The sequence below is a fragment of the Delphinus delphis genome, chromosome X, assembly GCF_949987515.2.
Source record: "Delphinus delphis chromosome X, mDelDel1.2, whole genome shotgun sequence".
Taxonomy (NCBI): domain Eukaryota; kingdom Metazoa; phylum Chordata; class Mammalia; order Artiodactyla; family Delphinidae; genus Delphinus; species Delphinus delphis.
In genome coordinates this window covers 25,733,369-25,877,547 of record NC_082704.1, presented here as the reverse complement: position 1 = coordinate 25,877,547, position 144,179 = coordinate 25,733,369, and the positions used below count along the sequence as shown (strand labels likewise).

General features: G+C 39.2%; 3 protein-coding genes, 1 long non-coding RNA gene and 1 pseudogene across 6 annotated transcripts; 3 read left to right on the top strand and 2 right to left on the bottom strand.

Moving 5' to 3' along the window:
- Positions 1-29,243: 29,243 nt before the first annotated feature.
- CUL4B (cullin 4B) lies at positions 29,244-63,816 on the bottom strand. Of its 2 annotated transcripts, none has more exons than XM_060002650.1 (21): positions 63,715-63,816; positions 62,427-62,975; positions 60,224-60,339; positions 50,352-50,455; positions 48,824-48,893; positions 47,982-48,055; positions 47,020-47,182; positions 46,651-46,740; positions 46,268-46,350; positions 45,565-45,632; positions 44,518-44,636; positions 43,724-43,916; positions 42,263-42,367; positions 41,658-41,768; positions 41,116-41,201; positions 39,894-40,001; positions 38,909-39,022; positions 37,795-37,900; positions 36,521-36,693; positions 34,011-34,163; positions 29,244-31,906 (listed from the first exon to the last, which is right to left on the bottom strand). In XM_060002650.1, exons 1-21 carry the CDS (start codon positions 63,740-63,742, stop codon positions 31,811-31,813), a joined length of 2,709 nt encoding a protein of 902 aa, XP_059858633.1. In that variant the 5' UTR covers positions 63,743-63,816; the 3' UTR covers positions 29,244-31,810. The 2 variants fall into 2 exon arrangements, with proteins under 2 accessions (XP_059858633.1, XP_059858632.1); XM_060002649.1 differs by having other exon boundaries at positions 41,110-41,201; positions 63,715-63,805.
- LOC132418652 (uncharacterized) lies at positions 63,193-88,466 on the top strand. Its single transcript, XR_009518030.1, has 3 exons — positions 63,193-63,230; positions 72,390-72,436; positions 88,402-88,466. It is a non-coding gene; the product is annotated as an uncharacterized lncRNA (long non-coding RNA).
- Positions 86,484-86,826, top strand: LOC132418315 (large ribosomal subunit protein P1-like; annotated as a pseudogene).
- A 9,766-nt stretch (positions 88,467-98,232) lies between the features above and the next one.
- On the top strand, positions 98,233-107,856 carry MCTS1 (MCTS1 re-initiation and release factor). Of its 2 annotated transcripts, none has more exons than XM_060001710.1 (6): positions 98,233-98,541; positions 99,736-99,888; positions 100,420-100,517; positions 103,511-103,644; positions 105,594-105,661; positions 106,425-107,852. In XM_060001710.1, the coding sequence occupies exons 1-6, from the start codon at positions 98,531-98,533 to the stop codon at positions 106,504-106,506; spliced, it is 546 nt and encodes a 181-aa protein (XP_059857693.1). In that variant the 5' UTR covers positions 98,233-98,530; the 3' UTR covers positions 106,507-107,852. The 2 variants fall into 2 exon arrangements, with proteins under 2 accessions (XP_059857693.1, XP_059857692.1); XM_060001709.1 differs by lacking the exon at positions 98,233-98,541 and adding an exon at positions 98,935-99,165 and having other exon boundaries at positions 106,425-107,856.
- A 7,052-nt stretch (positions 107,857-114,908) lies between these two features.
- Positions 114,909-121,335, bottom strand: C1GALT1C1 (C1GALT1 specific chaperone 1). Its single transcript, XM_060001841.1, has 2 exons — positions 121,022-121,335; positions 114,909-118,938 (listed from the first exon to the last, which is right to left on the bottom strand). The coding sequence occupies exon 2, from the start codon at positions 118,931-118,933 to the stop codon at positions 117,977-117,979; it is 957 nt and encodes a 318-aa protein (XP_059857824.1). The 5' UTR covers positions 118,934-118,938; positions 121,022-121,335; the 3' UTR covers positions 114,909-117,976.
- Positions 121,336-144,179: the final 22,844 nt, after the last annotated feature.

Here is a 144,179-nt window from a genome sequence, read left to right as displayed (position 1 = left end):
CCCCGCGGCTTTCCCCCCTTGGTGTCCATACGTTTGTTCGTCTCAGCTTCTGCCCTGCAAACTGGTTCATCTGTACCATTTTTCTAGGTTCCACCTACATGTGTTAATATACGATATTTGTTTTTCTCTTTCTGACTTACTTCACTCTGTATGACAGTCTCTAGATCCATCCACGTCTCAACAAATGACTCAATTTCGTTCCTTTTTATGGCTGAGTAATATTCCACTGTATATATGTACCACATCTTCTTTATCCATTCGTCTGTCAATGGGCATTTAGGTTGCTTCCATGACCTGGCTATTGTAAATACTGCTGCAAGGAACATTGGGGTGTGTGTGTCTTTTTGAATTACGGTTTTCTCTGGGTATATGCCCAATAGTGGGATTGCTGGATCATATGGTAATTCTATTTGTAGTTTTTTAAGGAACCTCCATACTGTTCTCCATAGTGACTGTATCAATTTACATTCCCACCAACAGTGCAAGAGGGTTCCCTTTTCTCCACACCCTCTCCAGCATTTGTTGTTTGTAGATTTTCTGATGATGCCCATTCTAACTGGTGTGAGGTGATACCTCATTGTAGTTTTGATTTGCATTTCTCTAATAATTAGTGATGTTGAGCAGCTTTTCATGTGCTTCTTGACCATCTGTATGTCTTCTTTGGAGATATGTCTATTTAGGTCTTCTGTCCATTTTTGGATTGGGTTGTTTGTTTATTTAATATTGAGCTGCATGAGCTGTTTATATATTTTGGAGATTAATCCTTTGTCACTTGCTTCATTTGCAAATATTTTCTCCGATTCTCAGGATTGTCTTTTCGTCTTGTTTATGGTTTCCTTTGCTGTGCAAAAGCTTTTAAGTTTCATTAGGTCCCATTTGTTTATTTTTGTTTTTATTTCCATTACTCTAGGAGGTGGGCCAAAAAAGATCTTGCTGTGATTTATGTCAAAGAGTGTTCTTCCTCTGTTTTCCACTAAGAGTTTTATAGTGTCCGGTCTTACATTTAGGTCTCGAATCCATTTTGAGATTATTTTTGTGTATGGTGTTAAGGAGTGTTCTAATTTCATTCTTTTACATGGAGCTGTCCAGTTTTCCCAGCACCACTTATTGAAGAGACTGTCTTTTCTACATTTAATATCCTTACCTCCTTTGTCATAGATTAGTCGACCATAGGTGTGTGGGTTTATCTCTGGGATTTTTATCTTGTTCCATTGATCTATGTTTCTGTTTTTGTGCCAGTACCATATTGTCTTGATTACTGTAGCTCTGTAGTATAGTCTGAAGTCGGGGAGTCTGATTCCTCCAGCTCCGTTTTTTTCCCTCAAGACTGCTTTGGCTATTCAGGGTCTTTTGTGTCTCCATGCAAATTTTAAGATTTTTGTTCTAGTTCCGTAAAAAATGCCATTGGTAATTTGATAGGGATTGCATTGAATCTGTAGATTGCTTTGGGTAGTATAGTCATTTTCACAATATTGATTCTTCCAATCCAAGAACATGGTATATCTCTCCATCTGTTGGTATCATCTTTAATTTCTTTCATCAGTGTCTTATAGTTTTCTGCATACAGGTCTTTTGTGTCTCTAGGTAGGTTTATTCCTAGGTATTTTATTCTTTTTGTTGCAATGGTAAGTGGGAGTGTTTCCTTAATTTCTCTTCCAGATTTTTCATGATTAGTGTATAGGAACGCAAGAGATTTCTGTGCATTAATTTTGTATCCTGCAACTTTACCAAATTCATTGATTAGCTCTAGTAGTTTTCTGGTGGCATTTTTAGGATACTCTATGTATAGTATCATGTCACCTGCAAACAGTGACAGTTTTACTTCTTCTTTTCCAATTTGGATTCCTTTTATTTCTTTTTCTTCTCTGATTGCCGTGGCTAGGACTTCCAATACTATGTTGAATAATGGTGGTGAGAGTGGACATCCTTGTCTCGTTCCTGATCTTAGAGGAAATGCTTTCAGTTTTTCACCATTGAGAATGATGTTTGCTGTGGGTCTGTCGTATATGGCCTTTATTATGTTGAGGTAGGTGCCCTCTATGCCCACTTTCTGGAGAGTTTTTATCATAAATGGGTGTTGAATTTTGTCAAAAACTTTTTCTGCATCTATTGAGATGATCATATGGTCTTTATTCTTCAATTTGTTAATATGGTGTATCGCACTGATTGATTTGTGTATATTGAAGAATCCTTGCATCACTGGGATAAATCCCACTTGATCATGGTGTCTGATGCTTTTAATGTACATTGTATTCTGTTTGCTAGTATTTTGTTGAGGATTTTTGCATCTATATTCAGCAGTGATATTGGTATGTAATTTTCCTTTTTGCAGTATCTTTCTCTGGTTTTGGTATCAGGGCAATGGTGGCCTCATAGAATAAGTTTGGGAGTGTTCCTTACTCTGCAATTTTTTGGAGGAGTTTGAGAAGGATTGGTGTTACCTCTTCTCTAAATGTTTGATAGAATTCACCTGTGAAGCCATCTGGTCCTGGACTTTTGTTTGTTCGAAGATTTTTAATCACAGTTTCAATTTTATTACTTGTGATTGGTCTGTTCATATTTTCTATTTCTTCCTGGTTCAGTATTGGAAGGTTATACCTTTCTAAGAATTTGTCCATTTCTTCCAGGTTGTCCATTTTATTGGCATAGAATTGCTTTTAGTAGTCTCTTAGGATGGTTTGTATTTCTGCAGTGTCTGTTGTAACTTCTCCTTTTTCATTTCTAATTTTTTTTTTTTTTTTTTTTTTTGCGGTACGCGGGCCTCTCACTGTCGTGGCCTCTCCCGTTGCGGAGCACAGGCTCCGGACGCGCAGGCTCAGTGGCCATGGCTCACGGGCCCAGCCGCTCCACGGCATGTGGGATCTTCCCGAACTGGGGCATGAACCCGTGTCCCCTGCATCGGCAGGTGGACTCTCAACCACTGTGCCACCAGGGAAGCCCTTCATTTCTAATTTTACTGCTTTCAGTCCTCTCCCTCTTTTTCTTGATGAGTCTGGCTAATGGTTTATCAATTTTGTTTATCTTCTCAAAGAAGCAGCTTTTAGTTTTATTGATCTTTGCTATTGTTTTCTTTGTTTCTATTTCATTTATTTCTGCTCTGATCTTTATGATTTCTTTCCTTCTGCTAACTTTGGGTTTTGTTTGTTCTTCTTTCTCTAGTTTCTTTAGGTGTAAGGTTAGATTGTTTATTTGAGATTTTTCTTGTTACTTGAGGTAGACTTGTATAGCTATAAACTTCTCTCTTAGAACTGATTTTGCTGCATCCCATAGGTTTTGGATCTTCGTGTTTTCATTGTCATTTGTCTCTAGGTATTTTCTGATTTCCTCTTTGATTTCTTCAGTGATCTCTTGGTTATTTAGTAACGTATTGTTTAGCCTCCATGTGTTTGTGCTTTTTCCGTTTTTTTTTTTACCTGTAATTCATTTCTAATCTCATAGCATTGTGGTCAGAAAATATGCTTGATATCATTTCAATTTTCTTAAATTTACTGAGGCTTGATTTGTGACCCAAGATGCGATCTATCCTGGAGAATATTCCGTGCGCACTTGAGAAGAAAGTGTAATCTGCTGTTTTTGGATGGAATGTCCTATAAATATCAATTAAATCTATCTGGTCTATTGTGTCATTTAAAGCTTCTGTTTCCTTATTTATTTTCATTTTGAATGATCTGTCCATTGGTATAAGTGAGGTGTTAAAGTCCCCCACTATTATTGTGTTACTGTCGATTTCCTCTTTTATAGCTGTTAGCAGTTGCCTTATGTATTGAGGTGCTCCTATGTTGGGTGCATATATATTTATAATTGTTATACCTTCTTCTTGGATTGATCCCTTGATCATTATGTAGTATCCTTCCTTGTCTCTTGTAACATTCTTTTTTTTAAAGTCTATTTTATCTGATATGAGTATTGCTACCCAAGCTTTCTTCTGATTTCCATTTGCATGGAATATCTTTTTCCAACCCCTCACTTTCAGTCTGTATGTTTCTCTAGGTCTGAAGTGAATCTCTTATAGACAGCATATATATGGGTCTTGTTTTTGTATCCATTCAGTGAGTCTGTGTCTTTTGGTTGGAGCATTTAATTCATTCACGTTTAAGGTAATTATCAATATGTATGTTCCTATTACCATTTTCTTAACTGTTTTGGGTTTGTTTTTGTAGGTCCTTTTCTTCTCTTGTGTTTCCTACTTAAAGAAGTTCCTGTAGCATTTGTTGTAGAGCTGGTTTGATGGTGCTGAATTCTCTTATCTTTTGCTTGTCTGTTAAACTTTTGATTTCTCCATTGAATCTGAATGAGATCATTGCCGGGTAGAGTAATCTTGGTTGTAGGTCCTTTCCTTTCATCACTTTAAGTATATCATGCTACTCCCTCCTGGCTTGTAGAGTTTCTGCTGAGAAATCAGCTGAACAACCTTATGGGAGTTCCCTTGTATGTTATTTGTCGTTTTTCCCTTGCTGCTTTCAATAATTTTTCTTTGTCTTTAATTTTTGCCAATTTGACTACTATGTGTCTTGGTGTGTTTCTCCTTGGGTTTATCCTGTATGGGACTCTCTGAGCTTCCTGGACTTGGGTGGCTATTTCCTTTCCCATGTTAGGGAAGTTTTCGACTATAATCTCTTCAAATATTTTCTCTGGTCCTTTCTCTCTCTCTTCTCCTTCTGGGACCACTATAATGAGACTGTTGTTGCGTTTAATGTTGTCCCAGAGGTCTCTTAGGCTGTCTTCATTTCTTTTCATTCTTTTTCTCTTTATTCTGTTGTGCAGCAGTGAATTCCACAATTCTGTATTCCAGGTCACTTATCCGTTCTTCTGCCTCAGTTATTCTGCTTTTGATTCCTTCTAGTGTATTTTTCATTTCAGTCATTTTATTGTTCATCTCTGTTTGTTTTTTCTTTAATTCTTTTAGGTCTTTGTTAAACATTTCTTGCATCTTCTCGATCTTTGCCTCCATTCTTTTTTCGGGGTCCTGGATCATCTTCACTATCATTATTCTGAATTCTTTTTCTGGAAGGTTGCCTATCTCCACTTCATTTAGTTGTTTTTCTGGGGTTTATCTTGTTCCTTTATCTCGTACATAGCCCGCTGCCTTTTCATCTTGTCTATCTTTCTGTGAATGTGGATTTTGTTCCACAGGCTGCAGGATTGTTTTTCTTCTTGCTTCTGCTGTCTGCCCTCTGGTGGATGAGGCTATCTAAGAGGCTTGTGTAAGTTTCCTCGGACCTAGAGATTATTATGCTTAGTGAAATAACTCAAAGACAAATACTGTATGATATCACTTATATGTGGAAATGAATCAATAAAAGAATGTATATAGCAAAACAGAAACAGACTCACAGATATAGAGAACAAACTAGTGGTTACCAGTGGGAAGAGGGAAGGGGGGAGGGGCAAGACAGAGGTATGGGATTAAGAGGTATAAACTATTATGTATAAAATAAACAACAAGGATATATTGTACAATACAGGGAATTATAGCCATCATTTTGTAATAGCTTTTAATGGAGTATAACCTATAAAAATACCAAATCACTATGTGTGCTGTACACCTGAAACTAACATAATATTGTAAATCAACTATACTTCAATAAAAAAATAAAAAATTAGATAGTATGTTAAAAAAGGAAAAATAGGGTGGTTTACAGAAATGAGCCAGTTGAAAGCATGAACAATTTGAAATTTCTTAACCATCAAATGCAAGTTTGAAAATTATTGCAGACACTTTAAAAAATTTAAAAATAATAATACCATATTGAAAAAATACATTCTTCACGAAGATACCAATGATGCATTATAAAAGGCAGGACTAAGAAACTGATCAGACTATTTGAACATGAACCAATATTAATTACTCTACTTACACTATTTTTATTTTTTTTTATTTATTTTATTTTTTGGCTGCGTTGGGTCTTCATTGCTGCGTGCTGGGTTTCTCTAGTTGCTGCGAGTGGGGACTAGTCTTCATTGCAGTGTGTGGGCTTCTCATTGCGGTGACTTCTTTTGTTGTGGACCACAGGCTCTAGGCATGCAGGCTTCAGTAATTGTGGCACGTGGGCTCAGTAGTTGTGGCTTGTGGGCTCTGGAGCACAGGCTCGGTAGTTGTGGCGCATGGGCTTAGTTGCTCCGTGGCATGTGGGATCTTCCCAGACCAGGGATCGAACCCGTGTCCCCTGCGTTGGCAAGTGGATTCTTAACCACTGTGCCACCAGGGGAGTTAAAAAAATTTTTTTTTGGCCATGCTGTGTGGCATGTGGGATCTTAGTTCCCCCACCAGGGATCAAACTTGCACCCCCTGCCGTGGAAACACAGAGTCTTAACCAGTGGACCACCAGGGAAGTCTTCTTATGCTATTTTTAAATGTTCAGATAATCAATATCAATAACTTACATCTTGCTTTAATATACACAAGTAGATTTTTCGTTTTTTAAAAAAGGATTTTCTTTTTGACCCTGGGTTTTGCACTCCAATATAATTAAATCAGTTTGGTGGAAAAGTTAATATTTCAAAAATTATAAGGTTATTTTTAGAGTTCCCTTCACTCTCAAAAGTGTCTTGGTTTGGACAAGAAGTTATATTATCACCGTAAGTATAGCATACTTAGCACATTTCCTTTGGCAGCAGCTGGCCAGGGCTTCAATCCCAGCTCTGAAATTTAGTAGCTTTCTGACCTTAAGTAACTTATTTGATCTCTCTCAAACTCAGTTTCCTCATCTTTAGGATGGGAAAATAACAGAAACTCTTTGAGTTGTTGTGAGGATAAAATGAGATAACATGTGTAAGGCACTTGGCACAGTGCCTTGGCTTATCTAGCACTCAATAACCATTATTGAATTATTGATAAATATCATTATCGTTTTTATTATTATTAGGCTATGTTCGTGATTGTTGTCAGACTTTATCACTGACTTGGCATCCTAACATTAGCACATTGCTTGCCTGACCTTGTCTTTGGTGATCAGGAAGATTCACCAAATTAAATTACTGCATAGAACAGCATTTTCAAGAATATTTTTCGTAGAATATTGGCATTGCAAGATGCTCTTCCAGCAAAGGGTTCTGCAGTCAACTGACAGTGGGAATCTATAGTCATGTCTTGCAAATTCAGAACACGTACTGTATTAGCACTGCAAAATGTGAGAACTCCTACAGTCAAGAAACACTTTTATTTTGTTTAACACCCCATTTTCCAAATTTATTTGATAATGTAGCCTCTCCTCTCTCGATTGTGTGTATGTGATACCTCAAAATTAATAGAGTATTCTACAAAGCATATTCCGCAAAACATGGATCTTGTCTAACTTTTTCATTTGAAAAATGGGAGGCCTAGTTGGGAGAAGGACTTTTCCAAGGCCACACAGTAATAGTTGATACATAGGTCTCGATTCCAGGTCTCCAAATCTTTGTACCTTTTCTTCTAGGAAAGTCTCTTTATATGTAACAATCTTTGTGTACGGATACAATAACGTGAAATGTAGGTTAATAAGTAGCTGTGTGATACCTTTGAAAATTCAAGGCCAAGGACAATTTTATAATAGCCAGAGGTTTTGTATTGTGAAACCTGTAGCTTTAACAGCCTTCACGTTCTCTGGGACTGAGGGTTTCTGCACATAAGCAGAAACCGCAGATCACAGGGACTGTAGATCACAGTTAATGGGACATTGTCTCTTGAACTGACACAAGATGAAAGCCAGAGGGCGCTCGTTCCCAAGGCTATCAATTTAGATGCAAAGAGTAGGAAGACACAGAAGCAGCAAGTTTCAAAAAGACTGAGGAAGACAGAAGATACTATCGCTGAAGGCATGATAATGTTTAAGATATAAAGCCATGGAAGACAAATCAGAAAAGAAAGGGAGGCCAAATAGGAGTATATCAATATATAAAACTTGTTTCATAATCAACAAAATGAAGAAAAAAATATAATTTGAAAATAGATATGTGTATGTATGTGTGTATTTATGTATATACATACATACATATATCCTATACAAATCTATGAGACCAGCAATTTTCCAACCAGCCAATATATGTCAAGTTCATATTAAATGAAATAAGATAGAAATAATAATTGCTAATATTTATTAAGCACATTCTATGTGTTAGGTATGTGTGCTATCTCATGAACACTTAACCAAGCCTATGAAGTATTATTAGAGCATTGTCCTCATTTTACACATGTGGAAACTGAGGCTTAAAATCTTAAATAACTTGTCCAAGTTCACACTACTAAGTATCAATAGAATAAACAGCTGAGACTCCAAGTGTCTCCTTCCAGAGCACCCAACTACTCCTCACTCCCTCCCCATGGGTTATAAGGCCCTGTGTGGCCTGGCTCTGGCTTCCCTCTGCAGCCTTTCTCATCACAATTTGCATCCAGCAGGACTGAAATACAGTTCCCTGAACAGGTCATGTTCCTTGCATAGGACCCTCTTTCCTCCATCTTTACCTGACTCAATCCTACTTCTCTTTCTGGTCTCAGCTTAGACTTCACTTCCTCCACAAGTCTTCTCTGCTCTGCAAGTCTGGCTTAGGTGACCTTCCTCTGTGCTTCCATAGCTCCCCATCATTTCATCACACTGCATGGCAGTTGCCCTTTCCTGATCTGTGCCCTCTGTTAGATTGAGAATTTGGGGAGAGCAGACACCAGATCTCTCTTGCTCCCGACTGCATTTCAGCTCCTGGCATAATGCCTGGCATATAGTAAAGTTCCCTATACACACAGAAATTCCTCTATTTGAGACATTTCTTAGAGCCACAAAGCTGTATGGAGGGCAAATGTCATTAACTCTGTCTGCCACCAGCAGCTTATTGACTGTTTTTTCTAATTGATTTTGGTCTCTGGCATTGGCATTCATTGGATGTGTTTGCTGTGATTTTGCCTAGGTTTGAGCAGTTTAATGAACATTATTAACATATATCTGATACATACAAAAGCAGTGAGAGTGTTGAAAGTCCTAGTAATAAGTGACGTAGGGTTACAATAGAAAGGAAATTAGAATATGAAAATTACAAGTGCTGCACAAAACTATACATGAATAGTTGAAGAATAGTAAACATTCTGATGGGCAAACACTAGATCATGTAACATGTGAACAATGATGAGAGCCTATGGAGGCCAAAAAAGTCAAGAACTATGTATTTTGTCTGAGGAAATCGGTGTCCTAAGCTAGTTCCTAGAGCACCTTATTTTGGGGAGAGCTAGAGGTCTTTGCCCACTTTCCGGAAGTCATTTTTCAATCCTTTTATGACACTACTATCAGAGCTTCTCTGAAAACTATTATTGTGAAATCTTGAATTTAAAGATGTTATGGAAAAAAAGACGTTATGGCAAAGAACCAGGATAATCAATCTTTATGAAAAAGGGTTACAGCCTTTAAAAAAAAAAGCAAGTTCCTCCCATTGCATATCTCCTTGTTCCATTTGTATAGAATTTTATAAAATATTATCTAGATTTTGTAATTTATTATAATTTCTTGAGTGCTTTTTAGAGGTCAGGCACTTTGGAACTCACTTAATCCTCACAATGTCCCTGTGAGGCAGATATTATCCCATTCTACAGATTCGGAAGCTATGGCTCTGAAAGGTTAAGTAACTTCCCTAAAGTCACACAACTATAAAGTGTTTATATTGGAATTGGAAGCATAATTTTGTTGAATCCAACATGCTCTTTACACTACACCAAGTTTTCCCTATTATCTAATTTCATCCTCACAACAATCATGCAAATGAAGGTAAGAAAATTATTTTCCCCATCTTCAGATGAAGACAGGGAAGCCCAGAAATGCTCAAGGTCCCACCATTAGGTAGTGATAGAGAAGTAAACTCAAATCTTTTTTTGCTGCACCTCACAGCTTGTGGGATCTCAGTTCCCTGACCAGGAATTGAACCCAGGCCATGGCAGTGAAAGCCTGGAATCCTAACCACTAGGCCACCCCTAGGGAATTCCCTAAACTCAAATCTTTTATTTCTAAGTGCAGTGCTCTTTCCAGCTCACCATAATTTTACTTCTTCATAGATTGGTTAAACGCTAATGGTTGGAGCCTTTGCAAGGGTTGGACATTCTTAATGGTCAAGGAACGTGTGCCTGAGGGGAGGTGGAGGAGGGGCTGGTGTGCTCTTTTGGTGGGATGAGGAAGGGAAGCAGCAGCAGCAGAGGCCGTGGCCATTGGATTTTGTCCCCCAGCTACTAGGCACTTCCCACCGCACTGGCCTTTTGGTGACATTCCTAATCTGTCCAGCGAAAACTGTCCATCACTGACCTGTACTCCTCAAATGCAATCCTGGCCAGGCTATGTGGGGGCATGATAGATTTCGTGTGTCCTTTCAAAACACTGTGTTCTGGATTATGAGACCTTTGGACAATTGATTTGATGACAAATTGGTCTTATATGATTAATTGCCAGCTTGTGTCTTTAGGGAAATTGAACAGAATGACCCATTTGTGGATTAACTCTTTATATGCTATCCTGGAACCCAGGGCTAGCTGGGAGGGTCCCAGGGCACTGGGGCAGATATTAAAGCCTGAGGACAGATTCTGGTCAAATTTTTTGAAATGATTTCCCTGAGAGTTATATGTTTTGCATTTTAATGAGATTTGTACCCATTTCTGATGTGTTTATCCCTAAGAATTCCAAATATTACTATTAGTTTAGCTTGCCATTAATCTGATATTGAACTCTTTCTTATGCAGTTGCATAATTCTTATGCACAATACTAATGCATAATACTCAAGATAAACGTATGGAAATGTAGAAGACTTCTGCCTCCAGCCAAGGTGGAGTAACAAGGACTGAATTCACGCTCTGCCTGAAACAAGCAAAAAAGAGAGAGAAAAAAAATACAAAATTCATGAAACAATGATTTTTTAAGATACATCAGGCAATGAAGAAAAAGTGATCCCTGAAAGATGGTTAAAAAATAAGGTGAGTCCTCTGATCGAGACCGGCTACATAAGCTGCAAAGCCCAGTACAAAATGAAAAAGTAAAAGCCCTTATTCAAAAGGCAGGAAAAGGGCTTCCCTGGTGGCGCACTGGTTAAGAATCCGCCTACCAATGCAGGGGACACGGGTTGAAGCCCTGGTGTGGGAAGATCCCACATGCCGCGGAGCAACTAAGCCCGTGCACCACAACTACTGAGCCTGAGCTCTAGAACCCACCAGCCGCAACTACTGAAGCCCATGTGCCTAGAGCCTGTGCTCCACATCAAGAGAAGCCACTGCAATGAGAAGCCCGCGCACCGCAACGAAGAGTAGCCCCCACTCGCTGCAGCTAGAGGAAGCCTGCGCACAGCAACAAAGACCCAACTCAGCCAAAAATAAATAAATAAATAAATTTAAGAAAAAGGAAAAATGTTTTCCTTTCTTCCACATTCTCTCTCTTAACCCATCATGGTGGTTTTTATGTGCTATTTAATGTTACATTCCCTCAGACATGGGATACTTGAAGGGCAAGTGCAGACCCTCAGAGGTACCCAGAAGCTGTGCCCTCTGACAAGGCATGCACACACACGCTTGCAGCAAACCAGCTGTTGGCTTCTCCCTCATGCCACCAGCTGAATCAGTGCCCCCAGGAAGACGAGCCAGAAATCCCCACTTCCCATGGGTCTGACACCCCAAACCACTGTGGTTTAGGCAGCCCCAGAGTATTACAACTTCTGTGCCAGGATGGGTAGGTAACTGGAAGAAAGTAGGCAAGAGGTTCATCCCAGCTGAATCTCCTGTTGAATGTACTGTGGAACTGCCAGCTTGGGGCAGGGATGGTTGCCACCATGCCCCACCCTGAGATTCCACAGAAATAGGCATCTGATTCTGACTCTCCCTGTGCCCATGCCCAAGCCCCCACTGGAGAGAGAGGGTATCATTAGTTGCTGGGCGGGGGACGAGGGAGGAAGCTGAGGTGCCAGAGATAGGAGAGTGGTTAGCAAGAACCTATCCAAAGAGGCAGTGAGACAGAGAGAGGAAGGGCCACATGTGAACCCTGGCTCCAAGCCCCCAGTGTATGCTCTGTTGCACCACAGGATTTCACTTACAAAACACAAATATAAGATTATTATGAATTTCAAGATGGTGGCCACAGAGCATTAAATCCAAACATGGGCCCTTTTGGAGCTTGGGGCCCTGCACTACTGTAACAGGTCCATGAATCGAGCCTGTCTACCAAAAAGGGGAAACTAAGGCAGCCCGGCAGACTTCCTAGATTGAGTAGGCACAGCTGAGCATCTGGAGACTCCAAGGCAACTGGAGCACATACAAAAGAATACCAGAGAGGAGAGAACTGCACAGAGGCAGACCTCCAAAGATCTGCAGATGGTGCCCCTCAAGTGTTAAGCAGAAAACTAAGCAGTGCATTCACATGAGGAAAATAACTCACACAGAAAAGAACTATCTGAAAGAATCTGAAGAAAGAATGCCCGGTGCTCACATAAGGCCAGGAATAGTGCCTGTTCCCACCAGCCAGAATAGAAAACCTCATGATTCACAGGGCATTGAGTAGAGTAGACAGATAGGTCTTGCTGGAGTAGCAGAAAATAATCAACACTAGGAAGCTCAAGAAGATTCACAGAAGTACAAAAATATCCAAGACCCAAATGGTAAAACTGACAGTGCCTGGCATCCAATTAAAATAACTAGATGTGCAAATAGGCAAAGAAACACAACCCATAATAAGGAGAATAATCAATTGATCAAAAACAAAGCAGAAATGTTAGAATTAGCAGAGAATATTAAACCAGTTATAAATATATTCAACATGTTCAAAAAATTAAGTAGACACATGGAAGATATAGAAAAGACACAAAATGAACTCAGAGATAAAAACTACAATGTGTAATATGAAATATATACTGGATGGAATTAACAGCAAATTAGGCATTACCAAAGAACATATTAGTGATTTGGAAGGCATAGCAATTGAAACTACCTGACAAAAAAAAAAAAAAAAACAATGAAACTGGACCCCTATCTTATACCATGCACAAAAATCAACTCGAAATGGATTAAATAATTTAACATAAGACCTAGAACCATAAAATATATAAAGAACACATACAACTCAATAGAAACAAAACAAAAAAAAAACCAAACAAAAAATCCAATCAAGGGACTTCCCTGGTGGTCCAGCAGTTGGAGTCTGCCTTCCAATGCAGGGAATGTGGGTTCGATCCCTGGGCGGGGAACTAGGATCCCACATGCCACAGGGCAACTAAGCCCGTACGCCGCTCAACTACTGCGCCCACACACCACAACTAGAGAGAAGCCCGTACGCCACAATGAAAGATCCCGCATGCCGCAACAAAGAACCCATGTGCCGCAACTAAGACCCGATGCAGCCAAATAAATAAATATTTTTTAAAAATCCAATCAGGACTTCCCTGGTGGTGCAGTGGTTAAGAATCCGCCTGCCAATGCAGGGGACACGGGTTCAAGCCCTGGTGTGGGAAGATCCCACATGCTGTGGAGCAACTAAGCCTGTGCACCACAACTACTGAGCCTGTGCTCTGGAACCCACAAGCCACAACTACTGAAGCCCGCGTGCCTAGAGCCGGTGCTCTGCAACAAGAGAAGCCACCACAATGAGAAGCCCGTGTGCCGCGCCGCAACGAAGAGTAGCCCCCGCTTGCCACAACTAGGGAAAGCCCACACGCAGCAACAAAGACCCAATGCAGCCAAAAATAAAAAAATAAATAAATTTTAAAAATCCAATCAAAAAATGGGCAGAGGAACTGAACAGATATTTTTCTACAAGACATGCAAATGGCCAATAGGTACATTAAAAGATGCTCAACATCATTAATCAAGGAAACACAAATCAAAGCAATGAGATATCACCTCACACCTGTCAAAATGATTATCATCAAAAAGTCTACAAATAACAAATGCTGGTGAGGATGTGGAGAAGAGGGAACACTTATGTAAATTGGCGCAGCCACTGTGAAAAACAGTATAAAGGTTCCTCAAAAACTTTAAAATAGCCCTTCCATATGATTCAGCAATTCCACTTCTGGGTTTACATCCAATGGAAATGAAAACAGGATCTTGAGAAGATATCTGCCCTCCCATATTCATTGCAGCATTGCTCACAACAGCCAAGGTATGGAAACAACATAGGTGTGTCCATCAACGGATGAATGGATAAAGAAGATGTGGTGCGTGTGTGTGTGTGTGTGTGTGTGTGTGTGTGTGTGTATAAACAAACAAAACAGTTATGATTAAGAAGTAAATCTTTCCATTTGTGAAAACATGGATGGAGCTGAAGGCATTATGCTATGAGAAATAAGCCAGAGAAAGAGAAATACGGTATTGTATCAGTAACATGTAGAATAAAAAAAAAAGTCCAACTCATAGAAACAGAGAGCAGAAAAATTGTTGCCAGGGGCTGGGACAGGGGTGGGGAAAATAGGGACAGGTTGGAAAAGGGATACAAACTTTTAGCTATAAGATGAATATGGTCTGAGAATCTAATATAAAACATGGTCCCTATAGTACTTCCCTGGTGGGGTCCAGTGGTTAAGAATCCACATGCCAATGCAGGGGACACAGGTTTGATCCCTGGTCTGGGAAGACCCCACATGCCGCAAAGCAAATAAGCCCGTGCACCACAACTACTGAGCTGTGCGCCATAACTACTAAAGTCCGTGTACCACAATTACTGAGCCCGCATGCTGCAACTACTGAAACCTGCGTGCCTAGAGCCCATGCTCCGCAACAAGAGAAGTCACTGCAAAGAGAAGCCTGCGCACCGCAATGAAGAGTAGCCCCCACTTGCCGCAACTAGAGAAAGCCCATGTGCAGCAGCAAAGACCCAGCACAGCCAAAAATAAATAATAAACAAACAAACAAAACCATGTTTGTTTAACATGTTTGTTAACACTGTATTGTATAATTAAAATTTGCTAAGAAGGTAGAACTTAAATGTTCTCACAGAAAAAATAAATGAGGTGATGGATGTGTTAATTAGATGGTGGAAATTCTTTCACAGTATATGTATATATATATATCTCCATATCAAATCACCACAATGCACTTTAAATATCTTACAATTTTGCCAACTATACCTAATTTTAAAAAATTAGTTATTTTAAGAGGATATCATTTGGGAATATGTCTTTCATTTGACTGAGGACCAATCTGAATATGAAGATCAACACATGTGTAGCGAACAAACATTTCAAGGCTGACTGTACAACTTTTAAAATTTCTCATCCTATTTGTAGTATAAAATATACAAATAGGGTTTCCCTGGTGGCACACTGGTTGAGAGTCCATCTGCCAATGCAGGGGACACGGGTTCATGCCCCGGTCTGGGAAGATCCCACATGCCGTGGAGTGGCTGGGCCCATGAGCCATGGCCGCTGAGCCTGAGCCTCTGGAGCCTGTGCTCCACAACGGGAGAGGCTACAACAGTGAGAGGCCTCCGTACCACAAAAAAAAAAAAAAAAAAAAAAAAAAATATATATATATATATATATATATATATACACACAAATAAAAAAAGGGTTAGAATTTTCCTGAAGACGTCTTTGTAAAGTATGTGGCCATGCTATGTATCATGAAGGGAGGGGGTTGGGGTAGGGAGGGGAGAAGTGGATGAGTTGGTAACTCCTTCACCTCAAGCTTCCTTGGGATAGTTACTTCCACTGAGATGACTTGGAAGTTTGAAGTGTGTTTAGGGCAATTCAGCACCCTTAGACCAGGTGTCTGCCATATGTCTGAAAACTAAAGAGAGCTATGGCAACAGGATGGAGGGATTTGTGTGGGAAGCAAATATACTTTCTCTGATTGCAGAAGTGACAGAAAGATGGCTACATTCTTACTGACCTGAACTTGAAGAGTTTATTGTCATAATACTAAATATGTTAAATATCATTCATCTAACATTTCTAAGTATCATGTTTGCTATAACGCTGGAAATTGAAGATTTATGTTACTTTATAGATATGTAGCTTACTAATATCTTGCTTGAAACACATCAAACTGGTTCATATTTAATATGGTTTGCCTTTTCTTTTACCAAAAAATTATTTAATGTAGTGTACCCTCCCTCTTATTGTTGGTGTCTTTATCCCAGAAAGCAGAAAAAATTAAAACAATAAACATTGCATGTTCCAAAGCTTGAGAAATCTTATACAATGATTTATTCATGGTTCCTAATATATAACTTCTGATTTCTTGATAATATACTACTTAGAGAACTGAAACTATTAACTGAAAGACTTAAAACAGTATAAAATTGTAACCAGAAAATTAATTTTATTGGCTTTTTAAAATTTTTGTCTGTGTTGGGTCCTCGTTGCTGCATGCGGGCTTTCTCTAGCTTCTGCAAGCGAGGGCTACTCTTCACTGCGATGTGGGGATTTCTCATTGCAGTGGCTTCTCTTCTTGCTGAGCATGGGCAGGTTAGCTGTGGCACGTGGGCTCAGTAGTTGTGGCTCGCGGGCTTAGTTGCTCCGCGGCATGTGGGATCTTCCCGAATCAGGGCTCGAACCCGTGGTCCCCTGCATTGGCAGGCGGATCCTTAATCACTGCGCCACCAGGGAAGCCCTTATTGGCTTATTTTATAATTGTTCATATATCAGAAACATTCTTCTCAGTAACAAGAGACAAGGGACTATACATAAAAAATATAGCCATTAAGTAAGAACTCTTAAACTTGAGTTGTGGATATTATTCTCTTGTCATCACCTGTTTAGTTTGTGACCTAGATAAATGCTACTTGCATTAATGATTTAAAGAAGGAAATAATCTATTCTATTAAATATCTTCCCTGTCCTTGAATACTTGTACAGAACAAGGTAGTTTATAATAACAGTTAAATATCAGATGTATATGATCACTAAATCATTTAGTTTTCATTAATATTAAGATATATCAATTTGTAAATGATAGCAGAGATGCTTAACCCAAGTCTTTAAGAGCTCATTTATTTTTGATCCATTTTTAGGTACAAATTGAAACTTCTAATAATAATAAAAACTGCTTTTGAAAACAAACAAGCAAACAAAACTATCCAAAAGGAAACACAGAGTGAAAAATACCAAAAAATGTAAAGACCATTAATGAACTGTGTGACCATTTCAAATGGCCTAATTGGAGTCCATAAAGGAGGGAGAGGGCAGAAAAAAATATTTGAAAAAAAATAGCAAAAAACTTTCCAAACTTTATGAAAACTATAAACCCACAGATCCCAAAAGCTCAATGAACCCCAATTAGAAGAAACAACACCATAAGGAACACCGTAATGAAAGAGCTCAAAACATGTGGCAAAGAGAAAAACTTAAAAGCAACCAGAGGAAAACAGGCATTTTGGAGGTTTGGCAGACTGCAGGAGAGGAGTGAACGCCTGTGGTTCTACTAAGTTTGGTAATCTGGAAGAAAATAAGTGAACTGGAGACATTAAGAGGCAATGCTCCCAGAGATAGCCTCAACCACCAGAGGGCAAACAGCAGAAGCAAGAAAAACTACAATCCTGCAACCTGTAGAACAAAAGCCACATTCACAGAAAGATAGACAAGATGAAAAGGCAGAGGGCTATGTACCAGATGAAGGAACAAGATAAAACCCCAGAAAAACAACTAAATAAAGTGGAGATACGCAACCTTCCAGAAAAAGAATTCAGAATAATGATAGTGAAGATGATCCAGGACCTCGGAAAAAGAATGGAGGCAAAGATCAAGAAGATGCAAGAAATGTTTAGCAAAGACCTAGAAGAATTAAAGAACAAACAGAGATGAACAATAAAATGACTGAAATGAAAAATACACTAGAAGGAATCAATAGCAGAATAACTGGGGCAGAAGAACGGATAAGTGACCTGGAAGACAGAATGGTGGAATTCACTGCTGCACAACAGAATAAAGAAAAAAGAATGAAAAGAAATGAAGACAGCCTAGGAGACCTCTGGGACAACATTAAACACAACAACATTCGCATTATAGGGGTCCCAGAAGGAGAAGAGAGAGAGAGAAAGGACCAGAGAAAATATCTGAAGAGATTATAGTCAAAAACTTCCCTAACATGTGAAAGGAAATAGCCACCCAAGTCCAGGAAGCGCAGAGAGTCCCATACAGGATAAACCCAAGGAGAAACATGCCGAAACACATAGTAATCAAATTGGCAAAAATTAAAGACAAATTATTGAAAGCAGCAAGGGAAAAACGACAAATAACATACAAGGGAACTCCCATAAGGTTAACAGCTGATTTCTCAGCAGAAACTCTACAAGCCAGAAGCAAGTGGCATGATATACTTAATGTGATGAAAGGGAAGAACCTCCAACCAAGATTACTCTACCCGGCAAGGATCTCATTCAGATTCAATGGAGAAATCAAAAGCTTCACAGACAAGCAAAAGCTAACAGAATTCAGCACGACCAAATCAGCTCTACAACAAAATTTCTCTAAGTGGGAAACACAAGACAAGAAAAGGACCTACAAAAACAAACCCAAAACAATTAAGAAAATGGTAATAGGAACATACATATTGATAATTACCTTAAACGTGAATGGACTAAATGCTCCAACCAAAAGATACAGGCTCACTGAATGGATACAAAAACAAGACCCATATATATGCTGTTTACAAGAGACCCACTTCAGACCTAGGGTGGGTCTGAAGACTGAAAGTGAGGGGATGGAAAAAGATATTCCATGCAAATGGAAATCAGAAGAAAGCTTGGGTAGCAATACTCATATCAAATAGACTTTAAAAAAAAGAATGTTACAAGAGACAAGGAAGGATACTACATAATGATCAAGGGATCAATCCAAGAAGAAGGTATAACAATTATAAATATATATGCACCCAACATAGGAGCACCTTAATACATACGGCAACTGCTAACAGCTATAAAAGAGGAAACCGACAGTAACACAATAATAGTGGGGGACGACGTTAACACCTCACTTACACCAATGGACAGATCACCCAAAAGGAAAATTAATAATGAAACACAAGCTTTAAATGATGCAATAAACCACACAGATTTAATTGATATTTATAGGACAGTCCATCCAAAAACAGCAGATTACACTTTCTTCTCAAGTGCCCACAGAACATTCTCCAGGATAGATCACATCTTGGGTCACAAATCATCTCAGTAAATTTAAGAAAATTGAAATCATATCAAGCATCTTTTCTGACCACAACGCTATGAGATTAGAAATGAATTACAGGTAAAAAACCATAAAAAACACAAACACATGGAGGCTAAACAATACGTTACTAAATAACCAAGAGATCACTGAAGAAACCAAAGAGGAAATCAAAAAATACCAAGACAAATGACAATGAAAACACGATGATCCAATACCTGTGGGATGCAGCAAAAGCAGTTCTAAGAAGAAAGTTTATAGCAATACAATCCTATCTCAAGAAACAACAAACATCCCAAATAAACAACCTAACCTTATACCTAACAGAACTAGAGAAAGAAGAACAAACAAAACCCAAAGTTAGTAGAAGGAAAGAAATCATAAAGATCGGAGCAGTAATAAATGAAATAGAAACAAAGAAGACAGTAGCAAAGATCAATAAAACTAAAAGCTGGTTCTTTGAGAAGATAAACAAAATTGATAAACCATTAGCCAAACTCATCAAGAAAAAGAGGGAGAGGACTCAAATTAATAAAGTTAGAGACGAAAAAGGAGAAGTTACAACAGACCCTGAAGAAATCCAACAACACATTAAATGGATCAGACACCATTACCAAGTGGGACTTATCCCAGGAATGTAAGGATTCTTTAATATACGCAAATCAATGTGATACACCATATTAACAAATTGAAGAAGAAAAACCATATGATCATCTCAATAGATGCAGAAAAAGCTTTTGATAATATTCAACACCCATTTATGATAAAAACTCTCCAGAAAGTGGGCACAGAGGGAACCTACCTCAACGTAATAAAGGCCATATACAACAAACCAACAGCAAACATCATTGTCAGTGGTGAAAAACTGAAAGCATTTCCTCTAAGATCAGGAACAAGACAAGGATGTCCACTCTCACCATATTATTCAACACAGTTTTGGAAGTCCTAGCCACAGCAATTAGGGAAGAAAAAGAAATACAAATTGGAAAAGAAGACGTAAAACTGTCACTGTTTGCAGATGACATGATACTATACATAGAAAATCCTAAAGACGCCACCAGAAAACTACTAGAACTAATCAATGAATTTGGTAAAGTTGCAGGATACAAAATTAATGCACAGAAATCTCTGGCATTCCTATACACCAACAACAAAAAATCAGAAACAGAAATTAAGGAAACACTCCCATTTACCATTGCAACAAAAAGAATAAAATACCTAGGAATAAAACTACCTAGGGAGACAAAAAACCTGTATGCAGAAAACTATAAGACACTGCTGAAAGAAATGAAAGATTAGATACCAACAGATGGAGAGATATACCATGTTCTTGGATTGGAAGACTCAATATTGTGAAAATGACTATACTACCCAAAGCAATCTACAGATTCAATGCATCCCTATCAAATTACCAATGGCATTTTTTACAGAACTAGAACAAAAAAATCTTAAAATTCGTATGGAGACACAAAAGAGCCCGAATAGCCAAAGCAGTCTTGTGGGAAAAAAACAGAGCTGGAGGAAGCACACTCCCGGACTTCAGACTATACTACAAAGCTACAGTAATCAAGAGACAGTATGGTACTGGCACAAAATCAGAAATATAGATCAATGGAACAGGATAGAAAGCCCAGAGATAAACCCACGCACCTATGGTCAATTAATCTATGACAAAAGAGGCAAGGATATACAGTGGAGAAAAGACAGTCTCTTCAGTAAGTGGTGCTGGGAAAACTGGACAGATATATGTAAAAGAATGAAATTAGAACACTTCCTAACACCATACACAAAAATAAACTCAAAATGGATTAGAGACCTAAATATAAGACGAGACACTATAAAACTCTTAGAGGAAAACAGAGGAAGAACACACTTTGACATAAATCACAGCAAGATCTTTTTTGATCCACCTCCTAGAGAAATGGAAATTAAAAAAAAAAGAAACAAATGGGACCTAATGAAACTCTAAGCTTTTGCAAAGCAAAGCAAACTACAAACAAGACAAAAAGACAACCCTCAGAATGGGAGAAAATACTTATAAACGAATCAACGGACAAAGGATTAATCTCCAAAATATATAAACAGCTCATGATGCTCAATATTAAAAAAAACCCAATCCAAAAATGGGCAGAAGACCTAAATAGACATGTCTCCAAAGAACACATACAGATGACCACGAAGCACATGAAAAGCTGCTCAGCATCACCAATTATTAGAGAAATGCAAATCAAAACTACAATGAGGTTATCACCTCACACCAGTCAGAATGGGCATCATCAGAAAATCTACCAACAACAAATGCTGGAGAGAGTGTGGAGAAAAGGGAACCCTCTTGCACTGTTGGTGGGAATGTAAATTGATATAGCCACTATGGAGAACAGTATGGAGGTTCCTTAAAAAACTAAAAATAGAATTACCATATGATCCAGCAATCCCACTATTGGGCATATACCCAGAGAAAACCGTAATTCAAAAAGACACATGCACCCCAATGTTCATTGCAGCACTATCTACAATAGCCAGGTCACGGAAGTAACCTAAATGCCCATCAACGGACAAATGGATAGAGAAGATTTCATACATATATACAATGGAATATTACTCAGCAATGAAAAGGAATGAAACTGGGTCATTTGTAGAGATGTGGATGGACCTAGAGACTGTCATACAGAGTGAAGTAAGTCAGAAAGAGAAAAACAAATATCATATAGTAATGCATATATGTGGAATCTAGAAAAATGGTACAGATGAATCGGTTTGCAAGGCAGAAATAGAGACACAGATGTAGAGAACAAATGTATGGACACCAACGGAGGAAAGCGGCGGTGTGGGTGATGGTGGTGGGATGAATTGGGAGATTAGGATCGACATATATACACTACTATATGAAATAGATAACTTATAAGAACCAAAGGTGAAATAAGTTCAGATGTAAAAAAGCAGAAAGAACTCATCACCAGTAGATCCCCCGGTAAAAGAAATGTTAAATGATGTCCTTCAGAAGAAAAGTGATACCAGATGGAAATCTGGATGTATACAAAGAAATGAAGAGCTTTGGAAGTGATAACTCCATGGGTAAATATGTAAGATTTAAAAAAATCATTTAAATCTCTTTATAAGATATGTGACTTAAAAACAAGAACAGTGTTTTGTGTAGTTTCCAACATATATAAAAACAAAATGAATAAAGATCCAGAGGGGAGAAATGGAAGAACACTACTGTGTGATTCTTATACCGTAAGTGAAATGGTATAATATCACCCAAAGGTAGAATATGACAGGTTAAAGATGTATAACTATAAAATCTAAAACAACAAAACACAGCTATAGTTAATAAACAAAAGTGAGAAAATAAAATCATAACAATGCTCAATTAATATTAACTTTATGTCTAATTTACCACTTTTTCCATTTATGAATCATATTTTTGATTTGATATCTAAGAACTTTTTATCATAAATCCCCATAGATTTTTCCCTGTTTTTTTCTAGAAGTTTTATGTATTACATTTAAGATCATGATAAAATTGGAAACATGAAGCCAATTTAAGAGATAACATTAAGTGTACCAACATTTGCATTGTAAGGGTCCCAGGAGAAGAGAGAGAGAAGGGGATTCAAAATGTATTTAATGAAATTATGGCTGAAAATTTCCCAAACCTGAAGAAGGAAACAGATATCTATACAGGAAGCACAGAGGGTCCCAAACAAGACGAACCCGAACAGACCCACACCAAGACATATCATAGTTAAAATGGCAAAAGTTAAAGATAACTAAAGAGGTCTTGGGACTTCCCTGGTGGTCCAGTGGTTAAGACTCCGGGCTTCCACTGCAGGGGGCATGGGTTGGATCCCTGGTCGGGGAAAATCCTGCATGCTGCATGGCGGAAGTTCTATAGGCAGCAAAAGAAAAACAAAATCATATACAAGGGAATCCCCATAAGGCTATCAGCTGGTTTCTCTGCAGACACTTTGCAGGCCAGTAGGGAGTGGCATGATATGTTCAAAGTGTTGAAAGGGAAAAACCTACAACCTAGGATACTGTACCCAGCAAGATTACCATTTATAAAAGAAAAAGAGATAAAGAACAAGACAAGCAAAAACTAAAAGATTTCATCAATACTAAACCTACCCTGAAAGAAACATTAAAGGGTCTTCTCTAAGTGGATAAGAAGAATGTATAGGAAAGGGAAAATCCCACTAGGAAAGGCAAATATATAGTAAGGACTGAGAATCAACCACTTAAGCCAGTATGAACATAAAAAGACAAAAAATGGTAAAAGCACCTATAACTAAAATAAACAGTTAAGGGATAAGCATGAAGATATAAAACAGGACATCAAAAACACAAAATGTGGGGAGGGGAGTAAAAAAAATGTAGACCTTTTAGAATGTTTTTGAACTTAAATGACTACTGGTTTAAAATTAGTAGATATAGGACTTCCCTGGTGGCGCAGTGGTTAAGAATCCACCTGCCAATGAAGGGGACACAGGTTCGAGCCCTAGTCTGGGAAGATCCCACATGCCGTAGAGCAACTAAGCCTGTGCACCACAACTACTGAGTGTGTGCTACAGAGCCCGCGAGCCACAACTACTGAGCCCACGTGCCACAACTACTGATGCCCGCGCGCCTAGAGCCCATGCTCTGCAACAAGAGAAGCCACCACAATGAGAAGCCCGCGCACCGCAACGAAGAGTAGCCCCCACTCGCCGCAACTAGAGAGAGCCCACACAGAGCAACGAAGACCCAACACAGCCAAAAAATAAAATAAAATAAAATAAAAAATTAGTAGATATAATTATAGACCAACACATGAACCCCATGGTAACCACAAATAAAAAACCAACAACAGATACACAAAAACTAAAAAGATAGGTACACAAGCAAACTACTAAGGAAAATCATCAAACCACAAGGGAAGAAACAAAAAGAAGAAATGAACAGAGAAGAACTAACAAAAACAACTGGAAGTCAAGTGATAAACTGGCAGTAAGTACACAACTATCAATAATTACTTTAAATGGCAATGGACTAAATGCTCCAATCAAAAGACAGAGGGTGGTTGATTTGATAAAAAAAAACAATACACTTGAATATGTTGCCTACAAGAGACTCACACCATAAACAAAAATTAACACAAAATGTATTAAAGCCTAAATGTAAGACCTGAAACCATAAAACTCCTAGTAGAGAACATAGGCAGAACAGTCTTTGACATAAATTGTAGCAATATTTTTTTAGATCTGTCTCCAAAGGCAAAAGAAATAAAAGCAAATATAAACAAACGGGACCTAATTAAACTTAAAATCTTTTGCAGAGCAAAGGAAACCATCAACTAAAGGAAAAGACGACCTATGGACTGGGAGAAAGTATTTGCAAATGATATGACCGACAAGTGATTAATATCCAAAATATACATAAACAACTCATACAATATCAAAAAAAAACAGTAAAAAATGGGCAGAAGACCTGAATAGACATTTTTCCAAAGAAGACATACAGATGGCTAACAGGAACATGAAAAGATGCTCAACATCGCCATTAGAGAAGTGCAAATCAAAACAGTGAGATATCACCTCACACCTGTCAAAATGACTATCATCAATCAGTCTACAAATAACAATTGCTGGTGAGAATGTGAAGAAAAGGGAATCCTTCTACACTGTTGGTGGGAATGTAAAGTGGTACAGCCACAATTGAAAACAGTATGGAGGTTCCTCAGAAGACTAAAAATAGAACTACCATATGATTCAGCAATTCCACTCCTGAGTATATATCCAGAAAAAACGAAAACACTAATTCAAAAAGATACATGCACCCCAGTGTTCACAGCAGCATTATTTACAATGGTCAAAATATGAAAGCAACCCAAGTGTCCATCAACAGACAATTGGATTAAGAAGATATGGTATATATATACAATGAAATATTACTCAGCCATAAGAATGAAATTCTGACATTTGCAGCAACATGGATGGACCTAGAGATTAGTATGCTTAGTGCAATAAGTCAGAGAAAGACAAATACTTAAATGTAGAGTTAAAAAAGTAGTACAATGAATGTACATAGCAAAACGAAAACAGAAAAAGATAGAGAACAAACTTGTGGTTACCAGTGGGGAGAGGGAATGGAGGACAGGCAAGTTGGAGTATGGGATTAAGAGATACAAACTATTATGTATAAACTACATAAGCGACAAGGGTATATTGTATAGCACAGAGAATTATAGCCATTGTCTTATAATTTTAATGGAGTATAATGTGTAAAAATACTGAATCACTATGCTGTACACCAAAACTAATATAATATTGTAAATCAACTATACTTCAATATAAACATAAGAAAATAAAGCTTCCAAGAAAAAAATATTCTTAAGACCTTGTGGTAGGGAAATACTTTTTCAACGAGATACAAAAAAGTTCTAAACATCAAGGAAAAGATTGATAAATTTGACTAAATTAAGAAATTCTGTACATAAAAAGTCATCTATAACAGTGTAAAAAGTGGGACTTCCCTGGTGGCACAGTGGTTAAGAATCCGCCTGCCAATGCAGGGGATACGGGTCTGAACCCTGGTCCAGGAAGATCCCACATGCCACAAAGCAACTAAGCCCATGCGCCACAACTACTGAGCCTGCGCTCTAGAGCCCGAGAGCCACAACTACTGAGCCCATGTGCCACAACTTCTGCAGCCTGCATGCCTAGAGCCTGTGCTCCACAACAAAGAGAAGCCACCGCAATGAGAAGCCTGCACACAGCAACAAAGAGTAGCCCGGCCCCTGCTCGCCACAACTGGAGAAAGCCTGCACACAGCAACGAAGACCCAACGCAGCCAAAAAATAAATTTATTTTTTTAAAAGTGTAAAAAGTCAAGCTACAGTGTATCATACAATTGTCTCTAGTCATATGCAGTTATTGAGTACATGAAATGTGACTAATCCAAATTCAGATGGGCTGGAGGTGTAAAATACAGTCTGGGTTTTGAAGACTTCATATAAAATGTAAAATCTCTCTAATAATTTTTATATTGATTTCATGTTGAAACAAAAATACTTTGGCTATGATGGCTGTGATGATTAACTTCATGTGTCAACTTGACCAGGTCACAGTGTACCCAGATATTTGGTCAAACACTATTTCAGGTGTTGTCTCTGAGGGTGTTTTTGGATGAGATTAATATTTGAATTGGTAGATTGAGTAAAGCAGATCGCCCTTCCTAATGTGGGTGGGCCTCATCCAATCATAGGCTTGAATAGAACAGAAAGGCTGACCCTCCCATGAGTGAGTGGGAATTTCCTCCTGCCTGACTGCTGTGGTGAGACATCAGTCTTTTTCTGCCTTTGAACTCCAACTGAAACAGCTCTTCTTGTTTCTCCAGTCTGCTGGTTTTTTGGACTGGAACTACACCATTGGCTCTACTGACTGCAGATCATGGGACTTCTCAATCTTCATTACTGTGTGAGCCAGTTCCTTATGATAAACCTCTCCCTCTCTCTCCACACACACACACACACACACACACTCACTACTTGTTCTATGTCTCTGGAGAACCTTAATAGATTGGGTTAAATAAAATATATTAAAATTATTTTCACTTGTTTATTTTTGACTTTTTTAAAATGGCTACTAGAAAATTTAAAATTACACGTGGCTCACATTATATTTCTATTGGCCACTGATGATCTAACATACATAAGGAACTTCTGTAAAAAAAGAAACAAATTTATATCCCCCAAGTGCTTTAGATATTGGAATTACCTGATACAGGATACAAAGTTACTAGTGTAAGAAAAATATTTAATTAAAAGAAAGAACCACAAAAATGAGCAAGCAACAGCAGATTATCAAAATGACTAGGCAGATTTATATAAGAAGCAAATAAGACTTTTAGAAATAAAAATATAAACTGTTGAAGTTAAAAGTTTGGTGAATGAATTAAAGAGAAGATTGGGCTCTGAAGACAATTAGTTTATTGGAAAACAGTTCTAAAGAAATTACCAAGAATGCAGCCTTAGGGATGGAAAATATGATGGAGATAGAGGATAAAATAAGAAACTCTACATGTCTGACTTAGTTCCAAGGGGAGAAAAGAGAAAGAATGGAGGAGAGGCAATATTTGAAAAACAAAATAATGGTTGAGGGCTTCCTTGGTGGCGCAGTGGTTAAGAATCTGCCTGCCAATGCAGGGGACATGGGTTTGATCCTTGGTCTAGGAAGATCCCACATGCCGTGGAGCAACTAAGCCCACGTGCCACAACTACTGAGCCTGTGCTCTAGAGCCCACAAGCCACAACTACTGAGCCCATGTGCCACAACTACTGAAGCCCAAGCACCTAGAGCCCATGCTGAACAACAAGAGAAGCCACTGCAGTGAGAAGCCCGCACACTGCAACGAAGAGTAGCCCCGGCTACCCGCAACTAGAGGAATCCCACGCACAGCAACGAAGACCCAACACAGCCAAAAATAAAATAAATAATAAAAATAAATACATTAAAAAAAACAGTAAAAAAAAAAGATGTTATGGAACCAGCTTTTAACTTGGAGGAAGGGACAAGAAAACAAAAAAAGAAAAAGAAAATAAAGTGGAGGGAGGGGACATGAGCCAAGGAAATGTAGCTCTAGAGGGAGTGTGGCCCTGTGAACACCTTGATTTCAGCCCAGTAAAGCTGATTTCTGACTTCTGGCCTCTAGAAATGTGAGAGAATTAATTTCTGTTGTTTTAAGCCACTACATTTGTGGTAATTTGTTACAGCAGCCACAGGAACCTAATGCACCTACTATGGCTAGAAACTTCCCTAAGTGTTTGAGATACATCAATGAACAAAACAAAGGTCTCTGCCCTAATGGAGCTTAAACTTTACACTAGCGGAGTAAACAGACAATATGCCGTAAGTATTGTTAACAAGTAAATTGCATAGTATGTAAAAGGTAACAAATGATATGTAAAAAAGGAAAAAGAGCAGGGTGAGTGTGGAATTGGTAGTGTGTGTGGTGGCGTTGGTGGGCAAGTTGAAATTTTAAATAGAATGGCTATGGTAAGCTTCACTGAGAAGGTGGTGTTTGAGCAAAGACTAATGTTTTAATTTGTGGTGTTCATTTTTAAAAGAGGACAAAACTAAAACACTGAACAACAACACTGTGTTAAGTTGGGGGAGAGGTGATCAGTATTAAAGTGTTTTAACATCTTTATATTAATTGGGAGGAAAATTTAGATATTTTTGACTTTGTTAAGCATATATGCTAACATATCAAGGGTAATCAGTAAAAGAAAAGAAATAGAATATATAACTTCCAAATAAGTAGTGGGGAAAATGGAATAAAAAAATAAACAAAACTCAATATATATTTTTTAAAGCTGAGAAAGAAGAAAAAGCAAAGAAAATTAGAAGAGATAAAGAGCAACCAGTAAGATGTTAGAAACAAATGCAAATGGATATAATCTTCCAGTTAAAGGACAGAAATTGTCTTCAACTATACCTCAATAAAAAAATAAATGTGTATTATGAAAAAAATGACAGAAACTGTCAGATTAGGGGAAAGAGGAGAAAATCCATCTAATATGGAAGAGACACACCTAAAATATAAGAAAAGGCTGTTAAGCAATGAAGAGATATACCAAGCAAATACTAGACAAAAGTCAGGGTAGTTATTTTAAGACAAAATATTAAAACTGACTCAAGAAATAGAAAATCTGAAAAAAACTATTAAAAGATTGAATCAATAATCAAAAAATTCCCCATAAAAGAAAGCCCAGGACCAGATAGCTTCATGAATTCTAGTAAGTATTTAAAGAATTAACACCAATCCTTCTCAACTTAAATCTAGACTAGTTTCATACTGACTTTATGAAACTACTTGATTCTGAGGACTTGGATGAAACAATGTTTCTACTTGTGCTTGATTTTTCTAAAATAGAACATTTAAGAATAAATACTCACCTTGAGGATTCCTGGGAATCATCTGTTACCATACCTTCCCCTCCACATTCCTACAGCATTACTATCAAACCACCACAAAAATTAAAGAAAAACTTAAAAAATAACAAAATTGACAACTGTGAATTCATTAAAGAAATCATTAGGAAGAAGATGTTAAGTTCTGTGGTTTTATAATATTCTTACAATATTTGAATTTTAAAGATCTTCTCCAGAAACTTTTTTTAAATAAAAGTTTTATTGGAGAAAAATAGAACCACCACGTACACAGGGAAAAGAGCACAAAAATTCAACTGATACAGAACTGAAAGTCACAATTATCCAATGTTGTTTGCGATTACTTTTCAATTTCTTAAACAGCTCCCCTCAATTTGTTTAATAGTCTCACCAATTTTTTCAGCTGAAATAGCATCAAGTTTTCAAAAAATTAAGAGCCTCAGGGAAGGGACCAGCTTTCAAGATAACAAAGGTAACACCAAGAGCCTCCTAATGGTACCAATTCTACCTAAAAATTCCTTAAGAGTAATCATCGAGTCTGGTGGAACAGTCTACGTATCTCACAGACCATCAGGGATGAGTTAGAACACTGACTTAGATGGTCCAGTATGGAGAGAGGGCAAAAAAATAGCTGCATTTCCTTGTCAGATAAGCTCAGTTAAGGAAACCAGGGAGGCTCTAAGAAAATACAGGCAGGGCTTCCCTGGTGGCGCAGTGGTTGAGAGTCCGCCTGCCGATGCAGGGGACACGGGTTCGTGCCCCGGTCCGGGAAGATCCCACATGCCGCGGAGCGGCTGGGCCCGTGAGCCATGGCCGCTGAGCCTGCGCGTCCGGAGCCTGTGCTCCGCAACGGGAGAGGCCACAACAGTGAGAGCCCACGTACCGAAAAAAAAAAAAAAGAAAGAAAGAAAAGAAAATACAGGCAATGGCTGCTCAAAAATAGTTAGGAAGGCATTCTAAATACCACATACTGTGGACAACAGTGTGTAAGTTTGATGTAGTTATAAAGAAAACAGGCAACTTTAAAAAGAATAGCTGGTCACAGGTCTTTGAGAACTCAAGAAAACAATCAATAGCAAACACAAGAGCCAAAAGTCTCAGTTGAGGGTTAGGACCTAGGTATTCTTCTTAATGGTTCCAAATAGTCAAGGAAATACACTGCTGCAAAAAAGCATTAAAGCAGGCTTCCCTGGTGGCGCAGTGGTTGAGAGTCCGCCTGCCGATGCAGGGGACGCAGGTTCGTGCCCCGGTCCGGGAGGGTCCCGCATGCCGCAGAGTGGCTGGGCCCGTGGGCCATGGCCACTGAGCCTGCGCGTCCGGAGCCTGTGCTCCGCGACGGGAGAGGCCATGGCGGTGAAAAAGCATTAAAGCAGTTCTGATTTTTTTAAAAATCAAAACAAAATTTCTGCTTTTCCTCCAAGATCAATTCCCTTCAAAGCTTCAAGGAAAAACAAACAAGGAAGCAAAACAGAACCCCAAACCCCAAAACAAAAAACCACTGATGGTAAAAGAGAAGACTTTTACTCACATTATCAATTTGAAAAACAATACTTCTGCTATTTTCTATGTATGAACAATCCTAGGACATTCCCCTGAAAGGTAGGTGTCCAGTGGCTATGAGAACTCTTTATCTTCAAGCAATTTTGAAAGGAATAAGATCAGCATAATACAGAATTTGAAATTCCCAACTAGGGGGTGTATGGGGGAAATGAGGAAGGATCTAGTTCTATCTAGGGCTTTAGGAAGTTAAAATAAGGATGAAAGGAAATGCTTATATGCCAACAAAAAGGAGAGTTGAGGTGCTTCCAAAAAAAAACTTTGGTAGAGAAAATAGGAATGCTAAATCCCAGGAAGCCTGTAACAATCTACAATTGGTCCAAGTTAAAGACAAAACTGTCCAAACAACATTAAAGTCTAAAGGAAGTTGAAAACTAGTTTATGAATTTTTGCTCTTGTAAAAAGTTACACAACACGTGGGTTTTGGTCTCTTTTGCGATGTTCATATTATATTCATTTTTAATATGAAGAAAGAGTTGGATTTTTCTCTCCTACCATGTTCTTCTAGTACAACTGACCAGCAATTTTCTATTTCAGCTATTTTTATAAGTACCTGTTAATCAGCACAGTAAACTCAGGGCTGAACCATATACACACATCCCATGGGAACATTTTAGGATGTGTGTATACAAGACTATGTAAGCAACTGTCCCTCTGCTTGAAAACTTGTTTCCAAATAAAATTTTTAAAAACATCCCTTTCAGTGTAACAGAACATTACTTAGTAAAATATCAATAGCTATGACAACTTATTTTTCTCTTCAAGGGAAATCACAAAACAGGTGAACAACCAAGTCCAGGGTGGTTTTTCTATTTGATAAATACATCCAGAACTCTGTACAGTAAATAAAGTTTGCATGCAGTTTAAGTATCTTTAAATGACATTTTAAGCAAATAAACCTTTTGCTTCATAATTAATGGTGTATAAGAACCCCCCTCCTCTTTTCTTTAATAGCCATAGGGACCTCTTCCCCAGTTCCAAATAGGAATCATGAAGACCAGGTACTTTCTTAAGAGTTTTCTGCACATCATACTAAATAACATGCAAAGAGTTCAACAACATTCTTCTTAAAGGTAAGTATTACTCTTTAAATGGGCATGTTAACCACTGAAAAGTCACTCAACTATTTCCATTACACTGCTTCATTTGGTCATTGGTAGTATAAAAGAAGTCAAATAATAACAGGTTAGTTTATCCACTGGTTACTGTTTATGACACCAAATGCTCCAAGGCCAACATTTTATGCAATATAATTGTACTGGTTTGGATTTTCTTTATCTCTTTCCATGTAGTCCCGGTCAATTAAGGATTCTATTCTCTTCTTAAGATCAGCAGGCTGTAAGAGAAGGCAAATTTTCAGTGCAAAGCTCATGATCACTAGCTCAAGCCCATTTACCAATACCCCAAAAGAACAGTTTTGGCTCATTGATTTAATGTATTTAATCTCCTTAATATTTTTTAATTTTTATTTTTTAAATCTCCTTGATTTTTTTAAAGAGGAAAGTATAATGAAAATAAACCAGGTTAAAAGATGTTTTTACACTATACATACATTGTCACATCTTATATTATTTATTTACCTGTTTATCTATTTATCTACCTATCTATCTATCTATATCTATCTATCTGGCTGTGCTGGGTCTTAGTTGCGGCAGCATGAGGGGTCTTTGTTGCTGAGTGCAGGATCTTTAGTTGTGGCATGTGGGATCTAGTTCCGTCACCAGGGATTGAACCCAGGCCCCCTGCACTGGGAGCGGGGAGTCTTAGCCACTGGACCACCAGGGAAGTCCCCTGTCATACTGTTATACAATACTTTACTTTTCTATTTTAAAGAGGTCTTCTAAGAACCAGCTATTCTCTGCACAAATACAAGACTACCATAACTTCACAAAAGGAACACAGTATAGTTTAAGGAAACAGAATGCTATTTAGTTTTGCCAAGATAGTTTGAGAAAATAAGTAGACCCTAAATTTGGACAAAAGCTGGTTCTCAAAGTCAGGTTGCATATTTATAAATTAAATAAAAAATGTACTATGGAAATCACTATTTACAAGAATACTACAACAAATGGTTTGATAAGTGAAGTATCATCTAATTCAGATCTTCGTATTTCAGGTTTAAGGTTTAACTGTTACCTGCTATAAATGATTTGAATTTTTGAATCCTATTTGTTGAAAAATCATTGAGAAAGATTATAGCTTATTTATTCTCATGATTGCATTCTTAGCTCTTGGGTAACAAAATTCCACTGTCTTTTGTATCTAGCCTATAAAGACAATATAATCTTGCTTGCTAACAGTTTTTTAGATTGTGTAAAATGGCTACTTGATCAAGAAAGGTAAAAAGGGAAAGTAGTTTGATGGGGCAGCCAAAATTTCACCAAAGTTTGAATTCCAAGATTTGAAAATCAAAATGACTTTCTCTTAATTATGGTGAAAGACCTAGAATATCAGCACAATATTTATTACAGTGATCCTCTACCTTCCCTAGCTAGCTAGCATTAGTGATCTCTCTGGCTAGAGGTGAAATGATTGTTAAGGCAGAACATGAGGGTGAGTGTGTGGTAATGAGAAGGCAGTATTAGGTTTGGAGGAGAGAGAAAACCTACCTTATTAGCAGTGACAGCTAATGAGCACTTACGTGCCAGGCCCAGTGCTAAGTTTTACATATATTATCTCATTTAAGCTCCACAATAATCCTAAGAGATAAGTACTATTATCATCTCCATTTTACAAAAGAGGAAACAAGCTCAAGAGGTGAAATAACTTACCTAGGCCCAAAGCTCATGAGAACCCTAACAGCCAAGAGTCTATCCAAACTTTACGAAGTGTTTATCATCATAAGAGTTTGGGAATCTTCTAAAACATGAGATACAGTCCAGTACAACACCACATTGTCTAAGGCGCTTTATTACTGGGCATTTATAATGGAACATGTCCATGTGACGACTAATTTGTTTGCCAGAACTATCGCTAAGCTTTAAAAAAGATGCCTAATGATTACTAGTTATCTGTATAGTTTTTAATGGACACTTACACAAGCTAACTAAATAGATTTAGCTTAATTAAAATAACCAAATCTGTCAAATAGCTAGGTATTTCAAGGAGAAAAAGGAAACAAAAATAACAAAGAAGCTCAAAAAAATAACGTGAATAAACTTGAAAATTTCAAAGACTCACTTAGCAGCTAAACTTTCGGGTATAGGAGCTTTTATAAATTGTTTTCCCCTTTTGTCACAGATGCCCACATATGCCAACAAAGGTTTTTCTGGAATCATATATATGAGCATAAGAAATGAAAACTTTTGTCCCTCCAAATGGTCTTGAGGTTTTATTCTATGTTTGTAAGACTTGTGTCTGAAAAATCTAATTTTTATATATAATAAACTCAATATTTTTTATATATAAGCAGCTCAATAATAAAATACAGAAGTACCTACCTTTACTGGAAATTTCAACTGGTTGTACACTTCTGAAACAAGGAGATTGTGGCTAAGTGTCTTTCTCATCTTCATAATTCGAACAATTGCAGCATCAATTTGATACTGTCTGTCTTGAAATACTCTTTCTGTGGTGCTTGCTTGTTCCTCAACCTAACAAAAAAGTTTTAAACTTAGGAACTGTACCTGAAGTGAAACTTGATTACTTATACAAATTGTACATTTTAGGGACATGACACAGTTAATGCTTTAAATATGCTGAACTATCAAAAGAAACCTTATAAATACTGACAAGGACAGAAAAAAACCCTACAAACATAACTCCTATCTGGCCTAATGTCCTGTATCAATGAAGTAACACCAATATTAGTTAATAGAAAAATACCATCTTTGAGCTGCTTTTCTAGAAAGAGAAACAGCTGATGCAGAATTTATCATTTTCTTTTACTCTCTTCTCAAAATCTTAATGTGTCACAAGAGGTTATTGACCAGATTTCTGTACGACATTAGCTTATCTGTAAAAGTGACCGATTCTGACATCTGACTCAAAGTATGATACTAACCAGCTAAGCTAACCAGTAGTCAAACTTTTTTTTTAACATTTTATTTTATTGTATTTTATTTTTTTGGCTGCCTTGCATTTTCGTTGCTGTGCAGGCTTTCTGTAGTTGTGGCGAACGGGGGCTGCTCTTTGTTGTGGTGTGTGGGCTTCTCATTGCAGTGGCTTCTCTTGTTGCAGAGCATGGGCTCTAGGAGCGCAGGCTTCAGTAGTTGCGGCTCGCGGGCTCTACAGCACAGGCTCAGTAGTTGTGGTGCGCAGGCTTAGTTGCTCCGCGGCATGTGGGATCTTCCCGGACCAGGGATCGAACCCGTGTCCCCTGCATTGGCAAGCGGATTCTTAACCACTGTGCCACCAGGGAAGTCCCAAATTATTTTTCATTAATTTTTATTTTGTAATATATAAATCAGAAACGCACAGTTTAAAAAAAGTCAGTTAACCAATTCTAATGCTAAAGCAAGAATGTTCCTCTTTAGCACCTAAATTAAAAGAGTAGTTTGGGCTTTTCTTTTTTGTTGCCTCATCACTCGGCATGCGGGATCTTTATTCCCCTGATCATGCGGGATCTTTATTCCCCTGATCGAACCTGTGCCCTCTGCAGTGGAAGCGCAGAGTCTTAACCACTGGATTGCCAGGGAAGTCCCTAGTTTCGGCTTTTTGCAGTTAGTTTCTTTCTGATACAGCACACGTTTTAAAATAACATAGTAATCTAAGGGAATATCACGCCTTTGATGTGAATGTTAACGAGACGGGAACTTGTTTGCGACCCTGACTTCTATCCCTATTATAAAACTTTTTCTCAAGTACTGCATTAAACCTTGTTGGAATTGAAACCAACTGGTTTCAGGAAATGCTGCAGTTGTTGGTTTCCTTAATAAAAATCTCTTACAAATTCAAATGGTAAAAACAAACAAAATATTCACTGTTGATCAAAGAAACACTAACTAAACCTTCCAATTTTTCACCAAGCAAGCTGGCAAAGATTAAAAAAAGAAAATATAATCTTTAGTGCTGGCAAGGGCACAGTAAGACAGGCACTCACATTAGACAGTGTAAATTGGTCCAATCTTTCTAGAACACAAAATGGCATAACGTATTCAGACTCTTAAAATGTTCACACTCTTTAACCCAAAAAATCTACTTCCATGGTAAATTCGTAAGGAAAGGATCAGAGAGGTTAAGATTTAGGTACAGAGATGTATCTTGCTGTTTTATTTACAATACTAAGAAGTTATGAATTTAAGTGCCCAACAATGGACATTGGTTGAATAAATTATTATAGCTGTGTAAAAGAATATTGTGTGGCCATGTGCCATTTTATAAAGATGCTTAATGGCATGGAAAAATTCTAAAGACTTGGGGCTTCCCTGGTAGCACAGTGGTTAAGAATCTGCCTGCCAATGCAGGGGACACAGGTTCGAGCCCTGGTCTGGGAAGATCCCACATGCCGCGGAGCAACTAAGCCCACGCGCCACAACTACTGAGCCTGTGCTCTAGAGCCCGCGAGCCACAACTACTGAGCCTGTGTGCTACAACTACTGAATCTCGCATGCCTAGAGCCCGTGCTCCGCAACAAGAGAAGCCACCGCAATGAGAAGTCTGTGCACCGCAACGAAGAGTAGCCCCCATTCACTGCAACTAGAGAATGCCTGCGAGCAGCAACGAAGATCCAATGCAGCCTAAAATAAATAAAATAAATAAATTTTAAAAATTCTAAAGTCTTAATTTAAACACACAAAAAGCAGGATATAAAACTATCAGGCCCAATTGTGTACACCCCCGCCCCCTCAAAATCTGCAAAATCAAATACTGAAATACACTGAGCTAGATATAGGCATAGATAATGTTAATGTTAGTGGTAGTATTCTAGGCTAAAACCTTCTTTATAAATATTTATTATGAACATATATAATTCCAGTACATTAGAATGAGGAGAATGCAAAAGAAATACCGTTTCTTTCATCTGAATTTGATTGATCTTTATCCTGAAAAGTTTGTGCTTGAAATCATCGTTACAAATGAACTTGTCACCATCTTCAATATCTTTACCCTTTGGATTTTTCGCCAGAACTCTAGCTTTGCCACAAGCCAATGACTGCAGTGTTCTTCTTAACTCCCCATCCTCTGAAGAAGAAAGACTGGCTTAGTTATTTGTTACTAACTCATCAACACGCACAGCTACATTCAACCTCAATCTAGCTTCTACCCCACCCGTCTAATAAAACTGTTTCCTTTTTTCCCCAAGATCATGAACAACTTCCTCTTTGTCCTATCCAATGGCTTTTTTCCTGGTCGTCCTCTAAAGGCTTCAGTTATCATTCCGAGTGAATAACCACCACATCTTCAGAAATGACATCTCATTTTCCCCAGTCCTACATTTAAAGGATACCTCCAGCTGGCTCTTTTACTATCATCAATTTTAGTATGTCCAACGTTTTATTCATCATCTTCCCCATAAAACTGTTTTCTTTCCAATTGTTAGTTATGAATCTACCAACCTCCTCTGTTGAGAAACCCTGGAATCATCTTTTAACTCTTCCCTCTCCTGCATCCTCCACATATCTAGTAGTTGCTTCCTTAGAGATGCTTCGTCTCTTCTCATTGGCCTCATTCTAGTCTAAGCTCGTTATCACTTTACGCCTGAATTACCCCATTAGCTTCTGGACTGGAATCTCTTCATCCTTCAAGCTGCCCTACTATCTACTGATTATAGGCAAGCTGCCCAAATAAGTCACTTCCAATATGTCACACACTTGAGATCCTACAATGTATGTTTCACTTGCTAGATCTGTAAGGCTCTCCATAGCTTACCTATCTAACTTTGTATCTCACTACTCCATGCTGCAGTTAAACTTTTTATGACTCCTGCCCACACTGTGCTGATTCCTTCCTCCACGCCTTTTCTCATGGTATTTCCTCTTGCAAAATATGCCTTCTCCCTAACTTAAATCTGAAGGCCCAGCCCAAGTCCTACCTCCTTCATGAAGGCTTTCCCAATTGTGCCAGTCCAGAGTTATCTCTTGCTTCACTGAACTCCTAACACACTCTGTCAGCACCACAGATTGGTACTTATTGGTTGTGAAATTGTCATTTCTCCCTTTCCCCATGGTTGTAAGTGCTGAGGAGGGGGATTATCCCTTTATAGTCCCCCAGAGCTCTTAACCAAGTGGAGTGCACATAGTGGACACCGAAAAATGCATGCTAATCAAACGATTCAACACAAACCTATTCCGGTAGCCTGCTTGATCTCTTCTAAACTGAACTCTTCTCCCTCATTAAACATTAGCAGCACCAGTGTTTGAAAAAGAGAGACCTGGAGTTCCTTTTTACCCTGTTGGAGAAACAACAGTGTTTAGCCATCATTTTTTTAAAAACTGCATGAAAATTAATCAAATAACTGATCTCTTACTGGAAAAGCATTTTTCAATTAGTGGATTTAGAAACTCGGATTAACATTATCCAGAAAGGCCAGTATGTTCAGTGTAGGGTTTAGGTGTGATCCTACCTAAAACAGGAGGAAGGATTGGGTGACCTTTCTACAGGTCTTTTTTTAAGCCTTATAATTAAAACAACAAAGTAATGAAAATTAATAACTCGGTTTTATGTGTCATTACAGATATTTATCATGAGCAACAAGAAATCACTATTTCAATGCATTTTCAACTCTTCTGATTCAGATTAGTCATGAAAAGCTGTAGGATTTTTTGAAATTGATATAAGAACTGTTCCCCTTAACGCCCACTCTATTCTCTAGCTCCCAGCAACAAGAAAAGAAGTTTCCTGTCAAGAAGTGCCAGCGTGGGGGCTTCCCTGGTGGCGCAGTGGTTGAGAATCCGCCTGCCAATGCCGGAGACACGGGTTCGAGCCCTGATCTGGGAAGATCCCACATGCCGCGGAGCAACTGGCCCCATGTGCCACAACTACTGAGCCTGCGCTCTAGAGCCTGTGCTCCGCCACAAGAGAGGCCACGATAGTGAGTGGCCCCCGCTCGCCGCAACTATAGAGAGCCCTCGCACAGAAACGAAGAGCCAACACAGCCATAGATAAATAAATTAATAAATAAAATTTTAAAAAAAGAAGAGGCAGCATGAATTTTGCATCCACAGGTGGGGAAAGGGTGTGGGAGAAAAGGGTTATTGGTTTTGGTTTTGCAGCAGGGCCCAATCAACAGTGGAAAAGACCACATTCTTATAATATACACAGGGCTGTGACAAGCTATCACTATCTCATGTAGATATTCAGGACAAATTTATAAAACACCTTAAACCTTCAAATTAAGAGGGATGACCTCAATATCAAAGATGAAGGTGAAAACTAAGTTTGGGGAACATCCACTTACCTCTTTAAATTCTGCCTTTAGCACACAGTGTCCTAGGGTTGACTGCCACTGAAGTTTCCTGCCACTATGTTTGCCTAGGTAAAAGGTCTTGAAAATCTCCTGAAGTTTTACCATCTACAATAAATAAAACAAAACTTTATTTAAGCTCTGTATCCAATATCACGTTCACCACTTTTTATATTTATCTGGTGTAAAAATTTCTGGAAGTTTTAAAGACTATACAGAGCAGGTCCACTGATCACTTTGATGTAAGGTAATAACCACCAAATCTAATGGCATTAATCAGTCTTTACACTCTCTGATCTGTCTGCAACAATTTATCATCCCCTCTTTTGAAACATTCATCTCCAATGTCTTCTGTGTCTCTGCAACATGCTGGTTCCTTTATCTCATCATTGCTTCTTCATTGGATTCCCTCACAGGTACCTCTTCCTACCACCTACCAAATGTGAGCCTTTTTCAAAGTTCTGCCTTAGGCCTGTTCTTCCTGTTTCCACATTCTCCCTCTTAATGAGGGAGATCTGCTCCCTGGGCTTCCATGATTATCTCCATGGAGGACTCTCAGTATCTATCTCTCTAGCCTTAACCCTTTTCTAAGCTTCAGTCCTGGGTTAAGACATTTCCCCAGGAGTTAGGTTGGATTTACTCAAGCATCCATCACTCAGCAGTCCAACCCCCAGGTGATATACGGACAAGAATTTTTGAGAGCTGGGCAGAGTGATGGGTACAATCTGGGGAACTGAAAGAAGAGTCAAGCAAATTGGCCCTGAACTCAGAAACTTGGCCTCTTTAGCTATGCTCTAATGATATAAGTACAAGAGTAATATAAATAAAAGAGTAAAGTATTAAAAACAGTTGACATTTGGTGGTGGCGTGCTTACTGACAACAAACTTTTAAAAAACTACATATTTTTCAATGATAAGCAAAATAGAAATGTCATGTATTTCTATGCTTATAACTCAAGTCCTAAACAGCAACTCTTACCTCTGGTGGTAAATGAACTTCCATAGGCACATATGTTGGCCAATAACCCATCGTCAGGATATTCACAGTTAATTCAATATTCCCAGGTACATTCTGGTTCTGCATATACTACAATAAGATCAACACACACACTGAGATCTTAAAAAATAAAAGTGCATACATTTCATGCCATAATAATGACCCATTTAAGAAGTTCCCCATTACAAAACTACATGTGAATACTGACGATCTTTAAAATAAAAGGCAACTATTAAAAGGATTATAAATGAAGCCTATATTAAGTGCACTAGAAAAGTACACTGGGTAACATTTTGCTACAATGGCACACAAAGATCACGTGACTCTGTTAGAGGCATTAACGACTTAAATAAATAATTTCTCACATATGACTGGGCTGTTACGGGATTTCTTCTCCATTCCTTTCCCCATACCACCTGCAGTCTCCATCTCTGGAGACCCCTGTGTGGCTTAGAAAACCTGGCAGCAACCCCCATTCCTCACCCCACCAGCCAGCCCAAGTCTCTGGTTTTTCATCTGCTCCACTGCCTGTTTGCAGGGGGTGGCCTGAAATGGGGAAGGAAGAAGGGGAAAGGGCAAAGCAAATAAACCCTATTCTGTAGCTACTACAGGGCCCATGATCCTACTGACCCTGATCTTTCTCGAGTCTTCCACTCTCATTTCCCACCACAGCAATATAGTGGTAAAGAAGTCATTATTAAAACCCTAGGAGAGGAAAATCTACTTTGCTATCACTATTACCTATAATCTCAAAAATTTAAAACCAGCTTCTACCAACATCTGCAAAACTATGGATCTAGCTTTTCATTCCCAATGTCCCTAAAGGCCTTATACAACCACTCTATCACTTCTCCTCCCTCCCCATCACCAGCTTTGAATATGCAACTCACCAACAGCGATTAGATGCTAGAAGCCCTGTTCTCACTAGCTATAGCTTTTCTTGTCCTTACTTCTGTTCAATACATTTTATTTCTATTTTTGTGTTATCTTGGGTGTATACTGAGAATAAATTTTGAAGTAGGTCAAATATACTTACATTTCATTCGTGATTTTTTTCCTCTACTGTGACTATCATCTAAGCTGCTATGAATTATTTATAACAAATACATGTTTCTATTTATCCTCTTCAGTACAAACCAAAGTAAGGAGATAACTAAATACATTTAAGTTGGAGGAATTAAGTAAGAGTTTAACTCACTTTTACCTGTTTGAACTGAATCATGATGTCTTTAGAAAGTTCCATGTCTTTAAACATTCCTTCAAGTTTGCTGGTGAAAGCAGCTCCACATTCTATTAAAGATGTTTGTACATTTACAGTATTTTAAAGTGGTAAAAACACAGAATTTAGAATTGAAAACATGAAATATAAAACTTACTTTAGCATGAAATATGATCTGTAACTATTCATAAGAACAAAAAATCCTTACCCCAAAGTGTATGCCCCACTAATTCAGAGTCAAATCTTTAATCCTGTAGTAACCTTATCTACTACTTAGGCATAAGATAAATGGGAAACTTTTATACAAATAATAAAAGAACAATGCTTTATTTAAAAAAAAAATCACAACAGCTCTGGATATGTAAATAGGTTGGAAACCTAATGAGCTTACTCAATTTACGTTTTTATCATACGAACATACAATGATTAACAAAAGAGGCAACTGACTGAAAGAGTTTTAAAAACTAAGCTAACATTTTCTCTCAGAAATCAAAGAAGAAAAGGAACAGAAAGAATGACAAACATACCATGTTTAAGTTTGGACAGCATTGATTTTTCAGCATCCACAGATGCACTCTTCCCAACTAACAGGCGCTTGGCTAAATCTTTCTTATAGAAGGCTTCAAAAACATCCTTGCCTATGTTAAATAATAAAACACAACTCTCATAATACTCCAATATAAGGTTTTGACAAAATTGACTCAAAGTGCTTAATAAATCGCACCATTACTCCAAGTTATTTAAATTTATAGATTTTATCCAAGTTTGCTAAATGCAAGAAACATTAGAGGTAGGTTTTTGTGCCAAACCTTTCAAAAGTTCTTTGCTGTAAAGAATTAAGACTGAATTAACTTTTCTTTAGAAAAGCTTTAGTCAACTAGTAGCTTTAGCATCAATATTCTAGAGATTAAAACAAGTAGCAAAATTCAAGGCTCTTAATAGTGGAAAAGTCAAAGCACAAGGCAATTAAGTAACATTCCTCAAGTACCCCAATAAATTAAATGCAAGGAATGTAACAGAATTTTAAATAGCTAACCCCCAAATAAATATACCTTCTAGGTTGGTTATACTCGCTAGTTTCTCTGTTGAGTGCTTTGTTTTAAAAGAAAAATATTAAAACAAAAATACATACCATAGATAAATCTAAATATAATCATAATCTTATCCAACATTTTCTCAAGTTCTTCATCTGTAGCTTCTTTGTTGCCTGCGCGAAGCTTTGAATCTACATACTTAGCTAAAATGGGGGGAAAGTTTGTTGTTTAGTGATCATGTATCCATAAGGTACTGGTCACTATAAATACCAAATAGGAGTATGATACACTGACTTTTTCAATGTTTCACATGTATACATGCATTTTTAAAACAGTCTCCAAAGTCAGGGAGACCAAGTGACTTGTTCAATGTCACAGAGCTAAAAAATACAAGAGTCTCAACTCAAACCCAAGTCTTCTGGCTCCACATCTAATGTACTTTCTACCATACTGATGCTTACTAAAAATGGGATATGCGGGATATGGGTACCCCGGGGGCAGGGGGTGTATACAGCCCTGTGCTGGGGTCATCAAAGCCATTGAAAGACATGGCACATCTTCTGGAGTATTCATTTTACACTGATGGTAGGCAATCTTAAACCCTTTTCTATTAAAACAAACCAGATACATTACAGAGTAGGAGGCAAATTTTGCAAAAATTTTAAGGGTAAGTAGTAAATCAACAAAATTTCATCCTTTTGGGACTTCCCTGGTGGCGCAGTGGTTAAGAATCCACCTGCCAATGCAGGGAACACGGGTTCGATCCCTGGTCCGGGAAGATCCCACACGCCACGGAGCCACTAAGCCCGTGTGCCACAACTACTGAGCCTGCGCTCTAGAGCCTGTGAGCCACAACTACTGAGCCGACGTGCCACAACTACTGAAGCCCGCGCGCCTAGAGCCCATGCTCCACAACAAGAGAAGCCACCACAATGAGAAGCCCGCGCACAACAACGAAGAGTAACCCCCGCTCGCCACAACTAGAGAAAGCCCGCGCGCAGCAACGAAAACCCAACGTAGTCAAAAATTAAAAAAAAAAAAAAAATTCATCCTTTTGGCGAAGGACCTTCTCAGCTACCTCCTCCTCGACATTAAGTGGTATCCAGGTGGGAAAAACTGAGAACTGAAGTATACCACACCTTTTACTCTAAATGGGCCCAGATTATTAGGTTTATTTTCATCCTGGACATTCTACCTTTCTCACTGGCAACTGTAATTTTGTGCTACCCTTTACTGGAGCCCTATGTGTAGGCCTCAAGAAATGGCACCCTGCCTCACCTCTAAATTGCAGGAGGCTTGTAAAACAGCTATCAAGCTTTTTATAAATAAAAGTAAGTAGGGTCTTACAAAGAAAGACCATGTTTGACATGTGGGTTTTGAGATATTCTTTAGCATGAAGGACTTATTCCTTGCATCCAGCTTCTTAGAAACCACCAAGTATGCAACTCCAAATAAATTAGGTGTTAATATACAAAACCTTGTCAAAATTTCAGGTTAACTGGAACTTTATGAGTAAAAGAAGAACATTAAAGAACCGGGAAAAGGGACTAGAGAAATACCTATAAGTTCAGCAGGTTTGTTTGGTCTTTTGTTAATGAATGTTTCAAATGCTTCTTTCATGGCGTTGATAAATTTTTCATTCTTCAGGAAACAGATATCAATTATATGGTCAACCTTATCTTTAAAATCCAGCAATTCTTGAACCATGGTTTTATCCTTTTCAGGATTAATTACAATAGTGCTACCAAATGCCTAAAGAAACAAAAATGACTTTCTATTAGAATTTAATTATCTACAATGAAAACAATCCCCCAAATCATATTTTAAGTAGATACACATACTTTAAAATCTCAAAAAATTAAGATAAACCTGGCTTTGAAGTCAATAAAATAAAAAAATAAAGTTATAAAACATCCAGACTGATGCCATTCATCTATAGTCATAAAATAAGTAATGGCCACTGGCTATGTAATATCATAATGGGGCATTATTGTAGAAGTCTCTAGGGTCTTTTTCCTACTTTTAAAAAAGTCGGGTTGAATTTTTAAAAAACAGCAATCTGCCTTCAGTGTAAGATCAAAGAAAGGAAAGAAATTTGGATCCAAAAAAAGCCCTCTTCCTTTTTCCACATTCACTGCTATAATTATTGGAGCTAGAAATCACATCAGACATCAAGAAGAGAACTGTTTTATTGCTAATTTGCCACACAGCTATCATTCTCAGGTTGACTGTTCCCAAAATGCCCATTACTTAAAAAAAAAAAAAGGATCTAACAAATAATTCTTGCTGATATGTACTCTAGATGTATAGATTATAAGCCATGAGAGAGAAAAAAACAGGTTAATGTTAATACCTTAATGTATTCAATCCATTGCTGCAAGAGAACCTGAACGCCACCTCGAACTCTACTGAAGAGCTGATACAGGAGAGATAAATCTTGAATTCGGTTTTCATCAAGGAGGCTATTTAAACCTGAATTTTGAAACATTTGGTATTAAAAAAGTGAACAAAAATGTCAGATATTTTAATGAAAAATAAGTTATTGTGATACTGGTCTGAACTATGACTAGTCTGTGATTTTAATACAGAGATGTGCTTTGAATTAAACTCAAAGAAACAATCACCTTTCCAAGTGAAAACTAACTATAGGGAACTTTATATAAAAACAAAAATTGTGTAATGGTTTGTACCATTTAGCATAGTAGATGAGATGTATAAACCAACTTATAAAAATTGGTTTACATAAATACACATTATAAATACCTCATATGTGCAATAGCCACATTATATTTGCATTAGTATACACATATATATATTTCAGAGTATTGGATATGGCCTGTGGTATATCAAAAACCATGCATCAATAGGCCAAGTTTAAATGAAGTTCTCAAGTATTTGATTTTCAGAATGAAATAAAAGTGTAACTGCATTAATGTACTAAAATACCTTAAACAAAAGAAAAGATGGCTGGAGAGAAAGGTAAGACTTTTTTGCCTATTTGTAGCATTGTCAAAGTAAAATTCAGGGTATACTCATAGATCACTTAGGATTAATAGAAATGCTTGGTTTTATATGCTAGAAACAAAAACATTTCAGTGCAAAAAGGAATGCATTTCCTTATTACTTCAGTCTTAAAAATTAAATCAAGAATTCCCCAGTTCCCACTGTTTCTTTACTGGAGTTGGTAGTCTCCTCTCATCTCACTCCCTGTATCTTTAAGTTAAGGAAACAGGCACCTCCTGGAAGTTTACTGTGATGAATAGGGAAAAGGGGTTGTGCCCCTCCTCAGAAATGCAGCCACACGCTACCAAACTTTTAAAAGGGCAATCTTTAAAAATTTTTCTACTTGTTTGCTGCTACCATTTTAAAAGTAATCTCTTATTTGTAAATTACCAATTACCTTTCTGAAGAATTGCTGTTAAGTGTTCACCTAGAAGTTGTTTTTCCACAGTAGCAATTAATGACTTTCTACAAGGAAAAAAAAAGTTTAGAACTATTGACTTTGACTTTCCTGAAAATTTATAGTCTCTCCTGGGGGGAAAAAAATCAAATAGCTCATTATATGTTAATTTCAATATTCCTATTCCTATGTATAAATTTATTGTGCTCAGAGTTACTCTACTTTATGACTAGAAGGAAAACATTGCATATTTCAGAATTTGTTACATCACAAAACAAATATTTTAAGGGTCTTGCTATGGCTGGCTTTTCCCAAATTTCTCTGCTTTCACTAGGAAAGTAAGGAATTTATCTGTGCTGCTTACAGGAACTCCTTGGTTGGTAATATTTAGGAAAGCACAGAAATACTTTCTCCTATGAACACCCACTGAATTTTAATCGGCCTGAAGATTTCAAAGATCACATCAGCTTGTAATACTATTTTTTAATTACATCCTAAACACATACAGACAACCAATTATCAAATCCTTGATTAAATCTAATTAAGTAGGGAAAATAGCAACTCGAAGGTTGCATTATGAAAACAATTGTTAAAGACTCAAGATACCTGAAAACAGTTACTAACATGTTTGGGGATGCCCAAAGTGCCTTAAGTGATTCAACAACACAGGTTAAGGCTATTAGGCTGAGCATGTAATACTTACTGGGTGGTCTGATCTAAGTAAGTAATAAGTCTGTCTGCTTCTTCTTCTAGACGTTTGTTAACATGATGAAGATATTCAGGAACCTACAAAGATAGTTTTTTATATTATTGTTTTCCTCCCCATAAATCATTCAGAAAATGTCAACTCCAAAAGATCCTGGAAGCAGCCCTGTCAAATGTGACAGGGTTGAATCATATGTAAAATTATAGGTAGAGTTTATGATCCAGAATTCTGGCCTTTAAGAAGAGAGAAAAGAAAGGAGCACCTAAGTGAGAGAAAAGCAGCATAATGTTGGGAAGATAAATGCAAAGGGAAGCTTATGTTCAATAAAGTAGGGTCTATTGTGAGACACAGTGGATTTATTAATCATGATTTTTAAATACCTCTCTTTCCTGCATTAATTTTTGGCCTTCGGCTGCATAAAGTCGGTTAGTTTCTTCCAAAAATCGTTGTTCAAAAGAATCCTGATAAATCTGGGAAGGGATAACAAAATAAAGGAGTTCAATTATCCAATAAATGTTTATTGAATGCCCTTAATGGGAACAGCACTATGAGTTTGGTTTTTATTTTTTGGCCATGCCTCGCGGCTTGTGGGATCTTAGTTCCCCAACCAGGGATCGAGCCTGGGCCCTCAGCAGTGAGAGCGTGGAGTCCTAACTACTGGACCGCCAAGGAATTTCCCTGAGCTTGCTCTTTAAACATCAAATTAGGGATAGCAATCAGCTCTGTAGTAAGTGAAGTAGTTGACTTACTTGCAAATCAGAGAGCATGCTTAAAAGGCTTCTCAGTAAACTTCTGTCAATTGCTTCACCATTCCTTTCCCTCTCAATCAAAAGAAGAATGCCATCAATTGTCTTATTCTGGACTTTTTGATCACTTATAATATGAGCCCTAAATAACTCCAGTCCCATATCCCTAAAATAAAAAATATATATAATTTAAATTAATTGACGACAATACCACTTCTGGAGAGGCTTAACTTCTCACCACATGTTAGTTAGGGTTCCAGGCTTTGAAGCAGCAATTGTAAAAGTATAAAATCCACACATTTAATTTTAAATAACATTATTAGATTAAAGCATACAGGAAACTCATTTTGTCTTTAATGAAAACTGAAGCTAAATTACCATCTTCCTCCATAACTAAGTTTTACTGTATTATTTTCTTTGGTGGATTTCTTCCTTGGTCAAATCAAGAGGCAAAATTAGTTCAAAGCTATAAAATGGTCTTCACTGTACTGGTAATGAAGGCTTAATTGCTCATTTGTCATCTGGCTTCAGTACTCAAAAATCAGTAAACTCTGATAATTGCTGTAGGTAGATGCTAGGCACATGATGGGGGGAAGAGCTCATTATACTCTTCTGTTTTTGTGTATACGTGGAATTTTCCACAATAATGTTAAAAGATAATGAGTGAAATCTTGATCAGCAACAAAATGATGCACACTCAGACAATCCAGAGCAAACTTTAATCCCCTTGGCTAACAAAGAAACTTCTTCATAAGTTATTATATGCCCAGGGAATGTTAGCTATCTCCAATATTAGCATAGGCAAAACACAATTAACAAGGTAAAACTGCTATAAACAGAAGTCTAGAAGCCAAATATGAGTTTTTAGGAGAATATTCACAGTATCACTCTCTTCTATCAGTGTAATTAAGATTTGACTATGATTTGTTACAAATCTTTTCATAATTTTTTTCTGGTATCCTTACCAAATGGAGGGTAGCATTGAATTTTGAAGAACGTAAGTCCTATCCAGAAACAAAAAAATGCTCCTGATCATGATCTGCCAATGAAAAAAAGAAATCAAACAACTTTTTATATTTTGTGAAGCTGAAATATTTTATAAAACAAGATTGCAGGGTTTGCTTGTATATATACCAGACTACTAGGATCAAACATGCAGATAAACACATCTACCTGAGAATATGCCCACACCATTTTTATTAAACCATTAATAAACCTTAATTCTTGCTGTAGTTTCCGGAAAAAAAAAAAGACACTTAAAATGGTCTATGACTTCTTTGCAATCTGAGAAGCAACTAAAAATAAAAACAGAATAAAGGGGCATACAATTTTTCCTCAGCAACAGTCCTCAGGGTGAAACTGCCTTAAATTGTATACGTGGGATTTTGGGTGGGTGGGATGGATTTTAAGATTTTTAATTTGCAGAATATAAGGTTTAAAATAATACCAGATTAGGGAAAAAGGAAAAGGTTGTGATCTGAATAATCTAAAATGCAGAACCATCAGGCACCTTCACAAGTAACCAAATAGCGAGTGGGATAGCCATCAAGACTGACAGGCAAAATGTAACTTTTTTAATGAGATAAATACTTTTTGCTTAAGTGCTACAAAAATAAAAATGATCGTAAGGTGCAAGTCATTCTAAAATACTGGTTTACCTGTAACTTGCAGTTTTAAAATAGAAAACTCAACCAAAATTAGTTTCAGTCCCCCCATTGCAAAGCTTTTAAAACTAGCATTCCTGTATTTGAAGAAACTTATTTTAACTACAATATTTAGCTGAAATGTAATGCTTTTTCCATCTTACCATCTGTCTGCAATGGTTCTGCCAACATCTATCGATCTTCTTTAGAAAAAGAACACTATCCAATGAATCCGTGAGATATACGTTAAGGATATTTTAAAAGCGCTTAGTACAAGTAATATATGCAACGTAAGAGCACATCTGTCTTAAATACGGAATGCCCTAGGTACTAAATGAAACTAAACAGCACTTAATTATGAAACAAAATACTACTTCTGAAACTGTAAAAACATGTTAGATCCCACTAAAAAAAAAATACCTCCAAAAACAAGTCTTAGTGGGACTTCCCTGGTGGCATAATGGTTAAGAGTGAAGTAAGTCAGAAAGAGAAAGACAAATACCGTATGCTAACACTTACATATGGAATTTAAGGAAAAAAAATGTCATGAAGAACCTAGGGGTAAGACAGGAATAAAGACACAGACCTACTAGAGAATGGACTTGAGGATATGGGGAGGGGGAAGAGTAAGCTGTGACAAAGTGAAAGAGAGGCATGGACATATATATACACTACCAAACGTAAGGTAGATAGCTAGTGGGAAGCAGCCGCCTAGCACAGGAAGATCAGCTCGGTGCTTTGTGACCACCTGGAGGGGTGGGATAGGGAGGGTGGGAGGGAGGGAGACGCAAGAGGGAAGAGATATGGGAACATATGTATATGTATAACTGATTCACTTTGTTACAAAGCAGAAACTAACACACCATTGTAAAGCAATTATACTCCAATAAAGATGTAAAAAAAAAAAAAAAAAGAATCCACCTGCCAATGCAGGGGACACGGGTTCGAACCCTGCTCTGGAAGATCCCACATGCCATGGAGCAACTAAGCCCATGCACCACAACTACTGAGCCTGCGCTCTAGAGCCTGCGTGCCACAACTACTGAAGTGTGCACGCCTAGAGTCCATGCTCCGTAACAAGAGAAGCCACCGCAATGAGAAGCCCGAGCACCACAATGAAGAGTAGCCCCCGCTCACCACAACTAGAGAAAGCCCGCACGCAGCAACGAAGACCCAAAGCAGCAAAAAAAAAAAAAAAAAAACCAAACCAAACCAAAAAACTGTCTTTGAAAAAAATGAAACAAACAAACTAACAACAAAAAAAAACAACAAGTCTTAGGGACTTCCCTGGAGGTCCAGTGGTTAAGACTCTGCACTTCCACTGCAGGGGGCACGGGTTCAATCCCTTGTCGGGGAACTAAGATCCTGAAAGCCACTAGGCCAAAACAACAAAAAACAAGTCTTAGACATAACTGACCATTGTGTTTTCAGTTTATTATTTCCCAATTATCTTTCCTCAAAAAGAGTAAAGACATAAAGACATTTTATTTATTTACATTAATAGCACAATGTAGATTTGGACCCTAATTAGAGATAAAAAGTCAAATTTTGCATCTTCTTACTCCAGAGGCAAGATGAACAAAAAATAAATCTACAAAACACAGGCATTCCATTTCAAGCTGGGTTTAAAAGTGAGGGACAGAGAGGGAGGGATAGATGAAAATACAAGGTTTTTTGTTTTTAAAAGGATATTCTCTGAACTGATGAATTTGTGCTTTGATGTGATCTTCACAAATCTGTCTCAGCTGTTTGTACAAGTTTGCAGAAATCTTGTAAGAACAGAGATTTTCCACAGCCTGCAAAATTAAACACATACTTTCTTACGGAGTGAATGGGGAGGGGAGGGGGGATTTCTTGATTGTTTACATCAAATTCCTATTATTTGTTATTTCTACCATGTCGGCTTATTAAAAAGGATTATTCGTCCATTTAAAACACAAGGTAAGGGCTTCCCTGGTGGCACAGTGGTTGAGAGTCCGCCTGCCGATGCAGGGGACACGGGTTCGTGCCCCGGTCCGGGAAGATCCCACATGCCGCGGAGCGGCTAGGCTCATGAGCCATGGCCGCTGAGCCTGCACATCCAGAGCCTGTGCTCCGCAACGGGAGAGGCCACAACAGTGAGAGGCCCTCGTACCGCAAATAAATAAATAAATAAAATAAAACACAAGGTAAAATAGCAAAATATCAACATGGGTAGTGAACATTTTTCATAACCAGTGTACTATACCAACCCCCCCCACACAAATTAATACATTTATTGTGGCAGTACAGGTTAAGGATGGAGGGAATCAAGCCAAATTCTCACCTTGTGAAGACCAATTTGTAACAACTGCTACATATAAATTCTGTCTTGTTCTTAAAATGTTAATTGTTTTCATAAGCAGAATTCCATTTTGAGTTTGAAAATAATTTCACCAATTGTTTATTAGATGGGCTGGGTGGTCCAACCACTACTGAAATAAAATTTGTTTATACTTTCTTTGGTTTTCCTGAACAGAGCAATGCAGAATTTATTGCTAGCAGTATTATAATGAGTATGATATAATTATACACAGGGATTTTTCTCCAACATTGCAGCTTAAGAATATTTAAATAAATAGAGGTTTTAAAATTTGCACAATGGGATAAACATTAATTGCTAAAGAAATACTGAATTTTTACTTCATTCTAATAGTTGAATTGGCCTTTTATACTCAGATCCAAAAGGACAAACGAGATTTCAGTGAGTTTCTTCTTATGTGCATCAAAAGACTTTCAAATTTAATACAACAGGCATGGTAAAACTCTTTGGATGAACTCTGATATAATCTACAATTTCAACTATTAATGACTTAAGTATAACACCAGGATTTTTTTCTCACCACAACACAAGGCAAAAATTCCATTAAAATTGACTCTAAGGGACCATCCAAGTCCTCTTGGTTGGAGTGGAATTTTATAAATATGTAGCTGGAAGTCATATTCCCAGCATGCACGTCCAGCAAATAAACTAGCAAATGAAAAGAAAGCTTAAAGGAAACCACTTATACCAAAGGAGGAAAGGCACTACACCTTACCAGGAAACAGCAGACCACTTAGATATAGCAGCTAAGGAGCAATAAGAAGGCTAAGTCTCTGCTGGCCACCACTTTCCATGGGGCCTTGGGTCAGGCCACAAATGCCTAAGTGTGTGTTTACGTTTATTTCATGTGCCTGACTGGTTCACATTAGTCCTCTATGGACTCTCTTCCTTCCTCCTTTAGTAGTCTTCTCATTGTACTTTGGTGTTCCTTTTGAGTGACTAATTTTCTCAGCATTTCTCGTTTTCCTGCTTAGATTCTGTCTTTGTATTTCACCTTCTCCACATTTCCCACCTGCAGTACTTTTCCAAGTCCTCCTTCACCATTCCCTTCTGCTGTGTTACTCTTTCTTCCATATATTAGTTCTCATCGCATCTATTTATCTTCTTACACAAGATACCATATTCCCTTACTACTCAACTAGGTTCCACTTCTTCCAATAAGCTTTCCTTAATTGCCTTGGCTACCAGTGACTCATTTGGCACTATCACCAATCATACCACACTGACTTGTCCCTGAGTCAATATTGTATCTCTTAATGTGTATATCCTGTCCCCCAACTCTCCTTAATGACAGAAAGAGACCATGTGCTCATGTACCTATATGTTCTTTAATACTTTTTGGGCTTTGAACCAGGTGAATATAGTAAATATTCAAAAAACTAATGTAGGGCTTCCCTGGTGGCGCAGTGGTTGAGAGTTCGCCTGCCGATGCAGGGGACACGGGTTCGTGCCCCGGTCCGGGAAGATCCCACATGCCGCGGAGCAGCTGGGCCCGTGAGCCATGGCCACTGAGCCTGCGCGTCCAGAGCCTGTGCTCCGCAACGGGAGAGGCCACAGCAGTGAGAGGCCCGCGTACCGCAAAAAAAACCCAAAAACAAACAAACAAACAAACAAAAAAAAAAACAAAAAAAAACCCTAATGTACCTATAACTAGCAATGTGTCCTGCACACAGAAGGGGCTTACAGCGTAAGGAGAAAACTGGTCAGAAAACATATAATTACAAGATACTGTGTTGGGTGCTATGACGGGGATAAGATAGAGGTGAGGTCCCTAACCCAATCTTTAGGGCAGAGGCAAGTCAGGAAAGGCTTCTGGAGCACAAGTAAAGAGGTGGAGTCCCAAAGACCCAGTGGGAAATAGATAAAGAGCTTATGGGAATAGTGAGAAATAAGAGAATTAAGCTGGTCTTCATATGCATACAGCTTCAGCTGTGTTTAGCTGGAGAATGGTTTAAGATATGAGAAGCAACAACAGAAGGAAAGGGAAAGGCAGGAGGATCTAAGGTGAGTTTTGAAGGTCAAGATGGAAGAGAACATCCTGCTTCTCTAATTTAGCCTTGACTGCTTAACATATAGACCAGATCTAGTAATTTCCGTTCCTTAAGAACTTTTCCATCAAGCTCTTCAGGTACCATTTATGGAGAAATCCCATAAGTGGTATAAAAAAATACAAAGGACTGAATGGTATGGTGCATGGTCTACTATCATTTATGTAAATTTAAAAAAAGGAAGAAAATTAATTAAAAAAACCTCCACACAGGGCTTCCCTGGTGGCGCAGTGGTTGAGAGTCCGCCTGCCAATGCAGGGGACGCGGGTTCGTGCCCTGGTCCGGGGGGATCCCGTGTGCCACGAAGCGGCTGGGCCCGTGGGCCATGGCCACTGGGCCTGTGCATCCGGGGCCTGTGCTCTGCAACGGGAGAGGCCACAACGGTGAGAGGCCCGCGTACCGCAAAAAAAAAACCTCCACACAGTTGTTTTTACACACATGAACCATTTCTGGAATGATACACCCAGTTACGTTTGTCAAGAGGGTTATTAGCTGGGGGAGCAGGGTTGGAAGATGGAGTGGAAGTGAAACTTTACTACATGCTCTGTAATACTTTTGGGGCTTTGAACCAGATGAATATTCTAACTATTCAAAAAACTTAAGTACTTGCCTCCCCCAATAAAACCCTATCTTCCCCACCACCATACTTTTTAGCATGGCATTCAAGGCTCAATAGTACCATTATTTTACTCTCATGTCTGTCTATAATCTTCCATACACCCCGTGATCTAAATACTCTGCTTTGCTCACTTTCAAGCAAGGTTTGTTTGGAGCAATCATGTGTGCCTAAAACAGTGGCTTCCAAAAGTTTTTGACAAGCCACAGTAAGAAATACATTTTATGTCACAATCCATTATACATAAAATTTATGTAATTGAAACAAAGTCTTCATGAAACTGTACTTACCATTACTATGTGTGATGTACTCCGATATTTTCTATTTTACCTTTTTTTTAAAAATGCTGGTCACAAACTACTAATTTCATGAGCCTACTAGAATATAAGCACCTTAGGGGCAAGGACTAAGTGATCTCTATATGCCCATGGCATTTGTCCAGCTTTGCACACAGTAAGCAGTCACACAGTCACTGATTCAACAAGAATGGGGTGTTTACTAAGTACTCTGTCCTGTTAGGTGCTGGGATAGAAACATGAATAAGTGTTAAATCACTATTGAGGAGCTTGAGGTAAACTTTATTTTATTCCAGACCTTTGAAAAGCACTTTTAGTTTAGACATGTATCATTTTACATTTCACTAAACACTCTGGAAATCCCTAGAAGTTTGATCTGGTATAATTATTACTAATATAACCTTGTTTCACAGGTAACTATTTGTATTAAACATTCTGGATAATTCTATAAGTCTCTTAAATAAAACTATCTTTTTACTTAAGCTCCCAATCACTACTGGTTAAATATGCTGCCTTAAATCCTTTTTGCAGGTAGTTGGATATAAGATAAAAACATTCTAATAAGGTTTTAACTTTTATTCCTCTAAATCCCAGCCCCTTTCCTCCAAAATTCATACATTGCATCAAACACATGTTTGTCTGAAGAAAAAAAAAACTCCTAAGAAAATATAAACGTGTAGCAAATGAAATGCAAAACTATAGTTCCTGAAATTTGCAGAATATAAGATTTAGAAACAGCAAAGGCACAGGAGCTTGCATTTGGTACGAGGAAAAGAGTGGAAATGAGGGTAAGAAGACTAGAATAAAAAAATGAAGAGGATTAAAATAAGGATAAAAATACAAAGAATGCAAAAATAAATGGTAAGGGAGGAAATCCGGAAAATTTTCTGATTTAGCAACAACAGACACTTAAGAAATTAAATTCCCACCAGGGTGCTGAACTTTGGTCACTGGCCTAACAGGTTGGGGCTTATTTTTCAAACCATAATGTTTAAAGAGAGAAAGAAAAGCATACCACAAAACTTTTCAACAACTGATACAACAATAAAACTCAAAATTATGTCTTTTTACATCTAGTAAAAATGCCTAAAATAAGATAATCAAAATATATCAAAAGCTAAGAATTTGCAGAAAGGAAGCCGAACAATGAAACCTCAATTATTTCTCTTTTTACATCTAGTAAAAATGCCTAATATAAGATAATCAAAATATATCAAAAACTAAGAATTTGCAGAAAGGAAGCTGAACAATGAAACCTAAATTATTTCTCTTTTTACATCTAGTAAAAAGAGCTTAAATAAGACAAATTATCAAGGACTAAGAATTTGTAGTTGGGATAAATAGCAGGGATAGTATTAACAATTCAGTAAAAACAGGAGTAATAGTAACGTGACAGACTAAGCTTAAACACATCAAAGGTTAAACTTACAGAACATAATACCTAGTCATCAACATAGAATATAATAGCTTGTCACTTCTGCTAAGAATCTACTACCTGCTCTCCACTGACTGCTTAAGAAACCCGATTTTACAATGGAAAATAACCTATACTCAGATGGATGCACTATTTGCTTCCAGTCTTGCGGTCATGTACTTGATGAATGAATCATTAATTGAAAGGCTCCATTATTTAAAATTTATTTCACAAAAAGCTAACCAAACAAGAGTTCTCATTATTAATGATGAAATCATTTTCATCGGAATTGAAGAATGGACTAAGCTTACCTTCAAAGATAATAGCTAAAAATTTATACTAAGAATAAATGTAACACTCATACAGAAACCAGCCAGCTCCAAAAAAGGTAGCTAATTTAAAAACACTACACAGCTATTCACACAAGGCTGAGAACATGAGGAAAATAATCCCATTACTTAAAATATCACTTAGTAAAAAAGTCACACACCAAAACCAAGATGCCAACTATTAAGATACTACATATAAAAACAAGACACATTCTTGAGCAGTGCAGAGGGACACTGTTCCTAGAGAGTTCTCTTTTTCTATTATTTTTTCACTTTGGCTAATGATGTTTTCTGATGCATATTTGGGATGTAATCTATTTATCAGCCAGCTGTTCTGGCCCAGTGTGGATTTAGAATTTAAAAACATGTGTGGCTTTAGAGATGTATAATAAAACATAATCTTAAAGATATCTTTTTTAAAGACTCAAATACTGTTTATCATCATCATCACTGATGACACGGACATACAGCAGGCAGTGTAGTAAGTACGTTTTTGCAGTATTTTATTTACAACTGAACAACCCTGCCATATAGGTAGTCTCCCCATTTTGCAAATGAGGAAACCAAGGCTTAGAGAAGTAACTCACCCAAAGTTATCATGAGTGGCAGATCTCAAATCTAAGGCAGGCTGAACAACTCAAAAGTCAGTGCATTTAACCATACTCCTATCTGTAGTCAATCAAAAACAAACAAGCAAACAAACAAAAAAACCCAAACCAAAACAACATGAACCACTGCCTCACTCTTAACAGGATTTCAAGGTTGTGGAGCAAAGATAATTTTTTTTTTTTTTTGCGGTACCGGTACCGGGGCCCCTCACCGCCCTCACGGCCGGGGCCCCTCCCGCCTCAGAGCACAGGCTCTGGACGCGCAGGCCCAGTGGCCATGGCCCACGGGCCCAGCTGCTCCGCGGCAACGCGGGATCCTCCCGGACTGGGGCACGAACCCGCGCCCCCAGCAGTGGCAGGCGGACTCCCAACCACTGCACCACCAGGGAAGCCCGGAAAGATAATTTTTAAACTCAGGTACAAGTCACACTTAAATCACTTTTAAAAGACAACGTTTACTTATTGCAAATATACTCAGAACAGCACGTTCTTTTCTAGAAATTAAAAACTTACGAGGTAGTATATGCAATCCACACTAGGGAAGACTTCCATGCTTAAGCCTTAAAGCAAAATGGTTTTTCATTCATAGAAAAAAGTTCTGCATAGACATATGCCAAGTAAGTGTTTACTTCAGGGACGGGGGTGGGGGGTGTGTGCTGAGGAGTTTGGAGAACTTTTGTTTGGTACACTACATACTTCTATATTGTTTCAATTTTAGAAGAGTACTTTTAAATTACATTTCAACCTGTTAAAAATCCAACAAGCACCTGAAATCCAGATGGTATGAAATAATTTTACTCCCTTTATCCTTTTATCCTCTTTTTTGAACTTGAACACCTCAAAATACTCTTTCTGAGAACAATCCCAAGGAGCATTTATAAAATTAAGGTCAAAAACAGCAAAAGAGCTAGAAACAAATGCTTTTGAATTTATTATTACAGAAGTAGGAAAGTATTATGAAAAATGCAAAGAGTGAAAAGTTGTAACACTGACTTTAGGCTAAAGAAATGCAACTGAACAACAGCAGGTAAAGAATTCTGAAGTACAAGAAAGGAAAAACACAAAAAATGTGAGCTATGAGCTCTTGAAACACAAAGGGATTTAACAGAATCAACTTACCAGGAAAAATATTTTTTTAACCCAAAAGCTCTAGAAAAATATTCAAGGTAAAGTAAATAGGGTTCATTAGCAACTACAATCAATATGTTATAAATATGGGGACTTCCCTGTTGGTGCAGCAGTTAAGACTCTGAGCTCCCAATGCAGGGGGCCCAGGTTTGATCCCTGGTCAGGGAACTAGATCCCACACGCATGCTGAAACTAAGAGTTAGCATGCCACAACTAAAGAGCCCGTGAGCCGCAACTAGGGAGCTTGCCTGCCGCAACTAAGACCTGGAGCAACCAAATAAGTAAATAAATAAATAATTTTTTTAAAAATGTCAGAAATATGAAATATGTAAAGTAACACATTACTTAAATTAAAGATGCTGTATGCCAGCAAATCCAAAGAAACACCATATACAAGCACGAATGAAAAAAAATTACCTTCTTTTTTAAAATTTATTTATTTATTTTTGGCTGCGTTGGGTCTTCATTGCTGCGTGCGGGCTTCTTCCTAGTTGCAGCGAGTGGGGACTACTCTTCGCTGCAGTGCGTGGGCCTCTCATTGCTGTGGCCTCTTCCGTTGCGTAGCATGGGATCCAGGCATGCGGGCTTCAGTAGTTGTGGCACGGGGTCTCAGCAGTTGTGGTGCATGGGCTTAGCCGCTCTGCAGCATGTGGGATCTTCCTGGACCAGGGCTCAAACCCGTGTCCCCCGGGTTTCCCTGGTGGGGCAGTGGTTGAGAATCTGCCTGCCAATGCAGGGGACATGGGTTCGAGCCCTGGTTTGGGAAGATCCCACATGCCGCAGAGCAACTAGGCCCGTGCGCCACAACTACTGAGCCTGCGCTCCGCAACAAGAGAGGCCACGATAGTGAGAGGCCCGCGCACCACGATGAAGAGTGGCCCCCGCTTGCCACAACTAGAGAAAGCCCTTGCACAGAAACAAAGACCCAACACAGCCAAAAATAAGTAAATAAATAAATTAATTTTTTTAAAAGGTAAGAAGACCCAACTGTCTTTAAAAAAAAACCCGTGTCCCCTGCACTGGCAGGCGGATTCTTAACCACTGCGCCACCAGGGAAGCCCCAAAAAATTACCTTCTTTGATGACAAAGTTTCTTTTCCTAAAGTAAGACTATTTGCTTCAAACACTGCACTACAGAGGTATGTGAAGTGCTGTGGTGTATTAGTGAAAGTGCACTGGACTAAAAACCTGGGCATCTTGGTTTAAGTCCCCTGCTCTGCCAATACACGACTCTAGACTTTGGAGTCCCTGAGACTCCATTTCCTCATCAATAGAATAGGGATGATAACTACTACCTTATCTACTTCACAAAGGGTTTCTATAATGCTTAAATGAGATAATCCTACTTTGTAGGCTGTCACATACACTATACAAAGAAAAGATACTGGACCATATAATCGCTTAAGGCCTTTCCAACTGTAATTCTACTTTTATTACTGTACATCTCAGGAGCCACATGTGCAATATACCAACAGAGCCAAATGAGGTGGGCTTATCCTTAATACCTTAGTACTACTACTGACTACTCCCTGACACTTACATAGCATTATAATGCTTATAATATTACACAGCATCACTACTATGTATTCGGCACCATTCTGTTTGGCATGCATTGACGCATTAAATTTAAACAGCAACAGAAACTAGTGATCTCAATTGACCTATTACAAGTGAAAAAGTCATACTGTGCCTTATGAAAAAGTTTAACTAGTGATAACATCAACTTATATTTCTATCGTAGTGCTTCAAGGTGTTTTTCACAAATATCTTATTTGAGTCTTATAAGCAACGCTGTGAGGTAGATAGAGCAGGAGTTCTTCCCCCATTTACAAAGGAGGAAACAGAAGCTGAGAGAGGTTTAGTACCTTGCCCAAGACCACAAGGGTAATAGATCCAAAACTAGATCCCTTTGTCTTTTGACTCCTAATCCACTGTTTGTCCATCACCAAACTATCTCTACAACTAAAATGAATAGATGAAAACTACGAATTCTGATAAACTGAACGAACATAATTTCTTACAAAGTACTCATCAATACAAAAACTCAAGCCATTGGATTTTTTTTTAATATGAAACTGCTGACTCTATAATGGAAAGTAACTTCTTGAATTGGTTGTGGCAAAAATACAGTAGGTCAAAGTATCTTGGTAGCAAGAAGTCTGAATCAGGAATTGCCCTTAATTGTATATTTACGTTCAACACTTCAAATACAGATCCATTTGTTAAGCAAAAGAAACAAACCTGAACCTCAGACCAAGTTGCTGAACTACAACCTGCTGATCATTTTTGGGCTAAGGTATGTCTTGTAGACCAGGAGAAAAGACAACATAAAGAACAAGAGAAAGAAATGGCAAAAGTATGCTAACAGCAAAGACGTAGAATAAAGTATATGGAGAATATCTGCATTTCTTGAGGGCTTTCCTATATAGGTAACACCACTTAGCAAGAAGTATCACAACAGAATGACATGTCACCAGAAATCATCTTTGGGATCCAGGCTATAGGATTCTATTATAGGTCAAACTTATTACAGCTAGGTACTCCTAACTGTAAATCCTAATTAGAAGGGTCCAAGATAAGCCCAATTTATACCAATAAGACTGTACCCATAGGTTATGTCAGAACATATGGTCTGATTATAAAACAGAGTGCATATATTAATCAAGAAATTGTAATTAGAAGGGAACCAAAAATCTACATAAGCACCCATTTCAGAAAGTAAAATCCATATACATTTCACCTCAATTTACGCTAACCAAATCTGGTAATCCAAGTTAATACATACCTGATAGAGTTCTTCTAAATTGTACTTAATCGAAGTACTATTCTGGATAGCTTCCACTGCTTCTTTCAGTTTCTGCCATGTTTCATCTGTGTAGTTTTCTGGTAATTTAGGCTTATCTAGATGATATGTAAAAGGTTGATAATCAGAATAATATGTAGGATATAGTAATGAAAAGATCCACAAAATACTAGTATTACTGCTCTTTAAGGGTAAATTGTTATAAGTATTATATCTAACTATTTAAGTAACCATTATATTTAGGCTTAGTATAAAGAATAAAATTTGAAATGCCAGAATACTGTGTAAGTCATTTTGACTCACCTATTAAAACTGAAGGTGAGGGTTTTTTCCTGCTATTGACTGAATTGCTTCAAAAAATAAAAATTCAAGAATGACAAATAAAAAATTAACAATCCTGATCCTATTCCATCATGTGTAAACCAAAGTCAACATGAATTTTGTACCTGAAACGTAAAATACTGAGTGCCTACTACGTACAAGGTACTTTATAAACATCTTAATTTTCCTAATAATGTCCTAAGGAAAGTATTATTATCCTTATTTGGCAACTGAAGCTGGAAGACTCATTTAGTAAGGCTTGCCCAAGGTCACCATAGCTAGTCAATGGTAAAACTGGGATTCTAACTCAGGTCTGTTTGACCCCCTTATTTATGTAGTATCTACAGGAATGGAGAGAAACATCTTAATTCATGTTTTAATTTAAACTGCATTTATGAGCAGAGTAAAATATTAAAAAATTAAAACATCCAAACAACTCCATAACCTATGTAGCACTTTCAGAATGGAAAGGTACATCTTAATCCAGGCTTTAAACTTCACTGACCAGCAATGAGGTTTTTTTAAATTAAAACATCCAGATACCTTAATAATGTGTTTTTATTTTGGGAGGGGGAGAAAAAAACCCAAACAAAATCTCTGAAACCGGTATACAATGCAGTTAGGGTCATAGCTCATCTCTTTAAAAATCCTTGGCTATTAAATTGATATATTTTAAATAAAACAGTGAACAAATTAGTCAATTACAATTCATATTTACTTCAGAAAAGTCTACTATTAAATCAGAAAGATTACAACACTTGAGAGCCTGGAGGTGGGAGAGGAGTGATAGAAAAAAGAAAAGGTTAAAAATAAACAACACTATACTCTGCTTAAAACAAAATAGAGCATATTACTGATTTCCACACTAATGTTGAAAATACAAGCATGGAGAATCTAATTTTCTCAATACTAATATTTAGCCACAAGGCACTGTTCTGGTAAATATTACTTCAGTTCATTCATTTTACTTGCCCATTTAATAAACATTTTAGCATCCACTACTTGCCAGTTAAGAGTGTCGAAAAAGAGAAACAGAAACACACTCAAGAGATTAAAAAGTAATTCAGCTCAATTACATTTAAAAAAATTGTTGATTTTACATTTGCATCAATGCATTCACAGTACTCTCAAGCACACATCTCAAAAACTTGAAATGAACAAATTTTCCTAAAAGCTGCAGGTCAGTACTTTAGGACCCATTTCAGTGATTAAAAACAAAAAAGATGTAGTAATTGTTCCTATCTTTAGACTAGTGGTACACAGAGTTACTACTGTGTATACACAGTATTTTCACTTCCAAATCCTACCTTTGGAAAGAAATGAAGAGATCATAAATACTTTTCTCCAACTATTGCTTCCACAATGAGTTTCAAGAGTGTAGTATTCAACATTATAAATCTAACTATAAGTCTTCTTTGAACATGAAAAAAATCACTAGTCCTACCTGCATTTCTAGGGACTAGATAACGTGGCCTACTGAAGGATAAAAATAAAAATCCCAGCAGTGCCAAGGTTCACTATGCACCTGAAATAAATAAACCTTTTTAGAATACAAATTTCTCACCTGTAAAATCCGGATCAATCATATCGATTGTCAGTGTTATAAGGCATAACAGATTAGATACAATAGGCTGAGACAGACCTCAAAATACTGCACAGAAACACCTGGTGTCTGCTTCAGCACAAGGATACTAACCACCCCCGGAAAATGAACCCTCCACCCAAAAAGGACCTCCCTCCACCTCATTGATTATGCATAAAACATTAGGCCACCTCTATACTGTTTAATATATTAACAGAAATAGAGCACGTGACCACTCAAGTGTCAAATCCTTAGGTGATTATGGATTTTGGCCTTGGTTACCTTTAAAATTCTTGATCACTAACTTCTTAGCAGAGCCAGGCTTGCTGTTAGCAAAGCTAGAGACGGTGGTAGAAGATTTGGCTAGGCCGTTTGCGTGATGCACCGAAGCCACAGAAGAGATTAATATACTCTTATTTTTAAGTTGCTGCTGCTGAGATGTTGCAGCAGTTGGTGAAGATGAGGAGGAGGAGGAGGAGGATTCCTCAGCCATCTTCGCATCAAACCCTACAAACTCCAGGGTGTCTTCAAAACGCAGCTTCTTCTGTATCGGTACGTGGCTGGGAGCAGCCACTGAAACCCCCAGGCAGGAGAAGGACGAGGTTGAAGGGGATGCCGAATCCCTGGGTTGTAAAGGAGTGGAAGAGGAGGGAGAGGTGGAATCAAAGTCTTCTCTCTCGTTACTACTGTTACTGCCGCTGCTGCTGCTGCTGCTGTTTAACTTTCTCTTCTTGGCAGAGGTGGGCGGAGTGGTGCTGGTATTACCATCAGTGGCAGATCTGACCTCCTGAGCAGCAGCAGCAGCAGCTGAGGGATTGGGGGAAGAAAAACCTGTTGGAAACATGAAAATAGCGGGGTCAACAGGCAGACGAGCATCAAAAACCTACGTTTATATGCCTGAGTGCGTGTAGGAGAGAAGGTGGCAATGCTAGAGGGGGAAGGGAAGAAAGAGAGGAGAAACACAGAGGACGAGAAGGAAAGTGAAGGGGGGGCTCCACCGGGGGAATGGGAGGGTTTGGGAAGGAGGATAGGCTGACACCAGGAGTGAGCAGAACAAGGGGGGAGAGCGAATGAGGAGGCAGACAGGTAAACGGCCGTGCCGTCCCCCTCCCCTGCTTTTCGGTCTCTCTCCCCCCTTTCTGCAGGAGCGACTCAGTAAGTCTGTGAGGCTGCAGCTCCTCCTCCTTTTCTCCCTCTCTCTGGGAGGGGAGATGCCGTGGTTGGGGGGAGGGGGGAGGGGGAGAGAAACGGAGCTTGTTATTGTCAATAGCACAAGAAGCTAAAGATGGCGCCACTTCCGGTCACGCGGCGGCGAGGGAGGGGCGGTGTTAGTCCGCGAGAGTGGGGGGTGGAGAGCAGCACTGCAGGCGGCCGGGGGGCGGGGGAGCTGGCTTGTGGGGAGGCGGCGGGAAAGGGGCCGCTGAGGCGCCCGAGACGCTCGCGCTTGCTCTCCCTCCGCCTCCCTCTCTCGCTCCCCTTCCCAGGCAGCACTCTCCTCCCCCGGCCCACCGGTTACTTCCACCCCCTCCTAAACAGTCCCGCGGGAAGCTTCGCGCCGCAACGCCCTTACCGGAAGTGACTGAGCAGACACTTTTCATAGCGCCCAGATCCCGAAGCCCCCAGGTCCGCAGGACTTGAGTGGGGGTGGGGTGGGGGAGGGAGAAGGGGGGGCAGAGAAGTGGAAAGGGAGGAGGGGGCGGGCCTTCGAGACACCTTCGGAGCTCCTGATTGGAGCTTCCTGAACGCGAGGCGGGCAGGGAGGGGTGGTGGCGGGAGAAGGAGCGGGAAGGAGCCTGAAGGGGAGGGAAGGTGGTGACGGTGAGGGGCGGGGTGAGCTAGCTGGGAAAAAAGAGGGAGGGAGTAAAAGTAAGGGAACGGAGAATGGAAACTTTGAAAGCGATAAAGGAATAAGGAGGGGTTGCAAGGCGAGAGGAGTAACCCGAAATGGAGGAAAATAGAATCATGCCATTATGCCTAATGCTAGGGAGGAATGTCATGATGTTAAGATAGGAAAGGAAAAGAAAAAGAACTTATATAGAAAGAAAAATGAGTTTTTCATTCGGTTGAACTATAAATTGTTTCTCTTTTATGTCAAGGACACAGCTGACCCAATACTGAGTGTTTTGATACCTTTCTCAGTAATGTAGTTGCAAATCCTTTTACCTTCCTACCAGGAGCATTTTCTAAGATGGCTGGCTAGAGTTAAGGGTGCATTCTTTTTTTTTAAATTAATTTATTTTTTGGCTGCGTTGGGTCTTAATCGACGGTGGCTTCTCTTGTTGCGGAGACACGGGCTCTAGGCACGCGGGCTTCAGTAGTTGTGGCTCACGGGCTCTAGAGCACAGGCTCAGTAGTTGTGGTGCACGGGCTTAGTTGCTTCATGGCATGTGGGATTTTCCCAGACCAGGACTCGAACCAGTGTCCCCTGCATTGGCAGGCGGATTCTTAACCACTGTCCCACCAGGGAAGCCCGAGTTAAGGGTGCATTCTAAGGCCAAGAAACAGGAAGGTAACTAACACTTCTCCCTAACACAATTCCCAGGACCAACCCCAAGCCCCATCAATCATTAACTCAGTAATTTACAGACTAAACAGAGCCACTTCTTTTACCAAATCCTGGTTCATACGTTTTGTCTCAAGACGTTTTAGGACAACAATATTGGCAAAAGTCAATCTTTTCTACCAAGATAGTACACGAGTGCAAATTTTAAAATGAAGTAATCCTAAGAACAAACCTCTAAATTTGGTTAAATTAGCAACAATAAACCGTGTAAATCCCCTGTTGGGAGTTTTTATTTAACCTGAGGGTATTGGGGGGGAGGAGATGTAGGAGAACACAATGTCAAATAAAACTAAATTTGCCAACCTGTTGATCTTTCTAACTGCGGAAACATTCAAGGAGCATGTACTGAAAGACTCTGTATGCCAGACACTATACCAGGTCCTGCCATCAAGAAGCCAGAGGGAGAAGAGTCTCAAAACTAATTTCTATAACAGTACTATAACCAACGTACAAAGTGCTGCAGCAACAGGTGAAGCAAGACATTTGAGAGAATTCTGGAATAGTCAGGAAGAGCTTCACAGAGGAATTGAGGTTTATGCTGGGTCTCAAAGAGGAAGTTTCCAAAAAGACAAGAGGAGAGAGGGTGAAAGCCATCCTGGGCAGTGGAAACAGGGGCAAAGCAGGGAGTTGTGAAAGGGCCTGGCCTGTTTATGGAAAAATGGAAAGTGCAGTGAGGCTGGAAAGTAGTATGTCTGGTTGAAAGTAAGAAAAATGAGGCTCAAGGATGCCTGGAACATGAAGCCAAAAATTTTGGAGTCTACCCTGTAGGGTAGGGTAGATGGTATGGAGACCAAACTGGGCTTTTAAAAGCAGGGTAGTGACAGGATTATGGATGGAGTAAAAGCAGTTTGTATTGTACAGTTTGAGATAGACAAATCAGAACCCTAAGAATAAATCAGTTTTCTTAATTTTGTTTACACAGGTCCACTTTTTATTTTTTATTGTCTTGAAAAGTCCTTGGTTAAAAAGCAAATCCTCCTAGAAAAGACACCAACTTGGGCCACTATCAGCTTTGTGCTGTTTGATGACAACAGGCTGAAAGCAAGGCTCTAATGGAACTAAGGCCCCAGGGCCACAGAGAAGAGAGATAAGAGGCCTCAAAGGGGGAAGATGGACTCCTACCTGTTTCGAATGAACCGTGTTGTTGTTCCTGTCCAAAATGAGACTGTAAACTCTTAAGGCCAGGGAAGATATCTGAAAATATTAAACCCTCTTTTATTCTGTCTCACATTTCACACGGTGCTGAACAACTGTGTAAATTCAGAGTAAATACTTACTGAATTGAGTATTTCATTGAATGAGAATAAAATAATGCCATGTCTTCATAAGGGAGGATTAACTGGCTACTTTTCAGGACAATGATAAAGGTCGTTCTAATTCATGTACTTATATTCCTTAGAAGGGTGTATGGATGGGCCAGCTGATAATGGCCCAAAGTGGTACCCTTTCTAGGAGGATTTGTATTTTAACCAAGGACTTTTCAAGACCAAAAACAAGAAAAAAAAAAAGTAGGCCTTGTTCTAATTCATGTAACTATATTCCTCAGAAGGGTGTATGGAAGTGCTAGCTATTTTAAAAATTACAAAAATTAGTGCCATACAAAGATAAACTTTTATACTAACATACAGGATAGCTGAATCCTGTTAATATTCAACTACGTGGTAGTAATCATAGCTCCCAATCTGACACGGTTATCTAAGCCCTTCAGTCTTCCACATTACATGTTAGCTCTAAAAGCACAGATACTTGACTCTTGAGCTCTAGCTCACTTTGAATGACCCAGTAGTCTAACCTACTAGTTAAGTTTTCCATGAAATATCCTTAAGTGAGTTTCATAGGAAAATATTTTTTTTTTTCTTAGTGGTTAATAAAAATCTTCCTTTTGAGGACTTCCCTGGTGGTGCAGTGGTTAAGAATCCGCCTACCGATGCAGGGGACACGGGTTCGAGCCCTGGTCCGGGAAGATGCCATATGCCACAGAGCAACTAAGCCTGTGTGCCACAACGACTGAAGCCCGCACACCCTAGATCCCGTGCTCCACAACAAGAGAAGCCACCACATTGAGAAGGCTGCACCGCAACGAAGAGTAACCCCTGCTCGCCACAACTAGAGAAAGCCCGTGCGCAGCAATAAAGACCCAACTCAGCCAAAAATAAATAACTAAATAAATTTATATAAATAAAATAATTAATTTAAAAAAACTTCCTTTTAACATTTTACAGTCTTAATTTATTTTGTGCCAGGTCAATTCTCACATATTTAGCACATCTTAATATGGATACGTAATTTATGTAATTTTTTTAATTTAACATTTACATTTTGTGGCACAAACCAACTTAGATATTACTATGTGATGTATGAAGACCAGGACTTTGTGTCTTTTTGGAACTTCGGACCAATTTAAAAGGAAGAAAAACCCACATTGCTTTGTAAAACATCTTTTACATCAAGAATCGACTAATTGGGGCTAACTAAAACATAAGCTTATATTCTATATACCCAAATGTTTGCCAACCAACATTAAAGACATTCTCAGCATTAAAATACACTTTTCAAGGTTAACTCAATGAAACCACAATAATCAAGTCGTGCAATGTAGGACACCATACAATTATGGCCATTATCAGACTAAACCCGATTGGGCACTTAACATATTCCATATACAGAATCTTTCATCTGGTGAGTTCAACTCATATCTTAGAAACATTAATAAAACTTAACAATGCTGCCAGATGAGGTACAGTTATTATTGGCCTTCTTTTAATCAAGTAAATAAATAAATCTGTAGCTATTTATAAAGGTAAGTATATGCATAAAGGAAGAGATACAAATAAAGACAGAGGACTATCTAATGTCCATTCCCCTATTTTTATAGGCATCTCTCTAAAAAGGCAGAGTGTAACCAGTTTCCCTTTTTTGATCATGCAGATTCCCCTGGGTGCGTGGTTTGGGGTCTTCTCCAGACATCTCTGAGGAGGGGTTTGTCAGTGAATACTCACTCTGTGAAGCCTTGTTATCCATGGGTGGGATCTTCCTTAAAAACAGGAGATAACTGCTTGCTCAGAAAGATGTTCCCGCAGCAAGCATTAAGAACGCGTCCAGAAAAGACAACTGCTGGGTAAAAGCAGGCTCTCTACCCACTTTTCCGAAGGACCATCTCTGAAGGAGGGAAATACAGAGGAGTCAGACCTAGCAGTGGTGACATAGTAAACATGTCATAATAAGGGTTTTGTTATGCTATCAGTAGCAAAGGACTGATAGGGGATGACCAAGGCCAAAGCTTAAGCAATGATGATCCAGCTACACAATGTGAATTCACCCTTTGTCCATCCTGGAGTTGCTTTATAAAGCAAGGAATTTAATAACAAATGCTGAACCTACGGTGTTCAGTAAAATGTAAATAAATGACACAGATCTCCTGTTTTTAACAAAATCCATTCTATGTAAAGTTATCTCATCAACTGAATATTTACTGACTTGGGTACATCAACCATTAGAGTACTTATCTCCTTATCTCAAGAGATTTTATCTACTGTTATAACCTGTGAACCATCTGGAAAGTAGATTTTTAAGAAGCAACAGTTAGGGGCAGGCAGTTTCCCCTGGGGGTTTGCGAGTGGGGGACGGATCAGTCACAGATTACTTCTTCCTTTGGTGCTGCCAAGCACTTGCTTATTCTGGAGTTGCTGGGCCTATTTTTAACCTTCTGCTCACTTTATCAATGACTCTCACAGCCCTTCCACCCCCACCCTGCTTTAAGGTTTGATCTTCCAATGGCTTCAGCTTTTCTTAAGAGCAGGGCCAATTTAGGTTTAAATCAGAGGTTCCCAACTCTAACTGCACAACAGAATTGCCTGGGGAGTTTTTTAAAAAAACACCTTTGCCCAGGTCTGCACCTAGTCCAACGGAATTAGAATCTCAGTGAGTAGGGCCTCAATTACCAGTTTTTTTAAGAAGCTCTCTGGGTGATTCTACATAACTCCAGGGTTGAGGCCACAACTGTAGGTGAAATAAGTACCACTGTGATTTGAATGAGGCTGATAAGCCTTTGTATTCCTTTTAATGCCTGAAATTTCACAATTATTTATTCATTCCTTTTGATAAAAATAGCCGCCTTCTCTAGGAATCCTTTTTTCAAATGCAAATTAGCCAGGAAGACTTAGTTCCTGACCCTTTTAGGTGAATGCTTCTTGGGAACAAAGGATAATACAAAAGTCCTAAGTGCCTGGAGGTAAACAGAACTATGTGTAGGCACTGCAATGTGGGTAGGGGAAGACAGTTACCATCAAGGGAGGAAAGATTTCTGAGAGTACATTTTGCTGACCTCACAGTATTGCCCGGGGCCAACCCTGCTTTGAGAGGACTGCATATTTAGCATCAAGTCAAATTTGACAGCTTCTCTCAGCTGCCAAAATCATGTTAAAAGAAAATTTTAATTTTTTAAATAAGCAAAACAAAGAGCAGACATTGGGAATGTAGGTTTGGAGCTATCCATAAATGCCCAACTTTTGAATTATCACTCACCATATGGATGTTTCTATTGCCAAATGATCTGTTTTTCCTGATTCTATTAAATGTTCTTTATTCCCACAGATAGCATTATCTCTCTTGCCAATTCATTTGGTCATTCAATAAAAATGTATTGAGCAAACTACTCTGGGCAAGGCATGGTGCTAGATGTCATAAGGGACTACAGATGTCATAAGGGAATACAGAACTAATACGAAATTCCATTTGCAGTTGATTTTACAGTTTTTCAAAGCACTTTCACACACAATCTTATTTTATCCTCATAACCACACTGTGAAATAGGTCAAGTGCCATCCCCATTTTACAGATGAGAAACATGCTCAGGGCAGGAGGTTAAAATGACTTGCCAAAGTCACAAAGCACAGACTTAAACCAAACCCAGCTTTTCTCTAACTCCAAATACAGTACTTCCCATAGTTTATAATTTAGTAAGGAGACATGCCATAAAAATGTTTCAAGTAATAGACAAGTTAGGAAAAAACGTTCAGAGCCCCACTCACCAGGAGGAAAAAATGAGGAATAGTGAAACAACTCCTTTATGGAGATGAGCCAAATCACAGTGCCCAAAAGGAGCCCAAGCTTGGATTTAGTTCAGGCCATCATCAAGCACACAGCACACAGCACCAAGCAATGTACCTTCAAAGACAGAGTGGCAGTTTGGTTATAGAAAATCGGTCCATTCCCTGGCTGGACCCTCAGCCAGTGGCTGATCTTCACCAAAGGTTGAATCCAGCTCCTCCTAGCCAAATCCAGGCAAACACTGAACAAACCTTGCCCGAGGACCCATTATGATCCAGTCACTGAGTATACAAAGACAATCCTTGCCCTCAAACAGTTCTCTACTGGCCTAGTGGGCGAGGCATAAAACTACAGGGCAGAGCAGATAAAGGCTGGTAATAGGAACACAGAGGAGAGACACCTGCACAGCCTAGGAAGGTCGGGTGTGGTGGGGTGGAGAAAGGGTAAGGGTGGGGAGTTAAGAATAGCTTCCAGAGAAAGTAAATTTAAATCCCAGAGAGTAAGTGGGAACTAGCCAGGAAAGGGGAGTGGGAAGGATGGGGGGGCACAAAAAGGGAAAATGGGGAGCACAGTTAAATCCTGAAGGTGAGAGAGAATAAGGCATATTCAGGAAATTGCAAGGAGATAGTTCTCAGGAGTAGTTTCAGTCTTAACCAGAAACCCTGGAGTGCTCAGGACAGAAATCAAGGCAGCATCCCAGTCTCAAATCTGGTACAGCAATTCCTAGGCCTCTTAGCACTGAGCCTTACTTCTATACCCTACTTGCTGTTGGAGCTGTGGCTACTGATAATAATTCTTGCTTTGAGCCACACTGGTTCAGGAATTGGACAAGTTGGGCTCATCATTAGATACAGGAACTCAGAATCACAAAGGGCAGGAGGAGAGGGTGATGAGGCATGGGAAATAAGATAATGAGAAAGAAATGAGATGATACAGATGCACGTATGACCACAATATTGGACAATGCTACAGGAATTCAGACGAACTAGAGCAGGGTTTGGGAAATAATGGCCAGTGGACCAAACTCAGCCAGCTGCCTATCTTTATAAAGAACGTTTTATTGGAACACTGCCATACTCATTCATCTACATATTTTCTGTGGCTGCTTTTGTGCTAAAACAACAGAGTTCAGTAGCTGCAACAGACCATATGGCCCGCAGAGCGTAAAATATTTCCTACCTAGTCGTTTACAGAAAAAAAAATTGCTGACCCTTGCTCTTAAATATGCTAAGTGCTAAAAAAAGATACATGGAGAATGTTTAGTGGTGTCACAAAGGACGAAGTGATTCAAAACACACTAAGGATTTTCTGTTCCTAGTCTGCATCACCTTTGACACAGACTTCAAAGAATGGCAAGAGAATATTCTTCGACAGAATGACTAAATGTGGTATATTCACACAAGAAAATACTACACAGCATTGAAAAATAAATTGCAGTTACATGCATAAATCACAGAAATAATGTTACATGAGAAAAGCAAATCACGGAATACATACATACAATTTGGTAATTTTTTGTAAAGCTCAAAGATAAGAAAACTCATGGATATATAATGTGATAAAACTTAAAATATAGAAGGGAAATAATAAACACAAAATCCATGATAGGGGACTGCTTTAGGGGAAGCAAAGGGGGAGAATTTAGGTAGATTCAAAAGCATTGGTAGTGTTCTAGTTCTTAAGCTGATGATGGGTTCTTGGATTTTTGTTTTATTATTATGCTCCATAAATTACATGTCACACATATTCTTACGTATATATTAAAATTATATAATAAAAAAAGTTTAAGTATAAAGACAGCAAGTGGTGATCAGTTGAACGCTAGAGCATAGCAGTTTGGAGAATGAATACCTGGAAGAGATGGAAAACGACAACTAGGACTGATTTTTGGAACATTTCTCCTAGATTCCCTGAAATTACTCAGGAGCTGGAGGAATCGCCCTCCAACCTGGTGGAAGAATAGACTTCCCATGGTCCACAAGATGGGGGCTTGGAATTGTTATTTGTATACTAATTATACAAATCTGAACTTAATTTGTAGTATCAGGATGGTGAGATCTGGAAATCTACAAGTTACCTGGAAAAGGGAACAATGTGTACAAAGACATGGAAGTATGAGGAAAATCATGGCCCATTTAAGCAAATGCAAGCATGACCATGCTGTGTGACTGATGTGCAATAGGCCTACAGGGAGGATGGCGGGAGACGAAGACAGGCAGGGTTCAGACCATGACGAACTTTGTACGGCATGCTCCAGAGTTTGGATTCACTCCATTAGGTCATGGGTAACCCACTGAAGGGCTTCAAGCAGTGAAGGGAGTAATATGATCAGCTGTACATTTAGAGATGTCCAGGTCTCAACAACCTTTGACTATAAAATGAGGTGACAGCTCCCCCCAATCCCCAAAGTTAACCTCAGTTAACAGTTTGCTAATTAAAGATCTTTTTCTATATAGTTAGCTATATACAGAGTTTTTGCTTTTTTAAAAAAATAGTTCACACTATGTGAATTGTTCTGTGACTTTTATTTCGCTTAATATTATATCATGGACATCTTTCCGTGTCAGTATTCATAGATTTACCTCACCATTTTTATGGGCAGCATAGTACATTTAGCCTTCTGTATCCACCAGTTCTGCATCAGTGGATCCGGAGGGTGGAATGTACTATACCATTTCAGGTAAGGGACTTGAACATCAGGTATTTTGTTATTCCTGCAGGGGGTGGGGGGGACGTGAGGGCAAGGGGGAGAGGGGAAGAGGGGAGGTGGTGGGAGGGGGGAGGGGGGAGGGAGAGGGAGGGGGAGGGGGTGGGGCGAGGGGGTCCTGGAACCAATCCACTGTGGATACCAAGGGACAACTGTATATGGATGTACATATTCCTGTCACTTTTAAAAAATTCTAATTATCACACTTTCTTGTTGTTTCTTTTCCCCCTTCCTTACTTTTGCTGGACTGACTGAATTTCCTTTTTTTTTAACTATTACTGGCTGGGAAGTTCTATGAACTATTTATATTCTATTAATGGTTACCTTTCGGTTTTGTTTACTTATACAAATGACACAAAAACACATTTTTGTAAAAAAAAATACAAAAACAATATAGAAGAACACAGGATAAAAAGTGGAAGTGTCCCTTCACTGTTAAGTTTGGTGCACAGCCTTCCTCAGGATTTATGTACATATATATTTATATTTATACAAATAAGCTTTACTGTCTTTTTAAAAAATGGTATCATTACTGTACATGAAGTTCTACAATTTGCTTTTTAAACCTAATATACATTGGAGATCTTTTCATGATAGTACATGGAGATCTATCTAATTCTTTTTTTTTTTTTTTGCGGTACGCGGGCCTCTCACCATTGTGGCCTCTCCTGTTGCGGAGCACAGGCTCCGGACGCGCAGGCTCAGCGGCCATGGCTCACGGGCCCAGCTGCTCCGCGGCATGTGGGATCTTCCTGGACCGGGGCACGAACCCGTGTCCCCTGTATCAGCAAGTGGACCTCAACCACTGCGCCACCAGGGAAGCCCTATCTAATTCTTTTTAAAAATTGTGTACTATTTGCTAATAAAAACATACCACATTTTATGTAACCATTCCCCTATTTTGGGACGTTTGGTACTTCCAATTTTTTGCTACTACAAACATGCAGCAATGAACATCCTGTAACATATATCTTTGTGCATGTGTAAAAGTATTTCTGAGAAACCATATGATCATCTCAATAGATGCAGAGAAAGGTTTCGACAAAATTCAACACCAATTTATGATAAAAAAACCTCCAGAAAGTAGGCATAGAGGGAACTTGCCTCAACATAATAAAGGCCATATATGACAAACCTACAGGCAACATCGTACTCAATGGTGAAAAACTGAAACCATTTCCACTAAGATCAGGAACAAGACAAGGTTGCCCACTCTCACCACTCTTATTCAACATAGTTTTGGAAGTTTTAGCCACAGCAATCAGAAGAAAAAGAAATAAAAGGAATCCAAATTGGAAAAGAAGAAGTAAAGCTGTCACTGTTTGCAGATGACATGATACTATACATAGAGAATCCTAAAGATGCTACCAGAAAACTACTAGAGCTAATTGATGAATTTGGTAAAGTAGCAGGATACAAAATTAATGCACAGAAATCTCTGGCATTCCTATACACTAATGATGAAAAATCTGAAAGTGAAATTAAGAAAACACTCCCATTTACCACTGCAACAAAAAGAAAAAAATATCTAGGAATAAACCTACCTAAGGAGACAAAAGACCTGTATGCAGAAAATTATAAGACACTGATGAAAGAAATTAAAGATGATACAAATAGATGGAGAGATATACCATGTTCTTGGATTGGAAGAATCAACATGGTGAAAATGACTCTACTACCCAAAGCAATCTACAGATTCAATGCAATCCCTATCAAACTACCACTGGCATTTTTCACAGAACTAGAACAAAATACTTCACAATTTTTATGGAAACACAAAAGACCCCGAATAGCCAAAGCAATCTTGAAATTCCCACTGTTGGTGGGAATGTACACTGATACAGCCAATATGGAGAACAGTATGGAGGTTCCGTAAAAGACTAAGCATAGAACTACCGTACAACCCAGCAATCCCACTACTGGGTATACACCCTGAGCAAACCATAATTCAAAGAGTCATGTACCGAAATGTTCATTGCAGCTCTATTTACAATAGCGAGGACGTGGAGGCAACCTAAGTGTCCATCAACAGATGAATGGATAAAGAAGATGTGGCACATATATACAATGGAATATTACTCAGCCATAAAAAGAAACGAAATTGAGTTATTTGTAGTGAGGTGGATGGACCTAGAGTCTGTCACACACAGTGAAGTAATTCAGAAAGAGAAAAACAAATACCGTATGCTGACACATATATATGGAATCTAAAAAAAAAATGGTCATGAAGAACCTAAGGGCAAGACGGGAGTAAAGATGCAGACCTACTAGAGAATGGACTTGAGGTTACGGGGAGGGGGAAGGGTAAGCTGGGACAAAGTGAGAGAGTGGCATGGACATATATACACTACCAAATGAAAAATAGATAGCTAGTGGGAAGCAGCCACATAGCACACGGAGATCAGCTCGGTGCTTTGTGACCAGCTAGAAGCGTGGGATAGGGAGGGTGGGAGGGAGGGAGACGCAAGAGGGAAGAGATATGGGGATATGTGTATATGTATAACTGATTCACTTTGTTATAAATCAGAAACTAACACACCATTGTAAAGCAATTATATGCCAATAAAAATGTTAAAAAAAAAAAAAGAAGGGGGCTTCCCTGGTGGCGCAGTGGTTGAGAGTCCGTCTGCCGATGCAGGGGACACGGGTTTGTGCCCCAGTCCAGGAGGATCCCACATGCCACGGAGCGGCTGGGCCGTGAGCCATGGCCGCTGAGCCTGTGCATCCGGAGCCTGTGCTCTGCAACGGGAGAGGCCACAACAGTGAGAGGCCCGCGTACCACAAAAAAAAAAAAAAAAAAAAGAAGGTATATTTAAATTTCGATAGACTGCCATATTACCCTTAAGGAATGTTGCACATACACACCCACCTTCAGAATGACCACTGATTGCCCACACCATTAGCAACGCTAAATATGATCAAACTTTAAAAAGTTTTTGTCAAAATACTACATGAGTTCATTCTCACTATAAAACAACCACAGCAAAGCAAAAGCAGAAGTGCCCACTTGACCACCATCCCCTGATCCCTCTCAGGAAACTGATTTCCACCTTGCTATTAATTTTTTATAATGGTTTCATTCTGCTTGATCTTCTTAGTAATAGCTTAATAATTTACTCAAGCTTCTTAGACATATTCTTTCTTTTCTTTCTTTCTTTCTTTTTGGCTGCGTTGGGTATTCATTGCTGTGCGCAGGCTTTCTCTAGTTGCGGTGAGTGGGGGCTACTCTTCGTTGTGGTGCGCTGGCTTCTCATTGCGGTGGCTTCTCTTGTTGTGGAGCACGGGTTCTAGGCGTGTGGGCTCAGTAGTTGTGGCTTGTGGGCTCTAGAGCACAGGCTCAGTAGTTGTGGCGCACGGGCTTAGTTGCTCCGTGGCATGTGGGATCTTCCCAGACCAGGGTTCGAACCCGTGTCCCCTGCATTGGCAGGCAGATTCTTAACCACTGTGCCACCAGGGAAGCCCAACATATTCTTAACAATTATTTGAACTTTAAGTTTTATTAGTTTATTTACCACCAGTACCTTCTGAGACGGCTCCATTGGCACTCCCATCCCAAGCAGATGACTGTGACATCATCTATCGTTGGGGTCTCTGTGAGAAAACAGAGAATTCACTTTTACAGCTGCCCTCTCCCATATCTGGATGGTATTATGGATTCATTGACTGGTTTCCCAACTAATTTTATCCTATTTGTTTCGTATCTTCAAGAAAATCCTCACAGGGCCTCCCTAGTAGCACAGTGGTTAAGAATCCACCTGCCAATGCAGGGGACACGGGTTCGAGCCCTGGTCCGGGAAGATCCCACATGCCACGGAGCAACTAAGCCCGTGCGCCACAACTGAGCCTGTGCTCTAGAGCCTGCGAGCCACAACTACTGAGCCCGCGCACCACAACTACCGAAGCCCACACGCCTAGAGCCCAAGCCCCGCCACCGCAGTGAGAAGCCCGCGCACCGCAATGAAAAGTAGCCCCCGCTCACCGCAACTTGAGAAAGCTGCACGCAGCAACAAAGACCCAATGCAGCCAAAAATAAATAATAAATAAATTTATTAAAAGAAAAAAGAAAATCCTCACAATTTCGGCCTACTAATCATACCGTTCCCTGTTATCCCTTACGGCTATGGCTCTAATATTTATTTTTCGTCTTTCATTTAAAGCTAACTTGGGGGGAGAAAAAACACATTTGTTCAGACTAACATCTTAAACTGGAAGTCTGACGTAGCCCATCAAATCCTATTTTGAATTTCGATGGCTTGAGCCCCCGCTGGCTGGAATGCCAAGAACTAGACTCCCCTCCAACTGTCTTGCAGCTATCTTGAGGGTTCTCCAAAGTACGAGTTCACTTGTGATCTGAACCAGGTCTCTAATTATCTTCTATTGTGGCCTCTTCAGCAAGCTACAGACTTGTGGTTGTTGAGGGTCCTCCCGTGGTCACCGCTTTGCCGGAGGCAGTTTTCTCGACAGATAAATTGAGCTCTCACATACTTTCCCCTAAATTCTCCACACCTCAGGTGAATAAAGGCTGTAACTTCTAATATACCTCTTCTAAACGTTTGAGAATAATGAAAGGAAGTACAACATAAAGAATAACTTAAAAACTGTCTAAAGATGTGGCATCGCTTACTGTCTCTCGACCCTAAAGCAGGTCGACGTTCAATAAGTTCCTAAAGGAAATCCTCCCCGTGTTACACAGTCTCAGAGAAGCCGCTTAACTCACCGTCCCACGAGGATCAGCAGGATGGGTTGTTGTTTGTTGTTCTATCTAGTTCAATCTCAAAACCTCAGGGCTCGGGCTTCCCTGGTGGTGCAGTGGTTGAGAGTCCGCCTGCCGATACAGGGGACACGGGTTCGTGCCCCGGTCCGGGAGGATCCCACATGCCACGGAGCGGCTGGGCCCGTGAGCCATGGCCGCTGAGCCTGCGCGTCCGGAGCCTGTGTTCCGCAACGGGAGAGGCCACAACGGTGAGAGGCCCCAGGTCTCGGAAGACAATCGTTCGGTAAACACGCTAGCGACAAGGGCCAGACCGCTGAGCTAAGTTCTGCCCACTGAGGTTGGATTTCCTGTGGATTTAACGGTTTTCAACAATGATTAACAGCAGATCTGACCAATCCCTTCAGGGGAAACCCCACTCACCTAACGAAGGCATAGTTGGCGCCAAAAGCGAAAAAACGAACACTCAAAAAGATATGCTATCAATGGATACATTATCCAAAGTCTGGGTTATTCTCTCTTGAATAATACCACCTATGGGACATCAGCAGGTCAGCCAAAGTTGTTCTATTTCAAGACTGGTGCAATTCCTGCACTAACACCACTGAGTGGTAGTGAAAGTTCTGACTCTCCTCGGGGTCTCCTCGGACACAATCCCAGCGCGGAGAGGGAGAGGCGCCAGGCTCCCCACGTGGTCTCCACTCAGTGGGCCAGGGTAGGAGAAGTGGGATGGCCGCCTCGAAGTAACCTGCCCAGGGTGGCATGGGTGAGGGGCGGGGCACAGTTTTTCCGTGGCGTTTGGCTAGAGTACATCAGTTGTCTAAAATTTTCTGTCTTGCTGGGTTGGTCCTTTCCTCATCCTTTGTCTAGAGAGAGCAGAATTTGGGGGCCCTTATTTGTCTGTGCCAGTTGACATTTCACATATACCTTTTTCCACTACTGTGAATGGGATACTTCTTTTTCCTCTTTCTATTTCTAGTATTGCTAGAATAAAAGAAAGCTATTGGAATATAATAATAGAATGTTAATTGTAAAATCTACGTGGTGGGTATATTGGTGTTCATTGTGAAATTCTTTAAACTTTTCTGTATGTTAAAAAAATTTTATATTAAATGTTGGAAAATAAAACAAAATGGAACCACGTTATAATGCTTCAAAAAATGGAAAAATGAAACCTATGGGATTCTGTACATTTATCTTACATCCAGCTTGTATTATTAGTTAGGACTCTTGTTTCCAAGTGGCAGAAACCCAGCTTGAATAAGCTGAAGAGGAAAATGGAGTTTATTGGTTTATATAACTGGGAAGGACAGGGCAGATCCCAGACACACCTTGATCCAGAGACTCAAGTCTAGCCAGTACCTAGGCACTCCTTTCTTCATCTGTCTTCTCAGCCTCTCTCTTCTCTGTATTGCCTCATTCTCTAAGACTCTTCCACATGGTAGAGACACAGCTATCAACTACTCTGGGGTCTACTTATGGTTTAAGATCTGAAGAAAAGAGAAGGCTACTTCTTTACCTCTGATTTGGAATATTCCAAGGAAGGTATTAGATCTCTGGTCTGGGTCATATGCCTACCTCTTGGAGCTGCCACAGTGTCCAGCAGGGTTTGATATTATGATTAGTCCATCCTGGGTTAGGTGCCCAGCTGTGTGTGCAAAGGGGGAATGGGGCAAAGTACTAACATTGCTCGTCCCACCAGGACTATATTGAAAGGACAGTGAAGGAGTAACAGATCTCCAAAGGAAGAGAAGTGCTATTACCAGAAGCAGGGAGGAAGGAATGCTGGGCAAACCAAAACAACAGATGTCCACTACATAGACTCCTCAGTTTTAATAGTTTTAAAATTGCATTTCTTGGATTCCCAATGACTATAATCATATCATCTGCAAATAATTATACTTTTTTCTCTTTCCCCCTTTTTAGTTTTATACAGCTTATTTTATTTTCTTGGTTTATTACATTTTCAGAACCTTCAAAATGCTGTAGTGGGGCTTCCCTGGTGGCGCAGTGGTTAAGAATCCGCCTGCCAATGCAGGGGACACGGGTTCGAGCCGCGGCCTGGGAAGATCCCACATGCCGCGTAGCAACTAAGCCCCTGTGCCACAACTACTGAGCCCACGTGCCACAACTACTGAAACCTGCATGCCTAGAGCCCGTGCTCCGCAACAAGAGAAGCCACGACAATGAGAAGCCCGTGCACCGCAACGAAGAGTAGACCCCACTCACCGTAACTAGAGAAAGCCTGCGCACAGCAATGAAGACCCAACACAGCCAAAAATAAAAACAAAATAAATAAATAAATAAAAAACAAAAACAAAAAACGCTGTAGCAGACATCCATGCCTTATTCCTGCAGGGTTGCCACGATAATTACTTCTGGTAGATAAGCGGATGGCCCAGGTCGGGTGAGTGGGGTAGGCTGTGGGAGGAGGCACTGTAGCCTGGTCAGTACAGGCCTTGTCCCTAGTTCCTGAGGACAGCTCTTGGAGTGGCCTAGTGGTGGTTGATGGTCTCTGAGAGTTGTTGCTGGCATTTGCATTAAAGACCTTGCTCTTGGTGCTGAGGGTGGCTCTGTCTCCAGTGAGAAGGGCCTAGTCTCTAAAACCAGAGCTCTGCAATTGTTGGAGGCAGGATCTCTGAGCTGCAATTCAATGTTGGCTCTGCAAGAGCTCAGGGAGGTCAGAGGGCTGTCTCTTGGGACAGTGGCTAGTGGGGAGCAAAGGTTGCTGCCATAGGAGGCCCACTTGAGCAAAGTCTCTGAGCTTGAACCTGACCTCTCAGCCCTGTACATGGAATTGGGAGAAGCCCCAGATGGCAGAGACCTTGTCTCTGGGCATTGTACGTAGCATTGGCAGAGACTACTATTTGCCTATATATGGTTCTGCAGGATATGCCCTGCACAAAGGTGTACCACTGAGGGGGTATGTGTGTTGGGGGTGGGAGAGGATGAAATCTAGCCCATACTCTGCTAGTCCACAAGCCTTGGGCCCTAATGCAGGGATGCCACTGTCAGCAGAGAAAGGCAAGCATTTTTCTAATTGGCCTACCCAAAGGAGTGCCTTTTTCTAATCAACTCACCCAATGGGGGCACTTTTTTGTGTACAATTTTTCTGCTCTGAGGATCATGCCTGCTAGTTGTCACCTTGTCTCTCTCAGAAGCACTGATATTCAGACACCAGATTTCTCAATCCTAATGGACCTTTATTAGAAGTCCTGACTAATCAGAAGCCAGCACTGGAAGATGCCCTTTCCCCTGGCCTCTCAGAGTGAGCACTGGCCACTCTCCTTGCCTCAGTGAAATTGACATAAGAAAATGACTTTGGTCAGATTAGATCAAGATGGCAGCCTAAGTGCTTTGTCCCCATTCTCCCCTCCCCAAACGTCTTAAAACATCAGAATAGCAAAAGGACCAAGAGTGGTATAATTAAAGGAAAGTGTATCATCAGCAGTTCAGAAATTGTGAAGAATCCGTTGAGGATAGAAATCAGATATGATCATATTGGTAAGAAAGTAGGAGGAGCCCAGTCCAAAACGTGCAAGAGAAATTTACTGGATTAAATCCAGAGTAAATAAAATCTCAGAATGAATAAATGCAAAGAGCAGGGGAGGCTCTCTGGTCAATTAAAGAATTGTATTCAGAAAAGAAGGATCAGTTGGGCCCCTTTGTGATCAGTCCTACGTCTCCTTCCCCCAACCCATTCACACTAAAGAAAGTGAGCTATTTGCTTCCAAAAGTTTGCTACTGTGAGTGTAGGATCCTAGAAGAAAACAGAGCAGACCGTGGTGTAATCTGGACTTCCACAAAATATATGGAAAAACAAAAAAAGAGAAGGAACTTTGAACAGGAGAGAAATACACTAAAGTTCCCCACTGCCAGAGTAAAATTGTTTTGGCAATTTGCGGGGAGTAGGGAGAATGGCCTTTCTGTCTCATTCATAGTTACTTACCTTAAAGGGAAGCCTGACAGGTCAGCACACACAACCCACTTACACAAAGTCCTTCTGCTCAGGAGACAGGGCAGTCTGACACACAACTGCAGAGGGAGCCCAGGCAAGCTATCTTTGCTAATCAGTGTGTCCCTTATTCACTAATATGCATAGACAACAAAGGATTACCAGAAATAGTTGGAGAAAATCTACAACATAAAAGAGAAGAACGGGGCTTCCCTGGTGGCGCAGTGGTTGAGAGTCCGCCTGCCGATGCAGGGGACACGGGTTCGTGCCCCAGTCTGGGAGGATCCCACATGCTGCGGAGCGGCTGGGCCCATGAGCCATGGCCGCTGAGCCTGCGCGTCCGGAGCCTGTGCTCCACGACGGGAGAGGCCACAATGGTGAGAGGCCCGCGTACCGCAGGGAAAAAAAAAAAAAAAGAGAAGAACGAGGGTTGCAATTCAACCAACCAAAGATCAAAAATATTCTAAAAAGTTCCAAAAAGCAAAAGTGAATTTACAGAGCTGGCAACTATATACATAGCATTTACATTGTATTTACAATTATTTACAAAGCATTGACATGTATTAGGTATTATCAGTAATCTAGAGATGATTTCAAATATATGGGAGTTTTTATAGTAACTATAAATAGAGTATAACCTTTAAAAAATGTGACTCACTATATTGTACAACTGTAACATATAATATTGTACAACCACCATACTTCAATTTGAGAAAAAGTATACAGGAGTTCATTTATTTTGTTTTGCTTTCTGTTTATTTGTTTTTTTATATTCCACATATGATTAAAATCATACAGTATTTGTATTTCTCGGTCTGACTTATTTCACTTAGCATAATACCCTCAGGGTCCATCCAGGTTATTGCAAATGGCAAGATTTCATCTTTTTATGGCTGAATAGTACTCCATTGTAACAAAATAAATGAACATACCAAACCAAACAAAAACATAGGTACAGAAAATAAAGTAGTGGTTACCAGAGGAATGTGGGGAGGATGAAATGGGTGAAGGGGATCAACTGTAAGGTTATGGATGGAAACTGAATTTTTGGTGGTGAGCACGTTGTAGGGTATACAGAAGTAGAAATATAATGTTACACACATGAAACATATAATATAAACCAATATTACCTCAATAAAAATAAATAAATACACCTGAAAATAAAAAAATATAATAATAAACTATATGGGAGGATGTACATAGGTTATTTGCAAGTACTATGCCTTTTTTTTTTTTTTTCGGTACGCGGGCCTCTCACTGCTGTGGCCTCTCCCGCTGCGGAGCACAGGCTCTGGACACGCAGGCTCAGCGGCCATGGCTCACGGGCCCAGCCGCTCCGCGGCATGTGGGATCCTCCCGGATCGGGACACGAACCCGTGTCCCCTGCATCGGCAGGCGGACTCTCAACCACTGCACCACCAGGGAAGCCTTACTACGCCATTTTATATGAGACTTGAGCATCTGAGGATTTTGGCATCCATGGGGGATCCTGGAACCAATCCTCAGTGGAGACCGAGGGACTACTGTAAATAGAACAATTGTCCCTGAGTGGGGAAAGGGAAGGAGTGAAGTAATACAAGGAACAAAACTCCAATTTTCAGATTCTAATTTTCTGACATATTCAGAACACATTGTAGGTATATTCAGAACCTTTGTGAATTACTCAAGTAGGTATTACAGCAAAATGAAAGAAATGAATCCAAAAAAGAGGACGATGTGGAATATAAGAAATAGTGGTAAGCAAAGAAACAGTAAAACTTTGAGTTGTCCAAATGCTAGCAAAAAACAAACAAACAAAAAACCCCACTATTTGAATCAGACAAAAATAGAATTCAGAGCCAAAAATATTAAAAGAGACAAAAGGGTATTTAATATTGTTAAAAGGTACACTCCGGGCTTCCCTGGTGGCACAGTGGTTGAGGCAATGGGAGAGGCCACAACGGTGAGGGGCCTGCGTACCGCAAAAAAAAAAAAAGGTACACTCCACTAAGAACGTGTGACAATCATGTACCTTTATGCACCTAACAACATGAATTAGTGACAAAGACTGTTAGGATACTAACAGAATACAAATTTACAAATAACCAATCATAGGTGGAGGATCCCCTTTCTTGCTCTCCCTTTCCTCCTTTCCCTCTTCCCTCCTTATCCCCTTTCCTGCTTTCTCCCCTACTTTCCCCCCCAAATATATACTTAGCACCTAATATGTGCCAGGCATTGTATTGGGTACTTTGGGCATAGTAGCAAGCAAAACAGCCTTGGTGCCTGCCACATGAAGCTTTCAGTCTAGTCAGGGAGATAGACATTATTCAAATATTCATTCAAATACATGTAAAATTACAACCGTGATGAGTGCTCTGTAGGAGAGGTACACAGAGGTGTGAGAGGTCAGGGAAGGTTCCCTGAGCAAGTGAAACCTCCCCAGAGATTTGAAGTTAACTGAGTGAAGAGGAAGAAAAAGTATTTCAAGCAGAGGGAAAAGTCTGTGCAAAGGCCCTGTGGTAGGAGGAAGCCCAGTGCATACAAGGGACAAAAGAGTTGGTTCGGCTGTAGACAATCAGCAAGTGGGGAATTTTATAAGATGAGACTAAAGGAGTAAATATTCAGGGTCTCAGAGGCTATGTTAATTGTGTCCTTATTCTAAGCACAATAAGAATCATTGAAAAGATTAAAAGTGAAAAAGACAATTCTGACTGTAAAAGGTATTGACTGGATAAAAGTCAAAGCAAGGAGCTCAATTAGAAGGCTCTAAGTGGGAATTCTCTGGCAGCCCAGTGGTTAGAACTCCAGGCTCTCAATGCCAAGGGCCGGGGTTCAATCCCTCGTTGGGGAAATAAGAACCCACAAGCCACATGGCGTGGCAAGAAGGCTCTAACTATATGTCAGAAGATATCTTAGAGGTGGTGCAAGCGGTCAACATTGAGAGAGAAGAAGAGAGTTTCAAGAGATTTAACAGGCAAAATTGATAGGACTTCAGGGTGGGTTGCTCATGAAGATGACAGAGAGGACATAGCAAAGGTGACTCCTGGTTTCTGGCTTTGCAAAAGGCAAGTGATGGACGATGGTGCCATTCTTGGAGATGGGGAACACTGCAAGAAGACCAGGTTATTGGTTTTGGTTTATAGGGGGAGGGGGAAGAAAAGACTTTGGTTTTGAATATGTTGAATTGGAGGTGTTTTGAGACACGTAAGAGGAGGTGTGTAGTGGGCATAAAAATCTTTGTAGTTCAGAGAAAAACTGGGGACTTCAATTTGTGAGATATATGAACAGGGGGTAATTGAAGCCCCAGATATGGATGTGATTACTTAAAGAGAGATTGTAAAGTGAGAAGAAGGGTTGTAACTGAGTTAAATGTTAAGATTCAGTGGTTGAGTAAAGGAAGGTAAGGAGGTAGAGGGTAGAGAGGTATAAGGAAAGCCAGGAGAGTGATGTGTCAGATAAACCAAAGGAAGGGAGTATTTCAAAAAGAGGCAATGGTTCCCTGAAAGAAGAGCTACTGACAGGTCAAATAAATGAGGATGAAAACATGTCAATTACATTTAGCAACACGAAGGTCATTTTTGACCGTTCTAATTATTCTTTTTTTTTAATTAATTATTTTTGGCTGCATTGGGTCTTCGGGCTTCCTCTAGTTGCGGCGAGTGGGGGCTACTCTTCGTTGCGGTGCGCAGGCTTCTTGTTGTGGTGGCTCCTCTTGTTGAGGAGCACAGGCTCTACGCATGTGGGCTCAGTAGTTGTGGCACACGGGCTTGTGGGTTTTAGAGTGCAGGTTCAGTAGTTGTGGTGCACGGGCTTAGTTGCTCTGCGGCATGTGGGATCTTCCTGGACCAGGGCTCGAACCCACGTCCCCTGCATTGGTAGGCGGATTCTTAACCACTGTGCCACCAGGGAAGTCCCCATTCTAGTTATTCTTTTCTAGTTATTCTTAACACACAATCCCAAAATTTAGTGGCGTAAAACAAAAATGTAATAATAATTATTATTATATCTGATAATTATTTGTGTCAAGAATTTAGACAAGGCACATCAAGCTCATTTTGGCTTCATGATGTCTGGGGCCTCAGCTGGGATGACTTGAATAGCTGAGAACTGGAATATTTGGGGGCGGGCTAGACATCTTTTTCTCCAGACAGCCTCTCTGCGTGGCTAGCTTGGGTCTTCTCACAGAAGGATGGACTCAGGGTAGGCAGACACATTACATGGTGCTTCAAGAGTCCAAGAGTAAGTGTTCCAAGAGGCCTAGGTGGAAGCTGCAAGGCTTCTTTTGTCCTAGCCTTATACATTCCAGAATATCACTTCTGCTGCATTCTTTTGGTTAAAGAAGTCACTAAGACAAGTCCAGATTCAAGGAGAGAAGAATTAGACTCCAGAGAGAGAGGTGCTGAAGAATCAAGAGAGAAACAGGATAATTGATAAGGCAAGGTTTCTGAGAAAATGGAAAAGAATGGAATACCAAGGGCAGGTGGAGAAATGGGTCTCTGAAGGAGGGGTAGTTCTTCTATTGTTAGAAGAATGAGAAAAGTTAAATGGAACGGGATGAAGGTAGACAGTTGTAAGTTGTTTGTTTGGTACCAGGCAGATGAAGGCAATCCCATCTTCCTTTCCATTTTTATGTATAAAGTAGGATGTGATGGTTAGGGGAGGGGTGGCAAAAATTTGAGAAAAGTGGAGAAGGTTTGAAATAGTTCAGAATAACTTAATAAGAGATAAGATTGGGGTTGCTGGCCAGACTTTCAGGCATATTTGAAGTAAAATATTTCTCTAAGAAATCATCAGATCATGTGAATAAGTAAGGATATACAGAAGATCATAACACTACTCAACAAGGTTGAATATATATATGTATATATATATATATATATACATATATATATAATATATATGAGATTACCCTGTCCAAACATAGATTGTGTTTTCTTTGCAAATACCCATAGAACATTTTCCAAAATGACTCATTTATTAGTCTGCAAAAATGCAGAAATCATAGGAGTAACAGTCTCTGATCACAGTGCAATAACATTACAAATTAGCAACAGAAAGAGCCCCCAAAATCAACACACTTAGAATTTTTTTCTGGTTAAAATCCCTTAGATAACAGCTTTCTTGAGATAGAATTTATATGCTATAAAATTCACCCCTTTAAAGCATACAGTTCAATGATTTTAGTATATTCACAGAGTTGTGCAACCATTTCCACATTCTAATTTTAGAACATTGTCATCACCCCATAAAGAAATCCTGTCCCTTTCCTCAGCTGCCACTTAGGTGTCTAAGGCCGCGTTGGGGTGAGGCCCTCACATCATCGGGCGACTAGAACCACGCCAGGCAGCCCCTGCCTAGCACTCCCCCGCACCATGGCCTCCGTCTTAGAGCTTGCCTGCATCTACTCCATCCTCATCCTGAACGACAATGAGGTGATGGTCATGGAGGATAAAATCAATGCCCTCATTAAAGCAACTGGTGTAAATGTTGAACCTTTCTGGTCAGGCTTGTTTGCAAAGGCTTTGGCCAGTGTCAACATTGGGAGCCTCATCTGCAATGTGGGGGCTGGTGGACCTGCCCCAGCAGCTGGTGGACCTGCACCAGCAGGAAGTCCTGCCCCCTCCACCACTGCTGCCCCAGCTGAGGAAAGTAGAAGTAAAGAAAGAAGAATGTGAAGAGTCTGATGATGACATGGGCTTTGGTCTTTTTGACTAAACCTCTTTAGTAACACGTTCAATAAAGAGCAGAGCTCTTTGCTGACCAAAAAAAAAAAAAAAAAGAAATCTTGTATTCATTAGCTGACACATCCTATTCCCACCTTTCCCCATACCCTGGCAACCACTAATCTGCTTTCTGTCTCTATGTATTTGCCTTTTCTGGACGTTTCATATAAATGGAACTATACAATGTGTGGTCTTTTGTGACTGGCTTCTTTTACTTAGCCTAATATTCTCAAGGCTCATCCATGTAGTAGCATGCATCAGAACTTCATTCCTTTTTATGGCTGAATCATATTCCATTGTATGGGTAAGCCATATTTATTTATTTCACCAGTTGAAGGACATTTCTGTTGTTTCTGCTTTCTGGCTATTATGAATAATGCTGCTATGAACATTCATGTACAAGTTTTTGTGTGGGCATATGTTTTCATTTCTTGGGTAGATACCTAGGAGTGGAATTGCTGGACCATTTGGTAACTCCATATTTAACATTATATGGAACTGTCAAACTGTTTTCCAAAGAGTTTGTACTGTTTTATCTTCCCACAGCAATGTGTGAGGGTTCCAGTGTCTCCACATCCTTGCCAACACACGATATTATTTGTCTTTTTAATTATAGCCATCCTGATAGGGTATTTTTAAAACATTTAACAAACTCTTTTAGGATAGTTTTACATTTACCGAAAATATATAAGAATATTACAGAGAGCTCCTATATACCCTGTACCCAGTTTTTCCTATTGTTAGTATTACTATGGTACATTTATCACAACTAATGAACCAATATCGATACACTATTCATAACTAATGTCCATCTTTTCTTCAGATTTCCTTAGTTTTTACCTAAATGCCCCTTTTTTTCTCCTCCAGGATCCCATCCAGGAGACCACATCATCTTTAGTCATATCTCTTTAGGCTCCTCTTGGCTGTGACCATTTCTTAGACCTCCCTTGTTTTTGACTACCTTGACAGTTCTAAGGAGTCCAGTCAGATATTTTGTAGAATATCCTTCAATTTGAGTTTGTCTGATGCATTTTCCATAGTTATACATCATACCAAGGGTACATGCTATCAACATGATTTATCATTGATGAGGTGAACCTTGACTGCCTGGCTGAGACAGTGTTTGGCTTGTTTCTCTACTGCAACACTACTCTCTTTCTCTCTTTCCAAACTCCACTGTTTATAAGGAAGTCATTATGCACATCCTACACTTAAGGAGTGGGCAGTTATGCTCCACTGGCTTGAGAAAGTATCTACATAAATTATTTGGAATTCTTCTGTACAAGAGATTTGTGTACTCTCCTTTAATTTATTTATTCAATCATTTATTAATATCAGTATGGATTTGTTGATATTTATTTTATATTTTGAATTATAATCCAATGATAATTTTGTTGCTCATATTGTTTCAAATTTGGCCATTGGAAGCTCTTTCAGTTGGCTCCTATATCCCTTTGACATACCTCTATAATTGCAGGCAGTTTATGTTTTTATGTTTGTTCAGTTTTTTATAATTAAAAAAATTTTTATGGTGCTCCCGACTCATTTTATATTTTCCATGCTCCAGTCCTAGAGTCAGCCATTTCTCCATGGAGCCCGGATTCCTTCTATAGGAGAATGGAGGAAAATTTGGTGCTATCTACTAAATGAAATATCCACTTAACCCTCAACTCTGCAATTCTGTTAGGTATGTAGCTTAAAGAAATAATGGCATTTGTTTTGAAAGAGGTATGTGCAAGCAATTTTTTGTGTGTAAGCATTTAAAATGCAGTATTATATGTATTGATAATTCACTTAAATATTTATTGCATGCTTATTATGAGTTCAGCCTATTCTAGGCCTTGGGGATATAGCAGGGAGTCAGATAAAGTCCCTACCTTCTTCTTTTATTTTATTTTTTTTAATAAAATTATTTATTTATTTATTATTTATTTTTGGCTGTGTTGGGTCTTCATTGCTGTACGTGGGCTTTCTCTAGGTGTGGCGAGTGGGGGCTACTCTTTGTTGTGGTGTGTGAGCTTCTCATTGCGGTGGCTTCTCTTGTTGCGGAGCATGGGCTCTAGGCACACGGGCTTCAGTACTTGTGGCTCGCAGGCTCTAGAGCACAGGCTCAGTAGTTATGGTGCACAGGCTTAATTGCTCCGTGGCATGTGGGATCTTCCCAGACCAGGGCTCGAACCCGTGTCCCCTGCATTGGCAAGCAGATTCTTAACCACTGCGCCACCAGGGAAGTCCCAAAGTCCCTACCTTCTTTTTTAAAAAAATTTATTTTATTTTAATTTATTTTATTTTTGGCTGCATTGGGTCTTTGTTGCCATGCGTGGGCTTTTCTCTAGTTGCGGCTAGTGGGAGCTACTCTTCATTGTGGTGTGCAGGCTTCTCATTGCAGTGGCTTCTCATGTTGCGGAGCGCGGGCTCTAGGCGTGCAGGTGTCAGTAGTTGTGGCACGTGGGCTCCAGTAGTTGTGGCATGCAGGCTCAATAGTTGTGGCTCACGGGCTCTAGAGCGCAGGCTCAGTAGTTGTGTCCTACAGGCTTAGTTGCTCTGTGGCATGTGAGATCTTCCCGGACCAGGGATCGAACCCGTGTCCCCTGCATTGGCAGGCGGATTCTTAACCACTGCACCACCAGGGAAGCCCCTACCTTCTTGAAGCTTACTATCTACTGGGGGAAACAGACAATCAACAACAACAAAAATAAATAATTTTAACGTCAGGCAGTCCTGTCACTCAGGGTACTGGCAGAAAAGAGAGGTGCATTCAAACAGAAGGATTGATAAGCATTTAATGAAGGAGTATTTACAAAGTTGTAAACAATAGTAAGTGAAAGGACAAGAAATGATTCAGCAGCCACAGGTGGGAGGGGAATGAGAAGACATTACCATAACTTGGCCCTGAGTCAACCTGGAGAGAAGTATGGCAATAAGAGAGAGTCACCGGACAGGAGCGTCACAGCTGCTGGAAAATCACAGCAGGGAGGGAGCTGGGGAATAAATGCTACAACTCCAGTCTCTCCCACCCTCCTGTCTCTTGAGGGTATCTCTCACAGGCAAAACCAAAGGGGAAACCAGAAGGCAAGGAAGCCTATTATTGCAGATCATAAAGATCTGCTGCAGGGCACAGAGCAGGGTGGAAAGGGGGAGAGTGGATCCGGAGAGGCAAAGTGAGAATATTCAGAGCAGTAGTGATAAGTGCTATGGGGAAAAGTAAAGAAGAGTAAAAGAGAGAGTGTAAAATGGTGCACTATTTTAGATAGTGTTAAGATGAGGTGGCATTTGAATAATGGCGTGAGTGAAGTGAAGGAGGTAGTCATGTGGATATCTAAGAGAAGCACATTCTAGGCAGAGGGCAAAGGTGCCAAGGCCTTGAAGTGTTATTCATACAATGAAATATTATACAACAATCAAGATGAATGAACCACAGCAACATGCAAACATACATGGGTGAATCTTAGAAAAGTAAATATGGAGGGGGAAAACTTAGGTTCCCAAAGAGTACATACAACATACAGCTGTATAAAGTTAAAATACATTATAATAAAAATTATACTTTTAAGAAAGATATATATATATCCATATATGTATGTAGATGTGTACATATCTATATATGTATGTGTGTATATATATATGTGTGTGTGCATATATATGTATGACATAAAATTGTATTAAATGGAGCACCACAAAATGATGAACACAGGATTCAGGATAATGATTCTTTGCCAGGGGGTGGGGGGAGGCAGAGGAATGAGATTAGGGCCATATGGTTAGATTTAGTTATTAGGTTCATGGGTACTTATTATGTTATTTAAAAAACTAATTAAAAATGAACCATACTTGTATTAATAAAGAGAATGTGCCATGAATCAAAGATTATGATTAATTTAATTCTATTCATCCAAGAACCAATGGAAAAAAATAAGACTCTGAGAAGCAAGGGACCATGCTTGGCATGCTTGTGGAATAGCAGGAAAGCCAATGTGGCTGGAGCAGAGAAAGGGAGAGTAGTAGTAGATGAGGTGGAGGGGTGGATGGGGGCCAGATTGTGTAGAGCCTTCAGGGCAGGATGAGGACCTTGGATCTTATTATAACTGAGATGGGAAGCCACTGGGGGTTTTGCGCAAGGGAGTTACATGATCTGACTTATGTTTTAAAAGGTTCATCCTACCTGCTGTGTAAAAAATAGACTGTAAGGCAGCAGGCATAAGAGTGAAAGCAAGAAGCAAAATAAGTAAGAGACGAGTTTGGTAGTCAAGGTGACAGATGATAGTGAATTTGACTAGAGTCATAGTGTTGGAGGTATGTGAGAAGCGATCAGATTTTGGATATATTTTGAAAGTAAAGGTGATAGTATTTGATGATGGACTAAATGAAGGATGTAAGAGAAAGAGAGGGCTTCAGGGATTTTTGATCCAAGAAAATAGGTGGGTGGGACTCCCATTTATTGAGATGAAGAAGATTGCATGTTGGGGAAGGGGCTGAAATCAAGGATTCTATTTTGGACATGTTTCATTTGCAGTGTCTATTATTCAAGCGGAGATGTCAACTTTGGATAGTTTGAAGTGTAGAGGAGATATCCAGGCTGGAGATTTCAAATTGGAAGTCCATGGTATATAGATGGTATGGAAAGCTATGAACCTGGCTAAGGAGAATCAGGAGAGGTTGGTGTTAAGGAAGTCAAGGTACCAAAGTGTTTCAAGAAGGAGATCATGGTCAACTCAAATACTACTGAGAGTTTGAGTAAAATGAGAACTGAGTATGATTTTTGGTTTTGGCAAGGCGGAGGTCATTATTAACCGAACTGAGTAAAGGGGTGGGGGCGGGTGGTAGATGGCATTTTAAAATACTTATTTATTTATTTATTTTGGCTGCGCCGGGACTTAGTTGCAGCACGCTGGCTTTTCGTTGTGGCATGCGAGATCTTATAAATTTATTTATTTATTTATTTTTGGCTGTGTGGGGTCTTCGTTTCTGTGCGAGGGCTTTCTCTATTTGTGGCAAGCGAGGGCCACTCTTCATCGCGGTGCGCGGGCCTCTCACTGTCGCGGCCTCTCTTGTTGCGGAGCACAGGCTCCAGACGCGCAGGCTCAGTAGTTGTGGCTCGCAGGCCCAGTTGCTCTGTGGCATGTGGGATCTTCCCAGACCAGGGCTCGAACCTGTATCCCCTGCATTGGCAGGCAGATTCTCAACCACTGCGCCACCAGGGAAGCCCGTCATGCGGGATCTTTACATGCATGCGGGGATCTAGTTCCCAGACCAGGGATCAAACCTGGGCCCCCTGCATTGGGAGCGTGGAGTCTTACCCACTGGACCACCAGGGAAGTCCCTAGATGGCGTTTTTAAAAGGAGAGACTATGGCAATACCTTACTGAGAAGGTAACATTTGAGCAAAGGTCTGAAGGAGGTGAGGGAATTGGTCATGTGGAGATCTGGGGTAGAGCTTTCCAGGTAGAAGGACCAACCAGTGCAAAGACCCTAAGATGTGGTGTGTTGGAAACTAGCAAGGCAGTCAGTGTGACTGGAGAAGAGTAAGAAAAGGGAAGGAAGAGTAGCAGAAAATGAAATTGAAGAGGTAACAGGAATCTAGACAATTAAAGACCTTGTAAGCTATTGTACAGATATCGGTTTTACTCTAGTTGAGATGGAGAGCTGTTGGAGAGGTATGAGCAGAGAAAAGACTTTACTTTGAATTTCACTTTTAATAGGAAAATCTGGCTTGTGTTGAAAACAGATTGTGGTGCGAGACAGAGGTAAAGGACCAGTTTGGGGGTTATTGAAACAATCCAGGCAGTAGATAATGATGGCTTGAACTAGGATGGTAGCTGTGAAGGTCATGAGAAGTGGTTGAATTTTTGATATATTTTGAAGAATCAATAGGACTTACCAATGACTTGGGGGTGGAGTGTGAGAGGAAGAGGAGTGAAGGAAATTCCTAAGATTTCAGGTCTGAGCACATGAAAGGATGGAGTTGTCAATAACTGACGACTGTGGATAAAATAGGTTTGGGGACAGATGAGTGTATGAGGGGACAGAATGGAGAGAGTCTAGAAGTACAGTTTTAGACATGTGTTTGAGATGCTGGTAGAAGTGGGTAGATGGGGTGGTGGGAGTCTGTGAAAGGTGTTGGGGGTTGAAGGAGAGAAATAGTCATCTAGGGGAGACTGAATGGCTTATTCTGAGCTGTCCAATACTTAGCCACTAGCCACATGTGACTACTGAGTACTTGAAATGTGGTTAATATGGCTAAGGAACTGGTTTTTCAAAGTCTATCTAATTTAATTATTTAAATGTAAACATAAGTAGCCACATGTGCTAATGGCTACTGTTTTGGTGAGCACAGATTACAGAATATTTCCATCATTGCAGAGAGTTCTATTGGACAGCACTAGTCTAAGGATATATACTATAATTGCCAGGCAGCATTAAGGGCCCATTTGAGATTAGTGATCATGAATTTAAAATGAAGCTGGTTAGCATGGCTGTGTGTGTTTTGTTTTTTCTTAATTTATTTATTTTGGTTGCATTGGGTCTTTGTTGCTGCACGGTGTGTGGGCTTCTCACTGCGGTAGCTTCTAGTTGTGGCATGTGGGCTCAGTAGTTGTGGCACACAGGCTTAGTTGCTCTGGGGCATGTGGGATCTTCCCGGACCAGGGCTTGAACCCATGTCCCCTGCATTGGCAGGTGGATTCTTAACCACTGTGCCACCAGGGAAGCCCTGTGTGTGTTTTTTAAAAAAAATTTTAATTGAAGTATAGTTGATTCAGAATGTTGTGTTAGTTTCTGGTGTATAGCAAAGTGACTACATATATATATATATATATATATATATATATATATATATATTCCAGATTCTGGTACTTCATAGCTTGGTAATCTTGGGCAAGCTACTTTACCTCTTTTTTCCTCAGTTTTCTCATCTATAAAATGGAAATAATAATAGTATCTACTTCATAAAGTCACTCTGAGAATTAAATAAGTTAATACATGAAAGCACTCACAACAGTGTCTGACATAGCGTAAGTAGTCAGTAGATGCTAGCTATGATTATGGTCATTATACTTCCATGTTGTTTGAATGTTATACGATGTGGGTGTATTCATGTATTTCCGTTGAAAGAGCTGAGAGGAAGGAGCCAGTAGAGAGGGAGAGGTTGAAGGTATAGGACAGAGGTAATGACAGCTTGAGTAAGGTTACTGAGGACCTGTACATGAAAGGGATCTGGAAGATGGAGGAATTAGACCTAGCTTGGAAGAGGGCTCTCTCTCATTTTAACAGTAGAGGATGGCTCTGAATATATTCCTAGTTTAGTAGTAGTAGGTAGTAGGAAGTTGGTTTCCCATATGGAGACTTCTATCTTATCTTTAAGAGGTGAGTTATTTGGTAGATTGAAGGGGCTGTTGAGGTGTTGGAGTTTTGAGGAAAATGGGCAAACTTTGAAAGAATCACTGGGGAGAATGAGAGAGTGACCTGAAAACATGAAAGGATTTCCCCAGGAATATTGAAGGTCAATTTGAGGCTGGTGACTATGAATTCAGGGTGGTACCTGTTTATTTAACTGTGATTTTTCTCTTGCAGTGCTTAACGACTCTAGGGTGGAGAGGAAAGGCTGTGAACCAGGATCTTCAATGAATGAGTAGAGGACAGCAAAGAGGAAGTCGAGGTGTAACCAGATAGTATGAAACTTGGAGGAAGAAGAATCAGGGTTTTTTTTTTTTTTTTTTTTTTTTACCTGAGGGTGAAGGAGGAATTGTCTAGAAGTTGTAGTGTGGCTGGAAGAGAGCATCACATCACCTCCTGACTCCCTAGTACATGCAGCGTCTTGGTGTAAATCACTTTCACTTGAAAGGGCTGTAAGGGAAGCTCCAATCTCATGGGAAAGCCAGGAATATCACTGGACATTCAGGGATAAGTTGGAGGATGGGTAGGAGAGTTTGTTAATCATGGAATTGTGTTCCAGGGAGGCATAGCAGAAGCACCTGGAAATTAAGGTAGTAATGAGAGGTCAGGTGGCAGGAGAAGAAGCACAGAGGAATATGGGAATGAGGTTAGAAGAGAGGAATAACAATGACAGCAATAGTAATTTAATAATAACAATACTAATAATTTAACAATGCGTTGCCTGTATTCTCTCATTTAATCCTCATAACAACCTCATAAAGTAGAGCCTTTATTTTGCAGATGAGAAGACAGGCACACGAGTTTAAGTGACTTGCCCAAGGTCACATAATAATAGATTGAACTTGGTGTTTACATATTGGGCGATGACAAAAGAAAATAGGGATGTAAGTGAGGCACAGTGAGTTTGGCTTATCATAAATTTGTCAAGATGGTTACTTCTGACAGTCTTTTGATAAATAGGGGTCTCTCAGTTTTCTCCAAATTTAGCTGTATTTGGGACTAGAGGTTGATGATGCTGTTTGGTTGGTGTTCCTTATATTGCTCTGTATGGAAAGATCCAGGCCGTGGCCAATGCATTTTCTCACCTGTGCTCTGCACAGTGATTGGTGGTGGGGGTAGTGGTGTGATTCTTAGGTATGTCTTGATCTTGTGGGGGATATAAAGTCAGGCTGCAGGTGGCTCTGAAGTATAAGGCTGCGGGGCGGTTTGTGGGAAAAGTGACCTTAATGGAAGACTTCACAGGCTGTAGATTCTGAGAGATGAGAGACCCAGTAGGGGTCTGGCAGTGGCCCAATTCTTTCTTGCAGTGAAAGCACCTCCTCCAGTTGTTCAAAGCTATGGCCCACCTCCTAAAGAAACCATTTTTTACTGGACACTCTGAAGGGTTTTGGTACCATGCTTATTGCTCAAGGAAGCTTATGAAGAAGAAAAGGAGGCCTTACTGTAAACTTCCTTGGGCAGCATTTTAGAGTCTTATGTCAAGATGATCCTATAAAATTGTTTCAAAATTCTAAGACAGCAAATACAATCATTAAATGTTTAATGCTTATTATAGCTAGGTTACTTATTTTAGTAAACTGTATGCTAGACTTGGGTTTTTTGTGTCCTGTGCTGCATGTACATTGATGTCCCTTGTAAAATAAATTGCACAGAACATCTATGCATGAATTCTAGTATAGACAGCATATATATCTAAAACATAAAGGTCCTTTATAACTATTGCATGAATAAATGAAGTTCATTATTTCAATTTTGGAAGAGGTTTATTTTGAGGTATTTCTTCTTTTATGACATATTGTTTGTTGTAGCAGTGATTTATTTGAAGATGAGTTCTGTCAGGAGTAAACACCCAATTATAACCTTGGAAAAATAATCCTGTTTACAACACAAAACCAGAAACACATTAAAAGTGAAAAGTGGGCCCTGCTTATGTATCTGTGTAGATGGGTTATGAATAAAGGTATTCATGTACACATACAGAACTAAATATCTCCCTCGTTAATACTAATGACCTAATTTGGCATTTGTCATAATTCAGATTCAGTTTCTGTGATTATCAGAGTATATGAAAGTGGATTAAAATATGTATGCACATGTAGCTATATATCTAGTCCATGCATGTGGGATTTGTCATAATTTAGAGTATGTATAAATTTTATTTATTTATTTTTTTTGCGGTACGCGGGCCTCTCACTGTTGTGGCCTCTCCCGCTGCGGAGCACAGGTTCTGGACGCGCAGGCTCAGCGGCCATGGCTCACGGGCCCAGCCGCTCCGCGGCATGTGGGATCTTCCCGGACCGGGGCACGAACCCATGTGCCCTGCATCGGCAGGTTGACTCTCAACCACTGCGCCACCAGGGAAGCCCTATTTTTATTTTTTAAAACCTTATTATTATTATTTTTGGCCGCCCCACGCGGCATGTGGGGTCGTAGTTCCCCCACCGGAGATCAAGCTGGCACCCTCTGCAGTGGAAGCGTGGAGTCTTAACCACTGGCCCAACAGGGAAGTCCTTATGTATAATTTTTATAGAATTAAAAGTTAGCTCTTATTTCTAGCACTGCAAATACTCAGCATAATACTTTTTAATGAGTCTAAAATTAGTAGGTTCAAGAAATTAGGAAGTTCAAGAAATTAGGAAGTCCATCTAGGTATTATTAATTTTGGAGTTCATCAAGTTAAATTTTATTTACTAGTGGAATACATTGTTATTACTAAGGTGTTATGTTTAGATTGAACACAAAATATTTATTTTCTCCTACCTCCAACCGCTTAATTATAACTGTTTATAGTTGTTATAATATATTTACTGTTACATGGCAGGCTTCCAGGGCGATGTGAGTTGCCAGTAGAGGAAAGTTCTCCTGTTTTGTAAGAAGCCTAACAGTGTAGCACTAACCACAGCTTGGGGTCTGGGCTTCAGTTTTGTATGTTCATAAACGATATTTAAATGTCACAGAGTTGACTGATGCTGGGAATGCGGATTCACGCTAAGGACGTTCTCAAGAGATTGATGTATAAACCATAATGCCAATTTATTAATTTATAAAGACAATTGTTCACGCAGATATGATTTGAAAATAGCAAGTCCTTTCCGGGCAGATCTTCGTGGGAAGCTAAATTATAATCAGAAGATTGTTGCTACCATAGAATCAAGGCAAGGTGAGTTAGCAGTACAATTCAAACACATAATACCATTTGCTGTCATTGCCAAGGCCCATCTCCCCAGTATAGAGTATTTGCTCCCTGGAGAGACTGGTGTATTTGTTTTACAGATCAGTGCACACCCATCCCACAGCCTGGGTAGTGCCTGTTTAGGTTTTGCATTTTTCTATGCTTTCTTTGCTGATCAAAACCCTTGATTTGCTCTTTTTTAAAATCACGTAAGTAAAACGTGTTTCTTTAGCTGTTATCTCTTCAATCGGATTAGTCTAGTATCGATCGGCTACGGGACATTCTATCATTCAGGGAAGGTACCTCTTTATATTTATAATAGCTCAACTTATAGCCATGGGGGTGAGGCAGGGGACAGCAGCCTAGTGAATAATTCTTTGGGGGCACCTCACTGTGGCCAGTGAATATGGTTGCCAGATTAAAATACAGGACGCCCAATTCAATTCAGATAGCACGTACTTTTTTCTTTTTTTAGTATAAGTATGTCCCAAATATTGGATGAGGTATAGTTATACTAAAAAAAGTATTCATTGTTTTTCTGAAATCCAAATGTCCTGTACAGGGCGTCCTATATTTTTATTTGCTAAATTTGGCAAGCCCACGAGTACATAAACATGATGTCAAGAGGCTTGCTTGGCTTCAAGCTGGTCGGTAAGCACCAATCCATTCGGTTGTCTCAGGGAACAAAAACCATTCCCACTAAAAAATAACTGTAGGTAGCAATGAAACACGGAAGAATTTTGACCCTTTGAGGAACCCGTAGTGACGCAACGGCCTTAAATACTGCCTTGATTGATTGCCCCGCCCCCTCCATCTTCTCTTCCTGCTCTTACAATGATTGCTCTATCTCTTCTTCCTTCACAAGTCCCGCCTTTTCAGCTACCCGCTCTGGATAGGGATCGGTAAACCAAAAAGGGCCGGCAAAAGAGCCGACGATTTTAAGGAGCGGAAGTAGTCAAATTTCTCTGAGAACCGTAAAGTGCGGCTGGCTGTCTCCCTTTCCGGATAACGACAACAGCTCCGACTGTCAGTTCCGGCCTTCCTCGTGTAAGGGGATCTGCCGGACCCTTGCTAATTCAATTTTTTCCCCATTCCGGGCCCTTCCCTATCGTCGCCCCCTTCACCTTGGATCATGTTCAAGAAGTAAGGACATGCTGTGGCCTCCGTTGGCTGCTTACAAAGGGGGTGGGGGTGGGGGTGGGGAAGAGGGCGAGAGCAAAGATTCTCTTTCTCTCTCCCCCGCCCCTGCCATCCTTACTCCCTAAGGTTTTCTATAGTACTATTCTCTCAACTGGCAACTAGCAACACTTCTTTAAGCTTTTCGTCCCTAATCCTCAGTTGGGTTTGGGTCCTCCCACCCTCATTTTCTTTCTCCTTACCTCTCTTTCTCTTTTGCCCCCTTTCCTAGTCCTATCTCCGTTCCTAGGATTCTACCAATCACATCCTTGCACTGTGATTTGGGGACATATCCTCTTTAGCAGAGAGGAGAGCCCTGCACTCACTGCCTTGTGGTTACTAGTTATGAACTGAATAAGGGAAGGCTTGACTTCCTGGGTCATGGGAGTGAAGGAGTCTGGGTGACAGGAAGCTAGCGGACTGTGATACCTATTGCCTAGCTGCCAGAGGAACCTTGTCTTGAAAATAGCGTGACTGCCCCATAGGCTATTCAGTGTGAGGAAGACAAAAATTCTTTGGAACCTACCTAGTGGGTTTGCCTTCCAGATTTGGTAGACGCAAAAAGCAAAGGGGGATCATGGGCAAAGGGAGGTGGGTTTTGTGCAGGACATTTTGAGCAAAAATAAATAGGGATGTTAAATACCGTCGTCATCATCACTTAAAAAAGAATCTCAGCAGATTACATAGCCTAGGAGGGGCCGATTTTCACTGTTATATTTGGGTTGGTCTTTTGTATATCAACGCTTGAGGGTATTTTCATTTTGTTTTGTTTTGCTTTTGTTTTTTTACACAGGTTCTGTTATAGGTGGGAATCTGTTTTTTCCTGGGTAGAGTTGAGTAAGATTTTCCAGGAGAGGCATTTGTGTAGCTAATTACAGATTATAATGTGAAATATGCCTCATATCCTTCTCCCCTCGCCCCCCCCCGCCCAGCTAATTGTGACTTTATGACAGTTTATTTTAATATTGTATTAAGACTTTGGTTTTGTGCTGGACACAATAAAAGGGAAATGGTATTTAAAAAAACAATTTATTTCATAATTATTTTAGACGTCTAAATATTTGCTTGGAAATAGATGACTAATTAAAACAATACCTTTAGCTATTCTGATATGTCTTCTTGGAAATGCCTTTTTTTTTCCTTGCAAAAATCATTTGGCAGATTTGATGAAAAAGAAAATGTGTCCAACTGCATCCAGTTGAAAACCTCAGTTATAAAGGGTATTAAGAACCAATTGTTAGAACAATTTCCAGGTATTGAACCATGGCTTAATCAAATCATGCCTAAGAAAGATCCTGTCAAAATAGTGCGATGGTAAGTCTTTATTTTTTTCTATGTAAAGTTCAGAGAAACTGAATATTGAATGATTAGATTGCACTCATAATAAATGTAATTATCGTCACATTAACTATTTATCTACTCTAAATGAGTAACTCTAAAACTTATCAATATTTGTATTTTCAAGTGTTTTTCTATGTTTGTGAAAATGTGGCTTTCTGTACTGATTGTTTTATTAAAGAGTTAATTAAATGTTTTTATTCAGAGTTGGATTTATTTCAGTTTGTGCTTTAGAGATTTGTTTTATTAATTATCTGAAAAGGAATTTAAAATAATAAAATGTGAAATAAAATTGTAGCAGGTCATATTTTTCCTTTTTCTCTACTGGACTGGTATGAGTTAAAAAAAATGTTTTTTTTGCCCTGGATCTTTATTGAAATTTTTTTTAAAGCTTACTGTATCTCTGTATATGCATGCTTCATATTATACATTATTTAAAGGATGTTTGGCACATTCATTTTTGAAAGAAAATATCTAACTTGGTACTTTGTGACATTTGTCTTACAGCCATGAACATATAGAGATCCTTACAGTAAATGGAGAGTTACTGTTTTTTAGACAAAGAGAAGGGCCTTTTTATCCAACCCTAAGATTACTTCACAAATGTAAGTCTTGTTAGAAAATATGTATTTGGGCATATGGAAAGACACAAAAGGAGTTGAAAGTGACTTCTGGTAGTTAACTTATTAGTACTAGGCTATATGGAATATAAAACTAAAAAGATTTCCCCCCTCCCCATCTTGTGGTAAATCTGAAAAATGCAAATTCTCTCATTATGCATTCCAGAAAGCCCAAGAAAGAGCATTCATTCATTCATTACTTAATTCAAAAACTATTTTTTAAACTTACTCTGTGCCAGGCACTGAGCTAGGTAATGAGAATGTGATAGGAAGCAAAGATAGATATGGTCCCTGTCCCTAGGAAGCTAACAGTCTAGTTGGGAGAATAGACAACAATTAGATAATTACACGAATATATATTCACAAACTGTAATAAGTGCTGTGAGCATTTTCTTTTACATTTGTATCCAGATTTGCCTCATAGAGGTAAGTCTGTATAAGGGAAAGCATGGAATCCCAGTTATTGTTAGTTGAGTGCCAAGGTCAGGTGTTAAGAAACAAAATAATGTTTATTATGTACCCACATTTGCATGTTGTTAGATTGATTACATTACAAAAGAAAACCCAAAGGAAGATGCTATCCCAGTGTACAAGAGTTTTTCAACTGCAAAGTAAAATTTCTGCTTTTCAAGCCAGTATGTGTCTGGCATGTGTGCTTATTTATGGTGAAGCATTGTGTCTGAAGTGTCAAATGGTAGAGGAAAAAAATATGTGTGTATAAATAGAAAGAGATAAAGCAAATATAGCAAAGTGCTAATGAACGATTGTTGAAACTAAGTGGATGGTATCCAGGTGCTCATTGAACTATTCTTCCAGTTTTTCTATATGTTAAGCATTTTCACAATAAGTTGGAAGAAAAAGATGTTCCTGTTTAATAATATTTTGCTGGGAACCAACCTTTTAGAACATCTTAAAGTTATTCTTGTGCAAGAAGCAGGATGATATGGTGGTTAAAAGTGTGAACTTGGAGTTAGGCAGGTCTGGGCTCAATTCCCAGTGCATGTCACTTTTGTCAAGTCACTTAAGCTTTGTTTCCTTATCTTTAAAAGTGGAAGCAATTTTATGTTACATCTCCCAGGGTTGTGAGGATTAAATAAGATAGTAACACACATGTAATGCACCTAACACAATGCCTGGAACATAGTAAGTGCTCAATATATAATAGCCATTATTATGATGTAGTAATTGTTCAGTAAATGTCCATCCACTACTACTACTTGTCATCATCCCCATGATCAGGATCATCATTATCATTATTATTAAAGGACAGATATTAATGAGGATGGAGATCTAGAAAACAAATTATGGCTTCTGAGTAGTAAACACATTCATTCAGCTTCCTTTTTTTCAGTAAGATGTTTAATTTGGAGCTGTGTTTAAATTAATTTCTAGTCTTGGTAGGAAAAAGACTTATTTGTTCTCTGACTAGTGGGAGAGCTAGTGGTAAGACATTAAAATGAATACATTTTACCAATTATTGTTATTATTCCTGGAGAGCCCTGAGAGGCCTAAAAAGTTTTTCCCATAGATATTGTTTTAAATCCTTTGGGGATCCTTTAGTTTTTAGGTTATGAATTATTAATAGACACACATACACACACACAAATTTTTTTAAGATTACAGAAGGAGTATGTGTTCATTCTAGAGATTTGTAAAATACGGAAGTAAAATCACTTGTATTCCCATGACCTAGAGGTAACCATGGTTAGTATATCAGTGTACTTCCATCCCATTATTTCCTGTATTGTGCGTGTGTCTGTGTGTTATGTGTAAATGCATATTTTTTTCCTTTTTAAATTGGGCTCTCTGTTAAATAGTTTTTGTTTTTTAATTAATAGACTTTCTTTTTTAGAGCAGTTTTAGATTTACAGAAAAAATGAACAAAGTACAGAGAGTTCCCATATACTTCCTTCCCATCCTTCTTTTCTTATTAATATACTGCATTGCCGTGCTTCAATCGATGAACCAATATTGATACATTATTATAATTAACGAAAGTCCATAGTTTACATTAGGGTTCATTCTTTGTGTTGTACGGTCTGTGGTTTTTGTCGATTGCATATATCATGTATGCACTGTTACAGTATCTTACAGAATAGTTTCACTGCCCTAAAAATTCCCTGTGCTCTACCTATTCATCCTTCCCACCTCCCCGTCTCTTCCAACCCCTAGCAACCACTGGTCTTTCTGGCAGTTTTTTTTTTTTTTTGCGGTAAGCGGGCCTCTCACTGTTGTGGCCTCTCCGGTTGCGGAGCAACAGGCTCCGGACGCGCAGGCTCAGCGGCCATGGCTCACGGGCCCAGCCACTCCGCGGCACGTGGGATCCTCCCGGACCGGGGCACGAACCCGTGTCCCCTGCATCGGCAGGTGGACTCTTCAACCACTGCGCCACCAGGGAAGCCCCATTTCTGGCAGTTTTTATTCTGCTTTTTTCACTTATCATATATTTTGAATATTTCCCAGGGTATTCTCCAAAAACATGGTCCTATTATATAGGTATTATAGACATACTTTAAGTCATTTATCTCTTACTTTATTGCTGGACATTTAGGTTGATTCCAGTTTATTTCTAATGTAAATATTAGTGCTATAATGAATATCTTTCTATCTAAATATATTGTACATCTCTCATTTTTTTCTTAGGATAAAGTCCTAGAAGTAGAATTACTGAGTCAGAGTTTGAACCTTTTCGAGGCTGTTGATACATGTTGCCAGGTAGTCCTAAAGAAAGCTTGTACCCGTTTATAAGTCTTCTAGCCGTATATGGGAATGTCAGTTTTCCTACACTCTTGCTAGCACTGGGAAATACTTTTCTTAAAAATATATACCAATTTGATAAGTGAAGGAGGGTGTTTCAGTTTTATTTTGCATGTGTCACAGAATACTGTAATTTGGGGAAATATTTGTTCATGTCCTTTGCCTTTTTCTGTTGAGTCATTAGTCTTACTAATTTATGTAATGCATTTCTTTTCTTCTAGATCCTTTTATCCTGCCACACCAGCAGGTTGATAAAGGAGCCATCAAATTTGTACTCAGTGGAGCAAATATCATGTGTCCAGGCTTAACTTCTCCTGGAGCTAAACTTTACCCTGCTGCAGTAGATACGATTGTTGTATCCTTCCCAGGCTGTAACTGTTGAAAAATGTGTTCATTGTATTCTTGTTATTGCTGAAAGATCTGTCATCCCGGAGAACATTAGATGTACTTTTTTGGAGGTTACTCTTACTGTTGTCTCATGCCTTTCTGGCTACATTTGAAGATGTGGGAAGCAACATTATTTCTTGAGACTAAATTCTGTCCCATCTTAGAGATTAAATGAGAACAAGTAACAAAAGAGTCCCAGCTGCATTTCAGCTCAGTTAGAGACCAGTGTTATCAGACTCAGGACACAGTATAAAACTCTTAATTATTAATAGAGAGGTTGTATATGATATGATTGGATCACTTATTTGGACATCATCTTGCTACTTTTATGTTTGAATTACCCCAGATACCCTGGAGTAAAAGCACTCAAAAGGGAAAAGAACTTAAGCACAAGGTGGAATGTTAGAAGTGAGTAGTGGGAACCATTGGCAATCCCAGTGGTTTTATTTTGAAGTTCCAATGAACTTTTATTCTAAAGTTCATTTTTTTTCTTTTTTTTTTTTTTTTGTGCTACGTGGGCCTCTCACTGTTGTGGCCTCTCCCGTTGAGGAGCACAGGCTCTGGATGCACAGGCTCAGCGGCCATGGCTCACGGGCCCAGCCGCTCAGCGGCATGTGGGATCTTCTCGGACCGGGGCACGAACCCGTGTCCCCTGCATTGGCAGGCGGACTGTCAACCACTGCGCCACCAGGGAAGCCCCCTAAAGTTCATTTTTAAGTTGGTTGTTTGGGCCTCAGAACATGTTTTCTCAAAGAGAAATGATAAAGTCCCAGATAGTCCTTAAGAATCTATTCAACTCATGATGGAGCTGAATAATTCTGCATTATTTCCATTTCTACAGTGCTGTTTCAGCTATATTCCAGATTAGTTTTTTATCACCTAGTCTGGACAGGAGGACATCTTCTCCTCTGTCATAGATAAAGTGGCCATTTGCCTCAGGTTGAGAAAAGGAACCATACTTGGTGGGAATGGGGAAATCACTGGAGCGGAAAGGCCATTAGAGTGGGTTTAAGAGTGTGTCCTGTGCTCAAAAGGAGGGTGTTCTCTCTTGTGGCAGTTATATCTAAGGGGTAGTATAAGTTGTATCAATATATTTATATCTTAGGAACAGCTTGTGTTGATATAGATACTGGTCACATAATAGGTGATCAAATATTTGTGGAACATTGAATGAATGAATGACTTGAAAACCAAGGGAGAAAAGTATTCTGTGAGGACAGGTTACCCTTTTATGTTTATGATTTTTCTGTTTTTAAAGTTTATAGTTCTGGGGTTTCCCCTAAATGGAAAATTTTCCTAGTACTTAGCCTTTACTTTTAAAATAATTTTTATTTTGAAATAATTATAGACTTTGGGAAAGTTGCAAAACTAGTACAGAGAGGGGCTGTGTACCCTTGAACCTTTACTTTTTAAAATATGTACTGCAGTGTTTAACATTCTAGACACTTCAAATGATAACCAAGAACATTCTGGTTGTTCTGGATAGATTGCAACTTACATTGGACTCTTAAAGATTGATTGGGGATATAATTATTGTTTTAATGTATCCTTTATATAAAACCACCATTTAGTGATTAAAGCACTAGAACAATTGATATTTATTTCCATTTTTAATATTTATATGCAAGAAATTTTGTCTCCTTTTTTGCATGACTTCTTTTTCTTCTTTTGTTGGCATTGGGTTATGGTATTATTAACATTTGACTTAAAAACAGAGAATGATTATTAGATTCATTCATTTAGCATGTATTGAGTATTTGCAATCTGCCCATAAATTTTGCTAGGTCCCTGCCCTCAAGGAGTTAATGGACTAGGCGAAGGTGCAAGTTGGGTTCACAGTGGCTTAAGTAGTAATGTGACACCCCCTCTCCAAGGCATTTTGATAGATAAATAGTTTTCTTAGCTGTGTGTTTTCAGGCAATCATGGCAGAAGGAAAACAGCATGCTCTGTGTGTTGGAGTCATGAAGATGTCTGCAGAAGATATGTAAGTCTCCTGTTAGGCCTCCTTAGCTTTTAAGATATAGGTAACCTATGCAGGAAGAATCAGAATTACAGGTGAAATTTGCTCTCATTCATACCGTATCTTATAAATATTTAAGCACAGAAGCCTCATTTCTGATTTTTCCTAACACTTAGGAAGCCATTGAAACCTATTTTGTCTCTGGGATTGCATTCTTCCTTTAGCATTCTGAAAAGAACCTGTGTGCCAACACAGCTGTATTATATGTATGTGTGTGGTATTTTAGGAATTTTTTTTATTTAGTATGATTTAGATTAGGTGTGGGGAAAGATATTTTACTGCTAGTTTTTAAAAACGGTGACATAATTTAGTACCACACAGTATTTATCTTATATTTTAACATGGTGGTATAAAATATTAAGGAAATATTAAAGATATATTACCAAAATATAGTCAATATACTTAAAAACGTTGGAACTCATGACCAAAATATTCCTATTAATTTTGTTTCAGGGTTAATTATAACACTTTGATGTTCTCCTGGTTTGGTGACATCATTACTCTGTTTCTGTGGACCCACTAGTTAGATCACTAGAATCGCTTTAAGACATGAACTGCAGCAGAGTAATGTAGTTTAATGTAGATGATAATGTTAGTGTAATATAAATAAATTCCCTACATGTGGCTCAATAATTTCAAGATAGCAATGCACCCTGAATTATATTTACCATGAGTAAGCCTATAAAAATACTTAACAATATGTTTATGTGCTTTATTCCTTCTGCAGTGAGAAAGTCAACAAAGGAATTGGCATTGAAAATATCCATTATTTAAATGATGGGCTGTGGCATATGAAGACATATAAATGAGCCTCAGAAGGAATGCACTTGGGCTAAAAATGGATATTGTGTTGTATCTGTGTTTGTGTCTATGTGTGACAACATGAAGACAATACCTCTGTGGTTATGCTGAATAAATTCAACAGATGCTAAAATTCTGTTAGCTTCAAAAATTATTTTATTTTTTCTTAAACTCAAGTTAAATTTGGGTTACAAACTTGGACATTAAAAGGTGTCTGGTAAGTAACCAAACTCAGACAACTTAATGTCCTTTCTCAGGCTAATGATGTAAGATGAAGGGCAAGATTTGGTAAATGAACTTGCTAGTATATGGCTGACCCCCCCAGAGAATCTGACTACTTAATGGGGCTGGAAGCTAGACTGGGATTTTTATCCCATTACCCCAGGGCACCTAGAAGTTCCCCTTCTCTTTTGTATGTGTTTTTTGTTTGCTGTTGCTGTTTTTAAACTTTTCATTATGGAAAATTTTGAGCGTATAGAAAAGTATGGGTAGCATAGTATAATGGACCTTTTCTGTATCCATCACCCAGCTTCAATTCGTGGCCAATATTATTTCATCTCTATCTCACTCCTTCCCACCCCACTCTCTGATTATTTTGAAGCAAATCTCAGATATATCATTTTATCCAGTTTCTTTAATATGTCTTTGAAATATGTATTTTTTTAAAAAACCCATAATATCATTATCACACCTAAAAATTTTAGCTATTTCTTTTTAAAAATATATATATTCATTTTTTATTTTTGGCTGCATCGGGTCTTAGTTGTGGCACACGGGATCTTCGTTGTGGCACGTGGGCTTCTCTCTAGTTGTGGCTTGCGTGCTCAGTAGTTGCGGCATGCGGGCTTAGTTGCTCCGCAGCATGTGGTATCTTAGTTCCCGACCAGGGATCGAACCCATGTTCTGCATTGGAAGGCAGATTCTTAACCACTGGACCACCAGGGAAGTCTCAGCTATTTCTTAATAAGGTTAAATATCTGAACTGTGTTCAATTATGTGACAGATGGACCCAATTGTTTCTCTTTTTATTTTTTTAACCATTGGTTTGCTTGAAATTGGTATCCGACAAGGTCCATATATTGCATTTGGTTGTTATTTGTCTGTTTTAATCTCTAAGTTCCCCGTCCGTTTTCCCTTTAAATTAATTATGTAAGAAATCTAGTTGTTTTGTCATATAGCGTTTCTTCCCACATTCTGGATTTTGTTGATTGTATCACTGTAAAGTAATTTAACTTGTTTTTGTACTCCCTGTATAGCCTGTAAACAGATCGGCTTGATCAGATTCCAGTTCAATTTATTTAATGCCCTCTCTTGAATCATACTACACAGATGCCCAGAACTTCCAGATTTGAGTCCCCACTGTATTCCCCAAAGAATGCGTATCTCCTATCATAAGTGGCATATGAAGACCATGGACCTACTTCAGTGAGAACAGTAAGCTGTTTTGAGAATTAAACAACAGTTATGAATTTATACAGTGATAACAGGTCTTTCTTCCTAATAACACTGCTGTTATATTGGGTTGGCCAAAAAGTTTGTTTGGAAAAAAGTTTGTTGTTCAGAAAAACCCGAACGAACTTTTTGGCCAACCCAATACTGTGTTTCAGCCATCTTCATTTGGTTGTTTACAAATATATGACATGTGATTTTATTTTTCAGATGGATACAGACATTTACAAGATTGTGGTGACCTGTGTTACGGTTATAAGTTGGTGAGAAAGGTGAGGGTGGATAGTAAAAAGAGAGACACCATTTGGCTGGCTGTTGCAGCTGGGCCTCCCAAGATATAACATGGGTGAAGGGTATAGATCCAGGGTCTGACTCAGATTGAGAAACTATTTTCCAGTAACAAAACCTATAAGACTTGGAGATTCCCACGTTAGAATGTAAATGTATTAATTTATAGTGGTAAGTCTGCTTAGGGTAAACAATTAGTAAACAGGAAGTTTCTTGGTGAAGATGGATAAGAGTAAAGGAAGGTTGATAATTTGGGGGAGTATTTCATCTGGGCCAGGGTAAGGCTTGGAGAATTTTTCCTGCTTCATCATTAATTAGAATGCTTATGTCTGCCAAAATCTTTCTTTCCTAGCCTGTAGAGGTGCCCTGATAACTTTTCTTCCTATATCCTTTTTTAGTTCTATGTAGAATATTTTTCTTTGTTATGACAGTTATATTCTACAGCTTACTATATTTTTATATTTTATTATTTATTCCTGGTGGATAAAAGTGTAAATAATCTCATCAGTAGCACAATTATAAATGATCTTTCAGGGTAGGTTTCTTCAACAGAGAGTCTCATTTTATGCTGATTTACTAGTTTCAAATTCAGATGTTTCCCCATTTGGGGGAGAGGCAGCCTATTCGAGGTCTATAGCTCCTTATATGCTTAAAAAGAAAATAAGTCATTTATGTCAAAACCAAACTTTGAACCTTATTTTTGGTACTAAGATAATGTTAATTGACCAAGATTGCCTATGGAGTGTTAGCAATGAAAAACAAAGCACACACATATATTAGAGAAGTTTTAATTGTGTGGTTTCAGAAATAATTTATCCATGTTTCTAACCACTGTTATGGTGGGTGTGGGGAACACTTTTAAAATATTCAACATCATCTGTGCTTGTTTTCCTACTATGTTCAGGTACATTGACTTTGTTGCCTTGGTAATATGGACTAAATATGTATATTTCCTGCTCCCCCTGTGTCTGAGGCCTCAGGTTATAGAGTTAATCCGGGGTGTCACTCCATAGGTTGGAGCCCAGTCTGTTTCTAAACATTAGGTCATGCAAGGAAGCCAATTCAAAGAGGTTTAACTATCAGCCTCTTTATGCACTATGCTTAAAGGCAACTTAGTTTTCCCATATTCCTGAGAGTAGGAATACAGGGAGAGCCTGTTTTTCTCACAGGCAATGTGTCTTCAGTTCATTTTTAGTTAGGGTGTCAAGCTTGACACATTTTGTGTCAAGCCAACCTACAACCTAGTCATTTTTGTGCATCTGACACACTTTTCCTCAGCCGAGGTCAGTTCAACTCAATGGACATTTATTGAATATCCACTAGGTTCTAGGCATGTGGCACAAAGATGAATAATAGACAAGTGGCCCTTATCCTTAAGGAGCTTCCAGTCTAGTGAGTAAATTTACGTTTAAAAAAATCTGGGTAATGGTGACAGCCCAATAGCAACTTATAAAGCCAGTAGGAAGTTACTAATACATTTCCAATTTCAGTCATTAAAATTTGCAAATTATACATGAACCAGATATAAAAATATTCCTAGATTATATCCAATGTGAGGTTAAAAAAAATCCAGATGTCTTGGAGTTGCAACAATTCAGCATTCCAACTCAGATTGTTGTCCCATTGTGTGGTAATATAAAGGCCTGATAAACCCTCTTCTAGCAGACTATTATAGTGGTTTGGTGGTGTTCTGTTGGCAGCTGCATTTTTCCTTTTTTTAATGTTCTGGACCCAAAACAAGCAGCTGGATTTATCCAAAGGACAGCTATGAACATTTCTAATTTGAGGGATTTGATAATCCCCAAACATAAAGTCATATGGCATTTGTCAAATAATGATTATATCCAGCCAAGTTCCCCCTGCATGTAGAAATCCACTACCGAGGATACAATATTTCTAAGCATAGTACTTCAGAAGATACAAGAATGGCAAATGACTAAATTTATAGATGTATTTCATTATAGTAAATATTTCACTCTTTTGTTCATGAGAATATTAATAATGTAGCAATTATATATTAATGGGAATATGAAATGAATGTATGCCCAAACAAAATGTAGTAAATATTTAACTTTGTTTATCTAGGTTCCCTAATTTATTTTTAAATTTATTTATTTATTTTGGCTACGTTGGGTCTTCGTTGCTGTGCGTGGGTTTTCTCTAGTTGCGGCGAGCAGGGGCTACTCTTCATTGCAGTGCGTGGGCTTCTCATTGCGGTGGCTTCTCTTGTTGCGGAGCACGGGCTCTAGAGTGCAGGCTCAGTAGTTGTGGCGCACGGGCTTAGCTGCTCCGTGGCATGTGAGATCTTCCCGGACAAGGAATTGAACCTGTGTCCCCAGCATTGGCAGGCGGATTCTTAACCACTGCGCCACCAGGGAAGTCCCTTCATACCAATGTTTTAACAAATTTTTAGTTTTTCATGATCTGAAAGATTTGGTTTGTACTTGTTAGTCTGGACACTGTTCTCATCAGTTCTAATGCTGCCCCATTCAGAATTCATTTTTTAAAGCCAAAATTCACTGTTCACTTAAACATCTGGATTAAATTGGGCAGGGTGAGGAGGATGGGAGGAGAGTCCTTTTTGCCCTGTAGGCTCTGGACAGCTTTCTTAGAGAGCTAACTTATCCAGGATTAGGAAAAAGAATGCTTTTGTGAGACTGAGATCTTTCTAAAGTTTGCTTGTGTAAACATTTTGGATTTAAGAAAGTTCAACCTGGGAATTCCTTGGTGGTCCAGTGGTTAGGACTCCGTGCTTCCATTGCAGGGGGCACGGGTTCGATCCCTGGTCGGAGAACTAAGATCCTGCAAAAAGTTCGACCTGAATTGTATCTGAATATAGAGTAGAAACAGCTTCATTTGGTGGGATAACAGCAGTCTCTAACCCATCAAATTAATCTCTATCTCCTAAATCGCTTTCAAAAATGCACATGACTGGAAGATATTTTTCACTGGCAATGCTTTATTGTTTTAAAAAAAGTAGGGGTTAAAATACAGTAAAAACTTGGAAACTTACACTGCACTTATTTTGTGCTTTACAAGATAAAAATTTTATATTTTGTAAAATGTTTTGAAAGGAGTCCACAAAGTAATTCTGCTTTCTTGCTCCCAAATGCAGAGGTCTGAAAGAAGGCACATGGCCTCGTGAGCTTCTGGGTGTTGTCAAATCCAATTCTCTCTCAAGTACCGAATGCCCAGATGCATTTACTGGGGATGCAAGAGTGTCACTTAAGCAGTGGTTTTTGTCAATATAAATAGAAGCATCTTGATTAAAGTGTGAGGAGATAGAAACCATACTGATTTGGGCCATTTTGGCTCCAATAATGTCTAATTTACTGTGAAGGGGGAATATGTTCTAAGTTAATGTTCTTAAAAGCAACTTCCAAATTTCTCCTTAAAAAATATTTACTTTATTAAAAAGCTGCTTGAGGAAGAGCTGTTTTATTGCATGGCACAGATGTTATCTTAGAACTATTAATTAAGGAGTTCCCTTGTGACTTTGAATATTCAATACCAGCTGTTATTCACATCAATATTTTAATATTTTACCAGAAAGATACTTAATAAAAGGATTGATACATATTTAACTGTGTAAAGTGCTAGTTAAACTTGTTCAAATGGGTCAGAGGGAAAGGGAAATAAATAACATTCCTATACGCACAAGCTCTACTTATATATCTTGCTTAATCTTTATGACTATTCCATGAGGTAGATTTTAATTCTCATTTGATAAGTGAGGAAGCTAAGGCTCCAGAAGGGTTATATAACTTTCCTGAAGATACACTGCTAATAAATGGCAGAGTTGGGATTTGAACCTAAGTGTCCCTGATTGCAAAGCCTGGTTTTTTTTATTTTTACATTATCATATATTTTTTATTTTAAAAAATCTAATATTTTAATATTAAAATAAAATTTAAACACAGCATCCTTTTCTCACCATTAAAAGTAGGATAATTCTAGACAATTTTTCTGAAATCTATAAATGTGCTTATACAAATGCATTAAAAGCTAAGTATCTCAACATCTGTAAGGTCTTTAGCAAATAAGTATCAACCTTCAGGAAGATGAGAGGCCACCTGAAAATGCACCAAAATTTCAAAATTAAGCTTTTAATTTATTGATAATAAAGCTAAGTATCACTGATATGCAAGTAAACAGTTTTTAGAACAAGCTGGAATTTTTCTAAAATTTAACCATGGTTGAATAAAATAGCAAGAACTAAAAAAAAAAATGTCATGAAGAACCTAGGGGTAAGACACGAATAAAGACACAGACCTACTAGAGCATGGACTTGAGGATATGGGGAGGGGGAAGGGTAAGCTGTGACAAAGTGAGAGAGTGGCATGGACATATATACACTACCAAATGTAAAATAGATAGCTGTGGGAAGCAGCCGCGTAGCACAGGGAGATCAGCTCAGGGAGATCAGCTCGGTGCTTTGTGACCACCTAGAGGGGTGGGAAAGGGAGGGTGGGAGGGAGGGAGACGCAAGATGGAAGAGATATGGGAACATATGTATATGTATAACTGATTCACTTTGTTATAAAGCAGAAACTAACACACCATTGTAAAGCAATTATACTCCAATAAAGATGTAAAAAAAAATAGCAAGAACTTCAGGCAAGATGGTATGTAAATATGAAAAAATACATAAAACACTTGGAATTAATTCAGAACTTGTAAAAATACTTGAGTGGTAAAGTGTTAAAACAGTCAAGAGAAATATTCTTTGACAAAGAGATTACATGCTAGAAGAGACATTTTCTACCTTCCATTCATACTTCACGTATAAAGAATTTACACTCAGAATTTGCTTAAACCTCCCTAACTCCCTCCCGCAATGCCTATTTTGCAGAAAATCTCCCCTCACGTTTCATAAAATGTTAATCTTGGCCCACAGTTGCATCACCATCTTTGTTTATGGGCTATTGGAGAGAAGTGTAAGTTAGCCAAGCCTCTATTCCACAGTGGGAAAATATGGGTAGGATTAGAATGCAGTAAGACTGGGTTGCTTGCAGTGTGCTTCTGAGGAATGTTCTGTTTCCCTCTTCATTAGCAGGGTATTCTGGGAGAATCTTTTGAAATTGAACTTAGTCCTGAGGTCGGAACTTTTTCTGTCACCTTCAGGCTAGGTGATTTGTGACCATTTAAAGGTTATACCATTTAGAAGCCTTTCCTGGATTTTTAAAGAAAAGGATACAAGGGGGAGGGTTGGTTAAGTGGGGGAGATGAGGGTAGAGTGTAAGTGCAAAGGCAGAACTAGCAGCTGCTTTGTGACTATCAATACATCCAAAAGATAGGTTGGGAAAAGGATTAGTGAATATTAAAATTGACAGGAGCAATTTGGTTCAATTATAATCTAAGGAAAAAGGCTGAGGGGTCTAATCAATATTTTACTCCAGATCTAATGAGTTAATTTTGAGAAGGAGGATCCAATGACTTAATTTTGAGAAGGAAGATCCAGTGATGGAACTCATGCAAAGAGATGGCCTGGGGCCTGCTAAAAGTCAGGTTGCAATTTCCGTAGCCTTCAAGACAACCAGAAAAATAAACAGGCCTTTTAGAAGAAACTTCGAGTTTTCTCCCATTCACATGACAGCCCCGGGGTGGGGTGTTGTCTCACACTTCTGGAATTGGTTAGATCTGTGCTGTTACTGTAAAATACACACTGGATTTTGAAGACTTAATAAAAAAAAGAATGTAAACTATCTCATTTTTTCTGTTGATTACATGTTGAAATGACAATATTTTGGATATATTGGGTTAAGTAAAATATAATACTAAAAGTAATTTCACCTCTGTCTTTTTTAATGTGGCTACTAGAAAATTTTAAACTACACATGCGGCTCCCATTATATTTCTGTTGGATGGCATTGGGATGGAGAACAGGCAGTATTCCCTGAAGCTTCCTTCCGGAGGTGAATACCTTAGAGTGGCAAATATGGAAAAGAAGATTCTCAGTGCCAGTATTTAAAGTCTTCCATTGGGGGGTGGGATAAGTTGGGAGATTGGGATGGACATATACACACTACTATATATAAAATAGATAACTAATAAAGATCTACTGTATAGCACAGGAAACTCTACTCAATACTCTGTAATGGCCTATATGGGAAAAGAATCTTAAAAAGAGTGGATATATGTATATGTATAAGTGATTCGCTTCGCCGTACACCTGAAACACAACATTGTAATCAACTACACTCCAGTAAAAATTAATTAAAAAATAAAGTCTTCATCAAGTTAGGACCACTTTTCCCCTTTTCCCCTCAGATGGTATGGGGTTGGTGTTTTGACTGTTAGAACATCCCCATTTATTCAGCACTTTGAGTACCTTTGTGGATGTCTCTTATCAGTCACTCATTAGAAGCATTTCTTACTTTTTTCCAAACACAAGCCTGTCCCATAATTAATGGCATCCGTCCTCACTCCCATCCATCCATCCATTCATTGAAAATCTGAGGCTTATTTTTAGGCCCTGCTCTTCCTGCCAGGGCTTTCACTAAATTGCCAAAGCAATGGCAAAACCAATGTGGCCATTCTTGCATGGAATCAGTGAAAACTATCAAAGAAATGGGAATTATGTGGGTTAAGAGAAATAACACTTATCAAATTGAGGACTTTTAAGGCAAAGAGGACCACCATATTCTAATAGTAAACAATTGCTTGTTTTATTGCTCGTGCAAAGCTTACATGAAATGATTATTTGACTCCCTGTATGAATCATGTGTTTGGGCTCTTTTTGCTTTCCACAAAATACCAGGTCTAGTGTTAAGCTCATAGATACCCAATATATACAAGGAGTAGTATAGTATATAGATTCCACACTAATAAAAGTGGACTTTCCTTTCTATTATGCTAGAGACCCCAGACATACACCATTATTTCATACTTTCTAAATAAGTCATTTCCCCCATTACCCTTTGAATACTTTATAGTATTTTATCTTTGATGATACTGGAATTGAGTGATTATTTTTTCATTAGACTTTGGGGGACTCCTTGGTGGGAAGGTTGGCAAAACCTTCCCTGAATTTCTTTGAATGCCAAAAGAAAGTTAAACTTTTACAAACAGGCTCTTCACATAAACACTCAGACATGCATTGAATGCATCAATCCAAGTCAGCTAGCACTAAAAGGAACACAATACTTTAACTGAGTGGAAAATTAGTGGTACACCATTACTAAACTCTGTGCTTTCAGTAACTTTTCTAATACAGGTGTTCCCTGAATCTGGGCATTATAAATCAGATTTGATACACAAGCAGTATTTTAGCTACATTAAAAAAAAAGCCAAGGGGTCTAATCTATATTTTGCTCCAAATCCAATGTTTTGAGAAAGAAGGTCTAGCGATTGAACTTGTGCAAGGAGATGGCCTGGGGCCTGCTGAAAGTCAGGTTGCAGTTTCCCTGCATTCAAGAAAACCAGAAAGATAAATATAACTTTTAGAAGAAACTTGAAGTTTTCTCTCATTCACATCTCAGCCAGTGGGCCTCACACTTCCAGAACTGGTTAGACCTGTGTTGTCCAATATAGTAGGCATTACCCAGCCATATGTAAAATATATTTACAATCATGATCAATTCCCATTAGACCTCCACTCTTCCCGACTCTCTTCCCAATAACAGAGTGGAGTTAGGGTTATAGTTTTTGGCTGTTGAATGCATGATGATCAAATCTGTAACCATGACTTCTGTAGCACAATTTTCTGTGTTACTGATTCCAAATTTATCTACAAGACTAGGTACAAATAAGTTCAAGGAGACAGCATATTATTTAAGACAACTAACATTTTATAAAGGAATACTCATGTATAAAAATACAATCAAGGGCTTCCCTGGTGGCGCAGTGGTTGAGAGTCCGCCTGCCGATGCAGGGGACACGGGTTCGTGCCCCGCTCCGGGAAGATCCCACATGCCGCGGAACGGCTGGGCCCGTGAGCCATGGCCACTGAGCCTGCGCGTCCGGAGCCTGTGCTCTGCAGCGGGAGAGGCCACAACAGTGAGAGGCCCGTGTACCGCAAAAAAAAAAAAAAAAAAAAAAAATACAATCAAGAGCATCAGTTTGGTTTAAAAAGCAATTGTTACTTTAGTACCCACTAGGAAATCAAACAATGGAATGCATTTTCTGATATATTTATTACAACTATACCTTGATACACTAATGTAATTGAAGGCGATAAATATAGTAGAAAAAGTTTTAAGATACTGGTGTTGGGGGCAATGTGACACTTGTAAACTGGGTGTCACACTCAGTGAGATACTGTTTATCATTGCACTCACACTGAATATGATTTGGTTTGTAGTAATTACATCTGAGACCACATATTTTGGTGCTTGATAAAAGGGTTTTATTATTTTTCAAAATTAATAACCTTTCATTTTAATCAAGAGCCCCAGTGAGGAAAATCTATAAATTAAAACAAAGGGTTTTACACACTACTCTGATGATCAATAATTTGAAGCCCGAGGCCCTCTTGAGGAAATTCTTTCTGGCTTGCAAAAGCTGTAGGAGACCATTAACATCATGAAGCCAGTTATAAGAAAAATTAACCTCTAAAATGTCATGGTTTCACACCCTATGGGGGCTTATGGATCTGACTTAATATGGCATGTGCAGGCCTGATTTTAGGACAAGTCAGCTCCAAGTGTTTCACACATTTATAAACACAGAAGCTGTTGTATCCACCATCCATAAAGCTTTTCGGTAGCCACCGAAATCAGGCCAATGGCAGCGTAATCCAAGGTGAATGGTGAGGTTAAGACCTCCACACCAAAAACTGTTGGATATGGTGCAATCATGAACATGGGAAAAATCTAAAAATTTGAACAGGTAAACAAAAGCCAGGACAGACTCAATTCAAGTAAGTGAAACTGCCAGACTTCCGAAAGGAGTTCTTCAAAGAAGACTTCCACAGAACTCGTTTGCTCTGCAGGAGTAAATAAATCTCAACTGATATATTTTTATCCAAGCCACAGCTGAGAGCTTGATTAACTGGGAAACAATACAGTTAAATGACATTACATTCTTTACAGTCACCACTCCAACTTCAATATCTGCATAGAGAAGTACAGAGGGTTACACTGAAATTGTGTATGCTGAGGGAGGCCACTAAATTAGCTCCCAGGAAAATTATTAACCTTTATAATTAATTTTCACTTTTTCTCTCAGGGATAGATTTCAACTTTCACTTTAACAGTGGTTGGGAACATTCCCTTTATTGCTTGGTTGTGCATTTTGAGAAAGCAAATCCATGGCACTTGCGAAGGCTTAGAACATAAACCAACGTTAGAAGTAACAGAAACACACAGCTAAAAGTTTTACTTTAATCACAAATTCACAACTAGAGATTTCATTTGCGTATCTTAGAAAGCTAAAAAGACATGTTAAATTTTTTAACCAATCAGCAAAAACATGTGCCACACAGATTTTTAATGTTCATAATTTAGAATTTATCACATAATATATTATTTATAAATATATTCTTTATTTGTAAAATTATTATTATTAAAACATTTCTTTCCAACACAGTTGAAATTCTCATGTGTGTTTTAAGGAAAAAAACCCTACCCTATTTTAAAAAAACCCTATTACTAAACTTCAATGTGCGAATAAACCAGTGCCACCAAACTGAAAACGAAAAAAAAAAGAAAAGAAACATACTGCTGTGTTGGATATGCAGTTGTTACTACAAATAACACCACATGTCCTACACGGTGATCATATACATGCTCTTATTTCTTCTCAGTCATTATCAGAACCATTTGGAGGTAGGAAAACCAATGCATCATTGAAAATATGCCCAAATGCCCTAAGACGGTATACCCCGTACATCATTACATGCATCTGATTAGGCGTCAGTCCATTAAAAGTAACAGCCATATCTGAACAACATCCTTCTACTACCTGGTTGGGGTGATTAGTCATTGCCTCTTTAATAAAAAGCCCAACAGACTTGGTGTTAAATACATCTTTTCCTTCAGCATCTTCTGCATTTTCTGCAAATACTCCAGCGTATTTCAGGCAGACTGCTAGCTGCTTATCTTCAGATATCTTCCAAATCATCCCTCCCTGTTCAGGACACTTTTCAGGAATACTGAGAAGGCTGTTAAGTCTTTTCATTGATTCTACACTTAAGACAATTCCTCCTTCCATACTCACATACTCGAGGTCTCCAGATTTTATAGTGTGGCCTAGATAGAAAGGTTGTGATGGATCCTTTTTTAACAAAAAGTACTTTAAGTTTTCAATAATAGCAAACGTAGTGGGGCGTGCAAGGAAGAACCAGTTGTATTGGTCTCTATATTTATCAAAGGCGTATTTGTAAGCTTTTCTCATCATTAACCACATGTCATTTGTTTCCATGTTAATTGACTCAAACACTTTAACATTTTCAGAACTGAAGAACTCTGCTTTGTCACAGTGTTTGGTCCAAGTCTCCTTCACTGCAGCCCAGAGACTCACATCTTTGGGTTTGACAAGGATGATACAGTATACTCGAAAGCTCTTACTGAGCTCCATGCGTTCATCCTCTGAAATTTTCAAGATATCTTCTTTATTAGGAGCTTGTAGGTGATGATGCTCATGGTGGTGCATTCTATTTCCATGACCAATCCTAATGTGTCCTAGCATAGTGATCAAGGCACAGAAAATGCTTCCAAGCATTACACCCTTCAAAAATGAACTGCTTTCAGAAAGCATTTTTCCTATAAAGAAGAAAAAGATCCTTAGGATACTTAATAGAAAAGGAGTCTAGTGATTTGATTTGATATTCCCCCTATACTTACATTTTGCTCTTAATGTTAAAAAAAAAAAAGGCTCCCAAGCTTGAAATCGAGTCAGTGCAAGTAGCACAAGAGAGTCTTAAGAATTTTTTGCTTCCAATGATACCTGATTACTGTTCAGAACAAAGTGGAACTTTGCAGCAACACCTTGCTGCCATAGAATTTTCTGGGAGGCTATTTTTGCACTTCATCTATAGGGATTTAATTAACCAAGTACTAAACCAAAGCACTAACCCCAGAAACTGATATTACAGAGGTTGTCTGTCCATCATTCTCTTTAAAGGAATTTCATTTCACAAGCTTGCATTATATTATTTAAATACCTCTGTGGATATAAATGGACTTTTACAACAAAACCTTAAATTGAACAGATAAAACCACATACAATTGGTAAATCACCAATGGTATCTGTGCTGGCCTCTGTTCTCAACCTAGTGCTTTATTTAACTGATGGCTGCTGTCCTTAGGTGTTTTGAGTACATCTTGGAATTGATACCATATATGTTAATATTTACCCTTTTGTTCCTAAGACTAAATGGTTTCCAATACAGTATCTCAACTAACTGATGTATAATAATAAAAGCCCATAATGAAAATAGCTAAATTATTTGGATGAGAACTGAGTCAATATAGGCATATCTGGGGACTATTAATGAACATTTTTATTTCCTCCAAAGGCATTTTCTTATTCTTTGGGGAAGTAAAAAGGGAAAAGTCTACACTTTTATTTCAATTAGAAATTAAAAGAAAACCCAACATTAAATACAACTGTTGAGATTTTCCCAATCTCCCTTCTATCTCCACAAGGAATGTTCTACTGAGCTACTTAGATTTTCCCTTTGTTTCTTAAAGTTGAAAGTGGCCTTAGAAGCTATCTAATGTCACTTTTCTCATTTTACAGATAGGGAAACAGAGGGTCCACAGAGGTTAGGTAACTGACCCAAAGTCACAGTCAGCAATAGAACTGAACTAGAAATCAGATATCCTGGCATCAGTTTAATGGTTTTTCTATTACAGAATAAAGATTTCAACAGTGCTTCCACCCATATTATTGAGAATTTAATAAAAAGTTACTGAATAACCTTGTTTTCCTACAAATGTAAAAACATGTAGGATCTGTTAACCATAATTGATATTTTGCATCCAGCATCACCGTACTGCTACAAGGAAACCATCCCTTGGTTTTCTTCTAGAGGAAATGGACTTTGACCTCCATTACCTTAGAAGGACAACGTGTGGAACAACTTGACAGATGTAATTCCTAAGGAGGGGTGGGAAGTCGGGTGGGAAAGAGGCAGGACAGGTTTCCTGTGTCACTCACAGAACTTGGTCAACAAACACAGCTCTAATAAGGAAAAGAAAATTCACAGGAAACAAGCTCTGCTTGTTTTAGAATTGTCAGATGCACTCCAAAATGAATTATTTTATATAGGATTTTGGCATTTCATATTACACAATTTTCAATATGTCTGGCCATTATATAATAATTCACTAGTGTCTCTTAGATTGACAATGGTATATGTATGTCAGAATTCTTCCTGATGGGGATACTACTTATGAATCATTTGCACAAATTTTTCTAAGGAGTAGCATCTAGAGATGCACATGATAGGATATTTGGTGCAGAGGCAAGGGAAACTTAAAACCGCACACAAGCACAAGCGAGGCAGAAACGACCGGAGTGGTTTTTGAGATGAATCCTTTTAGATGAAGGCGGTTGGGGCGGAGTATGGAAAAAGGAAGAGAATGAAATGGAGAACAAAAGTGAGGGAGAGACATGGTCATCTCAACACCCCAAGGAGGGGCCGAGGGAGCGCCTCTAGGAAGCAGGCGCTCTAACTAGCCCCCTCACTGTTCCTCACACTGCACCTGCCCGGACACACCGCGTGGAGCACGCTGGGAGTGGGCCAGGGCCCAAGCCTTCCCCGGAGAGGGGCGGGGTCAGGCCGCTCCGGGGGCTGCTCCGCGAGCAGCTCCAGGTGCGAGCCGATGCCCCAGCACTCACCCGCGTCTAGAGCGGCTCAGGGGCGGTAAAGCGCAGCCGCGCACGGCTTTCCTCTCACGTTCGCGCGCCACTCGGATACGTTCCTGGTCGGGCTGCTCTACATGCAGGCGGTTTCTTCTCGTTGGTTTCGCTAAAGGTGGTGAGGACCCGGAAGTAGACGCCACAACGGCGCGGGCAGCGGGGCGGGGCAAAGGAGCCCTAGGCCAGGCGGAGCCGCCCGCCCGCGCCGATGTCGGAAGGGCCCGCGCGCACGCAGCGCTCCCTTTCTCCCCGCCCCGTGCCGAGTTCAGAGAAGCGCGTCCTGCTGGCGTGACCCGCACGCTCACCCGTACCCAATGGGACGCCCAGAGAGGCGTGCGTGCGTACGACCTGCTGACACGTCCCACCGCTTCATTTTCCGGTTGTGGAAACTGCGAGAGCGAGGTAGTGTTTCACCTGACTGAGATCGTGTCAGGTCTCTCAATGGTTTCTCTGACAAGCACCTGAGGCACTGCACCCTCCCATTGACAAGAGGGCGCTCCACCCAGTACTGGGCTGGGATTAAATGCAGGCCAATAGTCGTTGAATTATGAGGGCAAGGATCACTAAGGTTGTTGGAACGGCATCTGAAGCCTCACTGTCCGGCTTCCAATCCTGTCTTCACCGCGTCCTTTGGTATGCTGGGAAAGTTACTTTACCTCGCTATGCCTCAGTTTCCTCCTTTGTAAAGTACAGAAAGTATCACGGTAGTGCTATCATGGAAGATTAAATGAGAGAGTGCCTTTGACTCCATTAGCAAAAGGCCAAGCATGCAGTAAGCATTCGTTAACTGTTAGCTGTTATATCACTCACCCCTGTATCACTAGCACTTAACCTAGTGCCGCACGCAGGGGACAGTACATAGTTTTGGAATTAATGAATGTTAGAGCAACAGATGAACCAGGACCAGAAAGGATAAGGAACTTTCTAAAGGCCACACAGTAATTAATGGCAGAGGTGGGACTAGAATTCAGCTCTAATTATAAGTGTAGAGCTCTCTTTCTGCTAAACATGTGCTCTGTCCTTTAAAATTCATTTTTTTTGGTGTGGCAGAAAGGGTTTTTTGCTAAAAAGCACGAAGTCTTACAAATTTTTAAAATGTACTGTCACCAGTTTCCATCTAAATAACTTTGAGTGGTGATTTACTCAGGCCTGAGTTCCTAAAGACACGTACATTTGAGTATTGGCAATGACCCAGTTTAAGTAGACTGAAGGTTTCAAGAAGCACTGAAACAATGAAAAAATAGATTTTATAAAGGCAATTACTGTCCTGGCAGCACTACCCTAAATTCTGGAGATATAGTGGTGAACAAAATTAGCCCTCTGCCTTCAAGGAGCTCTCAGTCTAGCAGGGAAGAAAGACATTAAACAATTCATTACAAATACATGGTTGTATGTTCTCCAAAGGAATACAAAAATGAATTCTAGAACTGGAAAAGAACTTATGACTGCAGAGTATCTCCACTATATTTTCTTAAATAACATATATTGTCTATTGTCACATATATATAAATATATGTGTGTATATATATATATAGAGAGAGAGAGAGTTAAGTGAAACAAGTTGCAGAATAATGTGTATAGTATGATTATACTTTGGTGAAAACAAACAGAATTTTACATATGTTTGATCTGTTTGTATGAGCAAGGGGAGTTGTGGAAGGCTGCTCAGCAGGCTATTAATATTGATCACATCAGGAGGTCGACGTGTGATGATTAGCTTTGTGTTTATACATCCTCCTATTGCCTTGTTTCACTGGTTATAACAAGCATTTGTTATTTTTGAATTTGAAGAACAGCAAATAAAAAGATCTTTAAAATTAGAGGGACAAAAAGAATAAGAGGAAAAGATACCAATAAAAATACCTTTTAAAGAGTGCGGACAGCCAGTCTCTCCTTGCAAAAAGGGACCAAGGAAAGACAGAAATGGCACTCAGAATTCAGAGACAGTGGCAAGGAGTCAGTTTAAGATGCTGCTTCCTTCTAGTACAGGAAGGAATACCAAACTGGAAGTACTGATACAAGATGCTCTGAAACAGAATAAACCATGGAATTTTCAACACCAAAAGTGCTGTCAATGAGAGATTGTCTAAGAACCCAGTTCTCTAATTAAATCAGAGCTTAAACATACTTTGCATTTGAAGTGAGGTTAGTGAGATGGTTGATTTGTAGTTAGGTGATTCATTTTTAAAATGCCATTCCACATCGTAGCCCTAATTTTAAAAATACATGCAATTAGTTTCTGCTAAAATTAAAAATATTTATAAATATTCTTTGGCCCAGCTAACCCATTTCTTGTAATCTCTCCCCCAGAAATTAAAGCACCAGAATGTAAGGCTAAATGTATAAGGTCAAATGCATTGTTGTTGATAATAGTGGGAAATATCCATCAATAAGAGAATGGTTGAATTAATTACGGTGCATCCATATAGTGTAACATTAAGCATAAAATAAACAGCTTATCTCACCTGCACTAAACACTTCAGTAAACACACTAACCTGCTCCTTGTGTGTGGGGGGCTGAGGGTTGCTTTTGAATTTGGTTGCCTTCATGTACCCAGCAGCTAAGGCAAGATTGCATTAAAAACTGACAACACTGCATTTTTGGTAAAGTCCTCCTGCCAAGTGCATGCATTATTCAGCATGAGAAGTCATTAATTTTTAGTAATTGGCGATCACTTGCATTTGAACATTCAAATTTTCGAAATCTGTCCAAAGGCCTTTGGGAAATTAACATGACTTTTTACAACAGTTCAGTGGAATAATAAATATTGAAGAAAATCTAAGGTGAATTGTTTTCTGCATAACATCTTTTTGAAGGGTTAAAAATGTCTTCTGTGTTTACCAAAATTAATAGCTATAATATATGAACCTCTTCTGCCCAGAATTTCACAACTGTTCATCTTTAATAAACAAATTCCCTTGTCTGAGCAAATTCATTATTGGTTCCATTTGAGTATAGTTTGGTCCCTAAATGAATCTCATTTGTGTTTTCAGGCATATTCATGCTTGCAATCTCATTTTAAAATGTTTTTCCATTTGATGACCATCTGGAAGCTTTCCTTTTTTAAAATTAAACCCATTTGCCTGCCAACAAATATGTATTAAGTGTTTACAGTAGGTCAGGCTCTGTTTTAGGTATTGTTTTTTTCAAAAGCCTTTTTTTATTATGGGGAACTTCAAACATATACCGAAATAGAAAAGTATAATGAAATCACGTGTACTTTTTAAGGAAGCTTCAACATCCTCAATTCAAAGCCAATCTTATTACATATATACTCTTTCCACTTCCCTCCTTTCCATATTATTGTGAAGCACTTCTGGCACATGTCATTTCATCCATAAACATTTCAAAATGTATAAGAGATAAGGGCTTCTTAAAAAAACCCACAATACCACTAGAAAACTAAAAAATGAATAATTCCTTAATATACTTATGGAATTACTTGACAGTGATCAAATTACCAATAATATCACAAGTGTCGTGGTATTTTAATAATCTGAAGCAGAATCTAAATAGTCTACACATAGTGATGGAGTTTTGTGTCTTTTAAGTCTCTTTAGTCTATAGGTTTCTCTTTCTCTCTCGCTCTTGACATTTCTTTGTTAAAGAAGTCTGGTTGTTTGTCTTGTACATTTACCCAGTCTGGTGCAGATAGCCTTATTCTGGTTCCTTTAATGTGTTTCTCTGCCGTTTGTGTTCCTTATAAATGGGTAGTTGGATCTAAAGTAGGGTTGCCAGATTTAGCAAATAGAAATACAGAGTTCCCAGTTAAAATTGAATTTCAGATAAACAATGAATACTTTTTTAGTATAACTGTGTCCCAAATTTAGTGTATGGGACATACTAAATATTGCATGGGACATGCTTACACTAAAAATATTATTTGTTGTTTATCTGAAATTCAGTTTTAACTGGGCATCCTGAAATTCATCTGGCAACCATAACCCTAATCTAAAAGCTTTGTTTGATTCAGGTTCAATTTTTTGCGGGGGAGGGAGGGGGTGCAAAATTACCTCATAGGTGGTGGCATGTGCTTCCTTCAGGAACATTATGTCTGGTTGTCTTTTTTTTATGTTTTATTTCTTTTGTTTTGTTTATTTTTGGCTGCATTGGGTCTTTGTTGCTGTACACGGGCTTCTAGTTGCGGCGAGTAGGGGCTGCTCTTCGTTTTAGTGCATGGGCTGTAGGTGCGCAGGCTTCAGTAGTTGTGGCACGCAGGCTCAGTAGTTGTGGCTCATGGGCTCTAGAGCACAGGCTCAGTAGTTGTGGCACATGGGCTTAGTTGCTCCGCGGCATGTGGGATCTTCTGGACCAGGGCTCGAACCCGTGTCCCCTGCATTGGCAGGTGGAGTCTTAACCACTGTGCCACCAGGGAAGCCCTGTCTGGTTGTCTTTGTGATGGTAGCTGCCATTGATGCCTAGATCCATAATTCATTAGGGTTGCAATATGGTGGTCTTCTAATTTTCCAAGGCATATTTTTAAGAGGAAGTTTGGTGTAGTGATTAAGAAGTCAGGCTCTGGCATAGGAAAGACTTGGCTTAAGCTCTGGCTCAGCTACTTTCCTAGTTGTGTGACCTAGGGCAAGTTAGGTCACTTCTCTCAGCCTTAGCTTCCTCATCTGTAAAACAAGGTTAATAGTAGTACCTATCTCATAAGATTTTTTTTTGAGGATCAAATGAGTTAAGGTATGTGGAGGATTTAGAACGGTGTCTAGCACACAATAGATGCTCCTAAGAGCCGGCTATTATATCTAATGAGACTCTTGAAGAATCATGGCCTTTCAAATTCAGGATTTCCTAATATTAAAAACTTTAAATCCTCCACTCAGCAGTTATATTTTCACATAATTAATAAAAATAACAATAAGGATGTATTGAACGAACAGCCTCTCCTATTTGTCCAGTGCTTTGCAGTTAACAAAGGCCTTCTTCACATGATTCCATTCTCATTTGATCCTCATAGCAGCCTGTTAATCAGGACTGGTCTTATCTGTTTTTAAATCTGAAGAATCTTGGACTTAGGGAGGTGACTTGCTCAACTTGTAACACAGCTAGAAAGTCACACAGTAGAGTAGGGACTGAGTCCTAGTACAAGGCTCTTTTGAGGGAAAACATTGAGTGAGGAAAATTGTGTGGTCCTCCCTCTGTGCAACACTTTCATTTCTTGGTTCCGGGGACAACACTATCTTGTTTTCTTTTTCAACTTTTCAGCTTCTTGTTTCTTTCCCAGACTAATCCCTCCTCGTCCCCATCCTCAGTCTCTTTCTTCTCTTCAAAATGTAGTTTTTCCCCAGGGTTCTATCCTTGGGCCATTTTTATTGTTATATTCTTCCCCTTTAATACATACTCAATAGCTTCATCTATTCAAATAGCTTCAACGATTCTCTTTGGGAAGATGATTTCCACATCTATATTTCTGGCCTCTACCTCTTGAATTTTGGACCCAAAATTTCAGTTGCCTGCTTGATATCTCCATATGGCTGTTTCAGACAGAATCTTACATTCAATGGGACTGTTTATCTGGATCCTGGTTTTAACCAATCAACTATATAAATCAAACAAACAAGGGGCCGATTGAGGAAGTTTGAATAATTACTGATGACATTAAGTATTTGATGACATTAAAGGCTTAATGTTACCTTTTTAGGTGAGATAATTATATGTGGCTATGTTAGGAATATCTTTCAGAAATACATACTGAAGTGTTTATGGATAATATCATATGATGTCCGGGATTTACTTCAAAATAATCCCGTTGGGGAGAGAAGGAATAGGTAAGGGTATTGATTGGCTGTGAGTTGATAATTGTTGAGTTAGGTAGTGGGTATATGGGACTTCAATATCCTATTCTCTCTTTTTGTCTATGTTTTGAAATTTGCATAACAAAAAATTTTAAAAGCTTAAATAGGCCCCAAACTGAATTGATTAACCTTGTCTAAATCCATCTCCTGACAATCATTTCCTCTTATCTTCCCAGTCACTTATTATGAAAACCAAAGCTCTTGGTTTCTTCCTTCTCCCTGACCTCTACACCCAATCAATTGCTAAGTCGGGCCGAGCCTCACTTCACAGTGAATCCTGCTTCTGTCCTCTCTTTCCCATTCAAACTGCCACCACTCTCTTAAGTCCCTAATTACTTCTTGCCTGCACTAGTTTAATAGCATTCATAAATTTCTCTCCATTTCCAGTCCCTCCTCACTTGGTATATGTGAAGCATCTAGCATAGTGCTTGGTACTTAGTCCCTTCTCCATTTCTCCTCAATAGTGAATTCCTCTTCCTTCCTGCTGCCTGCTTAACCCTCTGATGACATCTCCCTTCCCTGAGACTGCTCCTCACTCCCTTTCAGAATTGCTTTCTTCCTCATCCCTCCTGGATCCTGCACCCTCACTGCTGCCTCCAATGCACCCAGCTGCTATGCTTTGTGGAGGAAGCACGTGTCTGAATAAAGAATGATTTCTCAGTTCCAAAGTTAGAGCGGGGTTTTTCATAGCTGTAGGTGAGTGGAGTCTTTATATACAGACGAAACAGGCATACTAAGTGTGAGTAAAAGAGAAGCAAGTTTTAAAGCTGCCTCTTGTCCCCTCAACTCATTGGAGAAGAAGAGGCACGATCTTTAGTCCAGAGGGATCAGCTTCTAGATCCAGGCAGGCTAGGGTAAATGCCAATGGCAAAGAAGGAGCTGGATGGATATTATTCCAGCAAGCTGGGGACTTCTTGACGAAATACCTCTTGCCTAGTCTGGTTAAGGGAGGAAGAGCAAGAACTGCCTCCGGTGGGTCTCATAGAGGCAGCATCAGCAGTATGGATTGGGCGAAGGTCCTGTTGCTCAGGGCTGTCCCAGAGAAATAGAACCCTTACTTTTGGTGGCCTGCCTAGGTGTAGTTCTGTCTGTTTTGGAGAGCAGCCAGGCATTCAGGAGCTGGGCTGGCCAAGCACAAAAAAAACCCTATCCTTTAAAAAAAATTCTGTAAATCAATCACATTCTTGCATTTTAAGCATAACACTTGCAACTAAAACCAAACTGCTGTATTATAATCAAGATGCATCTGCCTATTTTATATTTAAGGCCCACAGGCTTCAACTAATTTAGGGGACCATCTGGTGAGAAAGAGAGAAAGTCTTATTACAAAGTGGTATTTGTTTGCATGCTCAAGCCTCAGAAAGGATTGTCCTGGGGATCCCAACCAATTTCCAGTGCTCCTGACTTAGAAAGGCATGGCTCTGGAGTCAAATAGATCAGATTCAGTTCCTCCTGCAACATTAACAAACTGGTGTCTTGAGCCATAGGACTTCTGAGGTTTGAGTTTCCTCAGTTTCCTCATATGTAAAATGGGAATTAGATTATACCTGAAGTTGCTGGGAAGATAAAGGAGATAAAGTCTCCCAGAGGGAGCCTAGAAACATTACTTCCTTTCCCTTGATCCATAACTTAATCTTCCATCTTATTCCCTCTGAGCCTTGCTCTTCTTGCCTACTTTGTGTAATATCCACTTTCACATGGATAGACGTGGGCATACTTTTACACTGAGCTTTGAACAAAAGTTCTGAAAAATAAGCTTTATTCCAATGCTGTTATTTGTTCACTTCTACAAAAGTTAAAGAATTGAAATGGAATTGCCCTGGGATGCAGTGGTCAGAGGGCAATTTTGCCTCTTCTGCAGTATGCTAGGCAAATCTATTCTCAAAGTCCTCCTGTCCTACATTTAAGTAGTTGAAAGGATTAGACCAGTTAGCTGGGACAAGTGCCAGTTGCAGCTCAGGGGCAGGAGGAGAGGGAGTTAGAAAGCAGGTTGGTTAGAGATGGAAATGGGGATGCTCTTTGATTTTAACTAGATAACTGCTACTTAGGTGACAGCTTTATTTCAAGTGAGAATATGAATTTGGCTGTATTCCTAGTTAGAATCTAATGCTCAAAATTTCCTCTAAATCGAGAAACAAAATTTAAAAGTGATGATTGAGATAGGCAAATGTAATTGCTGAAGCTGAGTAGTAGCTACCTGGAACTTCATTGCACTATTTTCTATACTTTTGTGTGTGTTTGAAAATATCCATAATTAAAAGTTTTTTGTTTATGTGACAGTTATGGAACAATGGAGGTCACTCAAAAACTGGGGAGTTTGATGTCATGTCAGTAAAGCTAGTAGAGGATATTTGAACCAAAAGAACTCCTTAGAGGAAATGTGGTGATTTCTATAATTCTAATCTCGCTAAGTGGGTTTATTTGAAGGATTAAACAGCATGCAGATATGACATTTGATGGATATAATATAAATTGACCTCCAAAAGTTTTTGACAAGATCTTACGACCACTGTTGTTTAGGTTTTTGTTTGTTTGTTTTGGGGCCATGCCACACTTGCAGGATCTTAGTTCCCCAACCAGGGATTGAACCCGGGCCCACAGTAGTGAAAGTGCAGAGTCCTAACCACTGGACCACCAGGGAATTCCCATGACCACTGTTTGTAAGGGAATTGAGTCACTATAGGACCTTGACCCTCTTTCCTCTCAGTAGATATCACCTTAGAAATAAGAAACAGACGTAGAGTTAAAGGAGGTTAAGGACATTATTTTGACATTTTGAAAATACGATTTCTTAGGGATTGGTGGGGAGGCTAGTTTAAAAAAAAATCTTTATAAAAGATCCAAAGGAAGGAATGCACAGTGAAATCTCCAGGTGGAGAATTACATAAAACTTCCTGACAATAAAAAGCTTAGTTGATGGGAATAAACTATAAGGAAATCTCATGAATATGGGCGTGGGTATATTCACTGATAGCTATGAAGATTGGCTTTAGTTGTTGCTCTGAGTTGTTGCTAAACTACTTAGGGATATTATGAAAACCTTGCTTGGCAAGGCTCTAGGCACGAAGGCTCATTATAGAATGACTTAACAATAATTCACATATGTAAATGTACACATATGCATTTGATGCTAGAGTAGTGGCTGGGATTGATTGTGGATCACAGGAGAACAGATTTTTCTCCTCCTAGAATTGGCATGTTGGAACGTAGGTACTCTATTATGGACACCTGCAATCCATCCTGTCAGGGGCTGGGAGAGAGCGTAAAACTAAAATCTAGTAGGGAAGAAAAAATAATCTGCCCTCAGAGGCTTTCCATTCCCTTCAGGGAGAGGATTGATGGTCTTGCTGACAGTGGAAAAAATAGGTGAAAAGCCTCCTTGTTGAGAGGTATCACCCTTCTACTTGAAGGAACAAAAATGAGAGTAGCAAGTTCTCACGTGGTGGTTGTAGAACAGCAGATTTCCGGATGAGAGTTGAAGAGGCAAGCTATACTCCTGACAGGACCAGCAATGTAATTTGTAGGGCTCAGTGCAAAATGAAAATGTGGGGCCCCTTGTTCATGAATTACTCAGAATTTCAAAATAGTGACAGCAGAATATTAAACCAAACATGGGCTCTTCTAAGCATGGGACTCTGTGTGATAGCACAGGTTGTATGCTCATCAAGCTGACCTTACTCCTGGGCAGCAGGAATAGTGATAACAAAGACATAATAGAAAGGTATAAAGCAGAAAATCAAGATCATCTAAAACTCCCACCACGTAGAAACAACCCTTGTTATTTTGGTGTACATATCCAAGAGATGTTTCTGTATACATATACATATATAGACACATATTCATACAGTTTTTTATGCTATAGAAATTGTATGTTAAAAAGGAGATAAGGGGGCTTCCCTGGTGGCACAGTGGTTAAGAATCCGCCTGCCAATGCAGGAGACATGGGTTCGAGCTCCGGTCCAGGAAGATCCCGTATGCCGTGGAGCAACTAAGCCCGTGCGCCACAACTACTGAGCCTGTGCTCTAGAGCCCGCGAGCCACAACTACTGAGCCCACGTGCCACAACTACTGAAGCCCACACTCCTAGAGCCTGTGCTCCGTAACAAGAGAAGCCACCGGAATGAGAAACCCACGCACCTCAACGAAGAGCAGCCCCCACTCGCTGCAACCAGAGAAAGCCCATGTGCAGCAACGAAGACCCAACACAGCCAAAAATAAACAAATAAATTAATAAATTTATTTTTAAAAAAAGGAGATAAGGCCCAAAATGGAGTCACTTGTGCTAAGCCCATGTCACCAAATGGAGACTTAATACATAGGAAATCGAATTACAGTTTCAGCCTCTCCTAGGAATGTAATCTTAACCAGTCAGTCTGGAATTTCCTGGTTAACACTAAAGAGGTAATCTCCTTGATGGACCCCTGCTGTCCCCCAGAGGAAGGTAACCTTGCTTGAAACAACCAGCTCTTTGTTAGAATAAGTTCCTTGTTCTGCCTCCTTCTACCTGTAAAAGTCTTCCATTTTGTACAGCTCCTCAGAGCTTTTTCCTATTTGGTAGACGGTATGCTGCCCAATTCATGAATTGTTTAATAAAGCCAATAAGATATTTAAAATTTACTCAGTTGAACTTTGTTCTTTAACAGATTTGGTGGCAGCAGTGGGACTGAAGGAGACTTCTGATGGCTTCAGGGACAATGAGAAACACAGGAGTGATACCTTGTGAACCCCTTGAGTTCTCTTTCTTGCCATTTCCGAGGGCCGTGGGTAAGTTCCTCTTGGTTCTGAGCTCCACTCTCTTTGCCTTGAGCTTCCAATCTAATTGGCTTTCTGCAGTTCCACATTGGGACCTTCTGGTAGTTAGACCACAATCCCCTATTTGACTGGAAAACCCCAGCCCTTAGTTTAGTCCCCAGATTCCACGTTGGGAACTGCTGGCGATTCTGTCAATAGTTCCCCATTTGTTTAGAATCCCAGTCTATAGTCCCCACTTGCTGGGTCTGCTGGTTCAGTCCTTTCTCGAGTCCCAGGTTCCACATTGGGAATTGCTGGTGGTGTGTACAGGGCCTTCTCTTGTCCAGGCCACAGTAACATCTCTTGGTTACTGCTGGTGTGTTAAGGTGCACATGTTTGTCTTGTTTTGTGTAGATAAGGGCTATTGCTAATGGGATTCTTGGAAGCCAAGAGTCGCAAAATTGGTGGGCATGGGTCAAGTACTTAAAAACTGATGGAGCACTCACCACCTAACTCTAAGATTCCTGTGTTAGGATAAGTTGATCACCAACCTCAAGAAAATTTCCATGCAATGAGGTATGCTGTAAAACACCACACAATCCCCAATGCAGCAGCACAACCCTCTTAGGTATTACAGTAGTCCCACCATATCTGCAGTTTCACCTTCCATAGTTTCTGTTACCCCTAGTCAACCATGGTCTGAAAGTATTTTTTTTTTTTTTGTGGTACGCGGGCCTCTCACTGCCGCGGCCTCCCCCGTTGTGGAGCACAGGCTCCGGACGCACAGGCTCAGCGGCCGTGGCTCACGGGCCCAGCCGCTCCGCGGCATGTGGGATCCTCCCGGACCGGGGCACGAACCCGTGTCCCCCGCATTGGCAGGCGGACTCCCAACCACTGCACCACCAGGGAAGCCCGTCTGAAAGTATTAAATGGAAAATTCTAGAATTAAACAATTCATAAATTTTAAATTGCACACAATTCTGAGTAGCTTGATGAAACCTTGAGCCCTCCAGCTCCATCCTGCCCAGGATCCCCAACCAGTGACATTGTCCGCTCCTGACATCCAGCCATCAACATCATCATGGCTCGATGATCTAGGATCACCCAAAGCAGATGATCCTTCTGACATATCATAAGAAAGTCAATAGTAGCCTAACGCTACATCACAATGCCTACGTCATTCACCTCATTTCATGTCATCACATAGGCATTTATCATTTCACATCATCACAAGAAGGGTGAGTATAGTACAATAAAATATTTTGTGACAGAGACCACATTCACATAATTTTTATTACTGTATATTGTTATAATTGTTCTATTTTGTTATTAGTTATTATTGTAACTCTCTTACTGTGCCTAATTTATAAATTAAACTTTACAATATGTATGTATGTTCGTATAGGAAAAAATATATATAGGGTTTGGTACTATCCTTAGTTTCAGGCATCCACTAGGGGTCTTTCTTGGAATGTTTCCCCTGTGATTAAGGACAGACTACTGTAGTTTGGCTCCAAGAGACCAAAAAGGCTTAGCTAAAAGAAATGGGATCCTTAAATTCCAAAGAGTTGAATGCACCACATTTTGGCACACCTGCTTATTTTATGTGTAAGAACTATGGTCCCGGAAGCTATAAATATCTACAAAAATGGCAGAATCTTGCTAAAAAAAATCCTAGAATTACAATGGCCATTATGGGGAATGTTGCAACTAGACAAGATCGTTCAGTTAAGAGGTTCACTAAAAAGCAAAGGTTCCCAAATCAAACAAACAGAATGGGATACCTATTTTAATTGATATGTAGAAGCTTCCAAAAGGCTTCTAGATTCCAAAATAGCTTCAGTGAAAATTTTGTTGTAAAAGGCTAATGGAAAATCAAAGACACAAAAGGTATCTAAAACAACACCAAGGCCTCCTGAATTACACCCTCCTAGGGGTCCATCATCAAAATGCTGTCCTAGAGATTGATATCTATTGTAATCAACTAGGATACTGGAAAAGAGATCCTCAAAGGTCCTATGCAAATTCTTCACATCAGCTTGAATGCCCCCAAATCTACCTTCTAAGGAGGGGCCAGAGTTGATGAGACTCTGAGGGATTTTTCTAGTAAACTGCTACTTTATTCCCTTAAGCAGCCAAGGGGAAACTAAAGTTAAAATCAATCAAAAACTTTACCAAATTCTGGTAGATACCAGAGCTTACACTCTCTACTTTAAACCCCACTCAGAGCTTGCAGATGGGATCCTGGGAAAACTGGCAGAAGCTGGCTAAGGGTAATAATTCTTGCTACAGTTGGCTCTCCCAGATCTCTGTCTGTTGTATCCTGTAGAGAAAGGAAAATAAAATACGTTTGCACCCTCTTTGGGGGCGCCTCTTTAGTCCAAGGAATTGTTCAATACTGCCAGAAATAGTTACTGTTTTTCCCGGATGAAACCTGACAAGATATTTGAAAGGATTTTTTTTTTTTTAAAGTAGCTCTGTGGTCAGAAGTTGGCCAAATTGAAGCTGATATTCAAAGCCTATTGGGAACTTTTTTTTTTTTTTTTTTTTGTGGTACGCGGGCCTCTCACTGTTGTGGCCTCTCCCGCTGCGGAGCACAGGCTCCGGACGCGCAGGCTCAGCAGCCATGGCTCACGGGCCCAGCCGCTCCACGGCACGTGGGATCTTTCCGGACCGGGGCACGAACACGTGTCCCCTGCATTGGCAGGCGGACTCTCAACCACTGCGCCACCAGGGAAGCCCTGGGAACTTTTTTAAAGGCCTTCTCCCCCAAGCTAAAATGAAAACTATACACCCAGAGGGAAAGAAAAACCTTCTGAAGCCTTTGTGGAAGGATTTACTAAAACATTCCAAAGACAAATATTTCTAAATCCAGAACATAGAAATATTTTGGTTTTCATCTTAGTTGGGAATCTTCTCCCTGATACAGAAAAGCAGATTGAAGATAATGTGGTTGGATGAGTGGAACAACCTATGATGCCATTTAAGTTGCAACCCAATTTCTTGAGAAATTAAAAGCAACTGTCCTTATCTTACAGATCTTTGCAAAACCAGAAATGTGGCTCCAGAAAAAATGCAAAGTCCACCTATCTTTTTTACCTATCCCAAAACCTCCCCTACTTATCTCAGAAAGCTTGTAAGTATTGTAAAAATTCTGGTCTTTAAAGAACAAAAGTCCTTCTTGGAGGAACTTGCATTCTTTCCCTGAGCCTTTGAGAAGTAAATGTTTTACCTAGTCTTTCTCTGGGAACTCTTATCTAGACCATTGCCAATTCCTGAGAATGAAAGAAAAAAGTGGGAGGAAGGCTTTTAAAAAATACAAACTGCTATAAAAGCTCTCTTGCCCCAAATCTGGTCTACAGCTTCTATAAGGTTACTTGTTAAGGACAAATACAAATCTTCAGTGTCTTCTCCACAAATATTAGAAGAAGCTTTAGCCATAGCCATTGGAGCAGGTATACTTATTTCAACTGTTCTTTTATAAGCTAGTGAGTTTTATATTATCATATCTGTCTCATGGTTAAAATTTTAGGACAAGAACTATAAAGTCTCAACTATAAAGTTTGCATCTGTATGTTTATGTGTGTCTCTATATATGTTGTAGATGTGTGGTATTTTTTTTTTACCTCCAGATGGTATTGCCAAAATTAATTTGTAAAAGAGTTCTGTTTAATTGGCTTAAAGAAAATGAATGCCTATATGAATTAAGTATTTATAAAATTCTCAAAAAATATAATAGAAACTAACCCAAATGCTTTTCAGGTTCGTGTGATCTAGGAAAATATTTGGTATTAAAGCTAATTTAAATCTGTTGGTTTAATTAAAATAGACATGTCTTTAGAGTTATCAACATTGAATATAATGCAGACATACAACTTTTATTCTACCTAGGTTTATTAGTCAAATAAGTTCATGATATCTCTGTTATAAAACTTGTCAGTAAGAAACATAACTTGGTATGATGAAGTAATCTAAGCATAATTGTTGAAAACAAGTGAATTAAATAGATGTAAGTGAGATAAGAGTTTTTAGGTGAACTTTTTAGCAATAATTATATCTTACAGTATATCTGCTTAAGCAGTTTCCCCAAATCTTTTTGGTAACCTGAAACCTTAAAGTTTTGCTAAGTTAAATTAAATGATAGTCATTAAATATCTAGATAATTTCCAAATAAGATGAAATACTGAAACAATAATTACTGAATGTAGGTTTATCCACTTTTGGTTTTGTTTTACAGAGCAGCTAAAGATATTTGGGTTTATTAGTAAACATGTTTTGTGCCACACTGAAAAAAAATCACTATGAAAAAGCATATGTTTCTAGAAAATATAAAATGTTTATAAATTTGCCACAAAATGCTAATGTATAAAATAGTTCACAATTGTTTACTTATTTATTTTCAGTAGAAATTAAAGTTTTTAAGGGTTAAAAGTTATATGTAATTAAAACTACTAGAAATAATAAGGGAAAGTTTCTGTATGCAAGGAAAGTAGGATGTATGTTTTCAGTAAAAGAAGGTATGAGGAATGGAAATGCATTTTTGTTGAGGGAAAGGGAAGTAATTTTGTCCTAAGGCTGGTTATTTCAGAATGGAAAAGAAGGAAAACATAGGACAAAATCTAAATGTAAAAAAAGAAAGTTTTAAAAGGTTTATGGGAAAGGAATCTTGGGAAATAATTTTATGCATGGTTAAGCTGGCTAATACTAAAATGAACTTATTTGAGTGAAAAATGAGTTTTAATATCAAAAGTAGCTGGTGCAATACTAGAATTTGGTTTTCTCTCTGTTAAAAGGACAAAGATTTTGTGCACTATTGATCTGCTCTTGTAAGAGATTGTAAATGGTTTTTCTTTCTTTTAAGTAATTTGCCTAGAAGATAAAGATTTTGTGTCTTATCAAAATAATTTCCTGTTTCGGGCTTCCCTGGTGGCACAGTGGTTGAGGGTCCGCCTGCCGATGCAGGGGACGTGGGTTCGTACCCCAGTCCGGGAGGATCCCACATGCTGTGGAGCGGCTGGGCCCGTGGGCCATGGCCGCTGAGCCTGCGCATCCAGAGCCTGTGCTCCGCAACTGGAGAGGCCACAACAGTGAGAGGCCCGCGTACCGCAAAAAATAATAATAATAATTTCCTGTTTCACATTGTCTTTATCAAGTCTTTGATTACTTAAGAAAATTGAGTCTTCTCTATTAAAAGAGCTAAGGTATTTTGTTTGTTTGTTTGTTTACAAGTATTTAATTTTCTGTATTTGCCTGTGAAGTCTAATTGTCACTATGGCTAAATAGATAATTAAGTATTGTTTCAGTGACCTATGATCCTATTTGACCAAATATTTTTAAAGCCTTTTGATATTTTTGAAAACTACCCCCCCCACCAAAAAAAAATCAAATTCTAAATGAAGTCTTTTTGACCTGGAAGTAACTTTGAGATTTTTCCAGAAGCCCCTGGAAAATCACAACAGAATTACTCTCCTTAGAAAAAGAGAGATGTTAAACTTATTAGGCATATTTGATATGCTAAATTACATGGGAAGCATTGTCAAATAAGTAGTACTAAGCCTTCTTTATGTTGTATTTATATAGATATATGTGATCCAGAAATTGTATGAAATTCCTGGGAATTTGAAGTGTCCTGGTATGTTATCAGTAATAATTCCAGTTATTATCTTAAAATGTTGTATGTCACAGAAATAACCAAATTTCTTCATCAATTCCATTGTAATTAATTCTCATCAGATCTTTAACAATGAGCATTTTTTAAGTCTTTTTACAGACAGTTACTCTTTTACTCTGATACTTTTGTAAAAATGTTCCTGCAAAGTACTTCCATCTTCAAGGAGATTCATGGAATGAACTTTGACAAGTACAGGTTTCTGATAACTTTAATATCATAAAGCTGAACTCAGTGAGAATTTCCAGAGCTAATGGAAAAATTGGATTCAAGCAGAACAAGTATTAATTACATGGGTCTGAATGAACTGAGGAGGATGATTATAATTTTTAATGACTTTTTGGTTGAAACATTGCTGGTTCCTTAATGTTTTGTTTTTCCAGATTTAAGGAAACTTTTTCTCTTAAGCTAGCTATGACATGCAGCAATTTGGTAAAGTATACCTTTGTAAGCAAAGATGAAACATGTACTTTTTCTCCCTACCCAATCCCTCCATAATTTAGAAACTCTTGAGTATTCTTTTCATGGCAATATAGTTAGTTTTTTTTTTTTTTTTTTTTTTTTGCGGTACGTGGGCCTCCCACTGTTGTGGCCTCTCCCGTTGCGGAGCACAGGCTCCGGACGTGCAGGCTCAGCAACCATGGGCCACGGGCCCAGCCACTCCGCGGCATGCGGGATCTTCCCGGACCGGGGCACGAACCTGCGCCCCCTGCATCAGCAGGCGGACCCTCAACCACTGCACCACCAGGGAAGCCCTAATTAGTTATTTGAATAAGTTCAATAAGGATTTGTTTGTTCTCCTTGTAACAGAACACAATTAGAAACACTGGCTATATTACAATACCAAGGCTTTGACAGGAAAGTCATTTGAGAGAGACATGCATAGACTCAGATATGACCAGACAGCTTTAAGGTACTAAGGTTGACTTCATGGAGCCAATAAAGCCTCTCAGAAACATCGACCTGGTACTTTGCTTACTGGATTCCCGGCAGCCTTACCAGGTAAGTAAGGAAGGTCACTTCCTGGCAGGCTTAGAAAGCTCAGGATATTTTGGGGATCTGAAGAAGAGAGGAATTCACACAACTATAGGCAAAATCTTGGCTAGGCTTCCTGTCCTCAGAGGCTTTTAAGAGTTCAAGCTGAGATTTCTTATGAAAAGTTCCAGCAAAGCTGTCTTAAAAAGAACTTATATGGTCAATCACTATTCTTGCTGCACTTATGTAAATAACAAGGCCAGTTTTAATGCAAACAAATTAGTTTTACTGTGATTATCTTGGTAAAAAAATGGGGGTGATTGTAGAGAGAAAAATTATGTTTGCACCTTTGTAGATACTAGATTTTAGTCCTGTTAACTGTCTTTGAAATTTTGTTATATACCTGTAAACTGGACTGGATCCTCAATTCTTTTAGTTTCCTCAAATATCTGGCTATAACTCTCCAAACTAACGTTTCCAATTTTCTCCCACCCTTCTGATTTGGAATCACTAAGAATAAAGGCTGCTGTTAAATTTTCTTGGAAGGGACTATACCAGGTCTTCCTCATTTATCCAGATGGCAGCCAAACTTCAGGGACTTGAACCTTGGGTACACATCTCACAGCTAAAGAAGGCTGCACCCGACAACTGGTCCTGTGTAGACACTGGAGACTCCAAATCAGAGGAAGAGAAGTAGCTAACATTGATGTAGACTGCCAAGATGCCAGATCAAGACTTCATACTTTAGCTAAACATGAAACTCTCTCTCCTTCTCTTTCTTTCCTTTACTCTTCCAGGCCATTGCTAATAGAGTTAACCTTTCAGACTGCTGGATTTGTCATCAAAAATGCCTATCTGTGTTGCCAGAAGACCCCCTGGTCCTCCCTGTGACCAATTTCTCTTCTATTCCCAATTGACGCCCCCCCCCCGCCCCCACCAGGAGTCACTTAGAGTCTGACTTTCATGGCCAGAACATCCTGTGCCTTCTTTGACTTTTCTTCAATTATAACTGTACTTGCCCAGTTAGATACAAATACCTGTATAAATCATAGTACATATGCACCCCCATGTTCTTATGATTATCTAAATCAGATCTTCCCCCAATCATGAAAAGCTCTCACCAGCAGCACTCATCTTTGCAAGGAATTAGAACAACTTTTCATTTCAGGCTTAGAGGTTTACTTTCCAATTGTGCTGAAAACCTAACTGACCCCTGGCTTGAATGGACAAATGCAACAATCCATTAACAATACCACCTTGGTGGGAATGGTTTGTGCCCTGACAGGATTTATCTTTGTCTGTGGTGTTTGTCATTCTCCTTGAGCCCATGAATGCCTAGATGGCTGGTGCATAACTGAGCAATCAATGCCTCTTAGGTTATCTAACTGTGCCCCTAGCTGTCCACAATCAAACTGAGACACCTCATTGGTCAACTCCCCTGAATTTACATCGTCCAGTTAGAAAAGACCTCCCAGGAGGTGTTCATGATTCAGGATTCACTTCCTTTGGCAGGTCCCTACTTCCCTGGTTAGGAGTGAATACAAGTAAGGCTATGATCAGGAACCTCTCCTTAACTCTCGAAAATACTACAGAATCTACTGCAAAAGCCATAGCTGCCCAACAAAAATCCTTACACTCTCTGATCAAGATTGCTCTTGATAAAAAGATAACCCTTGATTATCTTTTAGCTGAGCAAGGAGTTGTTTGTGCTGTGGCCAGCACCATTTGCTGCACCTGGATTAGTACTGCTGAAGTTGAAACTCAGCTGTATAAGATCACTGAATAAGTCACTGGCTTAAGAAAGTAACTCCTTCAACGGGTTCTTTCTTTGATGTAGTTGATTGGTTTGGGTCTTGGGGACCATGACTCCAAAGTGCACTCCAGACTTTGGGAATTATCCTGCTTACCACAGTCATAGTAGTCTCCCTGGTGTGCTGTGTTCTCTCAAAAGCTTTAAATGCATGGTTGCAGCTGCTCACCACCAAGCAAATGTTCTAAGACTGGAATGTCAGGAAAGAACGAAGAGAACGACCAGCTAAAAAATTGAACCTGAAGTTATGACCCGTGAATGACACAGAGGTTCAGCTAAAAAGTCATGACCTGTGAATACTACACAGAGGATCAGCAAAAACTGTGGGAACTTCAGAGTGGTAGCTGAAAGTGCCACTAATGCTTAAATTTTGATCACATCTCCCAGTTAAGCTGAGAGTCTCATCAGAAGGGGGGAATTGTTAAAAAAGAGACAATAGGCCCCAAATGGAGTCACTTGTGCTAAGCCCACATCACCAAACTGAGACTTAATACCTAACCTAATTGCAGTTTCAGCCTCTCCCAGGAATGTAATTCCAGTCAGTCTGGAATTGTCTGGTCAGCTGTAGTGAGGTAATCCACCTCATAGACCCCTGCTGTCCCCCAAAGGAAGGTGACCTTGCTTGAAACAATCCACTCGTTGCTAGTAATTTCCTTGTCCCTCCACCTTCTGCTTGTAAAAGTCTTCTATTTTGTACTGCTCTTCAGAGTTCCTTTCTATTTGCTAGATGAGATGCTGCCCAATTCATGAATTGTTGAATAAAGCCAATAAAATCTTTAAAGCTTACTCAGTTGAGGGACTTCCCTGGTGGTCCAGTGGTAAAGAACCCACCTTGCAATGTAGAGGACGTGGGTTTGATCCCTGGTGAGGGAACTAAGATCCCACGTGCCGAGGGGCAACTAAGCCCGCATGTCACAACTACTGAGCTTGCGTGCCTCAACTAGAGCCCATGTGCTGCAAACTACAGAGCCCACGTGCCCTGGAGCCTGTGCACCACAACTAGAGAAGAGAAAACCCACATGCCACAACTAGAGAGAAGCCCACGCACCACAACGAAGAGCCTGCACACTGCAACGAAGGATCCTGCATGCCTCAACAAAGATCCTGTGTGCCACAACTAAGACCTGACACAGCCAAAAATAAATAAATAAATAAATAATAAATAAATCTTTAAAAAACAACTTAGTTGAATTTTGTTACTTAACAGGTATATTGTACATTCTCTTTTGTCGCCTTTTTAAAAACTTACTACATTTTACAGGGTTTTCCATGTTGGTAAATATAAATTATTTCAATCCATTGTATAGAGATTCCATGTTCTATTTAACCAAACCCTATTGTTCAGTGTCTGAGGAATCTCGAGTTTTTCGTTATTACACATGATGCACATTGAATGTCCATACAAGTTGAGTGGGGATTGAATAGCTCAATCAGTATAAAGCACTTCACAGAGTACTTGGTAAATAGTAAGCTCTTTATAAATGTTAGTGTTATTTTTATATTGTCAAATTGCCCCATATAAAGGCGAACTAATTTACATTCCTGATAACAGGGTGAGAGGGCTTAGTTTCCCTAAATCTTGGCCAGTTCTTTCAACTTTTGCCTTTTGTATTTCTTCCTCTGTAAATGGCCTGTTCATGTTCTTTGATGGTTCTCCTGTTAGATTCCTCATGCTTTAAAATTTTTAATGGGTTTCTGTACTGGGGCTATTAAGCCTTTGTAATATGAATGACAGGTACTTTTTCTTCTAGTTTTTTTGTTTGATGTTTGATTTTGTTTACTTTAACCACACAGATGTTTTAAAGTTTAATACAGTTAAATCTGTCCATCTTTTCCTTTAGGATTTTGGTCTTTGCTGTCTTCTTCTTCTTCTTTTTTTTGGGGGGGGGCCACGCTGTGAAGCTTGTGGGATCTTAGTTCCCCGCCCAGGGATTGAACCTGCGCCCCCTGCAGTGGAAGCACAGAGTCCAAACCATTGGAGCTCCAGGGAATTCCCTTGTTGTCTTCCTTTAGAAAATCTTTTGCCACAGCATAGGTTTGAAGTTCAATGGGGGTGAAACCTCTCCTACCTTAAGTTAGGTCCACCAGCTTTCCTCTGACGCTTCATTCTTCTGGGGTGTGGTGTTCCAAATTCTACAACAGAATTCACAACGCTAGAATACTTTCAAACGTACATGGGAAGGGAATACTTTTATTAACTTTGAATGATACAAGGTATATTAAGAACGAGTGTCTTCTACCTTCTTCCTACCCAGAAAACACTTCTGCCTTTTCATATTTTCTGCCTTGCTTTGCTTCTCTTTTTTTTTTGGCTGCACTGAGTGGCTTGTGGGATCTTAGTTCCCTGACCAGGGATTGAACTTGGGCCCTCGGCAGTGAAAGCATGGAGTCCTAACCATTGGACCACCAGGGAATTCCCTACCTTGCTTTGTTTTCTAGGGAGAGTTCTGTCTTCATCAGAGCTATTCTTTTGGGGATCAAACCAAAGAGAAATTGAATTGCATATACATTTATTTGGAGTTAGTGGGATATACTTATGTGGTTTGCTATCACTTCTGCATATAGTTAAGTTATTGCTGGCTGTACAAGTGTAGGAATGACTTGTGGAAACATTTCTGAAGTGGTAAATCTAAAGCTTATTTAAGATTAGTTATTACTTAAAAACCGTGACACATCGTAAAATCTTACAGCTTACGTATAAAAGAAATGACGGAGGATTTCCCAAATTTTATAACAATCCAAAAAATTTACATGACATTGACCAGTGGTGGTGACTTGTGAAGCTGCAAAATACTTTTCAAACTCTCAGAAAAAAACCGAGTTGTTTTTCTGTTCTCTCTATAGAATTTGTACTACAAAAGGTGTATTGGATGAAGAGGTGATCAAAAGACATGTAACCAAAAAATATAGGGAAAAAGTATATATTTAAAGTGATGAAAGGGAAGAACCTACAACCAAGATTACACTACCTGGCAAGGATCTCATTCAGATTTGATGGAGAAATCAAAAGCTTTACAGACAAGCAAAAGATAAGAGAACTCAGCACCACCAAACCAGTTCTACAACAAATGCTAAAGGAACTTCTCTAAGTGGGAAACACAAGAGAAGAAAAGGACCTACAAAAACAAACCCAAAACAATTAAGAAAATGGTCATAGGAACATACCTATCAATAATTACCTTAAACGTGAATAGATTAAATGCCCCAACCAAAAGACACAGGCTTGCTGAATGGATACAGAAACAAGACCTATATATATGCTGTCTACAAGAGACCCACTTCAGACCTAGGGACACATACAGACTGAAAGTGAGGGGATGGAAAAAGATATTCGATGCAAATGGAAATCAAAGCTGGAGTAACAATACTCATATCAGATAAAATAGACTTTAAAATAAAGAATGTTACAAGAGGCAAGGAACGACACTACATAATGTTCAAGGGATCAATCCAAGAAGAAGATATAACAATTATAAATATATATGCACCCAACATAGGAGCACCTCAATACATAAGGCAACTGCTAACAGCTCTAAAAGAGGAAATCGACAGCAACAAAAAATAGTGGGGGACTTTAATACCTCACTTACACCAATGGACAGATCATCCAAACAGAAAATTAATATGGAAACACAAGCTTTAAATGACACAATAGACCAGATAGATTTAATTGATATTTATAGGACATTGCATCCAAAAACAGCAGATTACACTTTCTTCTCAACTGAGCATGGAACATTCTCCAGGACAGATCACATCTATGGCCACAAATCAAACCTCAGTAAATTTAAGAAAATTGAAATGATATCAAGCATCTTTTCTGACTACAACACTATGAGATTAGAAATCAATTACAGGGAAAAAAACGTAAAAAACACGAACACATGCAGGCTAAACAATACGTTACTAAATAACCAAGAGATCACTGAAGAAATCAAAGAGGAAATCAAAAATACCTAGAGACAAATGACAATGAAAAGACGACAATCCAAAACCTATGGGATGCAGCAAAAGTAGTTCTAAGAGGGAAGTTTATAGCTATACAAGCCTACCTCAAGAAACAAGAAAAATCTCAAATGAACTATCTAACCTTACACCTAAAGGAACTAGGGAAAGAAGAACAAACAAAACCCAAAGTCAGTAGAAGGAAA

Excerpts from the sequence above, each read along its gene's own strand:
- CUL4B (XM_060002649.1), bottom strand. The coding sequence starts at position 63,742 with ATGAAAAGTGTCTGCTCAGTCACTTCCG. Across the intron at positions 62,976-63,714 it reads TGTCTGCTCAGTCACTTCCG|GTTTTTCTTCCCCCAATCCC; the intron begins GTAAGGGCGTTG and ends TGTTTCCAACAG. Across the intron at positions 39,023-39,893 it reads AAGTTCATTTACCACCAGAG|ATGGTAAAACTTCAGGAGAT; the intron begins GTAAGAGTTGCT and ends TATTTATTGTAG.
- MCTS1 (XM_060001709.1), top strand. Across the intron at positions 99,889-100,419 it reads CCTGTCAAAATAGTGCGATG|CCATGAACATATAGAGATCC; the intron begins GTAAGTCTTTAT and ends TTTGTCTTACAG. Across the intron at positions 105,662-106,424 it reads AAGATGTCTGCAGAAGATAT|TGAGAAAGTCAACAAAGGAA; the intron begins GTAAGTCTCCTG and ends TTCCTTCTGCAG.
- C1GALT1C1 (XM_060001841.1), bottom strand. The coding sequence starts at position 118,933 with ATGCTTTCTGAAAGCAGTTCATTTTTGAAGGGTGTAATGCTTGGAAGC.